Raw genomic sequence first — 102,753 nt, 5'->3', positions numbered from 1 at the left:
CTCTGTGGAGGACCTGGTGAAACAGCCCCCCCACCCCACCGCACTGAGCACCCCAGGATATGAAGTTAAGGAGCAGCCGGGCTCAGCTCTGTCCTCCAGGGCCAGGCCCGCGGGCTTTTAGAGACTCCTCCCACTTCCAGGACCTATCAGGCTGGCTCCGCCCCAGCGCCTCCAGCAGTCTTTCCCCATCAAGGAGGACCAATACATGCGAACCACTCACTACCCACTAGCCAGCTCGAAGAGGAGGGAGAGACTGAGCCCCCAAAGCAGTGATGGTGCCTCGCCTACCCAGCACACTCCCCTGGGCACCCAAGTGATAAAGAGCACGCTGGTTCCACGCAGGCGCAGTTCCCGCCGAGGCACGCCCCGCGGCCGGTTTATCCGCAAGTGCACTGCGTGAAACAGTGCCGGGAGCAGAACACGCGGCAAGGCCCGGTGGGCTGGCAGGAGACTCTGAAGGACAAATCAGGAAGCAGGTGCAGAGGCGGAATCTGGCAGGCGTGGGGACAGCCTTGGGCGCCCCAGCATCACAGACTGCCCAGAAAGAGAGAAGCAGGGCACAGGGCAAGCCCCAGGGCTCTGTGGCTCATGAGAGCTGAGTGTACACGGACACAGACGGAGGCCAGACCACGTGTAAATATGCGCAAGCAGCTGCAAGCCGCAGGGGCAGCCAAACCAGCACCGACTCCAAACTGCGGGCTGTGGTCTCTACCAGCTTCCCTAATTTGTTCCCCACTTCCAACTTGGGAACAACCAAGGAAAGCCAAAACTGCTCTTCCCAGCAGTCCCACAAGCTGCCCATCCCTACTTCTAATTAGTCCACCTCCAGCTTCCCCATGCTGAGGGCTTTCAGGTGGGGGTCTCCTCCCACACCCAAGGTCCCCATTCATTCAGTGAACACTTCCTCTAACACAGAGCCTCCTTTCCACCAGAGGAGGAGGGACAATGAACCATAAGCACTAAGATACAGAATGGAGGGCAGGGAATGGTACCACGGAAGGGGATGGAGAGGTGGCGTGGAAGGAAAGCCACTCTGAAAGGTAGCACAGTAGCTCCGCTCCTCCCCTGGATCTAGCAGCGGTCTCCCTGCCCCCATCCAGCATTAAGCCTGCACCCACACTGCCTCAGAGCCCCCCCAGCCTGTACTTGCTCTCCAGGCACAGGAAGGACAGACAGACAGCTGGCCTCAATTCATGGGGACAAGGAGAGCACGTGAGGCAGCAGCACCCCAGGAAACCCGGTGCCATGTCGGACGCCCAAGGTTGGTTTAGGGCTGTATGAGCCGGTGGCTTCATGGGACCCAGTGAGATACCAGCCTGGATGTGTTTTCTGACTTCCGGTCTGTAAGTAGAGGAATAAGGCTCAGCTTTGGAAAGAACTGGTGGAATCTTGTTCTGGGTGACACGGGGCCAATTTTTTAACCCCTTTAAGCCTCCCTTCCAGCGCCTGGAAAATGGACAGAAAAAGCTGCCGTCTCGGGGTGAGGACGGGGGCGGGGGGGCTGCGAGGTTTCCATGAGATAATGCTGGTGATGCGTGCAGCACAGAGCCTGGCTCCTGGAAAGCCCCCAATGACTGATGGATAGCGCCATGGGATGACTGCCAGCTGGACCCCCAGCAAGACCAGGGGCTAAGGGCGGCGTGATGGAAACTGAGGCTGGAGAGAACTTAACGAGACTCTGTGGAGCCTCGGAGCCAGGATCTGTGGCTCCCTACCTAGAACCTTCTCCAGGGCACCTCTTGACCTGTCCAGGGTCTGTCCTGAGTAGCATCCCCCAAAGGAGGCTGTGGTTTTCACTCTCTTGCCAGCACCGTGCCTTCCATGGATTTGTAGGTGTGGGTCATATATTCTTTTCTTCCTCCTTTTTACAAACGGTAGCTTCCAGCCATTTGCACTACCAGTATTTCTTGGAACTCATTCCTTATCCTTATCCTTATCCTTATCCTTATCAAGACATCCTAAAGCCCGAATAGTACCCCATGGTAGAGATGTATGTCATTTATTTCTTGCAGATGCGTGTATTGGTAGGTGAATTCCCCAGAGCTGAGTGGCCAGCTCGGAGGGCATGTGTGTTTGAAACTCTGTAGCATTGCCACTACAACAGATGACCCATCCATCTCACTATCGATACACAGGTGGTCACACTTGTGGATCTTAGGCAACCCAACCGAAGAGAACTAATATCTTATCTCCGTGTTCTTTAATACACAGCTCTCCTACAATGAGTGAACCTCTTTCACCTGTTCAACAGCCACTTGTGGTTCATTTCCGTGGATCTCTTCCGCCCACTTCCCTCCCCACTAGGCCATTTTCTTGCTGACATTTCTTGTTGATTTGTAAATGCTCTTTACATGTTAGGGAAATTAGCCCTTGCCTATGATATGGGTTACAGATATTCTTGCAGTTTGTCATTCAGAGCAGCACTTCTCACCTCTCTGCTAAAGACCATACCCTCTGCTCTCCATCTGTTTAAAAATTTCCACAGCATCTCACCCCATTCTTTACCAACAGTAGATGATCGATAAATGCTCGTTGATTAGATCAAGAGTGCTAAAGCTTTCTTTACTCATCGTCTTCATAAAGATGTTTTAAAAGCATTACCCCTACCATTTGCTTTTATTTAATTATAAATACATACTATTATTATTACTGTTCTAATATCTTACATGTAATACAAAAAGCTCTTTAAGAAATGGAAGTTTAAAAGAATGAGCCAAAAAATACAATACAGGTGGAGTTCTGACCTTTCCTTCCACGCCCCAGTAAATTGTCTTGTACCTGCTCCCGTGCATAGCACCCTCCTTTGGAGACTTCTAGATTGGACGCAGGGACATGGATACACCCCACCTACTGAGAACTTCAGCTTCACCTGGACATGAACTGGTGTGGCCTCTAGGGTTTGTTGTGAAATGTTTGGCTTGTCTCTCCAGTCTAATGCCGGGCATCTCTGGGCTGTCAGGCTCCCCAGACCATATTTCCCAAGAGTGCAGGAAGGAGGTGCTGGGGTAGAGAAGGTGAGATGCAGGAGTATGAGTCTGGGGCGCAGCAGCCCTGGAGTCCCCAGCAGTGTGAACCCCACCAGTAGATGACGATGGCCACCATGGTGGTCCCAGCCCAGTTTGCGAACTACCCCCCAACGGAAGGAAGCCTGCAGGGGAGGGCTGCCTTCAGGACAGGTGGGCAGAGAAAAGGACTGTCAGCCAGCACACCAGGCCCCAAGGGGTGCTGCCTGCAGACTCGCAGAGAGGCCCTGAGCTCATTATCTTGCCGGCCACGGCCATTGGCAAAGGCGCCATTACCAAGTTCAGGAACGTTGCACCAATGACCAAAGGCAGATACCCATCCCTTCAAAGAGATGGGATGTCAACAGCTGCTAAGGAAAATGATGCCTGGAATCTTTTCAGGCCTCCTACTTGGTCCAAGAGGTCAGCAAAGGCCCTGGGGCCCTCCCGGCTGGAGCTCTGGCATCAAAAGCCAAGAGCAAGGAAATCTCTCCGCAGGTGTATCGTCTCCCGTTGCTGCTGTGACAATGACCAACACTCATTTACAACAGGGCTCGTTTCTTCTGTGACACTCAGCAGCCCAGAAGCCCGTAGTTCGTTTCCCCGGGCTGAAGTCAAGGTGATGGCAGGGACTGCTTACCTCGGGGGGCTCTAGGTGGGGAATCTGTTTCCTTGCCTTTTCTAGTTTCTAGAACTGCATTCCTTGGGGTCAGCGGCACAGCCTCCTGTTTCGGTGCTCATATGGCTGCTTTCTTTCATCAAATCTCCCACTGCCTCCCTCTTGTAAGGAATCACATTTAGGTTCCATCCAGATAATCCAGGATCATCTCCCTTAATCTCAAGAACCTTAATTTAATCACACACTCCCCCCAAAGTCTCTCTTGCCATGGAGGTAATCTTTGAAGGTTCCAGGGATTACAGCATGGATATCTTCAGGGGCCATTATTCTGCTGACTGAAGCACCAAGCGGACAAGAGGCTTTGAAGACTGGGCTGGTTGGTGAAGGTCAGGGAATATCTATGCTTATCCCCCGCAGAGGCTGTGAGGCGTGCAGGCAGGGACCTTCTGTGCCTCCCAGGTCTCAGCAATGGCCTGATGGCTGCTTTGAGGGATACCTCAAAGCTGAGGGGGAGGGGAAGGCAGAAGGCTGGGTTGGGGGGTTCACTGACCCCCGGGCAGGCAGCACCTGCCATGCTTGTTGCCCTCTATGTCCTGGCATTGGCGGGTGGGTGGTGGCTTGGTCATCCTCCCTTAAGCTACCAAAGTCCGACTCCAAGGAGCTTTCTGGTGTCCTTGAGGGCAGCTTTGGACAGAGAAAAGACTTCAGAAATACAGTGATTTTTAAAATTGGGTATTTCAAAAATTATTTATTCATTTATTTTATGTTTTAAAGGTTTTCCTTTTTTTTTTTTTTAAGATTGTATTTATTTATTTGACACAGAGAGAGAGATCACAAGTAGGCAGAGAGGCGGGCAGAGGGGGAGGGGGAAACAGGCTCCCTGCCAAGCAGACAGCCTAATGGGGGACTCGATCCCAAGACCCTGAGATCATGACCTGAGGCAAAGGCAGATGCTTAACCCACTGAGCCACCCAGGCACCCCATAAAGTTTTGTTTTTTTTTTAATTTAAATTCTAGTTAGTCAACATATAGTTCAATATTGGTTCAGGAGTAGAGTTCAGGTGTTCATCCTTTAATATAACGCCCAGTGCTCCTCCCAACGTGCCCTCCTTAATGCCCATCCCCCACCTCGCCATCCCCCACCCACCTCTCTCCACCAACCCTCAGTTTGTTCTCTGTCATTAAGAGCCTCGTATGATTTGTTTCCTCTCACTCTCTTTTTATACCCCTCCCAAATGTTCATCTGTTTTGTTTCCTAAATTCCACATATGAATGAAATCAGGGTATTGGTCTTTCTCTGACTCATTTCACAAGCGTAGTACACTCTAGCTGCATCCACAGTGCAAATAGCAAGATTTCACTCTTTGGGATGACTAAGTAATATTCCATTGTGTGTGCGGGGGTGGGAACGGTGGGTGTGTTCTTACCACATCTTCTTTATCCATTCATCTGGCAATGGACATTTGGGCTCTTTCCATAGTTTGGCTATTGTTGATAATGTTGCTATAAACATTGGGGATACATGTGCCCCTTCAATCGTGTATCTTAATATCCTTTGTATAAATACCCAGTAGTGCAGTTGCTGGATTGATCAGAAGGTGGTTCTATTTTTAGTTTTTTGAGGAACCACCATATTGTTCTCCAGAGTGGCTGTACCAGTTTGCATTCCCACCAAGAAGGCAAGAGGGTTCCCTGTTCCCTGCACCTCTGCCCGTACCTGTGGTCTCTTGTTTTGTTAATCTGAGACCTTCTGACCAGTGTGAGGTCAGTCAAACTGTAGTTTTGATTTGTATTTCCCTGATGATGAGCAATGTGGGGTACCTTCTCGTGTGCCTGTTAACCATCTGGATGTCTTCTTTAGGAAAATGTCTGTTTGTGTATTCTGCCCATTTTTTAAGTGGACTCTTTGTTTTTAGGGGTTTTTTGGGGGGTGAGTTTAATAAGTTCTTTATAGATTTTTGGATACTAATCATTTATCAGATATGTCATTTGCAAATATCTTCTCCCATTCCGTGGGCTGACCTTCAGTTTTGTTGATTGTCTCCTTCACTGTACAGAAGACTTTTATCTTAATAAGGTCCCAAAAGTTCATTTTTGCTTTTGTTTCCCTTGACCCCGGTGACGTGTCTAGTAAGAAATTGCCTTGGTGGAGGCCAAAGAGGTTGCTGCTTGTCTTCTCCTTTAAGTTGGTTCTTAAGTCCTAATTCTTTGTTGAGCTTTTAAATGCAACTTACAAATCCTATTCTATGAATAGATCCAGACAATTTTAACAATCATCTTTAAGGCGAACTTTGATTAATGTTTGTACCATTTACCTACTTAGTTAATTAAACTCCTTTAAACATTTTAAGCTGCAATCAGAGTTTATTATATTCCGTTTCTAAGTTTTTCAATTATCTGACTAACAAATCTTCCCAAGTCCTTAAGTGATTCTTATCAATCAGAGACACTAAACTTACAATTATGGGGGTTTTTAAATATTCAAAAACTGTTTACCAACTTGGTAAGATTTCAACTTACAGTCACAGCTCAAAGTCAATGACTTGAGCACATTTAAAATTAGAATCACAAGTCTGATGTGAACATTCAAATATATTCAATTCTCTTAAACTTTATAAGTCCTTAAAATGCCAGAGATATAAAGTAGATTTCTGAGCTTAACACAAAATGATGAAGGCGGTAGTTTTGATCTACTCCATTATCATTATACTTGATTTTAAATTTCCCTGGGTTAAACCTGTTCCCCAAACAGATTTGGGGTTTCCTTTTCAAGCATATTCCTTTCCCGGGATATGCTTGAAACATGTGTTCCTTTGAACACAAAGGAACCTCTGTGTTCTGTTTCAACCCCCCAACTGCTGTACTGAGTCAATTCCTACACGAATTTTCTTTCTGTTTTGTGAATAGTCCAACCTATTTATCCATTGTCCAGAGGAAAGCGTTGGGTCGTTTCCAGCTTGGAGCTGTCTTGCTGTCGTGAGTATAACTGCTCTAGGAGCTCACGTGATGTCTCAGTGGGCATGTGCATGCATTGCAGTTGGGCACACACACAGGGGGACTTGCTGAGCCAGAGTGAGCCTCTACCTTTCCTAGACTTGGCCAAACACTTTTCCACAGTATGCACCACGAATCTACCCATTCTTGAGAAAGACATCTCTGAGCAGAAAGGGCTCAGGGCCCCAGCCTCAGTTTCCCCTCTGTCTGCCTTATGCCAGTGCCCTCCCACAGCTCACAGATCTCTCAGTTCCTTGGAGTTTGGAGTTCCCAGCTGCTGTGCGCCAGGCCCTGTACTGACCAAGAGATGCACACCTGAGCAAGGCAAGGTCTTCATCCAGAGCTGAGGCTGTGAGGCAGTCAAGCAAGTCAGCCACTAAGGACTCAATACGGTCAGTGCCAAGGCTGAGCTACATGCCGAGGGCTCTGGACATCCACAGGGCACCAAGCCCATGCCGGTATGTCAGAGGGGGCAGGTGTAGACTTGGACATTGTCCCCAAGCATCCAGCATCTTGTGCTGACAACAACTCTCAGGGGACCACCCAGCCCCCACTCATGTGGACTAGTCAGAATCAGTTTCTGTTGCATCCACAGGATCCCGGCTGATCCTGAAGATTCCCCAGGGCCCTGAAAGAAGAATAGGAGTTGGCAGGTGAGGGGTGGAAGGAAGGGTGTCAGGTAGAAGGAATCACATCTGCAAAGGCAAAGAGGCCAGAACACATCTGGAGCAAGGAGGGAGAGTGGGGGTGGAATGCATTTGTCTACACACTCTGGGAAATGAAGTGAGAATAAGCCACAGGCCGTGGGGGGCTGCTCTGTGAAGCTGGGGATGTAGGGCTGCCTCCAAAAAGGTAACCCAGAGCTGTCCCAGAATGTTAAGCAAAGGAGGAGTGATTTGTTCAGCTTTCTGACTTGGAAGGCTCATTCAGGCCACACTGTGGTGGGCCAGATGGAGGTGGGAAACCAGCCAAGAGGAAGTTGGCATGGACTGAGGCCAGGCAGACCAGAGTGGACAGAAGAGGATTGACACTAGGACATTGAGGGCTTCTGCATTAGGACCAGTTGCACATGAGGAGGGAGGCAGGGAGGAAGGCTGTGGGTCTCAGACTGGGACCCCTGGAACCAGACTGAGGGCCCTCCAGACCCAGTTCTCCACAATGTTGAGCTGACAACCATTCCCTGAAACCAATGAGCCATGGCCTTTCTCAGAGGTTCCTAGCTCTACCCTGCCAGTTCCCTTCCTTTCCCTCATTTCCTGTCCCACACCCACAGGCTGAATCAGCTGCCCTTTACCTGGGACATCAAGGAGAAATATTTGGCCCTGATCCCCAGAGATTTTGCAGCTGTGACTAAGGTAAAGACCTTGAGGTGGGGTGATCATCCTGGATTATCTAGTGGGCCCAATGTCACCACAAAAATCCTTGTAAGAGAGAAGTGGACATGAAGACAAAACCAGAGAGAGATCTGAAGTTGCCACACTTCTGGGTAGTTGGCACTGGACAAGGAACAAATTCTCCCCTGGAGCCTCCAGAAGGAGCCAGCCCTACTGGCACCTTGGTTTTAGCCCAATGAGACCCATTTCAGACTCCTGACCTCCAGAACTATAAGCTAAATTTGCATTCCTTTTCAGCTGCTGAAGTTGTGGTAACACATCTGGGTGGCTCAGCCGGTTAGGGCTCTGCTCATGATCCCAGAGTCCTGGGATTGAGCCCTGCATCAGGTTCAGGGACCCTCCCTCTCCCTCTGTAGCTCTTTCTGTCTCTCAAATAAATAAAATATTTTTAAAAACATAGTTGGAGTAATTTGTTACAGCAGCAATAAGAAATAAATACACCAGAGTAACAGAAGCTACAGGTTTTCCCCCAGTCTCTGCCCCCGATCTGGGCTCTACAAAGGCAGCACAGTGCCCTCTTCCTTCTCTCTGTGGGGTCAGGAAGGGGTGTGGCCAGCCAGTACTGCTGGGAAAGTTTGGACATGCCTCCCACCCTACTTCCCACAGGCTGAATAATAAGCTCAGTGAGAGAACACAGCCGCATCTGGGAGACCAAGCTGATGTCTCTTTGCTTTCTCCTTGTGCCAGTGCCCCTGGCAGCATTCTCTCAGGGGGACTATAACCCCACAGTAAGTAAATCCAGAGGTGAGGGTATGTGAGGACTTGAGCCCACACTTTTATACCCAGCCCAAGGTTAACATGATTCTTTTAAGGCACTTAGGACCACCCAGTGACCCATTTTCCCAGCTCCCTTTGCAGTTCAAGGAAGCAGAATGTCACTGGGCGCTGGTCAATGAGACATAGGCAGAAGTCAACAGGGAGTTTCTGGGGAACCTTGTTTCTGGTTGCTGCTGGCACCCCCTTCCCCACTGCATTCTTCCTGTTCTGAAAGCAGAAATGAAGCCTGGCACGATGGCAGCAGCCTTGCTGTTATGGAGGTGCAGGAGGTGACAGACAGGATTCAGACAATGGATGCAAAGAGAGAAAAGCCTGGTGCCTCATGGCATTGTTTGGTAACCAAACCAAAGCCAGGAACTGTCCGTTCTGGACTTACGTAGGCAACCTCCCCAGCCTCCACCATCTAAGGCATAGCTGGGTAGGTTTTCTGCTTGTAGCCCAACACACTCACACATTGTGCACATGGAGGAACAGTGCAGCTTATCAGAAACAATCAGTCCATCATACTCAATAGGCAAGAGTGGGAGTCTTTATAAATAGCACCAGGACAACTGGCTAGCAATAGAGGGGAGGAAAGTTGGGTCATACCTCACACCACACATGAAAATAAATTGCACACATATTAAAGACGAAGAAACAATAAACCACAAAAATCTAGAAGGAAGCAAAACTAAATCTTCCAAATGGTAACCAATAAGTAAAGAGAAATCACTAATCATGTAGACTATATTTCGTGGTTGGGCGGGCACTGCAGGCATGTACCTGTATCACAGTGATTTTCTTACCCACATATGTGAGCCATTCCCCTGCACCCACTATGTGTCCCACCGTGCATCTCGATTCTTTTTCTTTTGGGGGGGATTTGATTTTAGAGAGGGGCAGAGGGAGAGAGAGAATCCTAAGCAGACTCCCCGCTGAGCCCTGAACCCCACACAGGGCTCAATCGCACGACCCTGAGATCGTGACCTGAGCCGGAATCAAGAATGGGACGCTTAACCGACTGAGCAACCCCGGCGCCCTTCAGTTGTGAAGCTTTCTGCGCAGAGGGAACACTGGACCCTGTAGGCTGTGTCCCCACTACCGCAGATGAAACCACACAACTGGGGCACTATCTCCTGGCTTCAGCCTCTTCTCTCGGCGGAGCCCAAAGGAGCAGGATATGTGGTCATGTGAGGACATGTGACTGACTGGCTTGGGGTCTGAGACCCAGAGCAACAGAGTCTTTTATTTTTTATTTTTTTTTAAAAGTGTTCAGAGAGGCCCCAGCAAGTGTGAGGAGCAGCGTTGTTATAGATCAGATAATAGTCAGGGGTTAGGCAGCAAGCCCTGAGGAGGTTTCCTGAGGAAATGGTTCATCAAGAGAAATAATTAGGTGGCTCAGTGGGTTAAAGCCTCTGCCTTCAGCTCAGGTTATGATCCCAGGGTCCTGGGATGGAGCCCCACATCGGGCTCTCTGCTCAACAGGGGGCCTGCTTCCTCCTTTCTCTCTGCCTCCCTCTCTGCCTACTTGTGATCTCAGTCTGTCAAATAAATAAATAAAGTCTTTAAAAAAAAAGAGAAGCAATTAAAAAAAATAGAATAACAGTTCGGGGTGAGGGACAGAGTAGCTGAAGACACCCCTTTGGTTGAACCAGGTCCATTTAGACCCTCCGGCATATGTTTCCCCTAATAGCCATTCCTTCAAGTTTATAGATTTCTCTCAGAAAATGTAAAGAATCTTTAAGGGTTCATTCTTTTAGCCATTTCCTACTTAAATTCCTCTCAGCAGCCTGTCCAAACGCAGAGACCCACAAAGATAAGACTTGACTGGGGGACCCCTGAAGCAGGGACATTCCCTACAGTGGAAACATTAAGGGATGAAACAGGGGAATGGCCAGCCCCAGGAGATGGAGGTTCTCAGGATCCCCGGGGCAGGAAATAGGGAGCAAAGTCCCAGAAGGAGGGACAGAAGGTTTGGAGGAAGGGCTCCAACCAAGGCCACCCACTTTGGAGGGCTGACCACTGTGTGCTCCCTTCTGGTCTGTGTGTGTACACGGAAGACACGCATGGAACAGGGGGCTTCAGAGGGTGCCTTGACTTTCCCTTTCTTTCTCCAGCTAGCTCTTTCAAAACAGCCCGAGTGATTTATAACCTTCATCACAAACTCAGAAAATGTACCTGGAGGTCCCATAACATACAGGACTTGAATGTCCACTAGGTCCATATTAACAATCTTTTAGGGGGCAGCTGGGTGGCTCAGTAGGTTAAGCATCTGCCTTTGGCTCAGGTTATGACAGGGTCCTGGGATCGAGCCCCGTATTGGGCTCCCTGCTTCTTCCTCTCCCCTCTGCCCCTTTGCCTTGCTGTGTGCATGTGTGCTCTCTCTCAAAGTCTTTCCTAAGTCTTAGGAAAAAAAAAGAAAATATTAACACCCACACAGAGTGTCCCATGGTGTAAACGATGTTCAGGCAAAAAAGTAGATTATCTTCTTTAGAGCACATATATGAGAAGTGATGGTTTCTTTTGCACTATCAAGAATAATGGTATTAGCATCCACCTTTTATGGAACAGAGACACATTTTTATTACTACTCTTCATAGGTTGGTAGCCGAGGACTTATGAATCCTCTCATACAAACTTCTCAATAGATCTTGTCTTTTTTCCCTCGTACAACCTCAATGCATTCAAAAAGGTGAGAAAAGTGAGATTTTATAAGGAGTACAACTTTGGTTCTTGACAGAGGAACACAGGATAGGTGCAGGGTTGGCTGGGTGGTTTCAAGACCTAAAAGAAACACCCCAAGGGCTCTGTTGAGTAAACATGTTAATGAGAGAACCGGGAAAGTAGATAATCTCCCAGATGCATGATCTACTTTTAATTCAAGGGGAAACTGCTTGTTTTTCAATGTCAAGTTTTCCGGGACACATATAAATGTGATGACAACTTTAAGAAACTTCTAAATCAAAATTTGTAATGGACAAAAGAAGTCCCGAAGCTGTCAATTCTGAGAATAGTGGCTTGCCTTGTTCTGACTGTGGTAGTGTTCATGAACACACAGTGCCATCCCATGTGGATAGAAACAGAAAACAATTACTGTTCTCTTCCCCAAAGGAGAACCCAACCTCCCTTTCTTCTTTCGTCTGGTTTTGATACGATACTACTCTGAGTCCGAGCTGCTGTAGCTTGTGCTGAGAAGTTAATTAGCAGAGGCTTGTGAATCCCTTCGTTAAGTTGATGCAAGAGAAAATTCTATGTAACAGGCAATAACAATAAAATGAACCATAGCTGGAACTGGGTTTTGGAAATTTCAAAACAAATACACGCATCATTGTTGGCAGAGCTGAATTTAACCTCAGACTGCAGTGACGATCAACAAAATGGGGTCAGTGGGAGTAATCATGACCATGTCAGCGGTGGGGAGAGGGGGAGGTGTCTCTGTCCAGACCCTGTCACTGTGGCTTTTCTGCAGAGTACATTTGTTCTTATCACAGAGTCACAGGACTCAGCTGTTAAGAAACTTGTGTAAGGTCTCAGAGATAGGGCAAGAGTTTGACCACCATTACCATTTGTCTCTCTCCAGATCAATGTCCTTTTATTTTATTTTTGATTTTCTTTAAATATTTTATATATTTTTCAAAGTCATCTCTACACCCAACGTGGGGCTCAAACTCACTATCCCGAGATCAAGAGTTAGATGCTCCACTGATTGAGCCAGCCAGTGCTGGGCCAAGAGCAATGTTTCATCTTTTTTTTTTTTTTTTTTAAAGATTTTATTTATTCATTTGACAGACAGAGATCACAAGTAGGCAGAGACAGAGAGAGAGGGAAGCAGGCTCTCTGCCGAGCAGAGAGCCCAATGCAGGACTCGATCCCAGGACCCTGAGATCACGACCTGAGCCGAAGGCAGCGGCTTAACCCACTGAGCCACCCAGGTGCCCCCTTTTTTTTTTTTTAAGATTTTATTTATTTATCTGACAGAAAGAGATCACAAGTAGGCAGAGAGGCAGGCAGGGGTGGGGGGAGGTAGGCTCCCCGCTGAGCGGAGAGCCCGATGCGGGACTCACTCCCAGGACCATGACCTTAGCCGAAGGCAGAGGCTTTAACCCACTGAGCCACTCAGGCACCCCACCTTCGATCTTTTGGAACACATCTTTTTAAACACACGCTACTGTCTTTTCACTAATACACCAAGTTGTCTGACTATACGGTAGAAAGATCTCAAAAGTCTGCATAGAGAAAAGATAGAGCATCGATAAAAGAATGACAGGCTGAAAACAGACTTACCACCAACAACGATGAGAGCCAGGAGGCCAAGTAAAAGCATCTTCAGAGTTGCATGATTGTGTAATTAACTCATTACAGACATACAAAAATTTAGGGTTCACCAGCAATAGATCCCAACTAAAGGAGGTCCAAGAGAATGTGCTCCAAGAAGAGGGAAAACAATCCCCTAAGAAAAGTTCTGAGATGGGAGAAGGAATGGCAGGCAAATAAATCAACAAACGTGCAATGTGGGTAGACCTAGTCCAGCATCAACTATACACAATTGTAATGACACCATCTATTTTGAGGGATTAAAAAACAAATTAAAGCTAAGATGCTTTTAGGTGGCTACTGTAATTGGCCAGTCCGGTGGAAGAGGGAATAAGATGGCCAGAAGTGTGCACAAGTCACTGAAGCAAATGGATCAGTTGTTAAATTATCCGCTCGGCTCCAAACCGCCCTTCTCTATTTGGCATTTCTGTGTGGCCGGCAAGGTCCCTGTTAGGTTCCGCCAACAGGGGGCACTAAAGAGACAAACTGCAAAGCTAGAGGAAGAAGAAGGGATTTGCACCTCCCTGTTTGCTTCCTGTGCAGTGAACAGTATGGCAGCAAAGCCTGGTCACCACGCTGGAATCCAGTTGCTTTTTCCAAAACTCGCAAAGCAACTTCACCGAGCCTTCACACGACTCCTCTGAGACACTCGCACAGCCAGCTGTGGCTCCTCAGAGCCTGCGTGTGTCCCAGGCGCAGAAGCACAGAAGAGGGGACCCTTCCTCTAACTTTCTACTTGGTCATTCCAGCCTCTTCCATTTGATCCCACAGCCCTGAGCCTGGCAGCTGCTTCCTGGGGTTGCCAGCCCCCTGAATACTTTATAGAGTTCTCTTTTTACCTTTTCTGTTCCTTAGTTAACAACTGAGTTCTTTATAGTAAATCCTCTCCATTCAAATACCCATGTTGTCTGTCTCCTGACTGCTCCAATGCGGCTTTAGAAATTAATACATTTCTAAGAATTTCTAAAAGTTGGTGTCATACAGACTATGTTGGAAATTTAAAAAACACACATCTTAAGTAAAAGCACTTGAGTAAACCATGGGAGAATTATTTTATAATATTGGAGGGAAAGAGATTTTCTAATTGTAATATAAAGTTAAAAGCCACAAAAGAAAAAAAAATGAAAATTTGACTATCTAAATTAAAACATTTCTGAATGGGAAAAAAAGTAAGTAAAATCAAAAGACAAATTCAAACTGGGGGAAATATGCAAAATTCATATTATAATCAATGCCTAATATATAAAGAGCTTCTACAGATAAACAAGAGACTAACAACCAAAAAAACCTTGGCAAAAGAAATGACCAAACTATACATTTAAAAAAGAAGAAATACAAGTAACTTTTTAAAAATGAAACTTTTATTGAGGAATAATTTTAGATTTACAGAAAGTTGCAAAGATTATACAAAGTTGCCCTACATGCTTTTCCCAGTTTCCCTAATGTTAACACTCACATAACTTGTGGTATATTAATCAAAACCATGATAATAAACAATAGTACATTACTATTAACTAAACTACAGCCTCTGTTCAGATTTTACCAGTTTTTCCCCTAATGTCCTTTTTCTGTTCCAGGGTCCAAATCCAGGCCCCCACATTACATTTACATACCTCCTAGGCCATCTTTCCTTGTTTATCACAACCTCAACAGTTTGGAAGAGTCATGGTCAGGTATTTTGTAGAATGTCCTGAGTCTGAGATCATCTCACGTTCTGTTTGTTTGTTTGTTTGTTTGTTTGTTTCAGGATTCCACTGGAGTTACGAGTTTGGGGGAAGAGTCCCGCAGAAGTGAGTGCCCTTCTCCTCCTGTCAGATCAGAGAGTGCACCAGAGCCAAGCGACATCATGCACAATAGAAGCCCAGATCATTGGTTAAGGTGGTGTTGGCCAGGTTCCTCCAGTCAGACTTCTATTTTCTCTTTCCATTCTCTATTCATAGGAAGCCATTCCCTAAGTCCAGTAACTCAAGAGAAAGGGAATTAAACTTAACCTTTTGAAGAGGAGAATGCCTACATAATGACTCAAAATTCCTTTATGAGAAAAATTTGTCTGTTTTCCCCTATTTATTTATTTATACAATCATTTATTTGTCAATGTGGGCACATGTATATTTAATTTATATTCTTGCCTATAGTGTGGTACTACATTATTTATTTTGCTGTTCGAATTGTTCCAGTTTTGGGCATTGGGAGCTTTCCCAGTTGGCTCCTACCACCCTTTAATGTACCCCTGCCACGGTGGTGGCTGGGTTGTTTTCATTTACTAGCACTTCCTTACTTCTTACACTACAAGATGCTCCAGGTCTATCTTGCATTTTCCCTGCCCCAGGGAATCAGCCATCTCTCCAAGAAGTCTTGGTTCCTTTTATGAGAAGAATGGCATTTAGAAACCGAGATCTACGTGAATGGCTTTAAAATATATGACAGATGCTCTACTTCATAATAAGGGAAATGCAAATTAAAGCTAAAATGATACCATCATCATTAATAGAGCAACAGAGGGCCAAAATTTTATAAGACACTCTGTTGGCAAAGCTGAGGGGTAAACAGAACCTTATACTATGCCTGGAAATGTAAAATGGCAGCATTGGAAGGCGTGGAAGGGATCTGTACAAGGCTTTCAGCAACAGCTATCAAAATCCAAATGCACATACACTTGACCTAGCAATTCCACAACTATGAAATGACATATTTTGAAATAAGTGGGTTTTTTAAAAACATTTTATTTATTTATTTTTTTGAGAGAGAGCACAAGCAGGGGGAGCAGGAGGCAGAGGGAGAGGGAGAAGCAGACTCCCCTGAGCAGGGGACCCAATTCGGGACTCGATTCCAGGACCTGAGCTGAAGGCAGTCACTTGAGCCACCCAGGTGCCCTAAAAAAGATTTTTATGACAACATTGTTTATAAACTTGAAAAACCATAGTCCACAGAAATGTTCTTCAATAGAAAACTTGGTATTTAGATTTGGTACATACATTTGATGGAACACTATGCAGTTTTTTAAAAAAAAAAAAATGAAGCAGGGACGCCTGGGTGGCTCACTTGATTAAGCAGCTGCCTTCGGCTCAGGTCATGATCCCAGCCTCCTGGGATCGAGTCCCACATCGGGCTCCTTGCTCAGCAGGGAGCCTGCTTCTCCCTCTGCCTCTGCCTGTCACTCTGTCTGCCTGTGTTCATTCTCTCTGTCAAATAAATAAAAAATCTTAAAAAAATAAAAATTAAATAAAAAAAAATGAAGCAGCCTTTTCCGTATGGATCTAAAGGAATAGGATTTGTCTAAGGGGGAAAGGGATATATGCATATTTACATATGCACATAATAATTGTTTATATGCTCATCTATATACATTTTGCCTTGTGCACATAAACAATGGGTGGGAGCACACTCAGTTAATGACCAGTATTCACTGCCTATGAATGGGTTCTTGGTGGATGGGGTAGAAGGATTAGTTTTCTGTGTTGACCTTTTAGGCATTTTGGATTTTGAAGCCTTTAAACGTATCCCTCACCGCCACCCCCAAATTGTTTTAACCCTATGCCTCTAAATCATTCTTAAGTCAATTGAGAAATGATCTTGGAAATTTAAAAATAAATAGAACTGAATGGTAGTGAAAATACTATCAATATATGTAGGATACAGATAAAGCAGTCCTTACAGGGAAATTCATAGCCATATACAGATATATTAGCAAAGAATTAAGGCAGAAAATGGATGAACATTTCAAATGAGGTCACCAAAGAGAAAGATGTCTTGGATGTTTGCTAAATCTGTATAGAAACCACTGTTTTAAAAAATATACAAACAAACTAATCAAATTTTGATTCTATCCCCAAGTAGTTGGAAGAGCTTAAGGAATACAACTAGTACAAACCACTCATTTCCTGGTTTGAGAATTAAAGCCCAGAGACGTTTGGAGACTATCAGTTCTCATGGCGCTGCCTTCTCCTGACCATGTGTTGGACCTCCGAAGTCTCCCTTCCCCTTCTCTGATCATCTCACTATCCCTCCCCACCCCAGTAGCTTGTGCTCAGCTGTGCCAATCAAGAAGTAACATCAGAATGATGTCCCAGGGAAGGGACTGGGATAATCAGCATTTAGAAATACAGTTAACCAGGCGACAAGCTTTGCCAGACTCAAGGAAACTTTGTATTCCAAGTATGGTGAACTGAAGCAAGCTAGAATGGAGAGGTTTCTGGCAAATGGTGAGGCTGCCCCAGAAGTCCGTTTCCTTGAGGAACAGGGAGTAGAAGCAGGTGACCAAGAATGATCCATCAACAAGAGGGGCACAGGAGCCCCAGATCACAGCCAGGGGTCTACCCTTCAGCCTGTCCCCTGCCCAGTCTGGGGCACATCTGGCTTCTAGAGACAAAGATCTCTTCTTGAAATCTGGGCACAGAGGGCTCAATCCCTAATCCCTTCTGCAGACTGGGCAGGGGGCCTTCTTCCCCACCTGCCCCCTGGAGCACTGGGAGGGCAGAAGCCAGGAGGCTGGGCTGAGGGAAGGGATAACCTGGCCCGGCAGAAGCAGGCACCTGTGGGCTAAGCGTCAGTGGTGCTGGTGCCTGGCAGATACCAGCTGGTAGCTAGCTGCCTGGGCTTGAGCACTGGGATGCCCAGGAATATTTTGGAGGAGGATTAGCAGAGCTTACAAGGGAGCTGAGACCCCTAAGAAAAATGGGACAAGAACTCGCCATAGTTGTTTTTTTTTTTAAAGATTTATTTATTTGAGAGAGACAGAGATCATACATGTGAGTGGGGGAGGGTCAGAGGGAGAGAATCTTCAAGCAGACTCCCAGGGGAGTTGGAAGCCTGACTCAGGGCTCTATCCCACCACCCATCAGATCATGACTTGAGCCGAAACCAAGAATCAGATGCACAGCTCACTGCGGCCCCCCAGGTACCCCTCCCACCACAGGTTTTACCAGACTTGTGACCCCTGCCACCCTTACCTAGGCACCCACAGCTATGGAGGTTTTGGGTAGGGCCAGCAGCAAACGCTCTGAACTGACGAAGTACAGGGAACAGCTTTTGAGCCTATCTCAACCCGGGTAAACAGCAATTCCAGTCTTGGGAAAACACAGGGCAATTGAGACACACTCGAAGAATAGAGAATAAAACACTTTGTGATTTACGGGACAGACAAGATCGCACATAAACGGTTACTTTAATCCTGAATTTAAAATTTACACTGGTTCTAAAAAGTACACATTTGCAAGTATCTTCGCTTTAGGATATTACAAAAACAATTTCCCGAGGACTTAAAGATCCCGATTTTGAATTACAGAAGGTAAAGTGGAAGGAGCCGCTACTTGAAAATTGGAATAAATGTCAGCTGAATGGCATCAACAGCAGAACCATGGTTTTATGGGCAAAACAGATTTCTTAAAGCAGTATCAAAAGGCCTGAGTTGAGTAGTTACTTTGAATATCCTAATTTCAAAGAAATTTGCCTCCTCTTTGCCAAAACACTTTGCATTGTCAGAGCACAAGAGCACAAAGACCCTTCACAACAAGTACGTTATTAAGCAAATATTTTCTTTCGTTCGATGCCTGTAGATCTGCCAAGCCAACTGCTGGCAAATTGCCGGGGCAATTCTGGCCGGGGATCGGCCCAGGCACCGCAATTCTGGGGCGGAGCAGGGTTGGAGCAAGGCTTAGGGGGTCTCCTTCCCCAGGTCAGGTTCAAGTGCACATCCGCGGACGGCCAAGCGGACCTCAGGGACCGAGTGGGTACAATTTGCTGGTCAGCCAGTCTCCTGCTGCTGCTTTTATGCACAACTGAGACCCCCTACAGCAAAAACAAGGGGCTCCCCTCCAGAAACATCCTGGCTAAAAGACACTGACTCCATGGTGGAAAGAAGTGCTAGGAAACCACTGTCCCCTTCAAGCCAAAACCACACTCAGAGGACAGCATTCACTCCTGAGAGAAGGGCCGTGACCAAGCGGTGTCTGGTGTAGAAGTGAATTTGGGGGGTTTCGAGTCAGTCCCTACAGGAATCCTTTCACCAGCTGCTTGGGGTGCAAATTGGCATCTCTGTTTGGAGAAGAGTCTGGGTGCCCCTGATACCTGAAGATGTATATACGCTTAGGTCCCTGCCTGGGTCCGTCCCCTGGAGATGGCCACACACAGCGCACACACACCACACACACACATTCATATTTGAGTGAAAAGCATCCGGAAGGCCCAGTTCTAGGGGAATGGATGCATAAATCGTGGTATATTCGAACAATGGAATAGTAACCAGTCTGGTAAAATGAATGAACAAAATCTACAAGCTTCAAGCATAATGTTGAATGAGAAAAGCCTATGATGCTGTTTCTCTAAATTAAAAAATGTGCAAGATAATACTATCAACTAGTTACGAGGACATTCGTATGGAATTAAAAGGTGCATTCCTGCCTGAGATGGAGGACACCGATGGAGCAGACAGAATCCCCCTGGGAAAGGGGAGACACAGGTAAGGCACATGGAGGCTCCAGGGAAAGTCAGGGCAGGAGGTCATATGTGGACATTCATTACTCTTGTTACTTCTTTTTGCATGCTTGACATATCTCATGTTGATAAAAAAAAAAGAAAGAAAGAAAGAAAGAAAGAAAGAAAGAAAGAAAACCATCGTATCTGGGGCACCTGGGTGGCTCAGTCGGTTAAGTGTCTGCTTTGAGCTCAGGTCATGATCCTGGGGTCCTGGGATCAAGCCCTGCATCGGGCTTCCTGCTCAGCAGCAAGTCTGTTTCTCCCTCTCCTTTTGTGATCTCTCTCGCTTTCACTCTCTCTCAAATAATTAAAACCAAACTTAAAATGAAGAAAAACCAACAACTGCCAAAATATGGAAATCATCCAAATGTCCCCAAATGGTCCACTGACAGATGAATAGATGCCTACAACATGGTTGTGTTAAAATGTACCAAAGACACACGAATTCGAAACCCATTGTCATGAAGGAGGAAGTTCACACTCACATATCTCTGGGAACAGGAGGCAAGGCCATGCGGGGAAGTACAGTGTTGGTCAGGAAGCAGAGAGGCAGGAGCATGGCCCAGTGCCTTTACTGGGATTTTTGTGGCAAGAAATGGAACAAGAGGGTAAGTCCCGAGGTAAGGTTAAGATTCGATGGTTTGAGTAATTTCGGTGGGCTCTGGGCCATAGCGGTGACCCCTAGTGGGCCGGAACCTGGCCCTGGGATGGTTTAAGTGAGGGGGAATATTGGCGTGGCGTGTGAGTTTGATAAAGAGGATGGTTGAAGCATGAGCTCCGGGTTGCTGGTTTGTGTATGAAAGGTGCAATTATGGGAGAGTCCTTTGCTCTCTCTATGCATTAGCTACCCCTGGGGGAGTCAGTCTCTCCAGGATCAAGGCCCCAAATGCCAGAGTTTCAGAAATACAGAAAATAAGAAAATATAGTCCATAAGGGGACGATATATACAATGGAAAATGATTTGCCCCTAAAAAGGAAGGAAATTCTGATGTGTTACAATATGGATAAAGCTTGAAGGCATCATACCAAGTGAAATAATCCTGTCACAGAAGGACAAAGACTGTATGATTCTACTCACATGCGACCCTTACAATCGTCAAGTTCAGAGACAGAAAATAGAATGGTGGTTGCCAGGGGCTAGGGGAGGAGAGAATGGAGAGTTAGTGTTTCTTGAGACGGTTTCTGCTGGAGATGATGGGGATATGCTAGAGACAGATGGTGGTGATGGCTGCACAAATACACGAATGGATTTAATGCCCCTGAATGGTTAAAATGGAAAATTTCACGTTATGTATGTTTCACCGCACTGAATAGAACCACTACATGTTAAAAGACTCCTTTCATACACATAAGTGTACGTGATTCTTTTGGGTTATGCTCAGCTGACTCTCTTAAACATAACTGGGGTATTTTCTGAGATCACTGAAACTTTCAACACCTGCTAGATAAAACACACTGATAAAACAAAACAGAACAAAACACCCTAGTGATCTGTAGGATTTATTCCTGAGAGGGGGTGATCCATCTGGTCCAGGATCCTGGGAGCAGAGGCTGGGGTTTTTATACGGTTTTCTTATCAGAGAGACTGCTGGACACCAGGTAATGATGGGCTGTCTCTTTTCAAGGTCTGGGAACATGTGCGCGCGTGTGTGCGCGCGCGCGCACACACACACACACACACACACACACAGAGAGAAGAGCCCAGCATCAGCTTGAGTCCATTCCACCCACACTGACCAGTGGACATCAGGGCTGGGCTCTGTTCCAGGATCCAAGCCTGCCTGGTTGCTGCCCTCAGAGAACAAAGAAGGCGAAGGTAGATTTGCCAAGTGTTCCAGAAGGGCTGAATGTGTTACGGGCTTTATGGGCAGGTATACAGAGCAAGAAGAAAAGAAATACAGTCCTTGCAGGCAGGAGGGCTGGGGAGACCCACGGGGGCAGGCTTGTGGAAGGACTCCTGAGATATGAATGCTGCCAGCGGTTAGCAATGGGGACAGGGAGGCCTGCTAACTGGGTCACACGGCATCTGGCAGAAAGGGAGGGTGAACCATTAAATCTGCATAAGGCAGAGAATATCTCCACCAGGGATACAGCTGGACAAATAGGAGGGTTCCGGGCAGCGGATCCAGCTAAGGCACATGGGCTTTGCTAGGGGAGCCATGGGGACCCAACGAACGAGCTTCAGTGTCAGGAAAGAAAGAATCACAGCAGTGCCTTCAGGAGCTCCTGCCACTGCCAGGCAGGGAGGAAAGGGGCTGAGGGCCCACTGGTGGACCAAACCCACAAAATCACACAAATAGATAGAACCTGACAACTGTGGTCATTGTTCCCAAGGAGAAGTGCAAGTTCACAGGCAGGGTATACAGGGGGCTTTCGTGTGGCCATGAAGCTCAGAGACACCTCCCTGAGGAAGCCATGGGAGAGTCAAAGACTTCAATATAAATAGAAATCAACCAAGTGGGGAGGAGAAGCAAGAGGTTCCCAGCAGAAGACGCAGCATATGCCAAGGCCCTGTGACAGCACAGAACACAGGGCATCCTGGGAGTCAAAGAAGGGGAGTAGAATGAGGGACAGGGTGGAGAGGGAAATGGGGTCCTTAAATAAAAGAGGCACCATCATTTATCTGACCAGTCACCTCCACGTGGTCCCATGGCTTCAGACACCAGCCATGCGCCCAGCCGATGGGATGACTCCCAGGTGTGTCTCTAGGGCAGACCCCAAACGCACACCAACAGTCTGCCTGACGTTGCCACTGCTGACGGGCCTCTCCCACCTAGCAAGTCCCCTCCTTGATCCTCGGCCAGTCTTCCTCCATCTCGACGATGGCGGCATCACCCACCTGACTGCAGGTGGCTTAGGTGCTTTCCTTGGTTCCTGCTTTTCCTCTCCTATCAGTAGTGCTGTTGGCACTCACCCAGATGTCCCTAGATCCTCTTTACTCGTTGTGTGTCTCTCTCTAGACTCTGTGCTCTCCCTTCCCAGGCTGGCACCTGCTACTATTTCCAGCTCCCAGAGCCAGAGCTGCCTGAACTGCATACCCTGAAACTATACCTTTGTTTAGCTTCATCACTCTGATCCTGCTTCCTCACTTTCCTTCCTACTTCCCACTTCCTGCCTCTCATGGGGGCACTTCCTTAATGAAGCTTTGCATTTAAGTCCCCATCTTACTGTCAGCATCTGCGAGAACCCCATCTAACCCTTCTCCCCATCTCCATGGCCACCCTCTCATGCAGAGAACCATCAGCTCTCAGGTGAACAAGTGTAACAGCCTCCTAGCTGGCTTCTCTCTTGCCTGCCCTTCCCTTTCCATATTTTCCACCCAAACCCTGCCGCTGCCCGAGGAAAACCATCCTCTCCTCCTAGGTCAGCCAGGAGCATCTGCTTGGGTTGCTCTGGTACCCACAGGGCAGAGCCTGGCCTGTCATGGTCACTGCCCAGCGCCTGGCAAGAATGCTTTCACCCGGCACTGACATGTACTAGCTGTGTGATCTTTGACAAGTTCCTTAACCTCTCTGTGCCTACGGTTGCTTATTTGTAAAATGGGTTTATTAAAAACTTCCTTCAAGAGGTGTTGGAAGAACATAAAGTCCTTAGAACAGGGCCCATTCAATGAATATTGGCTACTTTTCATTCATTTAATTCATCAGACAAAACTGCATTGAGTGTCTGCCATGTAAGAGGCTCTTTTTTAAATGCTAGAGGTACTCCCATGAAGAAACAGTGAAAACCCCTCCCGTGGGGCTGACAGTCTAGCAGGGGAGGCGGGTAATAAGAAATGAGTTTAACAAATAAAGAAGTTACTTAGAATGCTAGAAGGCAATGAACAGCACAGAAAAAAGACAAAGCAGAGCAGAGCGAGGGAACCAGGGATGGGCAGCAACACAATTTAATTAAGGTGTTCAAGGTCAGCACCATCAAAAAGCTGGCATATGAGCAAAGACTTAGAAATGAGAGAATAAGGCATGCAGATGTCTGGAAAAAGGCATTCCAGGCAGAGGGGAGAGCCAGTACAAAGGTCCTGAGGTAGGAAAGGTGGTGACTGAGGAGTAAAAAGACAGGTAAGAGGTGGTGAATTCATGGGGAGTGGTAGGAGATACACTCCAGTTCAAGAAGCATGATAAAATGGGGGGGGTGTGGCTAGGATAAGTGTCTGACTCTTGGTTTCAGCTCAAGTCATGATCTCAAGGTCATGAGACTGAGCCCCGTGTTAGGCTCAAAGTTCAGTGTGGAGTCTGCTTGAAGACTCTCTCTCTCCCTCCGCCCCTCCCTGCTGTGTTTTCTCTTTCTCTCTAAAATAAATAAGTAAATCTTAAAAAAAAAAAAAAAAGAAGAAGAAGAAGAAGCAGCTCTAACTATAAAAAAAGAAACATGATACCGTGGAAACAAATATATAATCAACTTTCCCCCTTTTTTTAGATTTTCAAAATTTCCTTAATGGGCTTCTCTAACCGGTTTTTAAAATCACACATTTCAAAACTTGCTAAAGCTTGGAAAAGGAAATCCTTTTACAGTAAAGAAAGCTCTGGGGTTGTGAGGAAGGAAGGAACAAACCTCGCAGCATCTCCAGACTTCCTGCAGGCTTTTAAGAATCTACTATTGGAAAAAAAAAAAAAAATGTATCCTTGGGAGCTTGGGCCATTATGGCAGTGTGGTGGGGCCTCCCTACTGGACGGGCTCCTCTTCTAACTCCCCCATCCACAAGCAGGTCCAGGCACCCCCTGGCGGCCATTTGGGGGCCTCACAATCCACAGGATCTGTCATTAAGGCCCTGGTTGGGGGCAGTGGACCCAACTCCACCAGAGCGCTGGCCCCCACGGGCCATTCTGAGCAGCTGATTCATCCCTTAACCATGGCAAGGCTGGGCTTGGTGGTCACAGTTTGGTGGGGGTCAAGTGTTCATTTGAATGAGGTCATTGCCTCTTGGGTCTAACTCAAAAGTTGGGAAGGTCTTTACATTCTTCTTCTTTGGTTTGTCTTCATGATGATATCATCGGTCGCCAAACGGGAAGCCATCTGGGGGATTCCTTCCCCCAAAATGCTGCGTTTCACTGGGATTTCAAAATACCTTTGGTAATTAACCAACCCACATTTCCCTTGCTCTGCGTTCTGCACCCCTCCGGCCTGGATCTCCCTCTTCTCATTCTGGTCCCAACCCTTTCCCCTTTGTGAAAAGGCTTTTAGGACCTTTGGCTCCAAGTAAATATTCCATCACTGTTAGCGTTGGCAGGACCCCAGCCACCTCGGGGCCCCAAGCCCCTGGTCCCTCCCCGCCCCTGAGAAGTGACGATGAGGAGGGACAGAGACCTCCCCATGTGACAGCCCCCAACCTTCCCTTCGCAGCTCTCAGGGGCCACTGGATTCTTCTGCTGCGTTCCCTCGCGGCCCGGCACCGCTCTTCCCTTCCCTGTCGGTGTGCACATGCGTGTTTCGCTGTGGGTGGTCTGCCTACCCCACCCCGGGCCCAGTCAGCAGGTTTGCTCCGGGAGGACAGGACTCTGCGGGTCGCCCTACCTTGTGGCACAGTGTGGATCGTGGGAGGCACCTGCGAGGGATACTTTTATGAACAAATGGTCAAAGGGCGTCTTCTCTCCCAGGGGAAAGTGAGGAAGCAACTATTCCTCCCTTCCCCAGCTCCTTCCCAGCCTTTCTTTCTTTTTATTAAAATTTAATTTAATTTTTTAAAGGATTGTATTTATTTATTTAACATAGAGCGAGCACAAGCAGGGGGAGCGGCGGGCAGAGGGAGAGGGAGACGCAGGCTTCCCACTAAGCAGGGAGCCCCATGCAGGGCTCGATCCCACGACCCTGGGATCATGACCCAAGCCCAAGGCAGACCCTTACCCGACTGAGACCCCCCTCCCAGGCGACCCTGGATTTCTTTTTTCTAACTCTAGCTTTTTCAGAACTGCGACTGTCACGTGAAATGAGAGAAAATTGCACTTTGCCATGTTCCGATGTTCAGTGAGAATGAGCCACCTTTCGGAAGGCCGCGCAGAGGGGCCACAGCAGCACTTTCGGCATTTGAGTGGGACACTGTGCCCCCGTGAGACTGAGTGTGAGCAGCCTCACAGGCCTCTGGCGACTTGTGGCAGCTCGATGGCAGACTGGGGACCTGGAAGAGGTGGACGGAGCATGGAAAAGAGCGAGGATAGCGGAAAGCCCGCTTCCTACCGCCGGAGAAGGGGTTACAAATCCGGGAAAGGGAGAGAGCAGGTGCCCCACCCTGTGGGTTCCATGACGATTAGAGAGATGCATGGATGGTTTTCAATATTCATGGACACACACAGAAATGAGTAGAACTAAACGTGTGGGGCGCCTGGCTGGCTCAGTGGGTGAAGCGAATGCCCTGGGTTCAGGTCATGGTCCCAGGGTCCTGGGACTAAAAACGACATCGGGCTCCTTGCTCAGCGCGGAGCCTGCTTTCGCCTCTGTCTGCTGCTCCCCCTGCTTGTGCTTTCTCTCTCTCGAATAAATAAATAAATAAAATCTTACCAAAAAAAAAAAGATTCTCTCTCTCCCTCTCCCTCTGCCCCACTCATGGGTGTGTGCTCTCTCTCAAAAATAAAAATAAAACTCTCATATGAGTCTGAAGTAAAGCCAAGGCTGAGGGGGGAAAAATGCTTTATTTAAAAAAAAAAAGAACGAAATGTGTGTATACATACCCTTACTTCTAGCTCCCCCCGACCCCCCAGCCCCCGGGAAGGCGTGGGAGCAACAGCAACCAGCACACCTTACGGAGGGACCCAGTTTCTCCCCTAAAACAAACCAGGAGTTTGGGGGAAAATGGCCAGTTCCAGGTTGTAACATCCTTTGTGCCAGAAAGTAAGGATGCACTCAGAAACCAATGGGGACAAAACTGTAGGACAGAGGAGCCAGCTCTATGGGGCTCCCACTGGCTCTGAGACAATTTGAACACCAAAGTAAGTAACAACAATAACAGGTTACAGCCTGGTGAATGAAGCAAGAGAAACATTTACGTATAAATGAGTGGATACGCTGATGAGGGAAAGAAGAAACCTTTTTTAAAAAAAGATTTATTGGGCGCCTGGGTGGCTCAGTGGGTTAAGCCTCTGCCTTCGGCTCAGGTCATGATCTCGGGGTCCTGGGATCGAGCCCCACATCGGGCTCTCTGCTCAGTGGGGAGCCTGCTTCTCCCTCTCTCTGCCTGCCTCTCTGCCTGCTTGTGATCTCTTTCTGTCAAATAAATAAATAAAATCTTTAAAAAAACAGATTTACTTACTTATGTTGGGCGGGGGGGGAGACAGAGGCCAAGGAAGAGAATCTCAGGCAGACTTGCTACTGAGAACAGGGCACAACACAGGGCTCGATCCCTCCGCCTGGAGATCATGATCTGAGCCGAAATGAAGTATTGGATGCTTAACCCAGTGAGCCTCCCAGGCTCCCCAGAGAAGAATGTTTCTTACACTAAATGCCAACTCATAAATGTAGAAGGAGAGGGAATTAGGAAACTTATCATTTGATGACCCCCGTGGTTACCAGCCACTTAGCCGAGAAACATACTGGATACTAAAATAGGTCAGTGGAAGTGGAAGACATGGGATATTTATGTAATGTCAAAGTACTTCCCCATAGAACACCTTATCAATTGCAAAGGGAAAAACAATAACTTTGCAGTGGGGAGCCAGGCAGACATCACCTCAATCAAGTAGTCGAAGTCATGACGTCACAACCCTGTGTGGACGGCATGGGACAAATTCAAATCCTGTTCTCTCTGATAGGGTATAATGAGACAGACACGACATGTTCTGTGGGATTCCTGCCAAAAAGGCATCCTCTGAAGTGAATGAAAAGGAGACCTCCAACACACCCTAGCAAAGGACATTCTAGAAAACAGCTGACCTGTACTCTTCCAAAGTGTCAAGGTCATGAATGTCAGGGAGAGACTGAGAAATGGTCAGAGCTTGCAAGAGACTAGAGTCATGACAGCCAAAGACAGCTTGTGACCCTGGATGGGTTCCTATGGCTGTTAATTAGGAGGTAATAACGCATGAGGGTTAATGCCCCGATTTTCATGTTGTGTTGTGGTTATGCAAAAGAATGTCTTTCTGTGTAGGAAACACACACTGAAGTACTTGAGATAATGGGGCATCAGATTGGCAATGTGTTCTCAAATGGTTCGGGGAGGGGGGAAAACCCACAAACTATTTGCAGCTTTCTTACAGTTTTGGATAAGTATGAAATCATCCCAAATTAAAATTATAGGGATGTCTGGCTGGCTCAGTCGGTAGAGCATGTGACTCTTAATCTCAGGGTTGTAAATTCAAGCCCCACGTTGGTTGTAGAAAGTACTCAAAAATAAAATCTTTGGAGTGCCTGGGTGACTCAGTCGGTTGGGCATCTGACTTTTGATCTCAGCTCAGGTCTTGATCTCAGAGTCATGAGTTCAAGCCCCAAGCTGGGCTCCTCTCTGGCCAAAAAGTCTACTTAAAATAAAATAGGGACACCTGGGTGGCTCAGTCAGTTAAGCGTCTGCCTTAAGCTCTGGTCATGATCTTGGGTCCTAGGATGGAGCCCCGTGTTGGGGGGGAGGTCCCTGCTCAGTGGCGTGTCTGCTTCTCCCTCTACCTCTCCACCCCCTCATTCATGTACATGAATTCATGTACACTCTTTCTCTCTCTCTCAAATAAATAAATACAATTTTTTAAAAATAAAATTTTTTAAAAAAGAAGAAATGATCGGGACGCCTGGGTTAAGGTTAAGCCGCTGCCTTAGGCTCAGGTCATGATCCCAGGGTCCTGGGATCGAGTCCCACATCGGGCTCCTTGCTTGGCAGGGAGCCTGCTTCTCTCTGCCTGCCTCTCTGCCTACTTGTGCTCTCTCTCTCTTTGACAAATAAATAAATAAAATCTTAAAAAAAAAAAAAAAAGAAGGAATGATGAGCAAGGAAATTGGGAAGCATGTGGGCAAATCCAAATACTATGAAACAATGATAATAATGTCTAATTTTAGCAATTAAAAAATAAAAGCCCAGACAACAACAGCCTATAAGTTGGGTGAGTTATGATAGGAATGAAAGCATTCCAAGGCCCCTGATTACTAAGAAGCGTGGGGATATTTTTTAAATTTAGACTTTGTTAATTTCAGGATACACGTGAAAAAAAATCTAGGGTTACCACAAAAAGAACAAACAAGCAATTAGGAAAAGAAAAAAGCAAAAATTAATCCAAAAGAAAGCAAGCAAAAGGAAGAGAAGAGTAAAATCACGGAAAACCCAAAATAAGATTTACGCAATCAACCAGACAGAAACGAATGCAGACACGCATGGTCCTGTGAATAAATAGAAGGTGAACTTCAAGGCTAAAGCTACTGTTGTTGGGGGCCCCTGGGTGACTCAGTTGGTTAAGTGTCAGACTCTTGATCTCAGCTCAGGTCATGATCTCCGGGTCGTGAGGTCAAGCCCCACATTGTGCTGGGCATGGCACCTGCTTAAGATTCTCTTCTTTTCCCTCTTCCCCTCCTCCCTGTCTAAAAAAATAATAATAAATAAATTAAATGAATAAAAATGGCTCTGGCTGTTGGGCGAAGGCAGGTCTGTAGGGGGTGAGGCATGGACAGGGTACAAGAGGTTGCTCAGTGGCCCTGATCACGTGGATGGTGGCAGAGAGGCGGTGTCCGTGGGCAGCTGATGGACGGTGCCACCATTCTGAAGGGAGGTTCCCAGAGGATCAGATTCAAGTGGGGCCAGGTGGGATCCAGAGTTTGTAACTGTCAGCAAAATCTCCCAGATGATTCTCTCAAACAAGGCCTGTGGGTGCACCCACAAGCCCCCCGGGGGCTAACCTCAGGAAACCCCCGCTGGACTGTCCAGTGCCTCGGCTGAGACTGTGTCGGGCCATGCTTCCCCCCTTGATATCCTGCGGCTCTTGCCAAGACCGTGTTTCAGAGAAGTCTCCCAAAAGGCCAAAGGCGAGTTGATGGCCCCAAACCAGCACAGCCTCGGCCCTGACCCCCTGCTCTGGCTGATAGCCACGAGTGTCCATGGTAACCACAGAAGAGGATGCGGACCTCCCTGGAACCAAGACCACATCAGAGTAAAACCAAGGGGAAGTGGGTCCAGCTTGTGTGGGGCGCCCCCAAGTGGTCAATTATGGCAGAGGGGCCTGGGCGTCCCAGAGGGTGTCCCAGAGACCAAGACTGAGGACTCCAGCCGAGGGGCCAAAGCAGGACTTTTCCTGTGCATGTGGCCTGGGGAAGTGAGTTTCCAGGCTGTGGGCCACTCCCCCACCCACCTCGGCATCCCGGCATGAGCCATGCTAACCACGTGTTCCTTCATCCTTGCTTCCCCTGAGCTCATCTACTCATTGGGCCCACAAGACCCAGAGATGAGCAAGGCTCGTCAAGCCCCTTCCCTTGACAAAAGCTGGTGTGTCTACTTCACTGGGGTGAAACCATTGGGCGCATGATTTCAGATATTTTTTTTAAGATTTTATTTATTTATTTGACAGACAGAGATCACAAGTAGGCAGAGAGGCAGGCAGAGAGAAAGGAGGAAGCAGGCTCCCTGCCGAGCAGAGAGCCCGACTCGGGGCTTGATCCCAGGACTCTGGGATCATGACCTGAGCCGAAGGCGGAGGCTTTAACTCACTGAGCCACCCAGGCACCCCTAAGATAATCTTTTTATAGCAACACCAAAACAGAGTTTATGGAGTAACATGAACAATGTCCAAGAATTTTGAAGGTAAAACAGGAGACTTTCAAGAAATTTTATACTTGGGTGGGTCATTTCCGGCCCCTCCTCTCTATTCCTGCGGACGTTACTCTTCTATGTGGAGGATGCTTCAGTGGAAACATCTGGTCAGTATAGCCAGAATTATGGAATCAAAAAAATGTGGGTTCAAGTCTCAGCTCAGCCTGTCATCAGAGATGGAACAGTCATGATGAGTTGTTTCATCTGAGCCGATTTCCATATCTATAAAACGGAGACTGTTTGCCACAAGATAAAGGAATCTTGGACACATCCCTAAACCTCTAGGAATCTCAGATTACAGTCGATTCTCAGCATTTGAGCCAATATGTTCTACAAAGTTGCCTTAAACACTGGACCATCGCTCTTAGGGGAAGTATAGGAATGGGGTCCTGCCAGCCTCTAGTCCCAGCATTTTGTCCACACATCAGTGCATAACCTTGTTTTATGTGTGCTTCTGTTAAAAAACACCTGATTTCACATATATTGTTGCTTTGTTAATATTGCTCTCACAGCAAACAGCTCATGCCCGAGGCTTATTGAACGCAAATATTTTCTCCATAACGGACAGCCTTCTCGTGCCTAGGAATGCTAGAGCACCTCAGCCTTACCAACGGAGACCGTTTAACAATTAAATCACCAAGTAAAAGCACAAAAATGCAAAAACAAATAAACAAACAAAAACGACAGTGACACCAAATAGACTTGAAGAGGGCCCTTGTTTACAGTACAAGAGTGGAAAGAGATTAGAAGCTTCTTTGCAGCTGTTGGCTATCGGGTGGGGGCTGCCCGGGCTGGGAGCTGCTCACAGGGCTCACTTAGAAGCAGGTCTGCCCCAGGCTCAACCCAGCCCCACCAAAGCCGCACTGGAACACTGAGAACTTGATTTTCCTTTTCTCTGAAAGGAAGTTTCTACATGTGGATGATCTTCGATCCCGGGTCTTCACTGTTTGATTTTCTCTCTAACAAGAAAAGCAATAAAAGAGACCAAAGCTCACCTCCAGGGCCTGCGTTATCCACCTTCAAGAAGGAGACCAGTTGCAGGGCAGGGGGCTAGGGGGCCTGGGTGGCTCAGTTGATTAGTGTCTCCCTTTGGCTCAGGTCATGGCCCCGGGGCCTGGGATTCAGCACACATTGAGCTTCCTGCTCAGCAGGGAGTCTGCTTCTCCCTCTTCCCATCCCCCTGCTTGTGCTCTCTCTCTGCCTCTGTCTGTCTATCGGTCTGTCTCTCTCTGACAAATAAATAAATAAAATCTTTAAAAAGAGAGAGAGACAGGGGACACTGGGATCTCTCCCATCCAAGGCCCACGCACCCTTTCTCACTTGCTCAAGGATGACTCTCCAGCCACCCTTCTCTTCCTCTCTTTAATTACCGTTGGTTCCATCTCCGGTCAAGACCAGCAGTGATGTTCTCACGACTACACACCCAGAGGTTAGCCCTGGGATCCCAATCACCTGACCTTTCTGCAGCGCCTGGCAAGGTGGCAAACATTCCTTCCTGTTAACTCCTCTGGGCTCCCCTGATTGCACTGACGGGGGGCTCCCACGGTCTCCCTGTTGGTCTTCCCTGGGCTGGGGGCCCAGCACCAAGGCTCTGCTCTTTCCACAGCCACCAGGTGTGTGTATCTGGGGGAGAGGGGTCTTGCCAGTCTCGCAGGTTTGCCAGACTCCCAATCCAGCCTTTCACTCCCTTATGTCCAGCTTGGAACATCTCCCCTTGAATGTCTAGCGGCCAACTCAACTCAACAGACCCAAAAACGAACCCTATCTTCTCCCCCAGGTCCTCTCCCACGTGAACGGTAACTGTAGCTGACTCAGACCAGAATCCCTTGGACTCATCCTTGGTTCTTCCCTTTCTCTCACATTCCACGTCCAGCCACCAGCAGATCCCGTCGGCTTCACCTTGAGCTAAATCCAGACTCCAGCCTCAAGTCCAGCTCTCCCTGTGTAGCTACCATTCTGGACCAGGTCCCCGGCACACAGTGCCATTCTACTGCCCCCGTCTCCACCCAGCAGTCCACTGGCCCCTTTAAAAGAGCTTTTCTCCACAAACGTCTGAGGCTGCATTTGGAAATCAGTATGAGCCGCTGCTGGGCACATCATGGTAGGGCCGGAGCAGCCCCCAGGGCCTGGAATGGCGGCCACCGAGAAAACACGCCTACTTCCGGCCGCACTTCCGGTGTTCTAGCTGGCGTTAGTGCCAGTGCAAAATCTACTGGCCAATTCCGTGTACCTAGAACTCATCTCTATTTTACATTTAAAACCGAAATTTCTTTTGCTTGTGCCTCAAAGACGCTGGCTGGGCTGCAGCTACCACACAGTGCGAGTGGAGGGCGAGCTCTGTTGGCAGGAGACTTCTCTGAGAACCGCTCACCATGGGAGAGCCCCAGACACCGGGGGCCACACTGTGGGTGAGGGCAGCCTCTGTGGTGTCCCCTCAGACAGGGCCATAGACTTGGCGACAGATTCTGGGAACAAGCATTATCAGATTCCCAGGCGAGGGAAACGCAAAGACTTCACTGAATTTCATTACACAAGTTCATTCAATTTTTTACTCTCTCATAGCGCTGTGAAAACAAATCTATGTTGTGGGAAGTGACAAAATGAGATTATTTATCTGTTTTAGTTTGCCTGGTGGTTCCCCACCACCCGATGACTGTCTCCCCCACCCCTGCCAGCCCCCAGAAGCTCAGAGGGCACTGCTTCTCTCTCCAACCACCCACTCCCTGGGGTCACCAACCAAAGTATTGTCCCCACCCTCCATGGTTTTCCTTGTTGTTGTTGTTGTTGTTGTTTAAGATTTCATTTATTTATTTGAGAGATAGTGAGCAAGAGAGAGAACATGAGTGGGGACAGAAGGAAAGGGAGAAGCAGACTCCCTCCTGAGCAGGGAGCCTGACATGGGGCTCAGTCCCAGGACCCTGGGATCACAACCTCAGCAGAAGGCAGATACTTAATAGACTGAGCCACCCAGGAGCCCCCTGTTCATGGGTGGTGGTGGTGGTTGTTGTTGTTATTGTTTAAATAAACCTCTTTTTTTTTTTTTAACATTTTATTTATTTGAGAGACAGAGAGAGCCTAAGAGGGAAGAGGTCAGAGGGAGAAACAGACTCCCCATTGAGCAAGGAACCCAATGTGGGACTCAGTACTAGGACTCCAAGATCATGACCTGAGCCGAAGGCAGTCACCCAACCAACTGAGTCACTCAGGTGTCCCATGGTTTTATGTACGGATGTGGAAGTCTGCCTCACCAGCAGTGACATTCTGGGGCGTGGCAGGGTACAGGTTATGCTTCTGGGCTATTCCTCTAGGATCCCATCTCCATGGTGGGTAGAAGACCCAGCTCCTTTGCAAGAATGACAGGTTTCCTCATTTTCTGACCTCTGAGAATCTGTCATTGTCACAGCATCTTATCCTCTCATCCATTCCTTCCCAAACTACTACTCCACTGCAACCCAGCTCTCTCTCCCTCTTCTCCCCACTATGAGCATGTGGGTGGCTTCAAACTTCTTGTCTGAAATTCAGATTTATTTATTGTAAGTAGGAGCAAGCCACATGAAATGGCTCAAAGAGGGACTGAGCACTCGACTTCTTGGGTCATTGTGAGGCGCAGTTACATTTTGATAATTATGGTTTTATTGTAATTCACATTTCTTTCTTTTTTAATATTATGTGCTTTAAAAAACTATTCATACAGGTAGAGTATATTATCTCTAAATTTCATTTCCAGGTAGCATAGAGGGTGTTACAAAACATCTATTGGGGGGTTAAGCCGCTGCCTTCGGCTCAGGTCATGATCTCAGGGTCCTGGGATCGAGTCCCGCATCGGGCTCTCTGCTCAGCAGGGAGCCTGCTTCCCTCTCTCTCTCTCTCTGCCTGCCTCTCCGACTACTTGTGATTTCTCTCTGTCAAATAAATAAATAAAATATTTAAAAAAAAAAAAAAAAAAACATCTATTGGGAAGGGAGCCTCTAGGTCTAAGACTGTCGAGGGCCTCTGTGATGGGAAGGGTCAGCCGACACCTCCTCAGCTCAGAGGACTTCCCGTTACCTCCCCATGCTGCTTCTTAGCTCTTCCTTCTTCTTATGCCCCGTCCCATGGGCTGGTTGCTGCTCCTCCAATGTGCCAGGCACACTCCTGCCTCAGGGCCTTTGCACCACTCTTCCTTCTTTCTGGATATTTCCTGCCCAGATATCCCAATATCTGGGCACACTCTCACTTTCTTGGATCTTTGCTCAGATACTTGCACAACCTTCCCCAACCCGGACCAGCCCAACACTGTCTGCTCCTCAGCCCTCCCTGCTTGTTCACCAGCATGTACTCCCAGCTGAGGAGCTATTCATGTCATTGCTGTGCCTTGCTTGTCCTCTGCCCTGCATGGGGCACCCCACCACCCCCAGAACATAAGCTCTAAGTCAGCAGGGAGTTCTATGTGCTCTTTTCACTGCTGAATCCCCGGTGCTTAGATCCATAAACAAATCCCAAATGAACAAATGAATATTTGCTTCACAGAGTTGTTTTGAGGGTTGCATGAAAGTGTCCAGTCTGGTGCTGGACACAGGGCAACGATGAGATACCAGACCCATCCCTCTCCTCTGGAGTTCCTGACAGAATAAAGCCCGTAGTGGATCAGAAGGAGCTGGGGAACTATTTCCTTGGCCCAAAAATGGTGGATGTGGATCCAAAATGGGGAGTTTAGTGTACTGGACACCAGGGCCTCCAGGAGAAAGTGGGGGATAGGGTGAGGGTGAAGAGCAGGTCAGAAATGCCCAGGTCCCTCAGCTGAGCCCAGTGGTGGAGCTGCCGCCTAGGTCGCTGGGAGTCAGAGGGATTCTGACTCTGCAGGATCTGGAATGGCCATGAGTGCCATGCTGGTGTCTGCCACTTACATGTGGGCACACCAGACACTGAGAAATAAAAGAACTACTTGTCCTTGAAGAGTTCTGTTTGTTTGCTTTCTGCAAATTTATTTCAACCTTCTAAGTAAGTATATGGAAGAAGGAGTTTTTAGAAAGTTGAATTCCATTTGGATTCCATAACGATGACCTGAGAGTAGGGAGCCTGTGGCACAGTCTTTAAGGAAACACTCATTCCTTTGCAAAGCCCACCCTGCATTTGAACTGGTGGGGGGCTCCCTTGAGTTTTAGAGGCCTTGGGGGTCTCACATGCCTCACTCTTCTTTCTTGGAAGTTTGTCTTTGTTGAGTGAAATGGGATGGAATGGCTCTCTGGATGAATCTGGGATTATACTTACACCCGCAACCCACCTAGGGGGCTACGTGCATTCAGTGTGCCCCAGGCTCGTCCTCTTTTGCTAAGAAGTTAGTTTAACAAAGATACGAGGTCAGTACACAAAATCCATTGCCTATCTTGATTCTAACAAAAATCAATTAGAAATGAAATGTTTGAAAACGCAATTTACAATGTATAACTTGTTCACCAACACCAGCGCCTCCCTTCAACATGTCTTAGGACAATTTATTCATCAAAAATTTGAAGTACTTGGGGTTCCTGGATGGCTTAGCCTGTTAAGTGTCTACCTTTGACTCAAGCCATGATCCCAGGATCCTGGGATTGAGCCCCACATTGGGCTCCCTGCGTAGTGGGGAACCTGCTTCTCCCTCTCCCTCTGCTGCTCTCCCTGCTTGGGCTCTCTCGCTCTCTCTCAAGTAAATAAATAGAATCTTCAACCATATGATGTACTTAGGGATAAAGTTAACAAAATATATGTCAGACCTGCACCCTAAAAACTGCACAGCATTGCAGAGGACAAAAATACATGGAAAGATCACCTGTGCTGCTGGATAGCAAGACTCAATATTGTTAAAATGCCAATTCAACTCAGATTGAGCTTAGGGTTAATGCAATCCCAATCAAAAGCCCAACAGGCTTTCTGTAAAAACTTATAAGGTGATTCTGAAATTTACATGGAAATATAAATGTCCTAGAATAGCAAAAACAATTTTGAAAAAGAAGAAGAAATTGGGAAAATGTCTACTCCCGGGTAATAGGACTTACTATAAAGCTATAGTAATCAAGGCAGGGTGATACTTGGCATAAGGGTAGACCAATCTCAGTGGGACAGAATAAGAAATCCAGAAAACAATTCAATGGGGAAAGGACAATCTACTGAGTAAAGTGCCAGAACAATTGGATATCTATATGGAAATGACTCATCCTTACACTGCACACAAAACTGAACTTGAAATGACTCATAGATCTAAACATAAAAGCTAACACGATAAAGCTTCTAGAGAGAAACAGGAAAAAAATCTTCACAACCTTTGGGTAGCAAAGATTTCTTAGGGAGCCCAAAGCATGAGCCAATAAAAAATTGATGAATCGAACTTCAAGGAAATTTTCAATTTCTGCTTTTCAGAAAACTTTGTTAAGAAAATAAAAAGGCAAACCACAGGCTAGGAAAAAATATTTGCAATACGTATATGTGTCAAGAGACTCGTATCCACAATATACAAGGGACCCTTAAAATTCAATATGAAGACGACATGATTTTTCAGAATGAGGCAAAAGAGTCCAACAGACTTTTCTCAAAAAAGAGATGCAAATGGTCAATAAGTGCAAGAACAGAGGCTCAGTGTTAGTAGTTTGGGGGCAGATTCAGATTAAAAGCCCAGTGAGACTCCAGGTCACACCGTTAGGATGGTTAAAATGGAAAAGACCGACAATCTCAAGTGTCGACAAGGAGGAGATGCAGAAGGAACAGCCACTGTGGAAGACCGCCCGGCAGTTTCTGACAAGGTCAAACACACACTCACCGGTAATCCCACCCCTAGGCATTTTTTACCCAAGAGAAATGGAAACATATGTCCACACAAAAATGTGTACGTTAAGTAGCAGTCTTCTTCTTCATAGCCAAAACATGGATCAGTCTCACAGATACGACGCTGAGCAAAATGAACCAGACGTGAATGACTGCATAAAGTATGATTACATTTACACGAAATTCCAGGAAGAGTAAAAACCAGACTGTAGTGACAGAAAGTATGAACGGTCCCCTGGGTCTGGATGCTGAGGGGGAAGGAAGGGCATTGCCTATAAAGCTTGGGGAGTGCTAAAAGCGATTGCAGCGGTGGTTACACAGACATACATGCTTGTCAAAACCCATACACTTAAGATAGATGCACGTCACAGGGGCGCCCAGTCGGTTAAGCATCTGCCTTCTGCTCAGGTCATGCTCCTGGAGTCCCCTGATCGAGCCCCACACCGGGCTTCCCCATCGGGCTTCCTGCTCAGTGACCTTACCTGGAAGATTCGGTGAGTGAAACACCCAGGACATGTTAAAAGGAGGAGCCGGTGTCATGAACTGAATGAGCCTTCTGGAGAAGGTGGGATTGGAGAGTCAGCAAGTCGGAGACCGTGGAGGGGCTGGCAGTGGCTGGCCTGGGGAAAGGAGCACGAGGGGGAAGGAGAGCGTGTGCCCCCCACCAGGAAGGCAGCAGGGCGTGGAAGCAGCTGGTGCCTCCCCCAGACCCTTGACCTGGAAAGACGTGCTCTGCCAAGGGCAGCCACCTCCCTGGAAGAGCTTGGGAAGTCACACCCCCCGCCAGGGCCACCAGGCCCCAAGGATGCTCTGCTTCTTCACCCAACTATAGGACAGCTCTGTGGTGCCCCCCATGCTCCAGGCTCCCGGGATCAGGCTGAGGCTGGGGGACCAGGGCAAACACATGGTCTCCTCCCTGCTCCTTGTGCCCCCGGCTCCCGAGAGCTCTCCCTCAGTGAGCCACCTGCTCAGGAAGCCCCATCGGAGGGATTCCACTTCTGGGGAATCTGACCTAAGACACCAGGAAATAATGCGTGGAAGGGTAGGGAAAGATCCAAGAGAAAGCAGAAGTCTATGAGAAAGCAAGGGATGGGGCCACTCTTGGTCTCAGGGTCTGGGGCGGCTCCTCGGGAGAAGCTCTGAATCCACCGTGTCCGTCCTTGGCTCTCACACCATCCATACCCTTGTTCCTATGGGATAAGGCCTATCACCCTTGGCTCGGCCTTCAGGGCTCCTACTCACTCCTTCCCGACACAGGCTGCCCGATCTTCACGTGCCTGAATGTCACAGTCACCTCCCCTGCTCAAGCCCATGGGACCCTGGAAGATCATTAGGTCTCTGAGTGTTCCCTGGGCCCTCCCTGATGACCCCATGGGGTCCACATTGCCTCCTCCCCCTCCATCACAGCCGCACCCCCAGGCAGGCCATGAGCCCTATGAGGGCGGGGTGGCCGAGAAGAGGTTTGACAACTCATCAATCCCAGAATCCAAAAAAGCTCTGAGTGGGGAGGTATTTATAAAAAGGATTTCTTTGGAGAAAACTGGACGTCCCACCTCCCACCAAGTGTAATGAGGGAAGGGAAGAAAAAGGGGTGTCTGCCTCCCCCCTCAAGACTAGAGAGTCTGGGGCTTCCACAGAGCTTGATAGGGATGGACCCCACTGTTGGGGACACACAGTGAGGACGAGACCATGGTGCTCCCCTGGCCCACTGACAAGCGGGGTCCAGGCTGCCTCCCAGAGTTGGTCCAGGCAGAGGAGGACAAAGGTTACACTTGTGGGCATGCTGGCGTCCCACCGGTCAGTGGGGACAGCACATAGCCCTCATAGAGGTGGGTTTCAGTCCAAGGACCTGAGAAGGGAGTCAGCGTACAGGGCACTAGGGGATACCACCTCCCCCAGAGCACACAGACCTCTGCCCCGAGAGTCTCTGTCACTCACATCAGCCCAGGAGACAAAGTGGCTTTTCAATCCCAGCAGATCCCAGAGCACACACAGAGCTCTTGGGACCTGACAGTCGTGCCAGGCCTTTCCTGCCTCCTGGTCGCTCCCTGGCCCACCCCCAGCTGCAGAGGGGAGAGGACAAGGACACCGCTGAGACCTCCTCGCTGCTGCCCGCCATCAGCCTGCCGTCGTGACATGTCTTGGCTGGGAGCAAAAAAGGACCAATAAGGGGACTAGAAACCTTGAATTTCTAAACTGAGACCTTGCTTTAGACTTTCAGAGACTATAGGACATTCCTTCTCTGTGAGTGATTGCAAAAGTCAGGGGATGACCCAAATTTTCATCTCCCACTGCACTGGGCCAAACAGGATCCCCCCAGAATCCACATCCACCCAGAACCTCAGAATGTGACTTTATTTGGAAATAGGGTCTTTACAGCTGAAAGCAAGTTAAGATGAGTTAAAAAGGTTGGGACCTAAATCCACTGAGTGCTGCCCTTATAAGGAGGTGGGCGAGGAACTGGGTCACAGACACACACAGAGGGAAGGCAGGTGAGGACACAGAGATGCGGGGAAGAAGGCTCGTGCTGACGGAGGCAGAAACGGGAGAGATGGGTCTACAAGCCAAGTGACGCGGAGACCTCCTGCAGTCTGGAAGCTGGAAGGGACTGGGGAGATGCCTCCCTAGAGCCTGGGGAGGGAGTGCGGTCCTGCCAGCCCCCTGCTTTCAGACATCAGCCTCCAGACCTGCGAGGGTAGAAATGACTGTCATTATGAGCCCCCAGTTTGGGGCACTGTTACAGCAGCCCTTAGGAACCAACACGCTCACCATCTAAAGTTAGTGTCCCTCTGGCTCCTTCCACAGTCCAGCCAATGGCAGGTGCCCTACGGCACCCTCTGAGGACTCGCTGGGCCCCCTCGACAGAGGAGAGCCCGAGTGCGGCTGCCCTTCCCGCGGTTAGGTGGCTGCTGGCCACACTGTCACCGAATCAGATGTGCCAACCCCATCCCTCCTGGGTGCCCCCGGTGAGAATTCAGAGACCATGTTGCCAAGCCCCGTTCCTCTCCGAGGGCCTCGCCCCAGATGCCCCATTCAGATCCAGTTTGTGGAGGGTATAAATCTACCATGTGGGGGCTTAAACAAGAGCCCTTGAATCTAATTAAAATCCCACAAACCCCAAAGCTGCTCCCAGGAAGCGGCGTCCTCCACAGTTTCTAAGAGCACATTCCCTTTCTCATCTCGGCGGTAAGCACGTCTCTGGTTTCTCTTTGCTCATTCATTTGTGGTGGGCTCCCAGGTGCTTTGAACCCAGATCTAGTTTGCTTGAGGGAATCAGCCCACGGGGAGACTCTTCCAAATACCCAGGTGGACCTGGATTTTCCCAGGTGACACTTCATCAGCTCAAGGATGCCAATGATCACCAGATAACACCCAGAGCAGGAAAGCACCGCGGGCAGCCCGGCTCATCAGGGGCCTGGGCATGGCCTCTTGTCAGCTCTGGGTACCAATTGCCTCCAAGGCAGAGGTGTGTCTTCTAATCAAATTAGTGCCCGGAGAAGGTGAAAATGAACTTGAATTTCACAACTAAGGGAGAAGGTCATACTTTTTCTATTTCAGAATGTACAGACTCTATTTCCCTTACGGATATCAATGACTCAGATTCTGTGTCTTTTTCTTTCTTGTCTATTTTATTTTTATTCTTAATGTTAATAACGCCTTTCGTACAACTTGCAAAGAGCTTTCCAAGAGTACAGGGCCATCCTGGTTTTGTAGGTGAGATCTGTGCTGCTAATGGTTGGGAAATTTCCCAAAACCCCTGGGCTCTCTTCTCCAAGTCAAAGCTACACCCCCCCTTTATTGCTTCCTCCTGAAGCTAATGAATGGAAATTTGGAGTGAAGGAAACTCAAGAGCCCATTTAATGGAATCACTTGGGAAACCAGTCAGAATCTACGAACCAGAAGATTCCTTGCACGGAAGGCTAGTAAAAAATCCAAGGAGAATTTCTCTGCCTCCCCAAAGAGTGGTACGCTGGGAGAGATTCCCTTGGTGACGTCGGTCCCTTCTCTGGAACTGAATTAACAGAAATACAGCCTGTGTTCATGGCTTGCCCACTCCTGAAAGATTCCTGGTGTGGACTACAGAGGAAGGCTGTGTCTACATCCAGTCCTCCTCCCCAGCCCCACCCCACCGACAGAGTCCTGACTCCCTGGAGAGGTAGAGACTGGAGAAATCTGGAGACCCCAGTTCTACTGTTCACTCACTGTCACAGGCCGAATTGTGTCCCCCAAAGTCAGATGTTGAAGCCCTAACCCCCATCCCTCAGGATGTGACTGACTGCATTTGGACACCTTTGAAGAGATGACAAAGTTAAAATGAGACCATCAGAGTGGTCCCCAATCCAGTTTGAACTCTTGATTTCGGCTCAGGTCAAGGTCTCAGGGTCATGGGATGGAGCCCATGTCCTGGGCATGGAGCCTGCTTAGGATTCTCTCTCTCCCTCTCCCTCTGCCCCTCCCCACCCTACTTGTACACTCTCACTCAAACACACAGAAGATTTATTTAACGTATGTTAGAAGCAGTTTTGACTGCATATAAAAACTCAAAAAAAACCAGTGGCTTAAATAAAATAATAGTACGTTTGTCTCACACACAAAAAGATGCAGATGAAGGTCAGCCAGAAATGGTGCAACAGTTCCATTGTCAGTAAGGACCCCACACTTTTCCTTCTTTCTGTTCCACGATTCTAGTACTTGGTGTCATTTTCAAGTCAACCTCACGTTCCAAAATGGCTGCCAGAGTTCCAACCATCCAATCAGCATTCCAGGCAACAGAAAGGGGGGAGAGGGACAGAACAAAAGTGCATCCTCCCTACTGGATTGACACCCTGCAAGCAGCCTTTCTGTCCTGCCAACATCTCACGTGCCACCCCATGCTGCAAGAGAGGCTCTTTAATGTAGTTTTAGCCAGGTGCATTTTCACCACAAATACCGTTTGGCTCTTTTACTTGGAAGGAATGGGAAAGTTAGTACTGGATGACAACTAGCAACTTCTGCCACAGTAGACAAATACTAACACAAAAGCTGGCCTGACAATACTAAAATAAGAATTTATGACAGAAAGCATTATTAGGCATACACAAATAAATATACAACATAATGATAAAGTATACTTTCATCCAAATCATGAATTTGCATGCACCTAACAATGTAACTTCAATATGCACAAAGCTAAAACGGACTCATTTACAATGAGAAATGGCATGGAGGAAGGACTTTGATACTCATCTGTCAGAAACTATAGATCAGGCAGATAAAAAATGTAATAATTTATAATGTCTGAACAACATAATTCACAAGCCTGATCTACCTTACATATTTGGGTGCAACACATAGACAATATTCATTATTTTCAAGCACACACTGAACATATGTAAAAATTGACCATTTGAGAGGTCACAGAGGAAGTCTTAAGAAATACCGAAAAATCTGTATCTTATAGGCCGCAATCTGTCAGCACAATGCAGTTAAACTGGAAAATAACACTTTAAAAAACTTTTTCTTTAACCTCACTCATTTAGAAATAAGAAATAAGCCTTGGGTAAATCAAGATAATAAAGGAACCTACAGGGGTGCCTGGGTGGCTCAGTGGGTTAAGCCTCTGCCTTTGATAGGTCAGGATTTCAGGGTCCTGGGATCAAGCCCTGTGTCGGGCTCTCTGCTCAGTGGGGAGCCTGCTTCCCCCTCTCTCTCTGCCTGCCTCTCTGCCTCCTTGTGATGGCTGTCTGTCAAATAAATAAAATCTTTTAAAAAAAGGAACTTACAAATACATGACAAAGTATTGAGAATTGGGTGTTGAGAGAGGTACTGCTTTTCCAAAATTTGTGGGACACAGATAAAGTGCACAGCTACTTAGTTCTAAATGTACACCCTTAACGGTGATCATTTTTTTTAAAGATTTTATTTATTTATTTGACAGAGATCACAAGTAGGCAGAGAGGCAGGCAGAGAGAGGAGGAAGCAGCCCGATGCAGGGCTCGATCCCAGGACCCTGGGATCGTGACCTGAGCTGAAGGCAGAGGCTTTACCCACTGAGCCACCCAGCCATCCCATGGTGATATATATTTTTAAAACAATCAAGATTGAAAACAATGACTGAAGCAGTCAACCAAGGAAGCTAGAGAAATATTAAAGAGAAAACCAAAGAAAGTAGAAGGAATGAAATAAAAATGGTAAAATAAAACCTAATGAAATAGGAACTTTTAAATACTGGAGATAATTAGTGTCAGGTGAGAGTGTGCACTCCCTGCCTCTGAGGCCTCCTTCCAAGGGGAAGGAGGAACCGGTCAGGCCTCTGTGCTCTTGCTCCCCCACCTTACACCTCCTAGGGGACAGGAGTGGCTCCCCGGTTGGACGCAGAAGCTAAGCCTATATGAACCCACCTCTTCTCCTCTCTCAATCTCTCTTTGCCCTCTGTCCCCACTCGGGCCAAGAATGTGTTCACTGGAGTTCTTGGCCACAGACTAAGTGGAGCATAAAAGCCTGTCTCCATGGGACAAAGTGTGGGTGGCCGTTTCTCAACCCTGTGAATAGGTAGGCACAGGAGTCCATCTCACTCTAGGTTTCGGTCCTGGAAGGGCCTTTGCCCTCATCTATAAGTTTCATTCCCCTGTATTGATGTTATCAATAATAAGGGTGATAATTTGGTGCTTCCATTTCTGTCTTATTCTCAAATGATCTATAAATTCCATAGGAGAGATAATAGATATTGGATTTCCTAAAGCCTCACACTATCAATGGCACCAAAAACTGATGCCTTTAAAAGACCAATAAAATAAACTCTGTGCAAATCCAATCAACTCAAAGGGTCAAGTCATAAGCATGGAGAAGAAAACAGAGATCATAACAATTATTATAATAGGGATGTTTTAGAATAGTATAAAGACAGTTCCCCCCTTATTTAGGAAGATATTATAGCTGACATGCCAGGTGGACAAAGATTGCACAAGAAAGGAAATTTATAAACTGATTTCACGGTTTGACATATATGTAAAAATCCTAAGTAAAATACAAGCAAAACAAATTCATAATGCATTTTTTTGAAGTTGGGTTTAATTAATTAATAATTAACCTAGGCCTGTAATGGTCAATTTCTGAAAAATTCTTAGATAGAATTTCCCACACTAACAGAGTAAAGAAGAGATGACATCACCATCTCAGGAGATGCAAAAAAACATGTAATAAACTTCAACAGTTATTCATGATGCAAACTAAAAATAGAAAGAAATGCCTTCAGTATGATCAAAGAAATCTAAAAACTCAAAGCAGATAGCAGATTATTATACTTTAATGTGAAAACCTTAAAGTCATGGCCATTAAAATTCAGGAATAAAATAAGTATACCAGCAAGTTAGCGCATTGTGCTAGAAATCCTAGCCAATTCAGTAGGATAAGAAAAAGAAATAAGCAGTACAATAATAGGAAAAAAGAGCCAAAAAATTGTAATTCTTTACTGATAATATGATTGTCTACATAGAAAACTCAAGAGCTTCTACAATCGTTGAAAAGTAATTGAAGGGTTGCTTGATAACAAGAGCAACATAAAAGATCAATATTATAATATGACTGGCAATAACCAGTCAGAAAATATAATGTCAGAAGGCATTGCTTACAAAAGCAGTAAAAAGCACTAGGAATTGAGATTAGAAGAGAGAAAGTGATGCATAAGTTCTTTACAGAGGAAATTGCAAAATATCACTACAGAACACAGAAGACATGAACAGATAAAAATATATAGCATGTTCATGAATTGAAGGCTCAGAATCATAAACATAACAATTCTCCCCCAGATTAATATAAAAAGTGAATACAATTCCAATCAAATTCTGAATGGTCCTTTTCGGGGAACCTGACAATATAATCCTAAGATGTATTTGGTATAGTAAACGGTCGAGGATAACCAAAACTAGGAGGAGAACAATAAACGAAGGTAAGGGGAGGGATTTGTCCCTACCGGGCAGCAAGACTTAAAAGACTATGATAATTAAAGGGTCCGGGTGGCTCAGTTGGTTAGGCGTCCGACTCTTGATTTCTATTCAGGTGGTGAAATCAAGCCCCATGTCAGGCTCTGTATTTGGTGCGAAGTCTGCTTGAGATTCTCTCTCTCCATTTCCCTCTCCCCCTCCCCCACTCCCAAGCACTCTTTCTAGCTTCTAAATAAAAAAACCAACATGATCGTAATACAGAGATAGACAAATACACCCAGAATGTGAACCCAGAAATTTGATATAATAAAGCCAATAAGAAAATGGAGGGACTATTTAATAAATTGTACTAGACCAACTGGTTGGCCATGAAACAAACGTGGGTCCCAGCCTCACACTATAGTGAACACGGGTGCCCTGCCCCATTCCCTGCAGACTCTTTTTTTTTTTTTTAAGATTTTATTTATTTATTTGTCAGAGAGAGCAAGAGAGCAAGCACAAGCAGGGGGAGCAGCAAGCAAAGGGAGAAGCAGGCTCCCCGCTGAGCAAGGAACCTCACGTGGGACTCGATCCCAGAACCCTGGGATCATGACCTGAGCCGAAGGCAGAGGCTTTAACCCACTGAGCCACCCAGGCGCCCCTCCCCTGCACATTCCTGATGCAGACCTAGAAAGGGGTCCACCTGGAAGCACCTCTGAGACCCACAGGCTCCTACTCATCCTGCAAGAACAGCAGGCTGGAAGGGGAAGCTGAGTTAATAGTCCAGGAATGGCGCTCAGGGGGTGCTCGGCAGAGGGGAAGAATGAACGCCACCACTTCCTTGCTCCTGAAGCAAGATAATTGTCAACTGTGTCCTACACTGTCTCCCTGAGGTCCCCAGTGGGACTGAGTCTCAGTTGTCCTCCATGGTACATGGTCAATAACACTCACTTCCTTGCCCTTCCCCGTCTCCCCACTGGCACCCAAGTCTTAGTCTCAAGTCAGCTCCTCAAGGAACCAAACCTAAGATAACAGCTTACAAAAACAAACAAACAAACAAAAAACCAGACAGGGTCCACAAGAGTCTCAACTATGAAAAGATGAAAAGCAAAGTTTTAAAACATTTATTTTAAAACATTTACAAGAAGAAAATGTAGGAGAATCTGTTTATGATCTCTGCATAGGGGAAGCATTTCTTAAACAAGATGCGAAAAGCACATCCTAACAGAAAAGATGGATAAATGGGATGACAGCAGAATGCAGTGTTTCCGTTCAACAAAAGAAAACAAAGTGGAAAACCAACTAGAGATTAGGAAAAGATATTTGAACAGCACCAAAGGATCATGACCAGCATACGCATAAACATCCTGGAATAAAATGAGACAAAATGAGAAAATGAACTAAGGACAGAAATTGGAAATCTACAAAATAAAAAATGCAAATGGCCAAGAAACATAAAAATATGTCTTACTGCAATAATGCTTAAGGAAATCCAAGGGAAAGCAATGAGATCGTCATATTTAATCTACCAGATCAGTACCATTGCAGAAGACAGGCTCACACACCCGCAGCAAGCGGGCATCAGAACCTTTTGGGAGAACAATTTGGTGACATCCAAAAACAGACGAAATGCTTATACCCTATGACCCAGACATCTCACCTTCAGAAATGTATCCTACTGAAGTAATAGCAAGAGTGTATCAAAAATATGTTAAGGGGCACGTTTTTCTGCATTGCTAGTAAATGGAAAAATCACAAAGGAAACCTAAATGTCTCTCCATAAGGAATTTCAAAATAAACGAAACTCTTCAGTTCAGGCATTACACGTTAAGGGGCGAAGCATGCTGTATCCATACAATGCAATATTATTCAGCCTTAAAGAGCAGAAAGGACAGTCTGACACATTGGTGATCCTGAAAGATGTTATGCCCAACGAAATAGTCCCATCATGGCAGGACGAATACAGTCTGGGTCCTTGTGCAGGGGGTCCCTAGAGTCTCCAGGTGCATAGAGACACGAAGTAGGATGCTGGCTGCCAGGGTCAGAGGGGAAGGGGGAATGGGAGTTCATGTTTCACGGGGACAGAGTCTCAGTACGGGACAATGAGAATGTTCTGGAGGTGGATTGTGATGACGGTTGCATAAGAACGTGATGTACAGGGTACACTCAAGGGTACACTTAAAATGTTAGGACAGTGCATATATGTTCCATATGTAAGCTACGTATGTTGTTGTGTGGAGAAGAAGGGACTCTCTGAGCCACCCTGGCCACTGTCGAGGTCCATACCTCGCTGGCCAGAAGGTGACCTGGACGGGCTACACTGGGGTCCGCCACAGGCCACCCCTCGAGACACTCAGGCTCCCGTTTCCTGCATCAGGTCGCCTCCCCGGGACTCTGTCTCTCCTGCACGGTTGTCACGACTCCTGGGGAAACTCCAAGGGGTGGGTGAGTGGGGAAAACCAAGGCCTTGCCCCTGCACTTGACCAGGAGGCCTTCGATGACTCTCACTGCTGCCTCCCCACTTCCTCATCTGAGGGCGCCCCAGACTTCCATCACCCTGACCATGGTTGCTATCTGTGTCATTTTGGGCTAAAACTGGACACTCCGCAGACAACCTGAGTGCCACACATATTCCCTTCCTCGTCCCAGTATCCTGTCCCCACCTCTCGTCCCCATGACACAGCAGCGTCCCTGCCCCTCATAGTGACTGGGCTCTCCCCGCTGCTCATGTGGGGGCTCCTTTCTGCACCTGGGGTGCTACTGGCATGGGACCCAGACAGACAGGTTACAGCAGCGCGAAGTTTAGTGGGACCGTTACCGCATCCCCCGTGGAAACATGCGTACACACACACTCAGGCACACACGCCTACACGTGCTCATGCACACTCACATGTGGAACCAGGCCCTCTGGACATTCACATGGGGACCCAAGACACAAATTCCCTAAGTGCATCACAGGGGTCGGCGTCCCTGGAGCCACTCCCTTGGCCACCCTGAGCCCTCTAGAGTGGACACAGCTTTGTGGGGTGGCACAGACCACAGAGCCATTGAACCCTGAAAGATCCTAACAGGGCCGTTCCCCTGCTCTACCCAGGGGCGGGCCAGAGTAGGAGCACCCCTTCTTTTCCCATACGGTGAACCTGTTGGTCATGGGTGATGTTACTCAGGCTCCCAGGACAGTGAGGCAGCCAGTCTGTGAGCTGGTGGACCTCGGTGCTGGCCCTGGCCCTGAAAAGAAGGAAGGCAAGCCCCCCGCCGCAGAACCCAGCGCGTGGATCTGGGTCAATCACCGCCCTTTGTGGGATGAAATCAACCAGCCACCACGTGGCCTGCTCACCACCTTGAGGGGATGGCTCCATCCTGGGAGCTCAGAGCCCGCCCCACTTGCTGATAGGACAGACACTGGGAGGTGGCAGTAACTGGAAGTTTCGGTGAGTAGCGACATGCTGTCTTGGGCCCAGGCCTGGCCTCCAGCTCTGCCACCATCACTGCTCCTCTTCACGAGCCCATGGCCCACACACTGTGCCCGCCAAGGACCATGGGTGTCTGGGCCATATCATCCACTCACTTGTTCATTGTCTCTGCGGCACCAGATGCCCTCTGATTCTAATGTGAGACGAAGAGCGTCCCACTTTGTGCCCTCCTCCAGGTCCCCTTCCCATCCTGCACTTTGCTGATTCGACCAAGCGGTCTAGCCACTGTCCACGAGGGCATGCGCCTCCCCTGCAATCCTTCTTCCTTCCTTTCTCCCTCATCTCCTTTCCCAGGTACCCGCTGGCTTTTCCAAGGCACTCCTCCTGCTTCCCTGGGCCATTCACAGGCGATGGCCCTACCGATCTCTTGCACCTCTAACTCCATCTGTTCATTCCCAGAGGATCGGAACCGACACACACCCTTGCCTCAAGCTTGCTTACTAGAATGAATGGCTAGAGCTTTCTGTTGTGGGTTGAACTGCATGGCCCCTCAAACTATGTTGAAGCTCTAGCCCCCCATCCCAGTACCTGTGAATACGACCTCATTTGCAAAGAGGGTCTTGATAGATGATCATTAGGGTGGGCCCTAGTCCCATAGGACTGTGTCCTTAAAAAAAGGAGAAACTGGGGCGCAGACACACGCACACAGGGAGAAGACCACATGACTGCTGACAGAGATCAGTGTGCTGCTTTTGCAAGATGAGGATGGCCATAGATTGCCAGCCACCCCCCAGCAGCGGGAGGAGAGGGATGGCTGAGAGTCTTTCTCACGTCCTTCAAGAGAAATCAGCCCTGCCAACCCCTTGATTTCTGACTTCTGGCCTCAGAACTACGAGACAATGAGTTTCTGTTGTTGAAGCCTCCCTGTGTATGGTATTTCGTTATAGCAGTCCTCGAAAACTCATACAGCGCCTTTGGGAAAAGGCTGGAAAAATCACTCTCTATATGCTGGCTGTGATATTTCAGGGTCCTTCCTTATGGGACCTTCCCTTCCTTTAATTGATGGATTCTGAGCTTGAGAACTTGTTCAAGTTTGGATGAAGGATCATTACCTTCCATTGAGGCAACCAACTTCCGCCCCCTGCTAATTCATTCTCGGTCTCTTTTTCTTTTATTTTTTTTAGAGAGAGAGAGAAAAAGAGTGCACACGAGGGTTTGGGGGAGGGACAGAGGGAGAGGGAGAGAGAGGATCCCAAACAGCCTCCATACCCAGTGTAGAGCCCGACGCGGGGCTTGATCTCACCACCCTGAAATCATGGCCTGAGCTGAAATCAAGAGTCGGACACTTAACCCACCAAGCCATCCAGGCACCCCAGCATTTTTTTAAGATTCTATTTTTTTATGTTTTCTCTACACCCAACATGGGGCTCAAACTTACAAACCCGAAATCAAGAGTCCCATGCTCTACCTGCTGAGTCAGCCCGACACCCCACTCTTGACCACTTTTGATTAGATACATTAAAAAATGGCCTCGCTGGCTGTGCGTATAGCTTGACCCTGGAAATGTCATGTACTATTAGTCATCTCCATGGTCCTTGCAGGTCAGGGCCCCTGGCTACCTTCCCAACCTTGTCATCCTTTCTGGTAATTATATCCACCTTACTTGTGACAGTTAAGTGCTGGCGTTATGGGATCCTCCCATCCCCATCGCTACTAGGGAGCTCAGTTCCTTAGCAGCATGTCTGCTGTCAGCCCCAAGCTATAGAGGACAGCCCCCCTGGGCTTGTCAGTGATTCTGGTGTCTCGTCCCCAGTTCATTCCTTATCACCTTCTTAAAGAAGTGAGTTCACCCAAAAAACTTAGTCAGCTAGTGGGTTTTTCAGTCTACCCTAGAAGACCCAATCTAGCTTGCCCACTTCTCTGAACCTTTGCATACCTTCTTCTGTGGTCTGCCACCGCTGTTCAGCACCTGCTTCCTTCAATGGGGACTATCACGACTCCCGGTGTTCTGAGAACCATCTCTCCAGAGCCTTTCCAAGGGTCCCATCTGAGTGTCTTTCCATGCTGCTAAATTCTTCGCTATTCTGCTATGTTCAACTTCCCTTGAGAAGACACCTTCAGAGCCCACTCCTGGGAATTTCTCCCAGTCTCTGCCTGTCCCTGTAGGCTTACTCCTGCAGCTCCTTTGGCGATTCATTCCTCTTGTCCTTTAATAGGCAAAACACTCCCCTGGTAGGTCATGTTGAGACGTGATTGCACTTTGGGGTCTGGTGGCCTAGAGAGGAGATGGGAGCAGATCCCAAAGAGGGTAAGCCTTGTCTTGAAGGAGCACTTGGGTAAGATTTCTGTATGGTCTTTAAGCAAGGCGGAGGGCGGGGGGGACTCTATCTTCCAAGGGGATGAGTGGGCTACTTCAGCAGGCCTGAGAGTACAGGAGGGTTTAACATTGTCAAGTACATCTCCCTGAGAGCTCCATCTCAGGACTCAGGTCCCCACCCTACCTCTCTAGGGCCCTGACTTTGGAGGAGAGGTGTCCCCAGGCTGGGAACTCAGCCTTCTCTGAAATTCTATTACAGTTAAGTCCTGAGCCTGTCTCCAGCTGCCTGCCCTCTGGCTATAGGAAAGCTGCCTTAAAAACTGCCAAGGAATCCTCCTGACTTTGCTTTAAATTTGTGATCAATGCCCTGAGCTTGTCATTTTCTTTCTTCAGATCATCAGTGCTACCCAGCCACAGCCTCCCTGTTCCAAAGTCCTTAGGATTATTATTTCCCCAAGTCTCTCAAGTCCCAGGGATATTGCACAAGCCACAATATCCCCTGCCACCTGAATCTTGTCCTAGGTGACCAAGGTAGAAGCGGGGGCGTCAGGTCACCAGGGCTCTAGTCCCCACCAGGGGAGGGGAGGGGCCCTCATTACAACTGAAAAGGAAGGCATCCAGCTGCAAAACCCCATCCTTGGTGTTTGCTTCCTAGGACCACTTTCGACACTACCTGCCTTCGGTTGTCGAGAAGCAGAGCCTGAGACATGGTTTTTTGGGTTTTTGGAAGCAGGGATTTGCCAAGGGGAGCTTCTCAATACAAGCCCCGCGAGGAATGAAGGAAACAGGATAAGGAAGAGAGGAGGATGAGTAACCACACCATTTCAGACAAAACCCAGCCTTGACCTGACGCGCGGATTGTACCATGAACTTATCCTGGTCTGAGGTGAGGGAACAGCCTCTTACATCCTGAACCATGGGCTACGGGCTGTCCCGTGAACCTTCCAGGCATTGTGGCTCTGTCAGCCCAGAGCACTTCTTCAGAGAAGGCACATCAGCTGGAAGAGGGATCTGGTAGGATGCCACCAGTGGCTGCTGGAACTGCAGCCCTCTCTTCTGCTACCTCAGGCCAAACCCCTGGTCAACCACCATTTCATTGTGTCCCGTAAGAGGGTCAGTCCCCTGTCCAGTGTGTCCCCCGAGCTGCAGGGAACACAGACCAAGCTCCAAATTCCCACGCCACTCATTTCCTTTCTGACCTCTTTGACATGTTGGAGGGGGTCATCTAGGAGTTCCAGAGTCGGTTCTCCATGACCAACCTTGCAAGGATGAGGGATTTGCATGTTCTTGTTTGCTTAAAGCCTCCATCAAAGAAAGCCAGAAAGTCTGAAGTTAACCCTCGGTTATCTTAACGTGTGAGCTGCATCTGATTCCAGCTTTCCACTCCCCACCCCGGATCCTCCAGCCCTGGTCATACCCACCCTTACCACCCCTGCCCCAATCAGCGGAAACCGAGGCCAGAATTCCATCCCCCGCCCCCTCTCCCCGCACACCCAAAGCCAAGCCAGGAGAAACACAGGAGGAGGGTGCGCCACCTAGTGGACGCCAAGGGCAGTGGAATCTGCCGGGGGTTGACCGGGGGACTGCGACCCAGGGTGGGGTGGGGCCAAGAGGCTGGGTGGCCAAGGACACAAAGGAAGGAGACTCTTGGGAAAGTGGAGGGACCAAAGCACTCCCAAGGGACTTTCATGAACCCCACCCGAGCCTGCCCCTGCCCTACCGTAAGGGAGCATGTTGGCTCAACAGAGACACAACGTCCTCTCTGCCCCTCCCCTGACTCTTGGGAGAAATTCCTGAACATTCCAAAAAGTCACTTAAAATCCATATGGGTCTGATATTTGCCTTATCCCAAGAAAATGGGTAAGAGAAAATTCAGATAGTCGCCTGGGGGTCATGGACCCACTCCCTCAACATGGTCTCTCAGGCAGCGAAAAGGATAAGCGAGCTGCCTGGCCTCCAGAGGTGTACAAGGAAGGTCCGTATTCCAACCTCCTCCTCTCCAGCCACCCCTTGCGGGGCAGAGAGGAGGGAGCCTCCACACGGGTAACACGCCTCTGCTATGTGTAGATACATGCCCTCACCAGTGCATTAGAAGTCTGGAAAAAGCTGTACCCAAGTCAGTAGCTGCTCTCCTGGGGGGGGTGGGGAGAGCTGTTGAGGGGGCAGAAGACAGAGCTTTCACTTCTTAATTTACACGCTTCCCCAAAAATGTGGTGGGATCATGGGTGGATTCTACTTCTAGTTTTGACCTCTTTTTGTATTTTTCGAGCTAAATAGCATGTGTATCCTAAAGACGGAAGGTGTGGTGGTTGTCCAGGGCTGGGGGAGGGGAGGATGGGAGGTTAGTATTTCATGGGGACAGAGTTTCTGTTTTACCAGCTGGACAGTCATGGTGGACTGTATAGCACCATGCATGAATTTAATACCCCTGGACACCTCACAGGGGTTAAAAAGGTAAATTTTGTTGCATGTTACCACCACCAAAAAAAGAAAAGAAAAGGAATTGGCAATGATGGGACACGAGGTGTCTCCACACACAGGCAACACCACCAATGAGACACCCAATCAAAGCTGAACCTGACCCAGCTCTAAATCTGGGGTCTGCAAACTACGACCCCAATTCAAATTCGACCAAAACACGTCCCTGCTCTTTTTTTCATACTGTCTACGACTGTTTCCACTCTACCTTTTACAAGAGCAGAGGAATTATGACAGAAACCATATGGCCCACAAAGCTGAAAATATTTACTATCTGGCTTTTGACAGAAAAACTTGGCCAACGCCCGCCCTAGATCCAACCACGAAATTACAAGAAATACGGGAAGCAGAGGAACTTGTCCAGCAACACCAAGGTCATGAAACCAGCGAAGTTGCAAAACCAGAATACTATAGGAGAAAGCACCCCTGTGTTCAATATGTAATTTACAACAATAAAAATGGAGCACAGCTAAGATTCTAAAAGATTTTAAAAGGGCTGGGCAGGTCGTACAAGTGTGGATGGTCAGAAAAGAAAAGCTCAAAATAAAAACTTGGGGAAAAAAAAAAAAAAAGCTCATTTTCCACAGTAGCAAGTGGAGAGATGTAGCTAAAACTGAAAACCGAGAATTAAGGTATAAACAGTTTCATTTAGACATGGAAATTTAAAAAAAAAAAAAGAAAGAAAGAAAGAAAGAGGAAACATCTATTAAAAGCTAAATGTGGTTGTCTCTGCAGAGGGGGTTTCAAGAATCAGGGAAATGGAGTAGAGTACTAATTTCTTTAAACCTAGTGGTAGTATTTGGCTTTTTAAGCTCTGTATATGTTTAAGCATAAAATATTTAAACGTAAATATTTGAGTGAAATAACTTAAAATTTTAAAAATTTAATACATGGGTGAATGGTTTTGTAATCTTTATAACATGACCTGAAAATCTGGAACAACTAAGGAAAGGGTCGACCTATCTGGTGGCCTAAGAATCCAAAACTTCTAGGGATCCTGACTGGCTCAGTCAGTAAGAGCATACGGCTCTCAGTGTCAGGGTCATATGCTCAAGCCCCTTATTGGGTGTGGAGACTGCTTTAAATAAAAAAAAAAAAAAAAATTCAGGAGCACCAGGGTGGCTCAGTGGTTAAGCAACAGTCCCTGGTTCAGGTCATGATCCCAGGGTCCTGGAATCAAGACCCGCATCGGGCTCTCTGCTCAGCAGGAAGCCTGCTTCTCCCTCTCCAACTCCCCCTGCTTGTGTTCCCTCTCTCGCTATGTCTCTGTCTATCAAATAAACAAATAAAATCTTTTTTAAAAATCTAAAACTTCTTTTTGTTTTTAAGATTTTATTTATTTATTTGAGAGAGAGAGAAAGAGAGAGAAAACATGCAGAGCAGGAAGGAGGATCAGGAGAGGGAGAAGCAGACTCCCCACTGAGCAGGGAGTCCAATATGGGGCTCCATCCCAGGATCCTGAGATCATGACCTGAGCTGACTTAACGGACCAAGTCACCCAGGTGCTCCGATCCAAAGCTTCTTTACAGGAAAAGCTATTGTACATACAAGGTTGCAGACAAATAACAACCAGACAAAGGATGTGTAACAAACAATGCAGACAAAGGTTACTATCACAGTTCTGTTCTTGCTCCAAGCAACTGAAACTGACCTTAGCTGATTTAAGCAGCAAAGGGATGGACACTGAGCTCCGAGCAGGCTCGGGGAGGGCTGGAGAGATTGTCTTGAAGGCCTCCCAGATAGAAATGGCCATGGTGTTCTAGCTGTTCGGATAGAGACCTTGATGCCATCCTCATGCTGGTCATCAGTGCTGCCACTGGTTCCTCTCTCTCCAGAATAAAGTCCGTGCAGCACTCGCTCCCTTTGGTCATTAGCTTCCAGTTGTGTTTCTGAGGCAAGAGCATCTGCATGGCAGAGCCTCGGTCACAGGCCTGCACGCTTGCTGCAAGGGGGGGTTGGAAAGTGAGCCTGGCTTCCGTAGCAGAAATCAGGGGATACCTCCAAGGGAGGAAGGGAATTCAGATGCTGGGTGGGCAAAAATAACCACAGATGCACATTACAAGGCCTAACACAACGAAAGACCTTACCATCCATTAATAAAAGATGAAAACCTTGTTAGAAAAATAGGCAAAGGACCTAAAGGGGCAATTGACAAAACAAGTGGAATGAGCCAGCAAGGATATAAAAAGCTGTTCAGCCGCACCAATATGGCGGCCATTGGTGGTAGCCGACGGCAACCAATTCCCAACTTCCTCCTTGCTGGTGAAACCCTGATGTTGTTTGGATCTCAAGGCCACCAGCAAACAAGTCAGGGGATGGCATGCAGTCTAGCTCTGGTCAATGAGCTGTGCCAACAAGTCTGCTAGGAGGTCTTCCAGGAAAAATTTCTGTATTAGTCATGAGCTGCTAGCTGCGTAACAAACACCCTCCAGATCCTTATACCTAACACAACAAAAGTTTCTCCCTTGCTCATGCAAAGCCTCACATAGGTATTCTTGGTTGGGAGCTCCTTCCTAGCCGTTCTCCTCCAGGCAATGACTCAGAAACCAAAGACCCTTCCACTGTGTTCTCCATCTCAAGATATGACCCCTCAACCCACCTCCCGCAGATCACTGCGCTTGGTGCCTTCTGCTCACGCTCCACTGGGCAGAACAGATCACATGGTCATATAGACAGATCTAGCCACCTGGGAAGCTGGGAACTCTAGTCTAGCTATGTGCCCAGAAGAAAATGAGCCAAATTTAGCGATCACCAAACACTGTCCTTGCTTCAGTTCCCCCTGGGGTCACCACACATCCATTCAGCTCTTCCCCCAACAAAGAAGACTCCCCCCATTTGGGCTCTGAATTTCCTCTCATAGCAAAACCCCCTTCTCATTGCTCTCCATGGCCTGAAGGCCCTTTTGCATTAACCTCCCTGTCCACATCTGGAGACCTACTGAGTACATGGTGGCCTCCCGTGGCATATCAGAGTGACAGCTCCCAGTTTGACCAGGATGGGGGCCACCAGCCCTCACTCTACCCACAGACTCTCTGTGGGCCTGCGCAGCTCAAAGGAGCTGATGCTTTGGGCAAGCAGGGAAAAGTGCCAACCCCAGGGGGACCGAGGCTTCAACCACTATCAGATGCTGAAGGGACGAGTCCTCCGTGATTTGATGAGCACCCTTGGGGACAGGGGTGGCGGTGCACACAGTGTATACAGAGAAGGCTTTCGAGAACTCGAAACACAAACATACGCAGGACTTTCAGAATTAAAATTTAATAGAGGAAGCGAGAAAAAAGGAAAGGTCCTCTGAGAACAAAAGCCTCATTCCAGAAGATCGACGGAGGGGCTCACTCTCCCCATAAAGCCAAAATGCAAAGAAATGAAAGCATGAATAAAAAGATAAGAGGCTGTGAAATCAGACTGAGGACCCCAAATGGTGGCTAATAGCGTTTCTAGAAGGTAGAAAATGAACAAAAGAGATGTGGTGATTTAAGAAGTGAGTGGAAGAGAGAAAGAACCTTGAGATTTGAAAGGGCCGCGGGCAGAAGTGATAAATAAAGAACACCCACCTCCTAGCAGCCCAGCGAGGAGTCTGAGCTCCACAGATGAGAAAGGAGCTCTTTGGAGCTTCCAGAAAGAAAGGCCCCTGACAGGCAGAGAGGCAGACTTCTCATTTGCATCCCTGGAAGTGAGCGGAGAGGGAACCCATTTATAAACCCAAAAGGGACGGCAGCTCAGGACAGGAAAGGCTCCTTTGGAGTAACGAGGAAAACAGACCAGAGCTCTGACTGGTTGAAAATCAAATGGACAAAAGTCTTGCAAGAGCAGAAGACAGAGACAGAGTGGAGAGTCGTAAAGCCTGGCTAGTTGTATTTCTGGAGCTGCTAAGGTGCCTGAGAAATAGGGTATAGTTCTTTCAAAGGGATCGCTGGAAACGAGGAAACATCCTCTAAGAGAAAAGTTAATCACAAATAGCCTAAAAATGTAACTTCAAAGTCTAAATGACATCAGCAAAACTCAAGACTTGAGTTGGGGGCAGCGTCAAGGGAGCGAGAGAGGGGAAGTGTTCTAGAGTTCTCTGTTTGCTGGGGCGGGCGGGGGCAGGCTGGGCAAGAAAAATGTCGGGGGTTGGGTATTTATAACACTTAACTTGGATATGGTAAGAGGGAATTAGAGGTTTAAATAAGGTTATTTAGGGCTAGAAATTAGCCACTGGGAGAATCCAGGAGCCTGGTGGAACTTCTAAATTGGGAGCAGACCGGCTGGCCGAGGCCAGAAATAAAAATGAAGTTGTTCAAGCCAGTGAAAGTGAAGAAAGGCAAAAACAACAAAGGGAAATAATTGGAAAAGCCGTAGCATCCTACCTCCTTCTGAGCACCTTACTGTTTGTGGGAAGGTAGAAAACAAAATACATTTCCCAGACATAGCCTATGACCTTGCAGCCACACCTGAGGGATGTTCAAGGGCAAAAGGGAGGCCAGTCCTGCTTCTGCTTTCAGGAAAAAGTGGTGGTGAGGGGTAGGGCTGAGTTCCCTGGTGCAGAGACTCTGCTGGGGTGAATTATGGTCAGGCCATGCCGTCCTGGAACCCACAGTCATGGCAGCCATGTCCTAAGCCTTGTGTCTAGTGGAGACAGTGTGCCCCGGGACCAGCATCAAGGCAGTGGCAAACTGAGTCCCCAGCTTCCTGGTCATGCTGGGACCTGATTCCTTGTATAAAACCTCCTCTGCTTAAACTAGATGATTTCTGTTACTTGCAACTGAACTGTGACAAATACAAAGAGTAAACATGAAATAAACATGAAATAAGATGGATGGACCAAAAAGAAATGGTATCGATTATCACAATAAATGTGAATGGGCTAAATCCCCTAATTAAATTAAGTTCAAATTGGGGAAGAAAGAAGGAAAGAGGGAGAAGAAGGAGGAGGAGAGAAGATAAAGGCAGGGAGAGAGGAGGAAGAGGGGGAGAGAGGAAAGAAGAAAGGGAGAGAGAAAATCCCATTAGACAACCACTTTGGAAAACCATTTGACACTCCCTACCTACTAAAGCTAAATGTAAAGCTGCCTACGCTGTGGGCCAGCAATTCCTCTCTTAGGTCAATACCCAAAAGAAACGGGTGCATATTTCCACCGAAAGGCATGTACAAACATGTTCATCATAGAGTCATTCAATATGGTCCCCAAACTAGCAACCACACAAATGTCTGTCAACAGCAGTATAGATAAATAATGGCATATTCATGCAGTGGATAACGCCAGAACAAAGAAGAAAGAACACGCCACTGACACACCCAATAACATGGATGGATCTTGCAACCATAATATTCGGAGGTAAAAAGCCAGACAGAGAAGAGTGCAGACCATAGAACACACACCAATACTGGGAGTCAGAATAGCGGTGACTAATCTCTGGGAGGGGAAAGAGAGAGCCTGGGGAGGGGGGTGGCAGGGAACAAGAAATGTCCTGTCTCCATATGGGTGCTGGTTGCATGGGTATAGATCCACCTAAAATGTTAGCCAGTCAGCTATTTAAGATTAGTGCATTTTGCTCACTATATTAGATGTTTATTACACGTGAATAAATGTTTTAATCCCATCAGGCTACTGAAAAGAAGATAAATCTAAAACAAAGTGAAAAGAAACTAACTTGTTTGAGAAAAAAGGAAAATTCTAAAGAAATACATTTCAAGGGGTGCCTGGCTGGTTTAGTGGGTTGGGCCTCTGCCTTCAGCTCAGGTCATGATCCCAGGGTCCTAGGATTGAGCTCCACATTGGGCTCTCTGCTCAGCAGGGAGACTGCTTCCTCCTCCTCTCTCTGCCTGCCTCTCTGCCTACTTGGAATCTCTCTGTCAAATAAATAAATAAAATCTTTAAAAAAGAAAGAAAGAAAAGAAATACATTCTGCAGACTCCCATCATTGCCTGATGTTTTGAACAGTGCCTCTGCACTCTGGGTGGGGGGTGATCTGGAAGTGAGTAAGAAGGGGTGTCGCAGCCCCCCAAGTTCCCCTTCCATTCTGGTCTCCTTCCTGCCTCCACCCAAGGAAAATGTGCTTCCCTCGCTCCTGGACACCAAACACTGAGTAGTCACCTACTGCATGCACTTTGCCACCCAGGTATGTCTGTGTCCTTCCCTCCCCTGCCCATGGCTCAGCACAGAAAAGCTAGATCTAACTTTTTGCTAATACATTTCGCTTGAGCTGCTTGAGCCCCTCCCTCAGGCTCCCAGTGGGTCCCAGGGCCACCAAGAAAAGGTCCTGCCCCAAGGCGTCTGCCACACAAAGAGCATTGGCCCAAAACAGACTGTGCCCATTCCACATGGCAGACTAAAGCATCAGCCCCAGTTCTACCTCCTATGTGTCCATACCCCTGGTGTGGTCTGGCCATGAGTGGGGGACCCTTTCCTGCTCCTTGACTTTGAGAGTGTCCTTGTGATTTCCTTTGACCAGTGCCAGCTGGTCAGGTCCCAAGAGGCTTAATATGTTCTGCTTGCCCTCTTGTGTTTCTGTAGTGAGGCACGTGCCTCAGCTAGTCCACTGGCCCAAGGAGGACGAGAGACACGTGGGACTGAGCTGCCTGGGCAACGGCAGCCTGGCTAGATCAGCAAGCCCCAACCAATCCACAAAGTCCTACGAAGAAATCATTGTCATTCCAAGCCACTGGCTTTGGGGATGATTTGTTACCTGACATTATGGTGGCAGTCACTAACATCCTGTCACTCAAGAACTGTGTGACGAGGACCAAGTGGGGGCATAATGAAGAGGCGAGATCATTGCAGAAGAAGGATCCAGAAGCCTCCCAGGGGTGCCTGGGTGGTTCAGTGGGTTAAAAGCCTCTGCCTTCGGCTCGAGTCAGTGATCCTGGGGTCCTGGGATCAAGCCCCGCATCGGGCTCTCTGCTCGGCGGGGAGCCTCCTTCCCCCTCTTTCTCTGCCTGCCTCTCTGCCTACTTGTGATCTCTGTCAAATAAATAAATAAAATCTTTAAAATAATAAAAAAAAAAGCTTCCCAGAGAGGGTGGCTCCATCAATGGGCTGCCGGTTGGCTGTCAGGTAGTGTGTATCTGGTCCTCAGCAATATCCCTGCAAGGGAGAGTCTCCTATCCAATGACACCGAGCCTCTTCATTCCCCGATGACAAGAGTCAGTGGAGCTGAGCTGTCCCTCGACCTCTCCATGGGGCACCCTCCATGCAGATCCCCACACCCCACTCCGGCTCCCGGTCACCTCACGCCTGGCCCAGACCACTCGTCTGCATGACCTGCCTGGCCCTTTCAGGCACTGGAGCTGGAGACACCCAGGAGAGAGACAGAATGTCCTCAAGGCCGAGAGAAGCCTTGTCTCCTGAGGGAGGGATGCCTGCAGGTGCTGTGGGACAACTAAGGAAGAAAACCAGGAAAGACTGGTCACCCCGCACCCCTGCACAGGCAGCAGGGGGCCATGCCTCCTGCAGCACAATAAGGCAGAAGCCAAGATGCAAAGGGATTTTTTTCTTTTTTTTAAAGACGAGAAGGAGCTCCTGAGGGCTCGGAGCCAAGGGCCTGGAGTCTGTGTGGACGAGCTTCCAACGCCCACGGCGTTATTTGTGTAATGCCCAGAGATACAGGACAAAGCACAGGTTCTGCACCCCTCCCAGAACTCTTCCTAAACTGGGTTGTTGCCTCCATTTTTCTCCAGGCCACTACATTCTGCTTTGCTCCACATTTTTTTGGTACAAAAGATACTGAAGTCCATGAATAGGGTTGGGAGATTTCCCAGAAAGAAAGAAAAAAAAAACCTACTTTGGTTTCCATAGCTGTGGAATCATTGTTCCCTAAATACCTGGTCCATCATTTCTTTTCTGGGCACATCCCAGGAGAATGAGCCAAAATGCTGCTCAGACTCATCCAATCCCACCTCTGCCCCAGATCTCTGAGCGCCTCTGGAGGCAGGGACATCAGGGGAGGTAAGACAAGACTCTCCCCTCCCTTGACTGTCCACTCCAGCCTACCCCAAATCCCTCAAGTGAAGTGAGGCAGCTCCCACTCTCTCCTTGGCTCTCTTGTTCCCTCCCAGCTCTGCATCGAGGAGCCCAAGAACTGACCTTGCAAAAACAAAGTTTGTCTCAAAGGACAGAAGTCCCCTCAAGAGGCAAGAGAAGGGGGAACAACCAGCCAGCAACCACCGACTGAGGAATTTTGCCCTTGACTGAGAAATGAGCCCTACTTGCTCCACAGAGACCAGGGGACTGAAGGTCCCGACCTGGGAATATCGCACCCCAGCTCCCAAGCTATATCATTTGGGGTACTCTCAAGAAAATGGGGGAAATATCACCCAAAAGTCTGGAGATGAGGCATGATCAGGCAATGTCACCAGAAACTATGCTCTTTCTATGTCTCTGCCCTGTCTTCTGAAGCATTAGCTCCGTCCTGCCATCAGCCCCTCCCACGGTCATAGGACGGCAGCTGGGCTGCCTGGTTCCTTGATCACAATTAGTCTTTTTTTTTTTTTTAAGTTTTTATTTATTTGTCAGAGGGAGCGAGCACAAACAAAGGAAGCCCAATGCGGGACTCAATCCCAGGACCCCCGGATCACGACCTGAGCCAAAGGCAGAGGCTCAACCGACTCAGCCACCCAAGCATTCCCCCTTGATCACAATTAGTGGGAGAGGGTCACTGGTGTGCTGGTAAGCTAGCTTGGGGTCGGAGGGACCCTTATTTGTAGGCTTAGCCAATTTCTGTGGTGCAAAGACCCCACATGCTGACTTCAAGCTACCAGCTTGACAACACGGTTAGAAAGCAATGGGCATGGTAGGTTCTCACGGGCCAGTTCTAACCGGCTCCAGCACCCTGCTGGGAGTAGGGTAGCATCCTTCTCCAGAGCAGGTGAAATCCCCACGGAAGGGAAGATGGGATCACATGGATGGGTTTAGACCTATCGGAGCTCACCTCCTCTCCCCCTGGGAGCCGGGGCAAGGTCAGCTACATCCAAACCATCTGTCAGCTGCGTGGCAGGTGCAGGGAGCAGGGAGGCACCCGTGCTGGGAGAGGCAGCCTTGACGGATACCTCCCATCTTGCCAGTGTCCTCTTTCCAACATTCCAGCCCAGCTGGCATCTCGAAGCTTCCAGAGGCGGCTGGGATGGTGATGGGCAGTCTGAGGGACAGTGAAGTCATGACAGAAGGACCTTTGGGGGAACTGGAGGCAGCCAAAGCCGACATCCCTTACAAGGACCCGGTCATCAGGCCTTTGTGCCCGGCAGCCTGGCTGCCCGGGGGTCCTCAGCAGCCACCACGGCCCATTGCAAATACAGCCGGGACCTTTCCAGGCAAAAGGGGAGCAGCCAGGATCCCTCACTCCCAGCCTGCAAGCTCTGGGTCTCGTGGTCCCTCTCTGAAGCCCCCTGAGGGTGGGAAGCAGGGGCAAAGCCAGTATCCCTGACCCTCCCCTCTGTCGCGGTTCACGACCCTGTGGTCAGGTGGCCCATTTTTCTGACAAGCTACAGCCAGGGCTTTGGGAAGCCAGACAGACAACTATGTAAGATGCTGACCCGGTCCCCGAAGTTGGAGGTTTCAGCACCTGCTCCTGGCCAAGACAGAGGATCTGAAAGGCTTCCCTTTGCCACGGGCTTCCTGGCCCAGAGCCATGTCTGGAGCTCAGAGCGAAGCTTCCCGCATCACCTGCGCAGAAACCTGCCTCTCCGGCTGCCAGAGAGCTAATTGGTGAGTTAATTGGCAATGCATTGTGAGGTGAAAATGAGTGAGTTATAAAACTGTATTTGTAGAGTGCCATTATTCTTGAGGGAAAGGGAAGGTGTGTGTGCCTGTGTGCGTGTGTGACAGGGCGTCTCTCTGGGCGAATGTAAATGGACCCAGGAAATAAGGATAGAGCAGGGGTCCTCACCAGGGGCAGTTCTGCCCCCCCCCCCAGGGGTCATTCAGCAATGTCTGGAGACCTAGACCTGGAAGGTTCCACGGGCATCAAGTGGGAAGAGCGCAGAGGTGCTGCTAGCCACCCTATAGGGCACGGGGCGGGCCCCGCAACAGAGAACGACCTCCCTATGTCAACAGCTTGGAGGTCAAAAGACCGTTCTCCAGAGCAGCGTCCCAGAGTGGGGTCCCCGGCTGAGCAGCACCAGCGTCCCCTGGGAACTCATTAGAAATAGAAATGCCTGCCTCCCTCCATCTACTGAGTCAAACACTCTGGGGGAGGGCCCAGGAGATCTCGGCTTTTCACAAGGCTTCCAGGGGATGCTAATGCGCCGTCCAGTTGGCGAACCACCAGCCTAAGGGCATACGGGGGCCCTTGGCAACACAGGTCTGAACAAGGCGGGTCCACCAACACTGACATATTTTCAATAAATACAGCACAGTACTGAAGATGTGTTTTCTCTTCCTTATGATTTTCTCTTTTTTTTAAAGATTTTTATTTATTTATTTGAGAGAGAGAGCAGCAGCCGCAGAGGCAGAGGGAGAAGCAGATTCCCCCGCTGAGCAAGGAGCCCGACGCAGGGCTTGAGCCTCGTGCTCCAGGATCAGGACCTGAGCTGAAGGCAGACGCCCAATGGACTGAGCCACCTAGGGGCCCCTGTAATTTAAGGTCTAAATCAGCAAGGCTGTGGTTTCCTTGTCGGTCAGAGGACGGGGAGAGAAGAAGAGGTTCCGGGACCGGAATGTAGACTGTGGCTCAACTGAACAAACAAGATGTGTGACCTTGAACGGACAAGGTTCCCTGAGCCTCAGCTTTCTCACCTGGGAAGTGGGTGTGAGAATGGTCCCTCTGTCAGTTTATTGGGGGGCATGAGATGAAATATCTCAGCCCAGAGCCCCCAGAGCTGTTCTGGTTCGTGCCCTGGTGGTGGTGTGACCCGCAAGGGGCTGGGGACAGGGAGAGCCCAGGAAGAAGACGGTAGCTCCCACAGCACCCCTCGAGGGCAGGGCTGTCAGTTGAAGGTCTGCTGGGGTTTGTTCTCCTGTGTTTCTGCTCCAAGTCCTGCAGGGAAGCCAGGCATTAGCTCTTCTTACCTCTGGGAGGCCACAGTGATAGAGTCGAAGCTGAAGTCCCCCCAGATGGTATCTTTCTGTCAAAACCCAGGCATGCGGGGAGATGATGCTGCACGTCTCAGAGGGGCCATGCCTCCCAGTGATCTGGGGATTGAGCTCCCAGAGCCCCTGACTCGGAGAGCCCAAAGAAGGGGACAGTGTGTGTCCTCGAGAGAATGGATCCTGGTCCTAAGGGGCCACAGAAACCCCAGGACTCCAGGAGACCACAGGGCATGGCAAAGGGCACCTCCATGGTAACTGTGTAGACCAGAGACTGTCCCCAAAGCTGTGAACTGTGCAGAATTTTTGTGGGAGGTTTGAAGAGGAGCCACAGATGGCTGGTCCTGGCTTCAAGCTCCTCCCGGAGTCAGACTTCCCTAAATGTGAATAAAACCCTGTCAGGATTGACACCCACGTAAGTTTGTAAGATACGATCCTTCCCCATTACCGCACACACCCTATCCTCTGAGGGAGGGATCACTGTGCCCATTTTACAGGTGACAAAGTGAGACTCACAGAGGCAGCTCGCCCAAAGTCGGACACAGAGCAGGCCCTTGCCTGAGCCCATAATTCCCAGGCTGCGCTGTCTCCAGCCTCAAGAAGTCCATACCTGGGGTACTGCATCACACCTCGGGTCTCCTCACCCCACCTTCAGAAGCCCCTCGCCCACCCAGGGCCGCCCCCACCAGCAACACCCATGGAGCTCCCAGGCCCCCAGCCCCTCCCGAGAAGGGCCAATTTGCAGAGGTATAAAGAAAAGTGAAAATGTCTCCTAAGCACGCTGTGCCCACACTGCCAGGCCACTCTCGGGGTCATGCTTCCCAGAAGAGGAACATCTATGAAGGGGCAGATTTCCAGACACCAGAAGACATTTGTCTTTGGTTTGTAATGGGGGATAGGATCGGGAAGATTGTGGAAGCAGCAAGACTCTCCAAGTGGGGTGCCTGAGTGGCTCAGTGGGTTAAAGCCTCTGCCTTCGGCTCAGGTCTTGATCTCAGGGTCCTGGGATCAAACCCCGCATCGGACTCTCTGCTCAGCAGGGAGCCTGCTTCCTCCTCTCTCTCCACCTGCTTCTCTGCCTACTTGTGATCTCCATCTGTCAAATAAATAAGTAAAATATTTTTTAAAAAGACCCTCCAAGAAGCCAGCATAGTCAATCCAAGGGAAGACAGCCCTCAACAGGTCCAGGATCCCCGTGTCCACAGTGGGTGGAGATGCCCCAGCCCCTAGGAACTTCCCTGGGCCACACAGGACCGCTGCCCCCATAATCAAAGAGCTGGGATGGCATAGTCGGTATGGACGGTGATGTTCCCTCCCTCATCCACCGGAGCTTGGTCTGCTCAAGCAACACCACTTAAATGCTTGTGTGTTCTGCCATTCTTTTCTGGGGGGGGACGTTGTGTTTAGGGGTGTTTCCTCCATGGATCCATTGCACCTAATGCTGTTGGATACTATTCTAGAACAAATGAAGTCTCTCTTGCACCAAGGAAAATGTCAAAGATTCAGGCCCGGCTCCACCACCAGACGTTATTTATGTGAACACGCGGTCAGGACATGTGCCCAGCAGTCGGAACCCAGTGCCCTCACCCCACCAGCCTCCACACGCTTAGGATCGTCAGAGCCACGGCAAGAACTCGGGCTCCGCCCTGGGGCACAACACGAGTGGATCCTTTCTACACATGATGGGTCACATGAACCAGTCAGAGATGCACATAGTGGTGAAGAATGAACCTGTCACCAGAACATCTCCCCTAGGAGGGGACCTTGGCTGGGACAGACCATCTGGGGCCATTTCTACAGGTAGACAGCAGGGGGGCGCTTTGGGCGACCTGGGGCCAGTGACCCAGCTTTGCGGTGGGTGAAGACAACACCCACTCGCGAGTTCTTGTCAGGATCTGCGAGATTCTGTGCCTGCGGCTCTAAGCCCACCCGGCGTCGTGTCTGGCACGTGTGTGCTCGATAGAGGGTGGTTCCTGACAGCCCAGGGAAGCACCTGCCGAAGGCCTCCTCAGATCACTGCATCTGAGCCCTGGACGTAGGGTCATTGCTCATTTTCATTCCGGAGGATTCAAAGCTGAGGTCTGCCATCCCTCCCCCCGTTACTTCCCCCCCCCACCCCACTCCCCCCAGGGCCAAGCAGAGCCCTCAGTCTCAAATCCTCACAGATGAAGACCAGGGCAGACTCTGAGCAAAGACACCCTGTCCCTTGGGACTCCAGGAAAGGCAGCTTTCTGTGTATCCCCAAACTAGACTCTACTCGTGACCTAAGGAGATCAGAGGGTAAGGGTACATGTCTGAGAGTGGGGGAAGTCCTCCTGAAAGGAAGCCGGGACCCAGGGGAGGGAGCACCCACCCCTGTAAGCTTTCTAAGCCACTTGTCTCCTCCCCCGGGGAACCATTTTGGTGCCTGCTCAAGCGTCTGAGCTGGCTTAGAAGGTGACAGCATCTGGCTTTTAGCAGGACAAAGAAAAAATGATCCTCAGAGGACCTGATGATTACCTTGTGGTTTCCTTGGAAACCAAGTCCCCAGCTCACCTTCCTCAGGCTTCTTGTCTCTCCTGCCTTGATCTGGGCCTCACAACCAAGAAGGGCCAGTTCACTGCTGCAGGAGGGGGCCACCAATGGACAGGAAAGAACCCCACGACTTCCCTGTCCTTTATGTAGGGTCCGTACGTCAGGATCACCAAGGATGCCTAGCTGCTGATGGAAAGAATTCCCGCAAACGAATGTGGGAAGAGGGATAGAGTTATGTCAGCGCCATTCTGTAACTTTTAATCAAATAATTGGTTCCAGCAACGATCCCCATCAGTTGAAACATTTAGAGGGAAAGCCGATGGATGTTTGATCAATAGCAAGCCACGCCAAAGCATCGTGGCCAACAGTGTCACAGGATGTCCCCTTGTCAATGAGCTCGTCTCACAGGGGCCTCTCAGACAGCTGAGGTCTAGCAGAGGCTGGGGCTGCAGCCATCCGAGCCTTATCTCCTCCATCATTCCTGTGTCCCATGCCTCAGGATGTCTAGAAGAATGGGGACAGCCAGGGCCTCTCTCTGGCCATGTGGCCTCTCCACAAGGCTGGCATGGGCTTCCTCACAGCATGGCAGCTGGCTTCCCCCAGAGTGACTCTTCTGAAAGACAAACAGGGAAACTATAGGTTTCTTGGGGCTCGGCCTCTGAAATCACAGAGTTCTTGTGCCACATTCTAGGGCAGAAAGCGAGCCCTAGAGCCAGCCAGATTCAAGGGGCCATGGGCGGCATGAGAGAGCAAATACAGGAAAGCATGGTTCATTGGAAGAACATCTGTGGAGACTAGCTACCAAATGAGGAACCGTACCAGGGAGGGGGCAGTCTGTCACCATTGGAACCCACAGATCATTTTTAGTGCCACCAAAAGTTCAGCAAACTGACTGTGTGTGCCTCCTGATATGGTGCAGTGGGAAGCCCAGGGCCATCGTCATCCATGGAGTGTTCTTGTTAAAAAAAAAAAAAAAAAAAATTAGGGGCGCCCGGGTGGCTCAGTGGGTTAAGCCTCTGCCTTCGGCTTGGGTCGTGATCTCAGGGTCCTGGGATCGAACCCCACATTGGGCTCTCTGCTCAGCGGGGAGCCTGCTTCCCCCCCCATCTCTGCCTGCCTGTCTACTTGTGATCTCTCTGTCAAATAAATAAATAAAATCTTTTTAAAAAAAAATTAACATCACTCTAATTGAGCCTCTGATGCTAAATTTTATTTCCGGGAAGCATGGGGGAAAGAGGTAGGCAATACTATGAGGGGGCAAACAGAGGAGTCCAGAATGTGCAGCAATCCTGGGGGAAAAGGACTCAGGGTCTACAATGGGTCAAGAGCATTAAATCAAAAAAGAGAATGAAGGGGATCAGCTCTAATTTGGGAGCTCTTTAGGAGACCAACCTAAAGACAAAACCCCATGTGTACACCTTTTCTGGATCCAGGTTCCAGCAAACCAACCACAGAATAAAAAGACACTTTTGAGGCAAACAGGGACATTTGATTATGGACTGGATATTAGGTCCCAGTAGGGACCTAATATAATAATAATAACCCAATGTTATATACCCAATGTTTTATATATATAACCCAATAATATAGTAATAACCCAATGGGTTATTATTTATTTTGTTAGGTGTGATCACGGCTTTGTGCTTATATAAGAAAATGGGGAGTGTGGAGTGTGTGCCCGTGTGTGTGTGCTCAGAGAAATACTTAGAAGCGAAGCATATTATGATCAAGATTTTATTTTAAATACTTCAATAGAAAGAGAAAAAAGAGCAGAATAGATGAAGCAAATGTGTCAAAGCTTCACTAATTATCAAAACTAGGTGGGTGAGGGGCACCTGGGCCTTTCTGATACTATTCTTTCCACTTGTGTTTATGTTGGAAATAGTTCATAATAAAAAGGAAAATTTTTTGAGGGGAGCCATTGAGAAGGAGCCTTTATCCCCCACCGCTCCTGGCTGGGCAGCCTCGCGCTGGAACCATCCATCACAGCAGAGCTCCACTGCCCAGAGCTCGCCAAGAACAAATGCAGCCTTTCAAAGTCACCTTTCACAGAGCCAGAGGCCGAGTTTCTACACAGCCGCCTCCCACCCCTCCTGTTGTTAAGTGGGGGCTCTGCTCAGCGAGACAGCAGGTTTTCGCTCCTGAAGAACAGCGGGCCCCCACCTCAGGATCGCCCATCCCCAGCATCGCGGCCCTTTTGATTGGGGGTGGGGGTGACATCGGCACCAAACAGATCCCAAAGACCACTCACTGCATCAGGGAAGGTTTGAAGCAGACAGAGAAAAGAAGGTCAGATACATGGCACGTACAAGCCCACGTGTGCACATCGCCCGCAACATGCAAGGGAGAGAGAGAGACAAAGAGACTCAGTGAGGACTCATTGGCCAGAGCCAGACCTTCTTCCGGCAGGATGATGTGATGCTGCTTCTCTGGAAAAAGAGAGGCTTAAATCAGCACTGGCCCCTCCTGACCCATTCTCCCCCCAAAGAGATGTCTCTTCCCTAGGTTTGGAACCTGCCTGTTTTTGAAATTCCCTGCTAATTTCAAGGTCATGGTTCTCCAATCAATATCTGGGAGCCCCAAGGCCTGAATAGATGGTCCCGTGGGGTTTGGGTGGGCTGACCCAGCTCTCCTGGGAGGGAATGGAGGGAAGATTGCTGGCCTGGGGGTCAGAAGCCCCGGTCTCAGCCCCAGACAGGCACCGCTGGGATAGTCCCTGCTTCTCTGGACCTCATTGGTGAGCCAGAGTGGGGCTTGATGCTGGACACCAACCTCCGAGATCCTGCAAAGTGCCAAAGGGCAGGGAGTAAAATACTGAGCTCACCTGCTCCTGCTCACCTGCTCACCTGCTCACCTGCTCACCGGGTCAAGGCTGATGGGCTGTTTGACATACAGCAATGAACAGCAGTGGCCCATGGGGCTGATGTTTCACAGGCAGGCCTGAATTTCAGCATCCCACCTTTTCAGGGACAACCCAGGCCATCCCAGAATCTCCCTGGGGAGCTGTCCTCTGAACCCCTGGTCTCACCTGAGCACATGAGACATGGAGCTTTGTCAAGGAGACACGTGGTTCAAGGTGTGACAGCACCGAGGGGATGAGTGATGTGTGTTGGCCCCGAGGAAAGTCACATGTCCAGGCAAGGAAGCCGTCTGCCCCAGGAAAACCCTTTGGAACCATTACATAACCCAAGAATTCAACCCAAAGGAATATACTGAAGTTCACTCAAGTTTTGTTCTTTCCCATAATGAGCGGAGGTCATAAAGTCTACCTTCTGGCCGAATGATGACATGAGAACATACTTGTGGGAACCCTCTGGCACACACACACACACACACACACTCAGACACACACGAAGTCCATTGAAAGACATCAGGCCACCCAGAGAATGAGTTTTTTGTAAGTACCACCTGCAGAGAAACATTCTTCCCTACCTTCACCCTCCAAGGACCACCCATGGATACCGGCCATTTCCCTGCCCCTCTTATCAGGAAGGATGGGAGGGCACATCCCCAGGCTGGCCACGTGTCACTAAACACATTATGTCACACAATTAGGTAGACAGTATAACTGGGAAAAATTCAAAAGAGTCAGAATATTTTTCTCCTACCAACGTTCTTATTTTTTAAAAAATATATATATTCTTTCCTAATGGAAGTTCTTTCAATGTGGCAGAATTATAGGGGAATTATTCTTTTTGGGTTGTGGTGGGGTATTTTTTTTTTTTGGCTTATCTGTATTTTCAACTCTTTTTGCAATAATCGTGGAGAGCTGTTTCCATAGAAACCTCAGCACTATTGGCATTATTTGGGGCCAGATAATTCTTTGCTGCTGGGTGCTGTCCTGTGCAGTAAAGGACACTTAACAGCATCCCTGCTCTCTACCCAGCAGCTGCCAGTAATATCCCCCCAGGTATAACAATCAAAAACGTCTCTAGATATGGCCAACTCTCCCCTGGTGGGCAAAACCACCCCCAGTGGAGAACCACTGCTGAAAACTATGCCTGCTAAGACTGAGAATGGGTGGTCAGAGAATGGAAAGAAGACAAGGAAAGAGGAAGGAGAAAAATCACCAGGTATTCATGCTTCCCACGTGCCATCTTATCTATCCTCACAGGAACTCAGTGGGGGAGGCCCTATGATCATCCCCATTCTAGTGAGGCTGAATGGCTTGTCCCAACTCACACGGCTATTAAGAGAGTGGGTCATGAAAACCAAAAGGAAAGAGTTTCAAGAAGAAGCCATCAGCAGTCAGAGACCATAGATCACTCTTAAAAATGAGTACAGGTGAGGGCACCTAGCTGGCTCAGTCAGTGGAGCTTGCAACTCTTGATCACAGGGTCATGAGTTCAAGCCCCAAGTTGGTGTAGATCCTATGTAATAAAAAAATAAAATAACTAAAATAGGGAAATTATTTTTTAAAAATAAATATAAATGGTACATCAACAAACTATATAACTCAGGTGGCATGAAAAAATTCCTAGAGAGATACAAACTACAAAACCAACTCTAGAAGTAGAAAATCTAAATACACCTATAACAAGTAAAGAGATTGAGTTAGCGTCAAAAAACTATCCTCAAAGAAAAGTCCAAGTCCAGTTGGCTCCATTGGTGAATTTCACCAAACATTTAAAGAATTAAAGCCAATTCTTCCAAAACATAGGAGAGGGGGAAACACTTACAAATTCTTTCTGGCCTGTATTACCTTGATACCAAAACTATACAAAAACATCACAAGAAAACAACAGACCAATGTCTCCTATAAATACAAACACAAAAACCCTTGACAAAAAAATAACAAACCAAATCCAGCAACACATAAAAAGGGTTTTGCACCATGATCACGTGTCTCTCATATGAATCTCACAGCCCAGGAATGCAAAGTTGTTTTAACATCTGAAAATCAATTAATGTAATGCACCTTATCAGTAGAATGGAGGGTAAAAACCATATGATCACTTACAGAGATGCAGAACGAGTCATTGACAAAATTCAATATCCCCTCATAACAAAAACATCCAACACACAAAGAATAAAAGGAGGTTCTCTACACTTAACAAAGGCTATCAATGAAAATCCCACAGCTAACACCAATGTCAGTTGAAAAAGAATAGTTGCTTCCCCCTCTAAGATCAGGAACAAGACGACGATGTCTGCTCTTACCACTCCTATTGAATGTTGCACTGGAGTTCTAGCTTGGGTGATTAGGCAAGAAAACAAAATAAAAGACACCTATACTAAAAAGAGAAAGAAAGAAAGAGAGGAAGAAAGGGAGGGAGAGAGAGAGAGAAAAGAAGAAAGAAAGGAAGGAAGGGAGGAAGGAATTTAAGGATGATATGATCTTATATATGAAGAAACTTATGAAATCCACTAATAAAAACTATAAGGGGAGCACCTGCATGGCTCAATCAGTTAAGCATCTGCCTTTGGCTCAGGTCATGATCTCAGTGATCAAGTCCCAATCAGGCTCCCTACTCAGTGAGGCGTCTGCTTCTCCCTTTCCCTCTACCCCCCATTCGTGCTTGTTTTCTCTCCCTAGTGTTCACAAACTCTCTCTCTCCCTCCCAAATAAATAAAATATTTTCTAAAAAAGACTATTAGAATTAATAAATGAGTTCAGCAAGGTTGTAGGCTACAGGGTCATATGTAAAAATGCATAGTATTTCTGTATATTTGCAATGAATAATAAAAAAAGGAATTTAAGAACAATTCCATTTACAATAGCATCAAACAAAATAAAATACTTCATCATAAATTTAACAATGGCAGTACAAAATTTATCCTTGGAAAACTACAAAATGTTGTTGAAAGAAATCAAAGAAGACATAAAATGAAAAGACATCCATCTAAAACTTAACGTTGTTAAGACAGCTGTACTCCCCAAACTGATCTATAGATTCAATACAGTCTCTTTCAAAATCCCAGCAGGCATATTTGCAAAAATTGATAAGATTACTCTAAAATTCCTATGGAAAATCAAAAGACCCAGAATAGCCAAAATAATCTTTAAAGAGAAGAAAGAAGCTGGAGGACTTGACTTCCCAATTTCAACACTTACTACAAAGCAGCATTAATCAAGACGGCGTGGTGCTGGCATAAGGTTAGACAGACAGATCTATAGAATAGAATTGACAATCCAGAAATAAATTCCCACACTTGTGGTCAATTGATTTTCAAGGAGCGTGCCAATATCATTTGATGGGGGGAAAATAGCCTTTTCAACAAAGGGTGCTGGGCCAACTGGATATCCACATGCAAAAGAAATAAGTTGGGCCCCTACCTCACACCATATACAAAAGTTTACTCAAAATGGATCAAAGACCTAAACATAAGAGCTAGTTATTAAACTCTTAGAAGAAAACACAGGCATAAATCTTCATGACCTTGGATTAGGCAATGATTTCATAGATACAACTCAAAAGTACAAGAAATAAAAGAAAAAAATGGATTCATTAGACATCAATACATTAAAAACTTCTGTGCTTCAAAGGACTCCATCAAGCAAGTAAAAAGATGGGACGCCTGGGTGGCTCAGTCAGTTAAGCAGCTGCCTTTGGCTCAGGTCATGATCCCAGTGTCCTGAGATCAAGCCCCACATGGGGCTCCCTGCTTGGCGGGAATTCTGCTTCTCCCTGTCTGCCTGCTGCTCTGCCTACTCCTGCTCTCTCTCTCTCTCACTCTCTCTCTCTGTCAAATAAATAAATAAAATCTTTTTTTAAAAAAGCAAGTAAAGGTCGGGACGCCTGGGTGGCTCAGTGGGTTGAGCCGCTGCCTTTGGCTCAGGTCATGATCCCAGCGTCCTGGGATCGAGTCCCACATCGGGCTCCTTGCTTGGCAGGGAGCCTGCTTCTCCCTCTGCCTCTGTCTGCCATTCTGTCTGCCTGTGCTCACTCTCTCTCCCTCTCTCTCTGACAAATAAATAAATAAATAAAATATTAAAAAAAAAAAAAAAAAAAAAAAAAGCAAGTAAAGGGACGCCTGGGTGGCTCAGTTGGTTAAGCAGCTGCCTTCGGCTCAGGTCATGATCCCAGCGTCCTGGGATCGAGTCCCACATCGGGCTCCTTGCTCAGCAGGGAGCCTGCTTCTCCCTCTGCCTCTGCCTGCCATTCTGTCTGCCTGTGCTCGCTCTCTCCCCCTCTCTCTCTGATAAATAAATAAAATCTTAAAAAAAAAAAAAGCAAGTAAAAACACAACCCACTTACTGGGAGAAAATGTTTGTAGATCATCTATCTCATAAAGGGTTGGTATCCAAAATCTATAGACTCCTATGTGTTTTTTTTTTTAATATTTTGTTCATTTATTTGACAGAGATAGAGTGCATAAGCAGGGGGAGCCACAGGCAGAGGCAGAGGGAGAAGCAGGCTCCCCACTGAACAGGGAGCCCAATGCAGGGTTCGATCCCAGGACCCTGGGATCATGACCTGAGCCAAAGGCAGATGATTAATGACTGAGCCACCCAGGGTCCCAGAATCTATAAACTCTTAAACTTAATCATAAAAAGACAAATAACCCTATTGAAAAATGGGCAAAGGGTCTCAACATACATTTCTTCAAAGAAGAAATACAAATGGCCAACAAATGCATAAAAAGATACTCAACACCTTTGGTCATTATGTAAAATGTACAGCTACTTCAAGAAAGAGTCTGGCAGTTCCTCAAAAGGTTAAACATAGAGTTACCATAAAAGCCAGCAATTTCACTACTAGATATAAACAGAAATGGAAACATATATCTACACTAATTGGCTTCTCTTCTAGCCGGCAGGGTACCCAGATTCTGAGATACCACCTCACGCTACCCAAACCCCTCAAAGGCAGAGATCCAGCAGGACTGATTTAAGGCTGCAACTGGGGAGTGATTGCCAATTCCAAGAACACAGCAGGTCCTTTCTCCTTGGTTTCCAGAGGAAAACATCGGTTCATGGAGGTACAGCTCCTCCCTTCCGGAGCCAGTCACCTTGCAGACCCTCCCCGAGACAGACCATGTTTCCTCTGTCAGTGCTCAGCCTGGATAGCTCCCGGTGCAGTGTTTCCCAAGTGCAGTGTCTGCACTTGGCACTTGGTATCTGTTTCCTGCTGTGCTCCTGCAGGAACCCTGGGAGATCAATGCTTTTGTAGACCCACCAGTCTTTCTCCAAAAGCCCTGAGGCCAGATGTGCTGCAAAAATCAGACTTCTTCAAACCGTAGAAAGGTAATGTGATGCATTCAACGGTATTACGTAACACCCCCAATAGGCCTGGGGCAGCACCCTTTAATCAAACATATTAATATTTCCACGGTGAGGTATATGAATATTCACCCTGAGTGAAATAAACCTAAACTATAAATAGCTTCTCATCAGCTCAGGGCACGTTTTACAGAGTTGAGCTCTAACTAGCTCCGTCTGCTTTGACGCCTCCTGCCCTCACCCTTCCACTACCACACTCTCCTTCTTTCTGTACAAAAGCCTGTTCTCACCACTTTCTGTGGCCCCCAGCTTCTGTGTCCAACCCCAGTTTGGTGCTTGTAGTCCATCCTAACCTTCTGGCAAACGCTCAGAGTTCTTTGTGTATATAAACACTTTTTAGGCTGAACTGTGGACACAAGGGCACCAATGGGTTATATTGAAAAAGGAAATACGCTCTTGCCCCCGACCCCACGGAAAAGGCTCAGATCCCCTGACCCGCACAGGGTTTCACCTCCTCTGGGAAAATAAAAAGCAAGATCTGGCAGAGCAGGCTGTGTTTTGAGTCTGAGACCTGCCCTCACATCCTTGCTCTAGAGCCCGCTATGCTTTCTGGTAGCCTGTTACTTTCAATGACCCTTTCCCTCGGACTGGCCTTAAGAGCTCTGGCTTCTGGCCCTAGTATGAGCCTCATCTACCGAGATGCTAGGTGCCTCTGCAGAGGCCACTTCATTTATTCACTCAACCATTTTTGCCAGGGGCCATTCCAGATGCTAGGGTTTTAACAGTGAATAAAACAGACAAGTTCCCTTTCCACTTGAGCTTGTGCTCTAATGGGGTGACTGATGATAAACAAATGACATATAATATAACATCAGGCGGCAAAAAGGCACTGCGAAGAAAAAGAAAGCAGGATAAAGTTATAAAGAAAGAATGAGGGGCACCTGGGTGGCTCAGTGGGTTAAGCCTCTGCCTTCGGCTCAGGTCATGATCTCAGGGTCCTGGGATCAAGCCCCACATCGGGCTCTCTGCTTGGTGGGGAGCCTGCTTCCTTCTCTCTCTCTGCCTGCCTCTCTGTCTACTTGTGGTCTCTGTCTGTCAAATAAATAAATAAAATCTTTTAAAAAAGAAAGAAAGAATGAGGATGATTTTTTTTAAGTTTTTTTTTAATTCATTTGAGAGAGAGAGAGCACAAGCAGGGGAAGAGGCAGAGGGAGAAGGAGAAGCAGACTCCCCACTGAGCTGGGAGCCCCATGTGAGGCTCAATCCCAGGGCCTGGCGATGATGACCTGAGCTGAAGGCAGACCCTTAACCGACTGAGCCACGCAGGCATCCCGGGGACGCTATTTTAGATGGAGTAGCACGCACAACCTCTCTAAAGAGGCAGCATTTCAGTGGCAATCTGAATTAAGCAAGAGAACGAGCCATGAGGCTATCTGGAAGAAGTACAGTACACACTGAAAAAACAAATTCAAATGCCCTGTGTAGGAAATGGGTTGGCACTGAGGAAGGTAGGAAAATTGGGGGCACAAAGGAGTCATGACCCATAGCAACTCTGATATTCAGTCGGGAGCTTCAGCAGTTTGCTGGAGCCTGATGGCCTTGGAGGACTTAAAGGTCAGTACTTAAAGGACTTAAAGGAAAAGTAGAAGGATGTGATTGGAAACTGGATGAAAGGGGATTCTTGTTACATGATGTCCAAAAGTTTAGCAGCATTGTCACCTGTGGGAATGTAGAAAGTAGAAAATGTACTTAATGTGCTAGGTGATCGGGCCCACGAGATTTCCAAGCAGAGCTTTGGAGTTTCCACCTAGTTTCTTCTTGCCTGTTCTAGTAAGATGAGACAGAAGAGAAATGAGCCAGAAGGAGTAGCTGTGAAATGTAAAGGAATGAGAACTTTCTGGTTTTGAAAATCCCTGGCTTCTCTCTAGATGGCAAATGATGGTAAAATTAAGAGACCGTTTCTGGGAAAAGAGCCAGTCCAGAGAAATAGCCAGAAAATGTGGGCTAAAGATGAAGCTGAGGAAGGGACTGTAAAATCTGTCATTGAGTATCAGAAAATGTAAGGGGTCAGTCGCTTTGGAGGACCGTTCACTTAATAAGGCTTCTAAGCAAGCTTAGAGGGGTCACTCCTCCGTAGTCTTAGCAGCATCCCAAAGTGGAGAAGGGTTTATCTCGAAGAGATTTGTCTGATGGAGCCAATCCCAGTAAGATTCACAGGACATCCATAAAGGCTTTAGGAGAACTGTATTGGTAAAACCACTGCTCCCTTGAGCTGATAGAGGCAAAGACAGTTCAAAATTAAAAAATGTCTTTGGGCTTCCAAACCTCTACAGGCAGGAAGAAGGCTGAGAAAATCGATCAACTGTAACATAAGCTGCCTTTCATGGAAAAGGAAATATGGCTCTGAAGGCAAAACCAAGATTCCATGGGGCAGAGCCAAGAGCCATGGAGAATTATTCCTAGCCATTAAGTCCCAAGGAAAGAACTCCCAACATTGAAGATTCTGATATATTTCACTATTGCTATTGGCCAGGGACTTCCCTGTGCCTCCTTTTTTTGAATGGGGAGTGTCTCTGATGGTTAAGCCTCTCACAATATTGTACGCTGTGTGGGCGGGTGGGTGAGAAGAACAGATAACTGTCTTTTCAGTTCATGCATCTTCAGACCACGGGGAACTGTACCCAGAGAGAAATACTTGGGGAATCTCACCCAGGAAATGTCATAGGTTCCTGATTTAGATAATGACATTCTAAATTATGAGCTATGATATGAGACTTTAGGGGACCCTAGAGGAGGTAAGAATATTTCCATGTAGGAGGGACATGACTGACTAGGGACCAGAGGGCAGGTTATGGTAAACGGCCCCATGGGATCCCCTCTCTCGGTGTTCACATTTCCTCCCATGGTGCACAGGAAGTCCTGTGTAACCAATAGGCTATTGTAGAAATGATGGTATATGACTTCTACTACTAGGTCATTAGAGGCCTTGTGGCTTCTGCCTTGCTCCCTCTTGCATCGCTCACTCTGGAGGAATCTAGCCACCATGTAAGGACATGCAAGCAGCCCTCTGGGTGAGTTTACATGGTGGGGAACTGAGGCCACCTACCAAAGTCAGCCCTAGTTCCCCAGCGACGTTAGTGACCCATCCTGGGAGCAGAGCCTCTAGCCAGTCAAGCCTACAGAGGACCTCAGCCCTCGCCAACAGCTTGGCTACAACATAATGAGAAACTTCATATCTAAACCATTCAGGGAAGTCACTCCTGAATTCTTGAGCCACAGAAACTACGTGAGATAATAAATGTTTATTGTTGCATGGAGCCCCTAACTTTGCGAGCAATTTGTAATGCAGCAGTAGATAACAAATACGAATAGGCATCCATGCTTTGCTTAAATCCTTCTGGGATCAGAGAATCATTTATTCATTCATTCAGTGGTTATTGAGCATCTCCTCTGTGCCCCCAGCCCTCCATGTGGGAGCACCCCATCTCCCCACCCCCACAAGTGACGGACGTGGTCATGTGACTTGCTTTGACCAATGATGGTTGAGCAGAAGTGATTACACGTCACTCTAAGTAGAGGTTTCAGAGGCTTTACATGGTTCTACCACCACACTATCCCCCCCAACCCCTGCCCCCCACCCAATACAGCACTTTCCTAGCTGATGCTTCAGCCTAACCCTGGAGTAAAGAGGATGTGGAGCACAGAACCGCAGCAACTGGTACCATTATCATGAATATACCTTTGTTATTACAACCACTAAGTTTTGGTGGTTGTTATGCGGTAGAACCCAGCAACAGCTGACTGATACAGTCCTCCTATGCCAGTGCCTCATGGGATGCTATATTCTGGGATCTCTTCATCTTGGCTGTCCTCCTCAGAATGCTTCCTGGCTCATCACTACTCCTCCCAGGGCTCAGCATGGTAGAGTCTGAGCAGTCCAGAGAATAGTGAGCCTTGTCCCTCTCAGAATCGGTGTCACACAATCACTCCACAGCTGCCCGAAACATGGGAGACCTTGCTGTCTGGCAACCTCACAGTCTGGAGCACAGAAACCTCCCACATAGCTACAGAAGAATGTCTCTGGGGACCAAAAAGACGTCATGAGTCCACATTCTGAGGCTTGAGGTCCTGACCCCTAGGACAGGCTTCTAACTTCCTCAGAGCCTAATTAAACTTCTTAACCTAAGCCTAACGAGTTTGGTGATATGGTGACCAAGCCCACAGCAGATTCAAAGGTGCAAACTTGAGGTAAATTGACATGTTAGGCAATGGGGTGGGATCCAGGAAAGAAACGGGAGGATGGATGCCCCTGACCCAATTCACAACTACTCTGCAGGATTGGTATTAAGATGCCCATTTTACAGGAGAGCAAACTGAGGCTCAGATAGGTTAATAAATTGCCAAGTCACAAGCTTGTTGTCAGAATTCAAGCAGGCATAAGTGGGTACTCCATAACAGTAGTTCCTGGTGCTGATTTTGACCTGAGGAGGGGCAGAAAATACCCCCAAGTGTTCCCTCATCCCATTCCCTTCAGGGAGGTACAGTGGATTCACAGGCCTCCTCAGAAGAGGTGATGCAAGGCTGAGCACCACAGGTGGGCACAAAGCCCAGAGGAGGAGCCTGGGGTCAGGCAGCATGCTCTCTTAGGAGACTCTGGCTAAGACCAGAACCACCCCAGAGTTTTGGAAGACCTGATGAACTCCTTCCTAGGGTTTTTAAATTTGTTTTTTATTTTATTGTGGTAAAATATACCTAACATAAAATTCACCATTTTAGCTACATTGAAGTGTACATTTCCACGGCATGAAGTATGTTCCCATCCCCACCACCCATCTCCAGAACTTTTTCATCTTCCCAAATGGAAACTTCGTACCCATGAAACGGTATCCCCCCCTCTCCCTCCCCCAGCCCCTGGTGACCACCATTCCACATTCTGTCTTCCTTGACTTCTCTGGGGACCCCCTGTATGTGGAATTATATAGATTTGTCTTATCGTGATGGGCTATTTCACTTAGGAAAATACCTTCAAGCTTCATCCGCATTATAGCAGGTATCAGAATCTCCTTCTTTTGAAAACTGAAATTAATATTCCTTTGGATGTATATGCCGCATTTTGTTTATCTGCTGATGGACACTTGGGCTGTTCTTACGTTTCGGCTGCTGTGAATAGCCAAACATGGGTGTACACGTATCTCTTCGAGACACCTGCTTTCAGTTCTTTTGGGTCTATAAACGGAAGTGGAATTCCAAGCCTATACGGTAATTCTATGTTTAGTTTTTTGAGGAGCTATAAAACCATTTTCCACAGCGGCGGCACCATTTCACATCCCCACCAGCAGTGCACAAGGGGTCCAGTTTCTCCATGTCCTCGCCAACAGGTATTATTATTTTTTTAATAACAGACATCCTAATGAGTATGAACTCATATCTAATTGTGGTTTTGTTTTACATTTTCCTAATGATCAGTGACATTGGGCATCTTCTCATGCGCCCAATAGCTATTTGTAAATCTTCCTCAGAGAAATGTCTGGTCAAGTTCATGCTCACACGGTGAGGATGAAACTACCCGGCAATGTGCACACGTGGTCATCTCAGTGGCGCAGAATGGAGTGATTCAGTTGTTATTGACATGTTATTGACACGAAACCCCTAAATTTAAGAATTCTTGTAAAGCACTCATGAATCTTGACAATATGTCTGAGGACTCCAGGGAGTCACGAACACCAAATCAGAAACCCTGAGCTTTGCAATGCCATGGATGGAGCTAGAGAGCAGTACGCGGAGTGAAGTAAGTCGGTCAGAGAAAAACAAATGCGGTATGACCTCATTCATGTGCGGAATTTAAGAAACGAAACAAACAAGCCAAGGGAGTGGGAAGAGAGAGGGAGAAAGACAAGACAAGAAACAGACTCTTAGGGGTGCCTGAGTGGCTCAGTGCATTAAAGCCTCTGCCTTCGGCTCAGGTCCTGGTCTCAGAGTCCTGGGATCAAGCCCTGCATCCAGCTCTCTGCTCAGCAGGGAGCCTGCTTCTTCCTCTGCCTGCCCTCCACCCGCTTGTGTTTGTGCTCTGTCTGTCTCTCTGTCTCTCTCTCTCTCTCTGTCAAATAAATAAAATAAAAAGAAAGAAATAGACTTAACTCCAGAGAACAAACTGACAGTTACAGTGAGGGGGGGCGGGGCAGGTGCAACAGGAGATGAGGCCTGAGGAAGACCCTTGTGGTGATGAGCCCCTGGTGACGTATAGACCAGGTGAATTACTATACGGCACACCCAAAACTAATACAACACTGTGTGTTAGCGCTACTGTAAGTAAAATAAAAACTAAAAAAAGAAAGAAAGGAAGTCTGAGTTTGGCAGCCATAGCACAAAAGCCGAGACTAGACTATATGGGTTAACGGGGCTTTAACAAGGAGTTAAAATGCTCGGTCTGTAAATGTGAACAATGGGCTTCGCGGGGGCAAGGCCACATGCGTGCAGACGATGCTTGCTTAAGGCACGTGTGTCTTTTACAGCTCTGGATCCCTCGGCCAACCTCAAGCAGGCCTCACACACCCCCCCCACCCCACCCTCACCACCCCCAGGGAATACCCTCCCCTCCGCCCAGCCCCTCTCCCCAGCTACAGCGTCACACACACCCCTTCCTCCTCCCTCTCGGCCGCTGTCCTCTCTGCCTTTGGCTCTGAGAACTTCCTCGCCACCACCCCCAGCACACCTGCCCTGCTCCTTCTTTCCTGATCCCAGAGGCTCTGTCCTGGTTGCTTCCAGAGCCACCCCTCCAGGCCACAGAGAGCAGAGCCTCTCAGGGTCAAGGACACATGTCCTTCCAGTAAATCTCCCCTCCTCCTGCATCTGAGCTCAGACATTCCCATCAGCTCTACATTCTCCTACCTGGGACTTCAGAAACTCACTCTTGGATCTCTCTCCCCCTTCAAATGCGGTCTTATTTCTCTCTTTCCCTTTGGAGCAAAACCCATCGCAGCCCCCTAGGTAGGGTGGCCTCCACCCTCTCCGCTTTCATTCCCATTGGCTCAGAAACCCTCGCCAGGCAGGCTTGCAAGCGAAACTGCTCTCGTCCAAGGTCGCCTGGATCCCAGAGGCACGTTAGCAAGTCCACTGTCAATGCCTCACAGCCAACTGCCAGGTCCATGGCTGTACCTGGCGAAGGGGACCAAAACTGTGTCAGACTGAGTGCCTCTCCCACCACCTACCCCCTCGCATCCATAGACAGCTCCAGCCTCTTGTTGCCCTGGGTGAGCCCAGGGCAACCCAGCACGTGAAAAGATGCTCAAACACCATTACTCATCAGGGAAATGCAGATCAAGACCACGATGAGATACCACTCTACACCCACGTGGGTGGCTGTCATTTAAAAAACAAAAAACAGACAATAACCAGGGTGGGAAAGGTTGTGGAGAAGTTGGATCCTTCTTCCCACATTGCTGCTGGGAACTCAGGATATAGCCACCATGAAAAACCATGTTGGCAATTCCTCAAAAAGTTGAACGTAGAGCTAGCCTAGGACCCAGCAATTCCACTCCTGGGCATACACCCCAAAGAACTGAAGACATGAAAAAAAAATAATAAAAGAACCAAAGACATGTACATGTATGTCCAAAGACCTGTACATGTATGTTCACAGCAACCCTATTTACAAGAGTGGAAACAGTCCCCGTGCATCACCAGATGAACGGATACACCACGTGGTCTGTCCAGCAGAACCCCGAAAAACCAACATTTGGTTCCATTTACATAAAACATCCAGAACAGGTCAATGCACAGACGCAGAAAGTAGGTCAGCCGTTGCTGGGGTCTGAGGGACGGGGGCTTGGTCAGTGAAAGCTTACTGCATACGGGGCTCTCCTTTGGGGTGATGGAAATGTTTCAGACCTAGAGAGATCTGGGTGACAGTTGCCCATCAATGTGAATGTACTAAAGTCCACTGGTTTGTACGCTTTAAAGTGGTTAATTTCACAGTATATGAATTCTACTCTAATACATAAACCCACCAACCTCCACCAGCTCTACCATCAAAATCTGTCACTGACTACCCCTCGCTGCCGCTGCCCTGGTCCTAGCCACAGTCACCTCTATCCAGAGCCTCCTTAAGGGTCTCCAGGCTTCTATCCTTGCCTGGCTAAGCCAAGGCAGATCACATCTGCCTCTGCTCTAAAGCCTCCCATGACCTGCATGGTGTTCAGAGTCAAAGTCAAAGTCCTTGCCAGGACCCACCTGGCCAGGGTAGCATCCTGCTCCTTTCCTGCCTCAACCCTGCTACTCCTCAGCCACAGCTTGCCTCTGCCCCCACCCCAGGCCCCAGCCGGCCAGTTGCCTCCCTACCCAGCTCTCCGCTCTCCTGGCCTGGAAAGCTCCTCCTGCTACCCGCCCCACTCACCCCTCCCTTCCCTCAGGTCTTCAGGCTCTCCTTGGTAGTCCCTTCCTAAAAATCTCAGCCCTCGCCCAGCACCCCAGACCACCTTCCCCAATGTCGTTTTACCTCTGTCACTCACTGGGGTTCACCTACTAGACAGTCCATCTCTTTACTTTCCTCCAGTGAAATTAAAGCTCCACGAGGGCAGGATTTTCCCCTTTTCCATTCCCTGCTAGACTCTCAACACGAGGGACCATGCTCGGCACAGAGGACACAATAAATATTTGTCAGATGAATGGCTGGATTGGCATGGAGTGGCGCGTACGGGGTGGTGCTCAGAAGCAAAGAACTCAGACACACAGAACATTCCACGCCAGTCCCGTTCGCTTCCAGCGTCCGCCTAGAAGGAAGGAGACGTTCTCACAGCCGTCAGAGGCAGAGCCTGAGCAAGGAGGTAGGTGAGGGCCTCCATGAGGGGGGAAGCCCCTCGGAGGGGAGGGACACCTCGCTTGCCTCACCCCAGCCCCACCCCTATGGGATCAAAGCTCCCTTTTGACCAGTCCCCAGCGTGCCAGGCCTGTGAACCAAGCTCAGATGACAATCTTGCCTCAGAACCACAGCATGAGTCCCTGTAAAAGACGTCTTTGGGGAGACATACACCAAGGCAGCAGCTGGAGAAGGCTCAGCTGGTCCCCTTCTCTCGCGGGAGCCTGCAGAGGTCAGGGCGTGAGTGGAGCCCAGACAGCTAACCGTGACCCGCACCAGTCTGAGGACAGGCACAACGGATTTCTTCCATCAAACCCCATGGTCAGAGAACGGCGTGTCTGGCGCCAGCCCACCTCACTCTGGATGGGATTTGAGTGGCTTAATAAGGATAGTAAAAACACAAGGGGCGCCTGGTTGGCTCAGTGGGTTAAAGCCTCAGCCTTTGGCTCAGGTCATGATCTCAGGGTCCGGGGATCGATCCCCGCATCGGGTTCTCTGCTTATCGGGGAGCCTGCTTCCTCCTCTCTCTCTCTCTGCCTGCCTCTCTGCCTCCTTATGATCTCTGTCTGTCAAGTAAATAAATAATATCTTAGGGCGCCTGGGTGGCTCAGTGGGTTAAGCCGCTGCCTTCGGCTCAGGTCATGATCTCAGAGTCCTGGGATCGAGTCCCACATCGGGCTCCCTGCTCAGCAGAGAGCCTGCTTCCCTCTCTCTCTCTCTGCCTGCCTCTCCATCTACTTGTGATTTCCCTCTGTCAAATAAATAAATAAAATCTTTAAAAAAAAAAAAAATAATAATATCTTAAAAAAAACACACACACAACAAGAGGACATTAGTTGCACAAGGGTGGGAACAAAAAGATAAATGGGAACTGCACGGAATGATTGAGAGAAGGGGGGAGGCTGTGAGGGCAGAGAGAGGGATATCAAACCAGCCCAGAAGGGGGGAAGGCTTCCCAGAGGATGTGACCAATGACCTACTGGGTCTTACCAATGAGCAGATGAAAAGGAACGGAAGGCTGTGTCAGGGGTCTGCAGGGCTCCCCTTGGGTTCGATGATTTGACGAAAGGACTCAGAGGATTCAGAAAAGCTGCCGTACTCACAACCATGGCAGATTCCAGAAAAAAAAGATACAGATTAAAATCAGCAAAGGGAAAGGTGCAGCAGGTGGGGTTCAAGGTGAGACCCGGCGGTCTCCAGCTGTCCTCTCGCCCTGGAGTCCTGTGGACGATGTTTGCTCTCTCAGGGATAACACGCATGGCCCCCGAGCCTGGGGGCCCAGGGTTGTACCGGGAGTCAGGCTTGAAGGCCTGGGGCGCTCGCATGACTGATCTTAACTGCTCTGTCTCTAGCCTCCCCAGAGGCTCAGACAGGCTGAAGCAGAGGCTAGAGGCCCAGGTGAACAGAAACAGGCATTCGCCGTAAGTCCCACTTCGAGAGCACACCAGACTCCGGGGTCACCAAGACTCCCTATCGGGCAGGATATTTCGAGGGCCCAGAGGTTAGCTCCCAGGAGCCGGCCAAGGCCTCTGCAGGACTGGAGCAGCCTGGCTAACCCTCTCCTACTGAGTCCACCCCAGACCGCACAGGTCCCCCCAATGTGAGGCTAAATCACGTGTCATTGGTTACCCTTGGAAATCCTTCTGGAAGATGCTATTTTGGAGCTCTCTTCCCAGGGAGTCCAGAACAGCCAGCTTCTGTCCAGGGTTGTAGTGGGTTTACACTGAAGCCACACTGTGCGGAAATGCGGGTCTGCAGCCCTAGACTGGCTCTCAGCAGCTGCGTCCCCAGGGAGTGTGGAGGGTGCGGCGGGGGGACCCTTCCTTCCCACCCAGGGCTCTTACTCCATGCCAGGCACACTTTGCCTTACACCTATTAGCCTGTTGGCTTCTCACACTACGCCTCAGAGCATTGGATAAGGTACTACCTGCATTTACAGAAGGGGAAACTGAGTCACGGAGCACGTCCATCGTACCCCAGATCACGCGGCTGGCTGTGGAAGGGGCAGTGGCTTTAACCTGGGCTGTCCAGCTTCGAGGTCTGCCTCCTACCACTGCCCTCCACTGCCTCTCACAAGGCAGACTAATGGAACCCATCTAAGCCCCAAAGCCAAGCAGGCTGCGTCAGAGCCACTCCCGCAGGATTCAGTTGCCAGCTACCCGCGGTGCATACTCACTATACTAAAGGGGAAAGGGAACGGGCTCAGAAACAGATCTTACAGCCAGACCAGGACGGTGACAGAGAGACAGGAAGATAAAGAAATGCTACCCCAGCTGATTGGAGAAAGGGGTGTCCTCAGGAGAAAAGTAAAGACCCCTACAAACGGCGTCAGTACTTTTCAGCCTCTGGAGGGCTCTGATAGGTGGGACAAGAAGAGGCGAGGCTCGTAGTGTCCCCGGATATGGGAGGGGACTTAGAGATTAGAAACAGACGAGGGCAAACTCCAAAGACAATGGGAGTGGCCTGCCCTGCTGCCTGGGGGCGGGGGGGCAGAGTTTCTCTCTTCTGGAAGCCGCTGTGAGGGATCCTCCCCCCACGAGGAGCTGGAGGACCCACGGAGGGCTGACGGGTCTCAGAGGAAGCCAGGAAAATGGACACAGAAGGACGGGACTGGGCTCCTGAGGGTTGTTTGTGGGTTTCACGGTGACCCCGTCACCGCAGGCGAGGGGAAGGGTATGGCCTGAGCCCCAGGGCAATGCCCTTGGAGGTGGGGTCCGGAGGCTGGCAGGACCTCAGTGGGTGGATTCACCCCTGGCTCCCACGTTGGGCCGAGTCTGGTGAGGGCTTGTTGGGACAGCAGACCCTGGTGAATGCAGATGGCTCTCCATGGGGACCCCACGAGGCACAGTCTACAGGATCCTGAGTCTGTAACCAGCAGGGTTGCAGCAGGAGACAGAAACCACATGTTACTTTAGCAGGGGACATGTCATATACAGACGTATGAGCTAAGCATTGAAGAACTGGAAAGGCAGAAAGAACTCTAAGGTGTCAGGGAGTCCACGGTTTGGGGAACACACCCAGCCCTCAGCAAAGGGACAATACGAGACTGGAACAATTCAACCCAGAAGCTGGGCAGAGGGTTCCAGTGGGGCCTGGAAAGCAAACCTCGGAGGAACAGCCACCGCAGCTGGTGCTGGTGACACCCAGGGGGCCCAGGAGCTGCCGCCAGGATAATAGGGTTTTGTGGGCGTGATGCTCCCAGGGGCGGGAAGAGACAAGACCCCTCATGTTCCTCCAGCCTCGAAGTCGCTCCCTCTCACACCCCCTATTGTCAGACCCGGGCAGGCAGACGGGGAACAAAGCAGAAATAGCCCACCTCCAGCATCACAACGTAAGAGAATTTGTGAGAACAGATTGGAAGCTGAAAGACAATAATTGGATAATGGTCCATTCTTCCCCTACTCGGCCACTGTCCACACCCTCTACAAAGGTTTGAATTTCTGCACAACAACAAAAAGCTCGGTTAACCTAACAAGGTGAAGGGCACCTGGGTGGCTCAGTGGGTTAAGCCTCTGCCTTCGGCTCAGGTCATAATCTCAGGGTCCTAGAATCAGGCTCAGGGTCCTACATCAGGCTCTCTGCTCAGCAGGGAGCCTGCTTCCCCCCTCCCCACCCCCGCCTGCCTCTCTGCCTACTTGTGATTTCTGTCAAAAAAATAAAATCTTTAAAAAATAATAATAACAAAGTGAAACCATCCTCCATACACAGACTCTCACCTTCTCCCCAAAAGCAGCAGAAGCAAAGTCCTAAAGGTCATGGATGGCATCCATCCTGGGAGGCAAGCAGCCCACCCACCTCCGGGACATGGGAGCCATCCCCAAATTCAGTTACCGTCCCATCCGAAACTTGCGCTGCCTAGGTAAGTTTCACCTCCAGCTTGCCTCAAATAATAAAATGAAAAGATCAGGGAAAGAGGAAGAGAGAAGACTAAAGAAAATGTGCATTACAGAGCAGGAAGTCCATTTCTCTTGATAACTAGGACCAGTAACTCCAACAATGAGTAACTTCCTTCTTTGCCTGTGGGCTCTGTGGCTGAAAAACGGCGGCGGCGGCGGCAGACTCAATTCAGTAAAAAAAAAAAAAAAAAAAGTGTCCCCTGGAGAAACGGTCCCTCCTTGGGAATCAAAACCTCCAAACCAGCGGCGTCCAAAGCTGCTGGGAAGAGAAGTAGAAAATCTTTGAGTGGGGTATTAGGTGGAAGGAAAGAAGCCAGTCTTGTTCTGCCTCTTGCCTCCTGGACCGCCCCCCCCCCCTCCGTATGTTCTGGTCACGGAGAAGCACACTATGAACAGGTCATGGGTTCAAAACATACACTGTATCCTACACGGAATGCCGTCCCTTCCAAGTGCTGCCTGCCCACGGGCATCCTAAGTAAGCCTTCAGTACATCATTCCACCATTCCGTTCAGCCAGCTGCTTGGGGCTAATAAGGTATTCATTAAGACCAGAAAATTGCAACAAGCAAAGGCCATCACCAAACTTCTTATGCTGTGAAATGAATTCCTTGATCAGAAGCGACGTGGAGCCGTGCCAGTGAATAAGGCCCCGAGAGCCCTCAGATAATGGTTCCTGGTCCCTCACGGGCCGCTGTATTATTAGCATTATCCAACCAGCTCAGCCCTGATGGCAGGAAGAACACTCTGATCGCTTCACCCCCAGATGCCCTCCATCTGGGCCCTCACAACCGCTTTAAACTTGAACTCATTGAGCAAGCACTGGGCTGGCTGGGCGGGCTGGGGAAAGCCAACGACATCCACAGAGAAATTCTTTTCCTTCACGCCCTTGTCACTCTGTTCCCCTGACTCTGAAGAGCCCCCTCCGCAAGGGGGACACCCTTTGGGGAGCATTCCCATCAGAAACGAGCGTCTTGGCGGTGTACGTCCGTTCTGAGAATGCCCACCACTGATGTCTTCACCCACACCTCTTCGTCCCCTCTGCCTCCCGCCTCCCAATCCTGCTCTTTCCAAATCTCTGAGCCTTCAGCTAAAACTTGATTTATAAAATCAGGTTGTGTCCGGATCTGACCTGGGGGCTCTCCTTTGCCAACCACCCCCCGCCCCAGCAAAACCGTGACCAGCTGCCCGTGAACTGTCGATGCCAGGTCTCTCGGCTGTCCAAACAAAGCAGAAAGCTCAGTAGTGTGTTTGAACCTTTGCCCACCAAAGGGTTTCCCTTCACCAGTGACCTCGCAGGCAGCCCTGGAAAGGGCCACCAGGCTGAAGTCATCACTTCCATTCAATGCCAGGAAACTGTGCAGAAGCACCTGTGACCCAAGCGCACGATGTCTTCTCCCCCATCAGGTGTGCTCAGGGCCGGGTGTGCATCAGCGGAGGCTGCCCAGGGGTCAGGGTCAAAGCGACCCGAGCCGCCTGCTCTTGTACCATCTCGGCCCAAGCCCATTCCCACGCGATGACAGATGCTACGTCCACTTCCGAGGATCTGGTAACACCCAATTTCTGATGGGATGCTCTCGAGGACCCGGAGGTGTTCAGTGAGGTAGTCACCTGCGGAGCTGATACCCTCCTTCCCAGGTGCTGGGATGGTGCCTGTGATGGCTTATGGTAGTGGAGTGGCCCCCCCTCAGGACTGACCCTCAACAACTGGCCCCGGGCCCCGGGGTTTGAACCTCCGCTAGAAGACACCTGCAGCCGAGTGGGAGCTGTCCCGAGCTGCCTTGGCATTGGCAGAGCCCTCTGCGGCTGCATTTCCACATCTCCCTCCATCCAGTCCCATGTCCTTCCCTCCTCTGCAGAAGGGATTCCCAGGGGCAGCTGGTCCAAGACACCTCCTGCCCGCAAATCCCCACCCCTGAGTCTGTTTCCGGACCACCTGACCAGAGACCAATGCGATGCACAGGCTGCAAGGTCATTGGCACCCAGGCTTCGGTGTCTACCAGGCTTGCCACCAGCCAGGGGCTGCTTCTCAGAGATGCTCCGCGTAGCACTGGGTCTGTACATGCCCCGGGGAATCACTGGTTGGCTGAGTCTTAAGGCCCAAAGGTGGAGCACCTCGCTGTGCAGTCTGGGCTGGCTGGACCGGATCTGGCTCCCCTCCCCCACTCAAAAACTGGCACCTTCTGGAGGCGGGGGTGGGGGGGTGGGGGAGGGACCTGTGAGGTGCTTACAGGGAGCAGGTACCCCTATTGCTCTTTGCCCGCAGGTCATCATGAGTTTCTAGAAGATACCACATAAAGAAAGAGATGTAGAATAATCTCGCCACAAGAAGCCTATTTAGCTACCGCCTGGCTGGGGTAAAAACAGACTTTCTAGAGAATATCCACTCCTTTCTCCTCCTTGGGCTTCCCCAGTCAACTTCCAAGCCATTGCTGGCCTCCACATTTAATTCCCCGCTGGGAGGGACCGCCTCTGGCAAATTGCTGCCATCGATCGATTAGGCAGGCAGATATGGCTTTCCTGCAAATTAATGAATTGGCTCTCCAGCCCATAAATCACCTCCTGTAACAAGCCTGGCCTGCCTCCAAGAGAATGTCCAGCCCCAGAGCGGGCAGCATCCAGTGCAGTTTCCCAAACCACATTCAGGGAATCCTGGTACTTCACAGGTGTTCAAGGGCATGCGGCAGGAAACCCTGAGTCAGATAGGCTTTGTGCTGCAGGACTTCTCAGAGCCTTTAGAATACGGATGGGCTTTATGACCTTCCAAGAGGCAGCAAAGAAGAGAGCCGACCACAAAATCTTTTTACAAAGCACCTATCATACCTTACAAACACCTTGAGCTCCAAGGAACAGAGTTTACAAAATGCTCATTTAAGGCAGTTCCCTCCTATAGACACGTAATTCCCACCTCCTATGGGGAGCTGCAGGGAGCTAACTAGCCTGTTCCCATCAACCTGGGCTCTCAGCAGTGGCATGGAATTTCTGAGTCCTGGGAGCAAAACTCAGACCTGCGCTGGCTGGCTGTGCGGTGGCTTAGTCTCTTGCCTCCTCCCCAGCGGCCCCTCTCCTTCATTCCTTTGCTACAAGGCACAGAACCCCAGGATCCATGGCCACCCACCAACATCCCTTCTCCTCCCAAGGAAGTCCACCCTCCTGTCCTTCCCCTGCCCCCTGCAGGCCACAGCAAGTCCCTCCGGCAGTGCCCACTGAAGGCGGAAAATGAAGATCCAGTCCCTCCCGTGTCCCAGCACCCTCCCCCAGACCTGCCCCTCCCACCTAACAACGGCGGTGGGGGAGGGGGGACCACAATGGAAGCACAGCCTGGCTCAAGCGGCCAGCTGCCTGCCAGAGCTGTGTCCAGGCCTCTAACCAGCTGGTGCCCGAATCTGGTCCCGCAGCTGGGCCAGAATTCCCGGAAACTCGGCCATCACAGAGCACACTCCCTCTGCCCTCTAGCTCCATACCTGCCCGCACTGGGCTTGCTGTTAACTGACGTAACCCCGCTCGTTGTAGACAACTATCGGGAAGCAAGGGAGTGTGCACCCCACACCTTCCAGGGACTTTGGCCAAGGTTAAGCGTCTGCCTCAGGTTCAGGTCATGATTTCCATGTCCTGGGATGGGGCGGGGAATCTGCTTCTCCCTCTGCCCCTCCCCCCTCTCCTGCTCATGCGCTTTCTCTTGCTCTCGCTCAATAAATAAATCTTTTAAAAAAGAGAGAAAGCAAGAAAATCCAGCATTTTAAGAAGGTGTAAGTGGGAGAGAAGGATGCTCTGTTGTGCGTGTTGAGTGTAATCGCATAGGGAAGACACTTGGCTCCGGGCCAGACACAGAGTTGATGGTTGCCAGTCGGCTGGCACTTTTATTCTATTTAAACAAGTATTTTGGCTAATAAATGAGTCCATCTTCCTTCGATTCTAATAGCCTGGAAGGTGGTATGACCACATTCAAAGAATCTGGATCCTCCGCCATTAACCGTCCATATCACCGCAAATAAGACCTTCCTTCTGATTCCCCATCTGCAAAAGGAAGGTTAAAATCTCTCTAAAAAAAAAAAAATCTCTCTCCACCTAATCCTGAGGACAAGCTACGCTTTACAGGCTGCAGACTCATTGGCCGTTATGCTTCTGATCCTTTCTACGTGTCTCTGATCTTTATTATGGGCACCGATTGGCAAAGGGATATTTCTCTTCTCTTTCTTTCTGTGTTTCTTTCTTTGTTTCTTTCTTTCTTTCCTTTTTTGACAAAGGGATGTTTCTGAGGACGATGTCTTGGGCAGATGGTTGAAGACAGAGCTGTTTAGACAGAAGTGGTTTTTGTTTTAAAAAAAAAAAAAATTGTGTATGCCTTTAAATCCATCTGGCTAAATTGCTGATTCAATAAGCAAATACCGAACAGACAGAAAATTTGGGGTGAGCTCCAGGACAGCAAAGGGGACGGTGAACTTCAAGATTATTTATGGAGCAGTTGCTGAAACCAGGTTTGTGAAGGGGTGAGTCTCCCTGAGGTCAGGAGAAGGCTGTGGCCCTGGGAGCCCAGCAGGATTTATGATGTTAATTGAGTGCATCAGATTCCAACTCCCTGGATAACCAGCTCAGCTTCCTGGGGATACAGATGAGGTCTCTCCAGATCCACAAATTGCCAAGCCTCCCAGCGCCCAGCGGCCGCCCACAGGGCCAGCCCACCTCAGCCCCCTCGGGGTGTTGCACGCATGCTCAGGTAGGAGCCACACCTGCCTTCCGCCCCAGCCTTATTTGCATCCCCGGCTTCTGCTGGCCCGCCCTGGGAAAGCAGCCCCCTACCTCCCAACCCTTATCCCGTCCTCCCCCCCAGTCCCCCCCACACACACCCCAGCATTCAGAGCCGCCCCTGGTGTTCCTAGACTACTGATCCTACAGAGTCAGGATTGAGCTGGGATTGGGACAGAAATGCCAGGCTCTGTGCCCACCCCATAGTTGTGCTGTCCTGTGTCACCCAGGCCCCAAAGGGACACAGCCAGAGGCTCACCACCTCTCAGAGAAACAGCTCACAGGTCTCAGCCGCGGCCCTCTCTCCTGTCCAGCGTTCCTGCCTTCCCTTCCTCTCCCTGGGCACCGCCACTCCAAACACTTCCATCCTCGTCCTCCAGTCCTAAGACGTGAAATTTCCACGCGTGTCCGCCCGTTCCTGCAAAGAGGGCCAGGCCAACTCAAGGTCCCTGGCTTGCAAACAGCAGGCTCCGCCTCCCGGTCTGGATACCCAGCAACAACCTGGGACATCCACACCAAACTCCGCTTTACTCACGAACAGAGGTGGGAAGGAAGCTTCCACTGTGCTCGAAGCCTTTGGTGTCAGTTAAGAACTGCGCCTGACTACAAGTAACAGAGAACCAAAATCACAGAGGCTAGAATAAGATGGAGGTGAAATTCTCCTCTCTGGTAAAGACAAGTCTCGCCCAGAGTGAAGACAGCAGCTCTGTAGCCATCAGTGACCCAGGTTCCTCTATCGTGCTGTCTGCCATGATTAACAGGAGGCTTCCGTCCTTAAGTCACCTCATGATCCCCAAATAGTTACTTCCGCTCCAGCTATCATATCCACAACCCCGGCAGCAGAGAGGAAAAAGGGGCAAAGGTTAAAAGGACCTGCCTCCCTGCTGAGTCAGCCTCCTTTGAAGAGCTTTCCCAGAAACCCTGCCCAGTAACTTTTGCTTTCATATTACTGACCTCTTTCTGAAAGCCAATGAATGTGGGGTTGTAAAAACTCCCTCCACACCCTCAACATCACGGGCCTTTTGTTGCTGTTGTCAAAGGAAGACAGGGGGGTGGCTATAGGGTAAGCAAATACAGCCTCTGATGCACTTTCTTGTGAGCTCAAGAAAGTAAGGGAATATAGCCTTAAACTAATTTCTCACCTGGTTTCTTGGGGGAGGGGGACCAGGGGCACAGATGAGAATGACACAAGTGCCTTAACAATGATTATGGCAGAAAAAAAAAAAAGAAGCGGAGTGTCAGGTGTTCTCAGCCCATTCTACCCCTGAGATATGATACTGTTTTGTGATGTTTGCCTTAACAAGTCCACTATCATATGTCACGGTTAAGTGGTATTTAAAATAGCAGCCAGTTGACTAACGCTCAGCTGGTGGTCCACTGGGACCTCAGGATCTTTGTCTCCCAAGCTGCAGAGTTTGTTCCTCCTCATCCATCTTTTGTTTATGTAGTTTGCTTTTCTCCTTGGAAGAGTTTACTCTGTAACCCTTTCTTTGGTCTTTCTGATCAGGGTCTTCACGTTGTGGTGCTAAACTGTTGATCAGAATGGAGAGCTGAACTGAGATGAGGGACACCGCAATGCCACCTGATGACTGACAGGACTTATTTCCAAAAAGGCCACTGGCAAGTCTGCCTCCCATACAGAAAGCCCAGAGCCGGTATTCCCTGGCTCTGCAAGTTGAGGCGAGCCCGGGACTCTCAGTGCAAAGAAAGCTAACACTTACAGCAGAGGGAAGCAGATAACCCACAGCTGCTGGGGGGAAATGCCTTAAAGGTGGGCGATAAAGTGGTGATTAAGAGCCCAAGGTCTACAGGGGAGAGTTGTGGGGTCCAGGGCTGGCATCCCTGGAAGCCATCATGTGACTTTGGATGACTGCTGTCTAAGAGCCTTACTTCCCTCATCCATAAAATGGAACGACCATGGATAATAATAATAATGTAGAACCTGTTTGTGAAATGAAATCACCCCTAGACAGTGCTTGGCCCAGCACCTGGCTCCTGGCATGGGCCAAGTGCCCAACAGCACTAACAGTTACTAGTCTGATCTAGCGACAACAGTGGTGAGCACAGGGCCTCGTGCATGTGATTGGGTGGATGCGATCGACATCATTACTATTCTAGTTGCTGTTGAGGGAAATGTCCAGAAAGTCTTTCCTCTTTTCATAGGCAACTAGAGATCCTTGTTCTGGATCTGGCTCCCTCTTTTGAGAACCCTCCATTGTGAGCCTCCAAGCCTTAGCCAGGGGAGAAGCAGACTGGGGAGCCCTTGTATAGAGCTCTGAGCTGCAGGGTCGGCTTGGCGCCCTTGACCGCCTCTGGGGGAGAAATGTCTTCGCCCACGCTGACCTATCAGTGCCCACCTGGGTTCCCCGGGCTCAGAGACACCTTCTCCTCCCTCCTGTCTGGCTGTGTCCGGAGATTTCCCAGCAGTCGACCTTGTGACCGGTCTGCAGAGACATCTGTTGGCAAACGGGCCCTGCGGCACCTGTTGGCCCCCGCTGGGCAGGAAAAGAATGTGCAGAGGAGTTGGGTATGGGGGCGGGGGACACAGCAAACCCCCCTACTCCAAAGAATACCCTCCTTCCGGTAAAGCGGCGATGGCCTGAATTTCTGGCAGAAGACGCTGGTTTCTGAGATCTACCATAAAACTGGATCTGGGTCCCTATGGAAAATTCCATGCTACAAAAAGCATGGCCCGATGAGGAAAACTCCAGCTGGAGCATCAGGAGGCCAGGCCTTGCCATTCCGCAGCCCTGCGACTGTCCCTTCCTCTCTGTGTGCCTCAGCCTCCTCCCGCAGGAAAGTTCAGGAAGTTGATGAGATCCTTGGCTCTAAACGCCGAGCATGCAGCACGGAAGTTTGCAACAAGGCAGATTCCGAGCTCCACCCCCCAGAAATTCGGATTCAGCTGGACAGAGACAGCCCAGGGAGTCACCTAGTCCTCCTCCCCAAGGACATTGCACACCGGGCTGCCACTTGGCCAAGGTTTCAGGCGTCCCACAGCCTCACTCAAAGCATGACTGTCTCCCGCACCCCAGGGAAAGCCAGAGGGACGGGGGTCCAAGAAGGGAGCAAAAGAGAGGCGGGGGCTGTGAAGACACTGGCCTGGCGGCTGCACACCACCTCCGCCCCCAGAAACCCACCCGCCCCGGCTGGGTACCACCTGCCCATCAGCTAGCAAATGCAAGGCTGCTGGGACAGGCACCTTATGGAAGTTAACCTTCCATAAATCTGTTTTCCCTGCTGAAAAGTCCTTTTTTTAACCTTTGAGGTTTTCAGAAATCTGAAAGGAATTGCTGTCTGGACTCCATGCCTCTATCAGCAAGGAAGTGAGGGCTTCATTTCTATAAAGATGCGGTGGGAGGCCAGTGCTCACAGTCATGGGAGAGCCAGCCCAGGTCCTCCAGTTTAGACAGCAGCAACCCCCTGCCTCACCCCAAGGGATGCTTCCGCCCCCGCCACCTCCTCAACTGCCACTCTGTGCCATCACCAACATTTGGCGACACCTGGCCCGTGTTCCAAGTGCTCGGCATGTTTTAGTCCATCTATCCCTCACAAACCCCCAGGAGGTAGCAAGTATAATTCTCCCCATTTTACAGACAAGGTCACTGAGGCACAGAGAGGCTCGGTAACTTACCCGAGGTGACCCAGCTAAGAACTGGTGGAGGGAGCTTTGGACTCCGGCAGGAACATTCCCAGAGGCTGAGCTCTGAGCCCCACGTCACCTTCTCACTCACCTGTGCAGCCCGAGGCATGACTGGCTGCATTGGGCTGAGAGTCCCAGTCTGATTCCCACAAATCCCCATGGTTAGTACGGCGCAGCCAGCAGGGATAAAGTGAAAAAATAAAGCATTTGCTGCAAAGATTTTACCCCGGGCTCCATGCCTCCCGCAGAGTGCCCAAGGAGAGTGTGCACACACACACACGCGCGCACACACTCATTTATGCACGTGTGCTCTCATTCACATACACACACTCACGCTACACACATACTTTGCTCACACACTCACACACACCCGTACACTCACACATCCATGACACACAACACACTCACACACACACCCAGACATCTGCGCTGACACACTGACACACATTCACAAGCTCAGTGCATACACACTCTCACACTCACACGGTTACACAATCATGTACTCACACACATCCTCACACATCTCACACGTGTACCTTCACATGCCCATGTGCTCTCACACATTCACACGCTCCCGTGTTCACACGCATACTCACACCCGTCCACTTGCACACTCACTTGCTCACACATTTGTGTGCTCACACGCACGAGAGTGTGTTCCCACCACCTCCCACTCCCAGCTGGTGGGTTCGTTCTCAAGCATCTGACACCACACCAGGTCAGGAGAGCTGAGAGACGACTCCCGTCCCGACGCGGGGAGCAGCAGCGGAGGGTGCCCACGTGGGCTTCCTGCCACAGAGAGGGGACCACATCATCAGCTGAGGCACAAGCTGGAGGGGGCCCCTGCGGGCTCCCAGGCAAGGAGTCACGGATCGCTAGAGGATGGGCGGATCATTCCGTATGTCTTGCCTGGACACGAGTCCCTGTCAATGGCATGCCTGAGCCGATTCTGAATTTTCCCTGGGTTCTCTTCATTTTCCTTTTTCGATTTAATCTGCGTTTGTGGAGAGCTCATGGTATGCTGGGCATCTTGCCGCAGTCCTGCTGGACCCCCCCAGCTCTCCCAGGTGGGTCCTGCCCTATTCCCACTTCACTCAAGAGGCAACGCTGACCCAGGCCCCCGCAGATTGTCAGAGTTGCAAGGCCACTTAGTGGCCAGGTGGGCCAAGTGTTCCCACCGGCACCTCACCTGCCCTCACTGCATGCCAGCTCCCTGGTGGGTGCTCCCTCGGGCCCACCCTCCACCTTCTCTGTACAGACACCCCAACCCATCCAGGCATAAAAGGGAGAGAGGAAGGGGCTTCCCATCACCCTGTTCATGGGTCACGTGCCCCCTCTTCCACCATCACAGCCCAGCCAGACTTCACGCAGGGGAAAACGGGCCCCCTGGCAACTTCCAGGACCTCTGCCAACACAAACGTGGATGGCCAGGCAAGGACACACAGGGCTAGGAAGATGCGTCGTTTCATTTTCAAGGAGACAGCATATCTTGGATCTTGCCCATGCTGCTGCAAGTCATATAAAAGGATAAGATCTTTCTGAAGGGCAATACGATCATATATACCAAAAGCCTTTAAAATGTGCATGCATGAGCAATCCTTTAGCCTATTAATTCACCTCTAGGAAATGTATCCTAAGGAAATATTTGGACAGGTGAGCAAAGATGTAGGCACAAGGATGTTCATTGCAGCACTGTTTAAAATAGCAAAAAATTGGAGCCTTAAGCATCTGCCTTCAGCTCCCATCATGATCCCAGGGTCCTGAGATCAAGCCCCAAACCGGGTTCCCTGCTCAGTGGGGAGCCTGCTTCTCCCTCTCTCTCTGCCTGCCTCTCTGCCTACTTGTGATCTCTCTCTGTGTCAAATAAATAAATAAAATATTTAAAAATAAATAAATAGGGCGCCTGGGTGGCTCAGTGGGTTATGTGTCTGCCTTCAGCTCAGGTCATGATCTCAGGGTGCTGTGATCGAGCCCTGCATCGGGCTCTCTCTCTCTTCCCACTTTCTCTCTGCCTGCTTCTCTGTCTACTTGTGATCTATCTCTCTCTCTCTCTGTCAAATAAATAAATAAATATCTTTTAAAAAATAAATAATTAATTTCATCAAATCAAATAAATAAATAAAAATCTTTTTAAATAAATAAAATAGCAAGAAATCAAAAACAGCCTGCTTCCTCCTCTCTCTGCCTGCTTTTCTGCCTACTTGTGATCTCTGTCAAATAAATAAATAAAATATTTATTAAAAAAAAGAGAAGGTAAAGAAAAATCTGGTTGTGAATGCATCGAAATGTTAACAAGACGGGGCGCCTGGGTGGCTCAGTGGATTAAGCCACTGCCTTCGGCTCAGGTCATGATCTCAGTGTCCTGGGATCGAGCCCCGCATCGGGCTCTTTGCTCAGCGGGAGCCTGCTTCTCTCTCTCTCTCTGCCTGACTCTCCGCCTACTTGTGATTTCTCTCTCTGTCAAATAAATAAATAAAATCTTTAAAAAAAAAAAAAAAAAGAAAGAAATGTTAACAAGATTATCTATGAGTAATGCCACCAATGGTTTTTCCTTTTTGTATTTCCTGATTTTTTTTCTTTCTTTTTTTTAAAGATTTCTTTTTAATTTATTATTTGACAGAAAGAGAGATCACAAGTAGGCAGAGAGAGAGAGGAGGAAGCAGGTACCCCACCAAGCAAAGAGCCTGATGCGGGGTTTGATCCCAAGACCCTGAGACCACAACCCGAGCCGAAGGCAGAGGCTTAACCCACTGAGCCACCCAGAAGCCTCTGATTTTTTTTTTCCTAAAATTAACATTCAGTAGGGGCACCTGGGTGGCTCAGTTGGGTAAGCCTCTGCCTTCGGCTCAGGTCATCATGCCAGGGTCCTGGGATTGTGCCCTGTATGGGACTCCTTGATCAGGGGTATCCTGTTTCTCTCTCTGTCTCTGTCCCTTACCCCTGCCTGTGCTCTCTCTCTCAAATAAATAAATAAATTTTTTTTAAATAAATAAATAGGGGCACCTGGCTGCTTCAGATGGTTGGGCATCTGCCTTCAGTTCAGGTCATTATCTCCAGGTCCTAGGATAGAGCCCCATGTCAGGCTCCCAGCTCATCGGGGAGCCTACTGCTCCCTCTACCTCTGCCTCTCCCCCCGCTTGTGCTCTCTCTGTCTCTCTCAAATGAATAAATGAAATCTTTAAAGTTAAATAATTAATTAACTTAAAAAATTAACATTCAGGGGCACCTGGGTGGCTCAGTGAGTTAAGCGTCTGCCTTTGGCTCAGGTCATGGTCTCAGGGTCCTGGGATTGAGCCCTGCATCGGGCTCTCTGCTCAGCATGGAGACTGCTTCCCACCCCCCACAACCTCCTGCCTACTTGTGATCTTTCTGCCTATTTGTGATCTCTCTCTCTGTGTCAAATAAATAAATAAAATCTTTAAAAAAATTAACATTCAATGAAGGTGAACTTTTCTTGATCACCTATACATACTATGCTAGTCTGACTTGACATGAAATGTGTCCACACAGAAATACAGGAGAACTGGGAACATCAGTGTCCCCAGTAACACAGGACATGTGGAAGGGAATTTCGTTCACGATGTGCTCTATTGTATCCTTTGAATTTTGAATCATGGCTTTATATCTCATAACAAATATAAACTAAATTTAAATTTTGAAACCAACAAATTTTTTTTTTAAGGTCAAAGAGGTCCTTTGCCTCTTTGCCCTTTACAAGCCCCATTTTTGTGCAATAGTGAATGTGGAAGGACTTTGCAGAGTTGCAAACTCAAATACCTTGAAAGGCCAAGGAGATAAATGAGGGCCAGAGCTGGTGTGAACAATAGGGAATGGTGGGGACTGTGGCAAACTAGAAAGCAGGGGCCCTCTCTGTGGTGGCAACACGATTCTGCACTGGCTGGTCCAGCAGAGCAGGAAGAGTGCCCCAGGGCTGCCAGCCCTTCCAGTTTTCAACAAAAGTCAAACATCCAGACTGTCATATGCATTTTCTCATTCAAACATGTGCTACAGGGGCACCTGGGTGGCTCAGTGGGTTAAAGACTCTGCCTTCGGCTCACGTCATGATCTCAGGGTCCTGGGATCGAGCCCCGCGTCAGGCTCTCTGCTCAGCGGGAAGACTGCTTCCTCCTCTCTCTCTCTGCCTGCCTCTCTGCCTACTTGTGATCTCTCTCTCTCTCTCTCTGTGTCAAATAAATAAATAAAATCTTAAAAAAAAAATGTGCTACAGTCCCCACCCAAAAAAAAAATCTCTACCTGTGCCTACAGGTAGCCAGTTTGCAATCCCTACTCCATTACTGTGAAATATTTGTTCTAAGCTCCCCACTGAGCAGAGAGCCCCACACAGGGCTTGATTCCAGGATGCTGGGATCATGACCTGAGCCAAAGGCAGATGCTTAACTGAATGAGCCACCCAGGTGCTCCTCTATGGAACACTCTTATTGAGAGACCCAGGGAATGTTAGGGAGGAGCAACTTGCCCAGAGTCAAACAGTGCTTGCACACAGCACGGACGAAAAGCTGGTGCCACAACTTCACTTCCAGCAGTAGTTAGTTAACAGTGACCTGTGGGGACGTGAATGTTCTCAGGCCTTCTCGGGGACAACAGAGCCAGGGCCCCGAGTCTTCTCTCTGAGGCTACTTTTTTTTAAAGATTTATTTATTTGAAAGAGAGAGAGAGCATGAGCGAGAGCAGCAGAGGGAGAAGGAGAGACTCTCTAGCAGACTCCGTGCCGAGCGTGAAGCCCAACGCAGGGCTCGATCTCACAACCCTGAGATCATAACCTGAACCAAAACCAAGAGTCAGGTGCTTAACCGACTGAGCCACTCAGATGGCCCCCCTCTGAGGCCATTTTCCGAGTGGGACAGAGGCCTGGTGTAGAAAGATGAGTCCCGGGGCGCCTGGGTGGCTCAGTGGGTTAAAGCCTCTGCCCCCGACTCAGGTCATGATCCCAGGGTCCTGGGATCGAGCCCCGCATAAGGCTCTATGCTCATCGGGGAGCCTGTTTCCTCCTCCCTCTCTCTCTCTCTCTCTCTCTCTCTCTGCCTGCCTCTCTGCCTACTTGTGATCTGTCAAATAAATAAATAAAATCTTTAAAAAAAAAAAAAAAGATGAGTCCCCTCCACTCTCCTGATTCCCATCCACTAAGGCTGGCCTGCTCAGAGGCCAACGTCAAGGTGTAAAAGCAGGCTGCCAGATGGCAGGTTCTGATCACTTACCTCTGTCCTCCCCACCTCTCAGCCTGTGGCCAGCCTCTCCCCACCCATTCTGCTAGTTCACACCCTGCCCAGCCTATACCCAAGTCACAGCTGTCTCCCCTGATATGCAGTCGGGCCACACAGGGCAGAGGCGGGATTCAGATCAAGGCTGGCTCATTCCCCTGAGCCCCAGCTCTTTCCACACACAACAGGCTTCCCCCCAAGAGGCCCAGTATCTTCACCCACAAAATGAGGCCAATAAGTCCTCTTTCTTGGGGTGAGTTACATAAGATAAAAGGGTAAGGAGACCAAAGACGAAAGACTTTCATCGATCATATTAGCAAAGTTTTGTTTTGTTTTGTTTTGTTTTTTAAAGATTCTATTTATTCATTTGACACACAGAGAGGCAGGCAGAGAGAGAGGAAGGGAAGCAGGCTCCCCGCTGAGCAGAGAGCCCAACATGGGACTCGATCCCAGGACCCTGGGGCCATGACCCGAGCCAAATGCAGAGGCTTTAACCCACTGAGCCACCCAGGTGCCCCAACAAATGTTTTTTAACAACAATGTTCAGTGCATAGAATGAAATGGGACATTTTCATATCCTGCTTCTGAGACTATATGCCCGTACAGTATTTATGAAAGGTTATTTGAAAGTATATTTCAAAATGTATATCAAAGTATGCTGGCAAACCCATAGAGACAGGACTCAGACAAGTGGTTGCCTCGGGCTGGAGAGTTGAGGGGCAATGGGGCGTGACTGCCAATGGGTAGTATTTCCCACGGAGGTGAAAAGTGTTCTAAAATTAGACCACGGTCATGGCTGCACAACTCTGAAAATACTAAAAATCACTCAACTGTAGTCTTAAATAGGCTCTTAAATAACACGTTGCATGAATTATATCTCGATAAAGCTATTCTTAAATGCACAGATTTGTGTACAAACATGGTTGTCTCGGCATCATTCATGAGAGAAACCAAGTTCTGAACAATCGGAACATCCAGCATCGGGATAAAACTAAAGCCCGTCTTTACAACGGAACTCCTGGGGTTGAAGGAATTCTGGAATCGGCCCACCGGGGATCAAATGCACTTCTAGCTCCATGACCTTGAGCAAGGTGCTGACCTTCCCTGAGGCTCACCTTTCTCATCTCTTAAACGAAGAAGATGCTTTTCTCATAAACTAGCGGCGAGGCGGCAGGGAGCTGATCCACGCGGAGTGCTTGGGTCCGTCCCTGCGCATCGGAAGACCTGGTAAATCTCAGTAAATCCTTCATGACTGAATGACCACAGTGTCACATCTGTTCATTCACCAGTTGGTCTTAACAGTCATGTGACCCCCTTTTTTAAAAAATGGGGAAGCCTGAGGCTGTTTGGTGAGCTGCTCCTGCCACAGTCAGTAACGCAGGACTCAGAATTCTGGATGTTTTCCCCTTCTCCTCTTCTTCTAGACCTCTCTCTCTCAGACCTTCAGGATGGGACACAGATGGATGTCACCACCCAACGACCCTCTATCCACAAGCACGGAACCCTCCCCACCAGCCCCAACCCCGAGCCTGTCTGCCTTTGCCCTGACTTCAGCATCTCTAAGCTCATGT

At 48.8% G+C, this 102,753-nt stretch overlaps 1 long non-coding RNA gene across 1 annotated transcript; it reads right to left on the bottom strand.

The window, feature by feature from the left end:
* Positions 1 to 14,460: 14,460 nt before the first annotated feature.
* Positions 14,461 to 84,798, bottom strand: LOC116599698. Its single transcript, XR_004289455.1, has 3 exons — positions 84,673 to 84,798; positions 37,521 to 37,658; positions 14,461 to 15,030 (listed from the first exon to the last, which is right to left on the bottom strand). It is a non-coding gene; the product is annotated as an uncharacterized LOC116599698 (long non-coding RNA).
* Positions 84,799 to 102,753: the final 17,955 nt, after the last annotated feature.

This window comes from Mustela erminea, chromosome 9 (assembly GCF_009829155.1).
Source record: "Mustela erminea isolate mMusErm1 chromosome 9, mMusErm1.Pri, whole genome shotgun sequence".
In the NCBI taxonomy this organism is placed as follows: Eukaryota; Metazoa; Chordata; class Mammalia; order Carnivora; family Mustelidae; genus Mustela; species Mustela erminea.
This window is presented reverse-complemented; position numbering and strand designations above follow the sequence as displayed.